The sequence below is a fragment of the Muscardinus avellanarius genome (assembly GCF_963383645.1).
Source record: "Muscardinus avellanarius genome assembly, chromosome: 19".
NCBI classification, from domain to species: domain Eukaryota; kingdom Metazoa; phylum Chordata; class Mammalia; order Rodentia; family Gliridae; genus Muscardinus; species Muscardinus avellanarius.
The window spans coordinates 34,222,726-34,364,575 of record NC_137805.1 but is presented as its reverse complement, the minus strand read 5'-3'; the positions used below and the strand labels follow the sequence as shown (position 1 = coordinate 34,364,575).

General features: G+C 50.4%; 4 protein-coding genes across 7 annotated transcripts; 2 read left to right on the top strand and 2 right to left on the bottom strand.

The window, feature by feature from the left end:
- Nucleotides 1-22,343: 22,343 nt before the first annotated feature.
- On the bottom strand, nucleotides 22,344-39,567 carry MATN4 (matrilin 4; the record flags this gene model as incomplete). 4 transcript variants are annotated; one of them, XM_080716043.1, is made up of 11 exons in its annotated part: nucleotides 22,344-22,410; nucleotides 22,490-22,589; nucleotides 24,721-24,873; nucleotides 24,963-25,376; nucleotides 30,041-30,163; nucleotides 30,255-30,377; nucleotides 30,466-30,588; nucleotides 34,347-34,469; nucleotides 35,326-35,895; nucleotides 36,512-36,594; nucleotides 39,419-39,567. In XM_080716043.1, 11 exons carry the CDS (start codon nucleotides 39,565-39,567, stop codon nucleotides 22,344-22,346), a joined length of 2,028 nt encoding a protein of 675 aa, XP_080572169.1. The 4 variants fall into 4 exon arrangements, with proteins under 4 accessions (XP_080572169.1, XP_080572170.1, XP_080572171.1 ...); XM_080716044.1 differs by lacking the exons at nucleotides 34,347-34,469; nucleotides 39,419-39,567 and having other exon boundaries at nucleotides 36,512-36,590; XM_080716045.1 differs by lacking the exons at nucleotides 30,466-30,588; nucleotides 34,347-34,469; nucleotides 39,419-39,567 and having other exon boundaries at nucleotides 36,512-36,590.
- Nucleotides 39,568-39,762: 195 nt separating this feature from the next.
- Nucleotides 39,763-50,858, top strand: RBPJL (recombination signal binding protein for immunoglobulin kappa J region like; the record flags this gene model as incomplete). The annotated part of the gene is made up of 12 exons (XM_080716499.1): nucleotides 39,763-39,895; nucleotides 40,682-40,799; nucleotides 40,974-41,026; nucleotides 42,726-42,848; nucleotides 43,006-43,121; nucleotides 43,370-43,544; nucleotides 47,319-47,456; nucleotides 47,835-47,944; nucleotides 48,121-48,273; nucleotides 50,134-50,289; nucleotides 50,375-50,478; nucleotides 50,585-50,858. The coding sequence occupies 12 exons, from the start codon at nucleotides 39,763-39,765 to the stop codon at nucleotides 50,856-50,858; spliced, it is 1,653 nt and encodes a 550-aa protein (XP_080572625.1).
- Nucleotides 50,859-65,640: 14,782 nt separating this feature from the next.
- Nucleotides 65,641-88,732, bottom strand: SDC4 (syndecan 4; the record flags this gene model as incomplete). Its single annotated transcript, XM_080716634.1, has 5 exons — nucleotides 65,641-65,792; nucleotides 70,666-70,864; nucleotides 73,057-73,103; nucleotides 75,361-75,499; nucleotides 88,655-88,732. The coding sequence occupies 5 exons, from the start codon at nucleotides 88,730-88,732 to the stop codon at nucleotides 65,641-65,643; spliced, it is 615 nt and encodes a 204-aa protein (XP_080572760.1).
- A 23,220-nt stretch (nucleotides 88,733-111,952) lies between these two features.
- SYS1 (SYS1 golgi trafficking protein) lies at nucleotides 111,953-116,634 on the top strand (the record flags this gene model as incomplete). Its single annotated transcript, XM_080716186.1, has 3 exons — nucleotides 111,953-112,114; nucleotides 114,548-114,615; nucleotides 116,394-116,634. 3 exons carry the CDS (start codon nucleotides 111,953-111,955, stop codon nucleotides 116,632-116,634), a joined length of 471 nt encoding a protein of 156 aa, XP_080572312.1.
- Between the last annotated feature and the right edge of the window lie 25,216 nt (nucleotides 116,635-141,850).

The following is a 141,850-nucleotide window of genomic DNA, read 5'->3' as shown; positions in this document are numbered from 1 at the left end:
TCAGCCTCCCAAATGCTGAGATTACAAGTGTGCGCCACCACGCCTGGCCTCTATTAGGTTTTCTTACTCAATTTATTCATTCTCAAACCAATGCCATTTTCTTAATGTATATGTATACATAATACAATATATATAAAATTAGGATCGGCTTATCAAAGTCCTTAAGAAATCTTTTGGAATTTTTATTACAATTATATCATGATATAAATTATTGAGGGAATAAAAAATAAATATAAAAATGAATATCACCCTACTGATTTAAGACATCTACTCATTTAGTAAAAGTTTATTCTCACCGGGCGTGGTGGCGCAGGCTTGTAATCCCCGCGCTTGAGAGGCTGAGACAGGAGGATCACGCAGGTTCAAAGCCAGCCTCAGCTACTTAGTGAGGCTCTCAGCAACTTGGTGAGACCCTGTTTCCAAATAAAATATAAAATAGGTCTGGGAGATAGCCTGGAGGTAGGAAGCCTCTGGGTTCCACCCCCAGTACCACCAAAAGAATAAAAAATAAATAAAATGAAATAAAAAAGGCCGGGCGCGGTGGCACATGCTTGTAATCCCCGCGCTTGGGAGGCGGAGACAGGAGGATTGCGCAGGTTCAAAGCCAGCCACGCTGGCTTAAGAGACCCTGTTTCCAAATTTTAAAAAATATATAAAATAGGTCTGGGAGTGTAGCCCGGATTTAGAAGGGCTTCCAGGAACCCTAGTACCACCAAAAAAAAAAAAAAAAGTTTATTCTCATTGTATAATTCTTAAAGACTTTTCCTAATTCTATTCCTAGGTAATTATAAATGCCATTCCTTTTCAAATAGGCTCCTTATCTCTTTTAACTTCTCTGTTTCTGTTGTGTAAGCATACAGTTAATTTTTTGTCTATTGACTTTTATGAATTGGAAGCTTGATATGTTTCCTCATTGGTTTTAATAGTTTACCCATTAATTGTCTTGGATTTCATCTGAAAAGCTAGGTCATCTGTAAACACTGGTAGTTTTATCTCTTCCTTTCCGATCCTTATGTGTCTTTATTTTTATGCCAAGTGGCCCTGCATTAGTCTAAGGTCACTCATGAGATACTGGACCAGAGTGGCGATGGAGCAGGCTGTCCTTGAAACTGTCTTCAAGACTGCTTCTTTTTTTTTTCTTTTTTTGGTGGTCCTGGGGGTGGAACCCAGGGGCTTTCCACCTCCGGGCTATACTCCCAGACCTATTTTTATACTTTATTTGGAAACAGGGTCTCACTTAGTTGCCGAGAGCCTCACTAAGTAGCTGAGGCTGGCTTCGAACCTGTGCGATCCTTCTGTCTCAGCCTCCCAAGCGCGGGGATTACAAGCGTGCGCCACCACACCCGGCTAAGACTGCTTCTAAAACTTAATCACCAAGTATAATATTTGCTGTAGGCAGTTGGCAAATACCCTTCATTAGGTAAATGTTCACTTTTGTTCTGACCATAGGATGTAATTTTATTAGGAATAAACACAAAGCGATATAGAGTGATTTTCATGAATCTGTTTAAATATTCATTTGGGCCTTCTTTAAAGTGTGTGTGTGCGTGTGTGTGTGTGTGTGTGTGTACGTGTGTTTTATACTGGAGATTGAACCCAGGTGCATTTTACCTCTGAGCTACACCCTCAGCTCTATTTAATTTTTGTGTGTGGGGGGGTACAGGATTAAACCCAGGGGCATTCTACCTCTGAGCTACACCCCCAACCCTATTATTTATTTATTTATTTATTTTGAAACAGGGTCTCATTAAGTAGCTGAGGTTGGCTGCAAACCTGCTATCCTCTTGTCTCAGCCTCCCAAGTACTGGGATTATAAGCATGCACCACCATGCCCGGTTTACTTAATTTTGTGTGTGTGTGTGTGTGATACTGGGGATTGAACCCAAGAGCATTTTACCTCTGAACTACAACCCCAGCCCTATTTTTTAAAAAAAATTTTAAAACAGGGTCTCACTAAGTTTTGGAGGTCCTCAGTAAGTAGCCGAGGTTGGCCATGAACCTGTGATCCTCCTGTTTCAGCCTCCCAAGTACTGAGATTGCAGATATGTGCCACCACGCCTGGTTGATTTCTTAATAGTGTGATTCAGATTTTTCTACCTATCTTCCTATGGAGAAAATCTATAATTTTTTCTTAAACTTTGATCATGATATCAAATATATGATATCAAAGATATAAAGTTCTACCCATGCTTTTTTTTTAGTTTCTAAAATAGCTTGGGATAAAAAAAATTACCTCTTTCTTTGCAAGTTTGATTAAAAAGGAATAAAATTTATTTTTCTTGGGGGATGGTTCTTGGTATTGACATTTTTTTCTCTGAGATACACTACCGGCTCTTTTTGTTTTTTATTTTGAAACAGAGTCTTGCTACATTGTTGAGGCTCTCACTAAGTTGCTCAGGCTAGCCTCGAACTTGTGATCCTTCTGTCTCAGCCACCCAAGTACTGGGATCACAGGCTTGCACCACCACGCCCCATATCCTTGGCCCACGCTTTGATGTTTCCTAAAGACCGTCAGATGTCCCAGGCTCTGAAACACCAAGTAAAGAATATTGATTAAGGGGCCTTAGGACCAATGTTCATCTGGTTCCTTTTCCTGTGATAGTTGAGTCCAGTAGTGTCTTAGTCATTCAAAGGTGGTTTTCTTTAGAATTTACAACACTGAGGAAAGGGAGGAAAAGCAAAGAATAACTTTCCAAAGGGCAATTTGCAAAGGAGAGCCAACCTAAACTAGATAGCCTAAGACACAAAGGCAGTGGTGCTGATGCTGTCACGGAGCCATTGTGAGAATGAGAAGGAGCGTCTATGCAGAACCCATGGATCTATCCACTCAGCATCCATTGTGATCAACTTTTGGGGGTACCGCTCTACGGCACAGAGGCTAGAACTTTTTTTTTTTTTTTTTTTGTACTGGGGATGGAACCCAGGGGCATTCTACCTCCAAGCCACATCCCCAGCCCTATTTTTTACTCTTTATTTTGAAACAGGATCTTGCTAGGTTGATGAGGGCTTCACTACTTGCTGAGGCTGGAACCTGCAAACCTGGAACCTGGAACCTGGAACCTGTGATCCTCCTGTCTCAGCCTCCCAAGTCCTGGGTTTTACAGGCATGTATCTAGCAAGGCTAGAACATTAAAAGCCCCCCGTTCCAGACTCTCTGGAGCTAGGTTCTGTCTGTGATTCAGGGGTTACCAGATGCACGCTCACGGTGTTGAACCAAGATGAGGGTAGCAGGGATTTTGCTGTACGTGCCATGCAGAGACAGCCTGGTTCTCTAGCCGTGACCCTTCCTGAACCGTGGCCATGGCACCGTGACTCAAGGGGAGGGAACTGTTCTATACTCGATTTATAGCCTCCCCCTCCAGGCCTCCAAGTGATTTTTGTAGGATACCTAATCCTGATAATAAATTACCCTTTGTTTAACTAGAGTTCTTCCTGCTTCTGCAACTGGCTTTTAACCAACACAGAAGGGAGAGATGGGGAGTTTCCCAAGGTCAGTCAGCCAGCCAGAGGGTGGCAGGGCTGACAGTCAACTCCAAGCCTCCTGAGGACAAGACTCCCTGCCCCGACCCCGCAGCCCGCCCTCTCGGGGCCTTCACCAGAGGTCACAGGGTATAAGAAATTCTTGATGAGATCCCATGAGCTTCTGTTTTGTTTTGTCTTATTTTGTGTAAAGGAGATGGAACCCAAAGATATTCTACCTCCAAGCTATACCCGGAACCCAAAGATATTCTACCTCCAAGCTATACCCCCAGCCCTATTTTATCTTTTATTTTGAGACAGGATCTCACTAAGTTGCTGAGGCTGGCCTTGAACCTGCAGCCCTCCTGTCTCAGCCTCCCAAGTACTGGGATTACAGGCGTGCACCACCATGTCCAGCTGAGCTCCTGTTGCGTCTTCTTCATTCCACTGGTGAAGGAGGGATTTCCATCAGAGGGTTATGAGGTTGTCGCTTGACACCCAACACTGTACAGATGACCGGTCCACAGGTTACCGATGGCACACATTCACAGGGCCGGGGGGAGGACACCGAGTGCCCAAGAGCCACGTGGGGGCTGCACTCAAGAACAAAGCTAACACTGAGGGTTTTCAGGATTCAAGGTTTATAGTCATGAGAGAATTAGGGCTGTGACACCTTTCTCATAGGAGGATACAAACTGACTTGCTTGAATAACTCCGTGGACCAGCAGGGCACGGAAACCTGGTACTCTGGATTAAGCAGAAACCATACCTGGTCCCTCGATGCAGAGGTTGTTTAGGTAGGAGGCTATCTTTGGGAGCACAGCAGGGAGGGGAACTTGAGGTGAAAGTAATCCAGAACCCCCAGTTTGATCAGACGTCATTATTTTATTTTATTTTATTTTATTTTATTTTATTTTATTTTATTTTATTTTGCAGTACTGGGGAAGGCGCCCAGGGGCATTCTACCTTTGAGCTATACCCCCTGCACTATTTTTTATTCTTAACTTTGAAACAGGGTCTCACTGAGTTGCAGGGGGCTTCACTAAGTAGCTGAGGCTGTCCATGAACCGCGATCCTCCTGTCTCAGCCTCCCAAACGCTAGCATTACAAGCGTGCGCCGCCAATGCCGGTTTCTAATTTTCAATCCTCGTTTTAGGGCTTCCATCCATCACATCATCTTGGACAAAATTGTGGAGGCGGTGGAAGAATGTGCTAAGGACAGGAGTGCCAGGCAGCCATGTCTAACCCACCAATGGCAGCAGCCGACGCCCCCAGCTCAGCCCGGCTCTCCCAGACTGTTCAAGGTGGGGCACAGGCCCTCCCAACGTGCCCGCCCTGCCAGAAGGCGCTGCGCACTGGTCTTGCACTGGTCTTGCACTGGTCTTTCTTCTCACTGTGGCCGGGGGTCCTGCATCAGGAGCTGAGCTCCGGGACTCCCAGGCCTTTCCCACACTGGGGAGGGCGTGGCCACCCTCATTGTGCTCCTCCAGCCGGCTCAATCTAGCCCGAGCATCGCCTTAAGCAAGGGTCCTGTTGGCCCACGTTGGACTTCCCCACCAGTACAGCCTGAGTCAGCTTCTGGTCTCTGCCTCCAAGCAAAGCCGTAGACGCCTAAGCAAAGCCATCAATCTCACTGGATAGATGCTAATGTGTGCGTTTTACTCCACACCTTGATATATGGTTTTGATCTAATCATATCTTTTTTTAAAATCTTTCCTTATCTTTCCCCTCCCTGCCTCCTTCCTTTCTTCTTTTTTTTCTCCTTTCTTTTTTGTGATGCTGGAGATTGAATCTGAGAAAATTCTACCTCTGAGCTATACCCCCAGCCTTAGCTTATTTTATTTATTTTTATTTATTTATTATTTTTGTGGTACTGGGAATGAAATCCAGGAGCCTTCTACCTCTGGGCCACATTCCCAGACCTATTTTATATTGTATTTGGGTTTTGGGGGTTTTTTTGGGTTTTTTTGGTGGTACTGGGGATGGAACCCTTCTACCTCCCGGCTACACTCCCAGACCTATTTTTATACTTTTTTATTTGGAAACAGGGTCTCTTAAGACAGCGCGGCTGGCTTCGAACCTGTGCGATCCTCCTGTCTCCGCCTCCCAAGCGCGGGGATTACAAGCGTGTGCTACCATGCCCGGCTTCTTATTATATTTGGAAACAGGGTCTCACTACATTGCTGAGAGCCTCACTAAGTAGCTGAGGCTGGCTTTGAACCTACGCAATCCTCCTGTCTCAGCCTCTCAAGTACTGGGATTGCAAGCATGCACCACTATACCCATCTTGTTTTATTTCTTTAAATTTTGAAACAGGGTCTCACTAAGTTGTGGAGGGCCTCACTAAGTTGCTGAGGCCGGGTTCAAACCTGCCATCCTCCTGCCTCAGCCTCCCAAGTACTGGGATTACAGGCATACGCCACTGCACCTGGCCACATATTTCTTCAATTCTGGAAAACTGTCCCTCTGTACTTTAAATATCCCTCTCGCTCTCTTTTCCTTCCTTCTGGAACACCAAACTGGGGGTATTTACGTCTTCTTATTTTTCTGTGTCCGTCTGTTCCTCTTCCGTATCCATCTGGTTTTGTTTTATAACCTCTTGTTCTCTTTTTATGGGTGTCACTCCTTCTGTCCCCTGAGGAGTCTTAAGACTCTTTTTTCAAAGTGACATTTTGGAATTTGGCTCTTTGGGTCTCGTCTTGAGTGAACTCATCTCTTAACTTGTCCCATCTGTTGTATGCTTTCTGGAGCATGCTACCACTGAGCTGCACCCCCGGGCCTTTTTATTTTATAGCTTGGGCCAGGGTCTCTGTCAGGAGGGGCCTGGGACTTTCCACCCTTGCCGCCCTCTGCGCCTGCAGCTGGGATTGCAGGTGTGGGCCGCTGTGTCCCATCTTCAGGGCTTCTTCATCCAAAGGTCTTTTGTAAGTCTGCAACCTCCTAACACAAAAAAATCATTTTTTCCTCCACTGGCATAAACACAACATAAAATTAACAGAGTATAGCAGTTCAGCAAGTTCGACCGAGCTCAGCACGCATTTCGCAGAAACACAAAGCCTACATGTTTCGACACATGGGATATGAAGTGATTACCAAGTCCCCATGAGAACTTTCTCTCCGTTCAGATGCCATGCCAGCTGGCTGCTGGGCTGGATGTTGCAGAGCAGAGAAGGACGAGCTAATGGCACCTGCTTTTGGAGAAGTGGTGGTATGGCCTCGCCTCAGTCAACCATTGGTGTACCAGGAGAGAGCAGAAAAGGGCCCTCGGACACGCTTGTAATCCCCGCGCTTGGGAGGCGGAGACAGGAGGATCGTGCAGGTTCGAAGCCAGTGGCGCGCGCTGGCTTAGGAGACCCTGTTTCCAAATAAAAATGTAAAAATAGGTCTGGGAGTGGATCCCGGAGGTAGAAGGGCTTCCAGGAACCCCAGTACCACACACACAAAAAAAGTAGTTATAAAGCCAGGCGTGGTGGCGCACGCTTGTAATCCCCGTGCTTGGGAGCCTGAAACAGGAGGATCGCACAGGTTCGAAGCCAGCCTCAGCTACTTAGGCTCTCAGCAATTTAGTGAGACCCTGTTTCCAAATAAAATATAAAAAAGGTCTGGGAGTATAGCCCGGAGGTAGAAAGCCTCTGGGTTCCACCCCCAGTACCACCAAAAAAAAAAAAAAAAAAAGTAGTTATAAGAGTCGGGCATTAGCCGGGCGTGGTGACGCATGCTTGTAATCCCAGCATTCGGGAGGCTGAGACACGGGAGGATCGTGGTTCGCAGACAGCCTCAGCTAGTGAGGCCCTCTGCCAACTCAGTGAGACCCAGTTTCAAAATAAAGAATAAAATACAGGGCAGGGGGTATAGCTCGGAGGTCAAATGCCCCTGGGATCCATCCCCATACCCTCAAAAAAAAAAAAAAAAAAAGGGGCCGGGAATGGTGGCAACACTTGTAATCCCAGTACTTGGGAGGCTGAGACAGGAGGATTGCGCACTAGGTCACTTCAGCTACCTAGTGAGGCCCTCCACAACTCAGTGAGACCCTGTTTCAAAAGAAAGAATGAAAAATAAGTCTAGGAGTGTAGTTCAGAGATAGAATGCCCCTGGGTTCCATCCCTTAGAACTACATTAAAAAAAAAAAGGAAAAGTAGTTATAAGAAAAACTCTATGCTCCCTCCCACCACTACTACCCTCTTCCCTAAAAGTGGATATCTGTTTCGCTTTAAAAATAAATTCCCCAAGCATAGGAACGCAACCACAGTGGTATGGGCTGAAGCGTGTTTGGGGAATTGGCTCCAGGCCAGCAGAAAAGCCTTTATTTAATTTTGGTGGTGGAGACTGAACCCAGAGGCATTCTACCTCTCAGCTACCTCCGCAGCCCTATTTATTTTATTTTTATTTTGAAACAGGGCCTTGCTAAGTTGCTGAGGCTGGCCTGAAACCTGTGGTCCTCCGGTCTCAGCCTCCCGGGTACTAAGATTACAGGTGTGCTACACCACACCCGGTTTAGAAAAGCCTTTTGCTTGGTCTTCGGATATCTTGATTTTCTAAAACTTCAGCCTCTTGGTTTGGATTAAATTAACCAAAATTAGCCCTAGCTTGCAAAGAGAGACTCCCTTGATTTCATCAACTGACTAAAATAGCCTGCTTTCCAAATAGTTCTGTGCTGAATTATTTTTATGCATATATTTTCCCATTTCAGTTGCAGACTTACCCAGAATGGAAGATTTTTTTGTTGTTGTTGTTCTCCCTTCTCTATCTCTACCTCCCTGGCCCTCTCCAGGTTTTGTGATCATCTCCTTCCAGTCCCTAAACCCCCCAGGCCAGAACCAAGCTTTCTATTAATAGCTCAGACCCACACAAACAAGGTTATAATTGGTTCTAAGTGCTAGAATCATGGTGTGTGAGCACTAAGAAGGGGTCTTGAAGATCATCTAGGTCAAACCAACTCATTTCTCAGAGTGAGAAAACCGAGGCTCTGGGAGGAAGAACTTTGCCCAAAACATCTGCCGAGTATTGGTTGTTGCCATGGATACCCCCGGAGCCCTGTGTATATGTCCATGTCCCTCTTTTTTTTTTTTTTTTTTTTGGCACTAGGGATGGAACCCGGGGGCATTCTATCTCTGAGCTACACCCCCAGCCCAATTTTCATTCTTTATTTTTAAACAGGGTCTCACTAAGTTGCAGAGGGCCTAAGTAGTTGAGGCCGCCAACCTGTGATCCTCCTGTCTCAGCCTCTCAAGTACTGGGATTACAAGCGTGTACCACCATGCCCGGCTCCACGCCCCTGCTGACCTGATCTGGCCCCTAGAATCCCAATGAGGCCCCTGCATCTAGCCTCCAGCACTGTGAATGTTTGCTCATTCAGTCCTTCCAAAAAAGGCCTACTATGAGTCAGGCGTGGTAATCCCAGTACTTGGGAGGCTGAGACAGGAGGATCACAGGTATACGACTAGCCTCAACAACTTAGGCCCTCTGTAACTTAGTGGGACCCTGTTTCAGAATTTAAAAAGAGAATAAAGTAGTGTTGGGGGTATATCTCAGAGATAGAATGGCCCTGGGTTTAATCCCCAGTACCACACACACACACACACACACGCACACGCACACACGCACAGCCTACTCTGTCTCCAGCACTGTGCTCAACACGGGGCTGTTACTGTGAATAAGGACGCAGAGATGTGTTCACATAAGAGGTCAGCCATAGATTCAGAATGACTCAGAGTCAAAGTTCCCCTCTGCAGCTTGTTTCCTGGCTGGTCCTGAACAAACTGATATGCCTTCCTTTAAGTGCTCTGTTTAAGTTAGGTATTAAGGCTTAGTTTAAGTTTTACTCATACAAAACTTGTTATAATCATTAGGAAGATCAATAATGTTTTATGATTTTCATTAAGTATTTAAACTTTAGTTAAAAGATTAGGTGTAGTGCTATGGTGTGACTAACAGAATAAGGTATTTCTACTAAATTCTTTAATGATATTAGAGCTTAGTTTAAAATACCGTTCCCAGCCTGCTCTCCCTCATCTCCTCTATTTAGTTAACAGTTAAAAGACGACTCAGGCGAGAAACCCCAGCTGTCCTTGGAGAGATGAGACGATAGCAGCAGCCCGCTCACACGTCCCGCTATCTCCCACCTCAACATCTGCGTAAACAAACATACCATAAGATAGGAGACCCCGTAAAACCAGGGCGGTTGTGTGCCTTATGGTTGCTTTTAAGTATACAAGTTGTAAAAAAGATTAAAGCTCGTAAAACAAAACTGACCTGGTAACATAATGCTATATAAGGACATTGCTGGCTAGAAACGGGCCCCTTGCCGCTTATGTGGAGACACATGCGCTTGGGTCCAGGTTCAAACCTGAAATAAAGTGTGGCTTTGTAGACGTAATTGGCTTCGGACAATTACTCTCGCGTGGGTAGGTTATAATAAAATCAGGAGACCTGTTTTATTTTTGATAACCTATATAAAGTAGATGTAACACTGCACCCACAGCCCTACAGCGCCCCGTGGAGTGCCTGGCCTGCAGGAAGTCTAGACTAGCGCTTACCGTTATTATTGTTTACTATTCCCTGCCTGCCAGGTCAGCCCAGGTCCTCTTCTTTGGAGCGCTCTTGCTCCAGGCTGTTGACCATCAGCCCAGTTTGTTCCCGTCCCCTAAGCCTGCAGCTTAAACCTTGGCTGCCGTCCCTCTGCCCCACCCTTCTTGAACTGGTAGCTTCAAGACTTTAATTTTGGGGACCTTGTCCCTGATTCACTGTGTGACCTTGACCAGGTACTGCCTTTTAAATGAACCCATGGGTGTTCTGCCTCTGAGCTACACGCCAATGCTATTTTATTTTTATTTTGAAACAGAGTCTCACTAAGTTACAGCACACTGGACTTGAATCTGCGATCCTCCTATCTCAGCCTCCCAAGTACTGGGATTACAGGCCTGCACCGCCGCAGTACCCAGCCTGGCTTACTTTTTTTTTTTTTTTTTGGTGGTGGTGGTACTGAGGGTGGAACCCAGAGGCTTTCTACCTCCAGGCTATACTCCTAGCCTAATTTATATTTTATTTGGAAACAGGGTCTTACTAAGTTGCAGAGGGCCTCACTAAGTAGCTGAGGCTGGCTTAGAACCTGTGCGATCCTCCTGTCTCAGCCTCCCAAAGGCAGGGATTGCAAGCGTGTGCCACCACGCCTGGAGGCTCACATTTTCTTAACAGCTTATTTTGAAGCTCAGAAGCTTTAAATCTAAAAATCATTTTCAAAGCTGAGCGTGGTGGTGCAGGCTTGTAATCCCAGCATTGGGGAGGCTGAGACTGGAGGATCACGGACAGCCTCAGCTACTTAGTGAGGCCCTCTGCAACTTAGCCAGACCCTGTTTCAAAATAAAGAATAAAAAATAGGGCAGGGGGTGTAGCTTGGAGATCGAATGCCCCTGGGTTCCATCCCCAAACCCGCAAAAAATAAATAAGTAAGTAAACAAATAAATAAAAATCATTTTCAAGACTTCCCTGTGGCCTGAAAGTTACCAGTTCCTGAGACCATCTACCTGTCTTTCTAGCCCAGTTACAAAGACAGGCCAGGCCCGGGGGTCAGACCAAGCTGGGAGTCCAATTCCACCTGCCGATGCTCTTAATCCTCACGACAATGGTGTGAACTGGGTACTTTCATGGTCTCCCTACACAGATGAGAAAACTGAGATGTGGAGATATGTTTCCATGCCCAATCCTGCGACACCTAGGCTGGAGGGAGGAGGGGAGGGCTCGGTGGCTACATCCACCATCAAAGGAGAGGGTCATGGGTGGCCTTGGCTCCGGACTTACTGAGGCAGATGGCCAAGAACTACACTCGCCAGCTGCCCGGTGTGCCAAGAAGACTAAGTGGCAACAGTGACCTTCATGGTTCCTGATTTGAGGGCTTCTAAGAAGGCCTTAGATTCCGTAGAATCCAGTGGGAATGCAAAAGAGCTTTAGGAGCCGGGCGTGTTGGTGCACGCTTGTAATCCCAGCATTCGGGAGGCTGAGACGGGAGGGTCGCGGTTCACAGACAGCCTCAGCTACTTAGTGAAGCCCTTTGCAACTCAGTGAGACCCTGTTTCAAAAATAAAGAAAAAATAGGGCCGGGGGTGTGGAATGCCCCTGGGTTCTGAGCTACGGTTCAGGGAACCAGTCTGGCTATGAGCTCGAGAAAGGGCTTGGAAAGGGCCATCCCCTGGGTGGAAGAGCTGCACGAGGCTTCCGCAGCGAGCCGTATTCCCTCTGGAAACCTTTCCGCCCTGGACAAGCGCGTGGGGAGGTCTCTGTCACTCTCCAGCCGCGGCCTAGCAAGATTGCACCTCTGTCTGTGCCCCTTTACTCCCTTTGGGAAACTTCCCGCCGGGGCCTGAGTGAAGCCGCAGTGTATGCATGCAGTGACTTTAGCCTCCTCATAGCCCTGAGGTTCTCCTAGCGGGGTTCCCTACCCACAGCTAGGCGGGAGCCCCTTCTTTCCATTCATGAGCCTTCCCCATGCCCCTCCCCATCTCGCCCTGACCTGCTCCTTTCTAGCTCCTGGCCTCTGTCCTTTCTGCCCCATGCCCAGCCCAGCCCACCAGCGCCCCCGCCGATCCCTGCCCTGCCCCTGCTCGGCTGGCTGTGAAATCCTCAGCGTCCCTATTGACCTCCACGTTGCTAAATCCAAGGGTCGGTTCTCACTCTTGTCCTGGTTCCCCATCGGAGGCGCCTGCCCCCCTTGACCACCTCCCTCTTGACTTCTGGGACTCCATAATGTCTGGGCCTTACTCCCCGATTTTATTTTTATTTGGAAACAGGGTGTTGCTAAGTTGCAGAGGGCCTTGCTAAGCTCTGATCATGGAGCTGTGACCCTCCTGGCTCAGCCTCCCAAGCGCCGGCATTGCAGGTGTGTGCCGCCACGCCCGGCTCCTGTCTTCCTGATCTACACTTTCTGATCTCACCCAGTCTCACCGCTTTCCACATCCGTGAGACGCTGATGACTCCCCAGTTTCTATCTCCAGCTCAGGCCGCTCCTACACTTCAAACTCATAAACCCAGCAGACTTCCTGATGTCCCAGCTCAGCTGCCTCAGACCCATTGAATTCCTAATCTCACCTGTCAAAACTGCTGGACCTAGCCCACCTCGGCGGATGATAGCATCCTTCCTGTCATTCACACCAACATCTTGACATCATCTCCGACTGCTCACATCTATGACTCCCCATAGCTAATTCATTAGGAAATCCAGTTTGTCCTACCTTCTAAATATGAAATTGTGCATGAGGGACCTATAATTTCCCAACTGAAATATCTTTAACCCACATGGTAGGGTGGTGGCCATGAGGAGGTCATGTCTTTCATTCCTTTTTTTTCTCTGTACACATGTGTGTATATGTGTATGTTTCTGGGGACTGAACACAGGGGCCAGTCTACTTCTGAGCTACACTTCCAACTTCCATCCCTAAGTTATTTTTTATTTAAAAAAATTGTTTTTAAGCCAGCCATGGTGGTGCAACGCTTGTAATTCCAGTACTTGGGAGGCTGAGACAGGAGGATCGCAGGTTCAGGGCCAACCTCAGTAACCTAATGAGGCCCTCCACAACTTAGTGAGACCCTGTTTCAAAAGAAATAAAATAGGGCTGAGGGTATAGCTCAGAGGTAGAACACCCCTGGGTTCAACCTCCAGTATAAAATTATTAATTTATTTTTTGTGTTACTGGGGGTTGAACCCAGAGGTATTCTACCTCCAGCTATATGCGCCAGCCCGTGTGTGTGTGTGTGTGTGTGTGTGTGTGTGTGTGTGTGTTACTGTGGATGGAACCCAGGGGCATTCTACCTCTGAGCTACATTTTTTAGTCTTTATTTTTGAAAATAATAAAGCCCTATGTTTTATTCTTTATTTTTGAAACAGGGTATCACTAAGTTGCAAAGGGCCTCGCTAAATAAATGAGGCTGGTCGTGAATCTGCAATCCTCCTACCTCAGCCTCCCAAGTACTAGGACCGCAAACTCGTACCATCGTGCCCAGCTTTCTTTTCCGTATTTTCATTTCCCCCCCTCCCACCCCCCTTTGGTACTAGAGGCTGAACCCGGAGACATTCCACCTCTAAGCTACACTCCCAGCCCTATTTTATTTTTTATTTTGAAACAGGGTCTTGCTAAGTGGCTGATGCTGACTTCAAACTTGTGATCCTCCTGCCTCGGCCTCCCAAGTCCTGGAATTAACACGTATGTACCCCCATGCCCAGCTTTCATTTCTTAATATTAGGACCAACACAAACCAACCCTGGAGTCCTTCCCAGTCAGGGCGCTCTCTTTTTTAGGTAGAAGTTTCCCAGTATCATCCTCCAGCCCGTTGAAGGTCTAGCTCTGTCCCTAATATTTATTTCCTGGCTCTGCTCCAGCCCCGGCTCCCTCCTCTCCCCCTGCCATTGCATCCCGGCTCCTTCACCCTGGCCTCCTAACCTCATTCAATAAACTCCATTTCTGACATGGGGGGGAGCCCCCAACTGGCCCCCCCGTTCCAGATTATACATCCCTCTGGACACGTCTCCTTGACCTTCCCCAGTGCCAGGTCCCAGGAAATCCCTGTTGGAGACCCTGCAGTCTCTGTCCTCTGTCCTATTATTGGAGCAGCACCCGAAGATGAATTCAGTCCTTCCTGATGTTTAATTTGGGAAAATAGCAACACCTGTTTCAGGAGCCAATTCTGGGGATTCAATAAAATGGTCCGCCAGAAGGACCTGCCCATCAGTAACCAGGCAACCAGTGTTTGCTTTCGGCATCCCCGCCGCTGCTACCGCCCTGTGAGTGGTGTTTCCTGTGACGTTCCGGTTGTGACTTCATTCCTGCATTTGGAGTCGAGAGTTATGAATAGGGATGAGTTATCCTTTTATGGTTAAAGAAATTGAGGCTCACAGGGACTGCAAATGATTCTTCCAACACGATACGGCTAGAACGTGACAGCGAAGGAATTCAGACTTGGGAAGCCCAGCTGCCCAACACCTCTGCTCTTACTCTGTATTTACTGAATCCCTGACATTACTTGAAGTACCAGTTGGTCAAACTTACATACCCGCATATTCCTTCTAGAAAGCAATATGGAAATACGGATCCAAAGTTTTAAAGATGCTTAAACCTTCTGTCAAATGTCTGGTAAAGCTGGGCATGATGGTGCCTGCCTGACATCCCAGTACTTGGGGGGCTGAGACAGGAGGATCGCAGTTTTGTGGACAGCCTCCGCCACTTAGTGATACCCTATTTCAAAATGAAATGTGGCTGGGGATGTAGCTCAGAGGTGGAATGCCCCTGGGTTCGAGCCTCAGCAACACACACACACACACACACACACACACACACACACGCAGACTCTTGGCAAAATGGTTGAGCTATGTATAACAAAATATCCTTAGTTATCTTTGGGTTGTAGAAATGCTAATGAAATTTCATGTTAATTACTGAATTTACTTTTCCTATCTCAAGACCACTGTTTGCTGGGTGGTACAGCATGTCAGATTACAGTGGGTGAACCGGGCGTGGTGGCACACGCTTGTAATCCCAATACTTGGGAGGCTGAGACAGGAGGATCATAGGTTCGTGGCCAGCCTCAGCTACTTAATGAAGCCTTCTGCAACTTAGTAAGACCCTGTTTCAAAATAGAAATACAAATCGGGCTGGAGGTGTAGCTCGGAGGTAGAGTGCCCCTGGGTTTCATTCCCAATACTGCAAAAAAAAAAAAAAAAAATACAATGGGTGTACAAGACATTGGGAACCCAAGAGAGCACATCTCCTCTCCTCCAAGAGGCAACACAGGACTTTGGAACACATGTGACACCTTCGGGGAGGGGGCACATGAGTGGTTTCTGTTGAGGAACATAATTAGGTCTCAATCTTTTTCTTTTCCTTTTTTTTTTTTTTTTTTTTTTTGCAGTACTAGGGATGGACTCAGTGAGACCCTGTTTCAAAATAAAGACTAAAAAATAGGGCCGGGGAAGGTGTAGCTCATTTGTAATCCTAGTACTTGGGAGTCTGAGACAGGAGGATCGCAGGTTCGCAGCCAGCCTCAGCTACTTAGTGAGGCCCTCTGCAACTTAGTAAGACCCTGTTTCAAAATAAGGAATAAAAATAGGGCTGGGGGTGTAGCTTGAAGGTAGAATGGCCCTGGGTTCCATCCCCAGTACCGCAAAGAAAATTCAACATGGCAGAAGGATGGGACTCTGTTGCACTTGGGCCCCAAACGCCCAAGGCACAGGCGCAGTCCCCTTCAACAGCAGCACAAGCACATTCTAGCTCCTGACTTTTTATTTAAAAAATCATAATGCAAGAACTTCTGGCTGAAGATGGCAGGATTAACCTGGGCACGGTGGCACACGCCTGTAATCCCAGTACCGGGGAGGTTGAGACGGGAGAACCACCACAGGTTTGAAGCCATCCCTGGCAACTTAGCGAGGCTCTCAGCAGTCTAGCGAGACCTTATTTCCAAATATGAAATAAAATTGGGCTGGGGGGTGTGGCTTGGAGGTAATATGCCTCTGGTTTCAATCCCCAGTACCAAAAATAAATAAATAAATAAAAATAGGTCTGGAGGTGTAGCTCAGAGGTAGATTGCCCCTTGGGGGGCAACTTTAATCCTGAGCCAGGGTTTATTGTGAAGAGGGGGTGGGAGATGATGTTGGTTTAAATAGAAACAGTAGCGCTGAGGGATCCCGGCACAGACCGAGGCCCACAGCAAGGCTCCATGGGCGCCATTCACAAGGCTTGTTTCTTCTGAGCAGAGGGGATGCTACACTTGAACCAAGCTAGGAGGGAGGGTGTGAAGAGGAGCCAGCCTGAGGGATCAGGAAGCCTGCAGGGATCTGAGGGCTTGGTGCCCACTCCATCCAGTCCAAACCCTCTGCCTGGCACCCAACCCGAGGCTGGGCAGGGGCGCGGTAGAGGCCAGAGCCCAGCAGGAGCCAGGGGTCTGGGCCCCGCCCAGCTCTGGGAGCACCTGCTGTGTGACTTGGGCAAGTTACTTTCCTCTGCAGCCCTGGGTTTTCCCCACTGTCTGAGAGCACAGCCACGTGGCCTGGTCCTCTCCCACGTGGCTGTGTGGCTCTGCAGAGCTGAAGAGGAGGGGAAATCACCTTGAGCCTCTCCCAGTCATGGAGGTGATTGACAGCATCATGGTCCCTCAGTCCCCCCCCCCCGCCCCCATGCCCTGTCCTCCCGCCCTGCCAGGATGAGCTGGAGGGAGATGGGAAGGGATATGATATCTTTGGGGGGGAAAAGGCTGTAAATGATTTCTTTCTTTCTTTCTTTCTTTCTTTCTTTCTTTCTTTTTTTTTTGGTGGTACTGGGGTTCCTGGAAGCCCTTCTACCTCCGGGCTACACTCCCAGACCTATTTTTACTTTTTTTTTTTTTTTTGAAACAGGTTCTCCGAAACCAGAGCACACGGCTGGCTTCGAACCTGCGTGATCCTCCTGTCTCTGCCTCCCAAGCACGGGGATTACAAGTGTGCGCCACCACACCCAACTGTAAATGATCTCTGCTGGTGAATGGAACTAGGGTCTCCCCACCCCCATGGAGGCTTTTATGGTACACAATTCACACCCCTAGAAAAGAATTCCAGGGTTTTCCCTCCTCTGTGTTTTCTTCCATGATGCCAATTGCGGTTGTCAACACAATGAAACCAAACTGACCGGATGGGAGCAGATTATTCTGCCCTTTTTCTAGGTCTCTGAGCTGCACACCAAATCCGGGGCTGATCACGACACACTCGTTTAACCTGCGCGTGAGGCTCACAGTTTTCCCAGCTCTGTGGTCATCGATGATTTTGAATTCGCCAATGTAATCATGTTTCGCCATCACAGTCAGAAACCAGATGGTGACTTTGAAGCGCCGCCTAACAAGGACCTGGCATTGGCCTCTCTCCTCGGCATTTGTTGAAGCTCTTGAGAGCATCAGCCAGGACGTCCATGCGCACCATATGGCAGCATAGAGAGATGACGGCAGCCGGGCGCGGTGGGCACGCCTGTGATCCCCCGCTTGGGAGGCCGAGACAGGAGGAGAGCGCGGGTTCGAAGCCAGCCTCAGCTACTTAGTGAGGCTCTCGGCAACTTAGTGAGACCCTGTTTCCAAATAAAATATAAAATGGGTCTGGGAGTATAGCCCGGAGGTAGAAAGCCCCTGGGTTCCACCCCCAGTACCACCAAAAAAGAAAAAAGGAAAAGAAAGATGATGGAAAGAGGAAATTAGGGTCTTGATACAGTTTCTTTCTTTCTTTCTTCTTGGGGTAGTACTGGGACTTGAACCCAGGCATACTCTACCTCTGAGTTACAACCCCAGCCCTAACTTTATCTTTTTTTTTTTCTTTTGGTGGTACTGGGGATGGAACCCAGGGGCTTTCTACCTCCGGGTTATACTCCCAGACCTATTTTTATATTTTATTTGGAAACAGGGTCTCAACTCACCAAGTTGCTGAGAGCTTAGTAAGTAAGCAGCTGAGGTTGGCTTTGAACCTGTGCGATCCTCCTGTCTCGGCCTCCCAAGCGCTGGGATCACAGGTGTGCACCACCGCACCCAGCCTGCTCTAGTTCCTATCGCAGCATCTATCCAGCTGGTCCCTTGGTATCCGTAGCACTTGCCCCTTTCCCTGCTCCTCTCTCCTCCCAGTCAGGCCCCTGCTTTCACCCCAAACACTCTCCTGATCACTCTGATGACATGGGAAGAGACCTGGACACTGAACAGCTGGGTGACCTCGGGCACCTTCCCTCCCCTCTGACCTCTGACCTTAGTTGCCTCATGGGTCAAGCAAAAGTGATGATGCTGACCTCAGAGCGTCACCCGGACCATCACATGGGATCCCGTGGAGACAATGACCCCTGCAGTCCCTGGAATGCAGGATTGGCCATTGAGGATTTGGCTGCCTGAAACCACCATGAACAGTATTGCCTCTGGGCCAACCCTGGCTCTCCTCTCTCCTGGCTACTTTCAAAGTGCAAGTACCCGGGGAGTGGACTGGGACATGCTACTCGCGGCTCTCGCCCACAAGGTATCGAACCCAGCAGCATTCTACTTCTAAGTCACACCCCCCAGCCCTTTTTCTTTTTATTTTGGAAGGCCTTGCTAAATCTCTGAGGGTCTCACTAAATTGCAGAGGCTGGCCTCAAACCATGTGGGATTAAGGTGAGCATCACCGCGCCTGGCTACGGCCTCCCTTTCTGTAGTGCGTTGACAAAAGCCCAGCGCTGGCCGGGTGGGCTTGATTTGGGGAGAAAGGACAGAGTATTAAGGGAGGCAGGCCATCTGCCCACGGCCAGCCTCCATCTCAAAGTCTCATACAATTTCTGCCCTGGCCCGCTAAGGTTTTTGTATTAGAAAACCTTAGGTGTCATGGAGGGGCAATTAAGGTGACCTATCAGAGGGGACCTGAGGGGTGAAGATGGGATCTCTCTAAAGCACATGATGTACTTGGACAAATATATCAAAGTCAATCACTAAATCAAGCATGGGATCGAGGGAGGAGGAGGGGACGGGATGGGGATTGGATAAAGGCTAATTGGGTGATGTGTGCTTGTATATCCTCACAAGTCTTGTATTCCATTGAGATGTTTGACTATAATGCACCAATAACAATATATTAAAAAGAAAAGAAGCCGGGCGTGGTGGCGCACGCTTGTAATCCCCGCGCTTGGGAGGCAGAGACAGGAGGATCGCGCAGGTTCGAAGCCAGCCGCGCGTGCTGGCTTAGGAGACCCTGTTTCCAAATAAAAATGTAAAAATAGGTCTGGGAGTGTAGTCTGGAGATAGAAGGGCTTCCAGGAACCCCAGTACCACCAAAAAAAAAAAAAAAAAAAAAGTAAAGAAAAGAAAAGAAAACCTTAGGTGTCGAAGGAGAGAATAGGCTTAAAACACACAGAGCAGGCAGGAGCGCTGGGACCCAGATCCAAATGAGAGCGTCAGGCGCCATCCAGTGGCCACTAGGGAGAATGCAGAAGGACCTGCTCCAGTCTCATCCCACCCCCGCCCCTGCCTGGTCCGACCGTCCTTTCATTGTGTGAGGTTGGGTAGAAGACCGGGTCCTCTGGGACTTAGTCTTCCCAAAGGTAAAATGAAGGAGTTGGGACAGGGCACAGTGGCACGTCTGTGATCCCAGCTACTCCGGAGGCTGAGGCAGAAGGTTGCAGGTTCAAGACCAGCTTGGGAAACTTAGCAAGACCCTGCTTCAAAATGATTAGGCTGGCCAGGCGTGGTGGCACATGCTTGTGTGGGGAGGCTGAGACTGGAGGATCACGGTTTGCAGACAGCCTCAGCTACTTAGTGAGGCCCTTTGCAACTCAGTGAGACCCTGTTTCAAAATAAAGAATAAAAGAATAAAAAAGCGGGCTGGGGTGTAGCTCAGAGGTAGAATGCCCCTGGGCTCTATCCCCAGTACCGCATTTTTTTAAAAAAAGAAGCTGGGCACACTGGCGCATGCCAGGAGAATGTTCCTGGGTTCAATCCCCAGTACAAAGAGAGAGTGGAAGGAAAAAAGATTGGCCTGGAGATGTAGCTCAACAGTAGAGTGCTTTCCTGGCACACGTGAGGTCCTGGGTTCAATTCCCAGCACCACAAAAAGGTAAGGTCTCACACCAGGCGCTTTCAATAGCGTGTCAGCTCCACACTTTCCTCCTGACCACACTTATCTATAACGCCCCCGCCCGCCTTCCTTGCCTGCCAGTTTGCCCCATCCTCTCCTCTCCTTTCTGTATAGCTGTGGTCGGGTGGACTTGATCCCCCCAACCCTGAGTCCCCCACTCAAGGGCTTTTCTCAATCACGAGTGTTGCCCTCTCCTCCCAGAATACACAGAAGAGCTTCTGGGTATCTGCTCTGCAATCAGCCCCGTGCAGGGGGCAGAGTAACGACCCCCAAAGATGTCCCTGTCCTAACTCCAGGAACCTGTGAGTGTGTGTGATCTTATATGACAAAAGAGGTTTGGCAGATGTAATTAAAGAGCTAGAAATGGGAAGATTACCTGTGGTCATCTAGGTCAATACGCAATATAATCGGAAAGGTCCTTATCAGGCAGAGATGGGAGGTGAGAGTCAGAAAAAAAGGAAGGGACCGCGGGCCATGAACCAAGGAGTTCTGGTAGGCTCTAGGAGCTGGGATTGCCAAGGAATCAGACACTCCCAGAGAAAGAACACGCCCTACCAACCCATCTTAGACTTCTAACCTCAGAACTCTAAATTATGATTTGTGTGCTTTAAGCCCTTCAATTTGTTACAGCAGTCATAAGAAACTAATACATCCAGGTTCAGGAAACAGCGTGTCTCAATTCTCTTACCTTTAAAATAGGAAGAGAGAGAGAGAGAGAGAGAGAGAGAGAGAGAGAGAGAGAGAGAGAAAGAAAGAGTAGTTTGCTGGGGATTGAGCCCAGGGGCGTTCTACCCCCAGCCATTTTAATTATTTCATTCTGAAACAGGGTCTCACTAGGTTGCCGAGAGTCTTGCTAAATTGCCGAGGCTGCCTCAAACCTGCCATCTTCCTGCTTCAGATTCCCATGGAACTGGGATTACAGGCAGGTGCCACTATGCTGGGGGAGAGGCAATTAATTTTTATCTCACTAGGTCATTGGGAGGCTAAAATTAAAAAAAAAAAATCTGCAAATCACTTAAAACAATGGCCAAGACTAAATATGTTAGTTGTTACTATAAACATAAGAGCTAGTATTAATTAAAGGCTTAATATGTCCCAGGCATGGTATATTTGGCTTAGAAGAATCTCCGCCCAGTCTCAGCACCCTTGGGGGGTAATAATTCCAATCTCCACTTTACCCAGGAGGAAATGAACCCAGAGTAAAATCACTCGGGAACAGGAAGCGTTTCAAAATTTGCATTTCAAAAGTTTCAGCCGGGCGCGGTGGCAGCACGCTTGTAATCCCAGCATTTGGGAGGCTGATCGAGGTTTGCGGACAGCCTCAGCTACTTAGTGAGGCCGTTTACAACTCAGTGAGACCCTGTTTAAAAATAAAGAATAAAAATTAGGGCTGGGGATGTAGCTAGGAGGTAGAATGCTCCTGGAGTCCATCCCCAGTACCGAAAAAAAAAAAAAATTGCAGTTCTTCCATGCACCTGGGAAATGGTCTGAGTTTGTGTTCTTTGATTACCGACGTTTTTTGTGCGGGCGGGGGGGGGGGGCAGAGGCAGAGCCACAGGTTGGGCCAGGGTCCCAGCTGATAGCTCCTTCTCTTCCCGCCTAGTGCGGCAGAGAAAAGGCAGGTGAACCCATAGAGGGGTACGATGACTGCCTCTTCCTGACCAACGCCTCTGCCCAGGTCTAGCAGCTTTTGAGCCGGATTTGGGGCCCCAAAAGCTAGGCACGGCCAGAGGGTGACGTGCTCCATCCGCTGGGGGTGGGGGTGCCGGCTTGCTCAGACCCCCAAGGCTCCCGTTGCGCCCCTTCCTTTCCTACATCCTGAATAAGGGGCCATCTGTTCTGGGCTGAATAAACAAGAAGGGGGAAGCAGAGCCGGGCCCCCGCCGCCCAGCCCGACCCCCGCACAATGCGCCTTTTTCCAAAGAGACGCCTCCCGGGCGCCACCGAGCGCGCCCCGTCTGGCCTCCCTTCCTCCTGGCGACACAAGCGAGGCCCACAAACCGACCCTGTGGAAACCAGTTTTGTTTTTTATAAGAAAAAGGGGGGAAAAATCCAACAAAGAGCTGGGCGCAGCACGCGGTGAGGGCGCGCGGGTCTTGCGCGCAGCCACCCCTCCCTCCCGCGTCTCCTGGCCCCCGAAGTCTGGCTCCTGGTCCAGGCGAGGCCAGCTCGAGCTCTGCGCTGGGAGCCCGCCAGCGCGTCCTCCCCGACAGTCCAAGCCCCAGGGGCCCAGAGGCTGCTGGCGTGGGCGCCCCTCGGCGCGCGGGGCACAATCCCGGGTCCTGGCCACCCGCGGCCCTCACTTCTTGTCGGCCAGCTGGTTCTCCAGGTCCTCCAGGCGTGCGGTCAGCTGGGCCAGTGAGCAGCTAAGGAAGCCTTAGGGTTCTGGAGACCGTCCACCTCCGCCCCAGCCCCAGCCCCCAGCCCTAAAGGATATGATTCTGCGCCAGGCTCTCGAGCGCCCCCAGCGTGCGTCCCTGGAACTCCACGAGGCTTTCGCATTCGCAGGGGTTCCGAAGCTCGGTCCCCGCGCCAATGCCCTCCTCTGCAACAGGGTACACAGAATCAAGGGATGAGGAGCCGCAGGAGGCCGGCCTGGCCTTGCAAGGCTCTGAATACCTCCACTGGGCCTGCGGCTGAGAACTGGGGCTTGGAATTCAGACAGACCTGGGCCGAGGCCCAGCTGTCAAGTATTGGAAAACCCATCCCTCCAAGCCTCAGTTTCCTCACCTGTAAAATGGATCTAATGAAAGGACTTGTTCTTGGGTGGCTGTGGGGATTCAGTGGGGGCGGGGAGAGAGAGAGAGAGAGAGAGCGCCAACTTGCCAGAGTTGCTCATCAAACCCAGGGGAACTTCTTTTTAGTGGTACTGGGGATGGAAGCCAGGGGCTTTTCTACCTCCCCAGGCTATACTCCCAGACCTATTTTATATTCTGTTTGGAAACAGGGTCTCACTAAGTTGCTGAGAGCCTCACTAAGTAGCTGAGGCTGGCTTCGAACCTGTGTGATCCTCCTGTCTCAGCCTCCCAAGCGCGGGATTACAAGCATGCGCCACCACGCCCGGCCCAGGGGAACTTTTTAAAATAAAGATTCTGATTCAGAATGAAAAAGGAGTTGGTAATCTGCTTTTTTTTTCCTATTTATTTATTTATTTATTTATTTTGGTACTGGGGGTCAAACCCAGGTGCATTCAGCTTTTGAGCTACACTCCCAACCCTTATTTATTTATTTATTTATTTATTTATTGGTACTGGGGATGGAACACAGGGGCATTCTGACACCTCCAGCCCTATTTTTGTTGTTGTTCTTTATTTTGAAACAGGGCCTCACTAAGTAGCTGAGGCTGGCTGCAAACCTGTGATTCTTCTCTCTCTCAGCCTCCCAAGAATTAGGATTACACCTGGCTTTACTTTTATTTTGAAAACGGGTCTTGTTGAGTTGCTGAAAGCTTCATTAAGTTCCGGAGGCTGGCCTCAAACCCGCGGTCCTCCTGTCTCAGCCTGTGGAGTGCGGGGATTGCAGGTGGGCATCACCTCCCCAGCATCCTCTACATTTCTTATAAGCCCCCAAGTGCTGCTGATGCTGCAGGCCCATGGACCACACTCTGAGTATCAAGAGTCCAGGGCCACAAGCACTATTCAAATAAAATGTTTTGCAGTGATGGAAATATTCCACATCTGCCCCGTTCAATGCCGGAGCCTCAAGCCACATGTGACTAACATCTGGAATGTGACCGGTGCATGTGACTAATTAAACTTTTTTGTTTTATTTTAACTAAGTGGGCACGTGTCGCTACTGGCTACCTTATTGGAAAGCACAGATCTAGAACATTTCCAGGCCCAAGCAAACACTTCTCAGTGTATTTCAACTAGGCCAGCGTTTATCAGAGCGTGGTCCTTGGACCAGGAGCATCAGCAGCACTGGGAGCCTATCACCAAGAAATCACCTAGAAACGCATCACAAATGCAAATGATCAGACATCCCCCTCCAACGGACCACACCAGAAAGTCTGGGGTTGGAGCCCAGGAGATTTTTGTTTTAATGAAACTCTCTAAGTGATTTCCCCGCCCCCTCCCCTGCGGGTCTGGGGATAGAACCCAGAACCCAGGGGCATTTGAACTCCAAGCTACACCCCCTGCCCTATTTTTTAATTAATTAATTAATTTATTTATTTATTTATTTATTTTTGGTGGTGGTACTGGGGGTGGAACCCAGAGGCTTTCTACCTCCGGGCTATGCTCCCAGACCTATTTTTTATATTTTATTTGGAAACAGGGTCTCACTAAATTGCTGAGAGCCTCACTCAGTAGCTGAGGCTGGCTTCGAACCTGTGCGATCCTCCTGTCTCAGCCTCCCAAGCGCGGGGATTACAAGCGTGCGCCACCACGCCCGGCAGTTAATTCTTTATTTTGAAACATAATTCTTTATTTTGAAACCGGCTCTCACTAAGTTGCGGAGGGCCTCCCTGAGTAGCTGAGGCTGGCTTCGAACCTGTGCGATCCTCCCGTCCCGAACGCTGGGATTACAAGCGTGCGCCCCCACGCCCGGCTTCTGAGAGATTCCGCTCTCCACTAATGCCTAAGCACCACTGATCAAATCTAAGAAGCTACCAGGACGGCCCCGCGGCTGCCTGGGGAACCGCGCTTAAAGCAATAAGGCTTTAAGGGTCTGCTCACCCGGACAGATGCTGCCCCGGAGGTTCTCCAGCAGGTGCGCCATGGTGCTGAAGTCCGGCGAGTAGGACACGTGCAGCTCGGCGGGCTCCGAGGCGATCTCCCGCAGCTCCTCCTCCACCGCCTTGCCCACGCCCACGGCGTACATGACGATGCCTGCGAGCAGCGGGCAGGGGGACCCCGAGGATGCGCCAGGCCTGCCCCGCGGCCCTCCCCACCCCAGCCCGGCCAGGGGCCAGGCTCACCTTCCTCCTTGGCCCGCGCCGCCCAGACGGAGATGTCGTCCTGGGAGCGGCCGTCGGTGAAGACCAGGCCGACCCGGGGCACGTTGAGGGCGCGGGGCCGCGCGCCCTGCGCCTCGGAGAAGCTGTGCAGCACCAGGTGGCGCAGCGCCAGCCCGGTCATGGTGCCCCGCTCCATGTACTCCACCGCCAGCACGGCGCGCTTCACCTCGGCCGCCGTGCCGTAGCGGCCCAGCGGGAACTCGGTGCGCACGCGGCTGGAGAACTGGACCAGGCCGATGCGCGTGCCCTCGGGGGACACGTCCAGGAGGTCCACGATCTGGTTCACGAAGCGCTTCACCAGCTCGAAGTTCTGCGGGCGCACGCTCTTGGAGCCATCCACCAGCAGCACCAGGTCCACGTGGCCTTCCCGGCACCCTGCAGGGCCAGAGGGCTGCGATGGAGGCCGGGCCCTGGACCCCCAAGAGCCGCCTCCCCATCTGCTCGTTCATTCGGAAACAGCATTCGCGGCCCGACGCAGGCTGGTCATCCCAGCGCTTGGGAGGCTGAGACAGGAGGATCGCGGTTCGCGGACAGCCTCAGCTACTTAGTGAGGCCCTCTGCAGCTCAGTGAGACTCTGTTTCAAAATAAAGAATAAAAATCAGGGCAGGGGTGTAGCTCGGAGGTCCTTGGGTTTCATCCCCAGACCCGCAAAAAATAAAATAAAATAAAATAAAATAATTTGCTTTATTTATTTGAACTTCATTATAATTATTGAACCCAGGCATGTTCTACCTCCAAGTTAACCCCCCCCCCTCCGGCTTTTTAAAACTTCTTTAGTTGCTGAAGAGGCTGGCCGTCAACCTTCAGTCTTCCTGTCTCCGCCTCCCAAGTACTGGGATTTTAGGCGTACAGCACTACGCCCTGCTAGAAATATTTATAAACACACCATTTACTAAATCCTTGGAGTCCCTGGCAGTGCTAAATTAACACCATCATCACCTTCTTCCTGAGAGCTCTTGACATTTACTGAATGCTTAGCATGTAAAGGTGCTCTCCGGACACCATCTTGTTTATTTTTATTTTTTTGTACTGGGGATTAAATCCAGGGCCTTGTACATGCTAAGCAAGTACCCTGCCTTTGAGCTATACCCCCAAGCCCTTAAATTTTTAAAATTAATTAATTATTTATTTTTGCAGTACTGGGGAGTTAAACCCAGGGGCATTCTAACTCCAAGCTACACTCCCAGCCCTATTTATTCTTTATTTTTATTTTTTATTTTTTGGTGGTACTGGGGTTCCTGGAAGCCCTTCTTCATCCGGGCTACATTCCCAGACCTATTTTTATACTTTTTAATTTGGAAACAGGGTCTCTTAAGCCAGCACACGCAGCTGGCTTCGAACCTGCACGATCCTCCTGTCTCTGCCTCCCAAGCGCGGGGATTATAAGCGTGCGCCACCACACCTGGCTATTCTTTATTTGAAAACAAGGTCTCACTAAATTGCAAAGGGCTTCACTAAGTAGCTAAGGCTGGCCGTAAACCTGCAATTCTCCTGTCCTGGCCTCCCAAATGCTGGGATTACAAGCATGCACCACCATACCTGGCTTGTTTTCTTTTTATTTTCTTTTATTTTTTTGAGACAGAATCTTGCCAAGTTACCCAGGCTGGCCTTGAACTTGTTTCTTTTCTTTTCTTTTTTGCGGGTCTGGGGATGAAACCTATGGACATTCTACCTCTGAGCTACACCCTCAGCCCTATTTTTTATTCTTTATTTTAAACCAGGGTCTCACTGAGTTGCAAAGGACCTCACTAAGAGGCTGAGACTGTCCTTGAACCACGACCCTTCTGTCTCAGCCTCCCGAATGCTGGGATTACAAGCTCGACACCATGCCCAGCTTTGGCCTTGAATTTGTATTCATCCTGCTTAGCCTCCTAAGTAGCTGGGATTACAATAAAAGCATCTTCTTTTGTTGTTTGTTTGTTTGTTTTTGTACTGGGATTGAACCCAGGGGTGTTTAATTTACCTCTGATCTACACCCCCAGCCCTATTTTATTTTTTTTTATTTTGAAACAGGGTCTTACTAAATTGCTGAGGGCCAAACCTGCAAATCCTCCTGTCTTGGCCTCCCGAGTACTGGGATCATAGGCATGTGCCATCACACCTGGCGAGTATCTTCTTTTAAACAAGAATAATTATTATGAATGGTACCCAGATAGGTACCATTTATTGAGCACCTACTATGTATCAGTTACAATTATACAGTATCAATGATAACAAAACATTTACTGACAGCAGACTATGCATGAGGTGCTTGACTAAGTGCTTATAGATATTCTCAATCTTCCCAATAACCTTGAGTATTAGCCCCATTTTCTACAAGCTGAGGATCTGAAGAATAAAGCTATTTTTGCCGCACATTTCATACCTAGCAATAACTGAGCTAGGAATTGAAGCCAGGTCTATCTGACCTCCAAATTCCTCTGTGTGTGTGTGTGTGTGTGTGTGTGTGTGTGTGTGTGTGTGTGTGTGTGTGTAAGTTACTGGGCGTTAGACCCAGGGGCACCTGTCTTATTTTTTGTTTGGAAAAAGGGTCTCACTAAGTTGCAGAGGACCTCGCTAAGTGGCTGAGGCTGACTGTGAACCTGCGATCCTCTTGTCTCAGCCTCCCGAGTACTAGAATTAGAGGCATTGCCACCACGCCCAGAAAATCTCGGGTTTCTAATGGCTCTATGATGTAGCCTCCTCTATTCTGAGCCAGGGGCTTTGGATCAGGATGGAGCAGAGCAAGTCCGACGCGCCATCTGTGCCATCCGCTACCATTAAGGAAGGTGCTAGATGAGAGGGGAGCTCAGGAAGCCCGGGGGAGCACCTTTTCTTCCCGGGGTCGTTGAGGAATGTTGGCTGGAGGTGGGGCAACGTAATTCGGTCTGTTTTGGGCTGAATGGCTGTATCTCCCAAAGTTCCTATGTTGAACTCCCATCCCCTAAAGTGAAGTCTTAGGGGTGGGGTCTTTGGGAAGTAATGGGTTAGATAAGGTCATGAGGGCGGAGGCCTTGGGAAGGCACTTGGTGTCCTTAGGAGTCCCGGGAGACCTTGCTGCTTCTCCCCTGGTATAAGTGTGCGGTGAGAAGGCAGCTAACTCTACCAAGGAAGGGGTCCTCGCCGGATCTGCCAGCACCTGGGCGCCGGACTTCCCGCTTCCAGAAATAGGTGGAATCCACGTTTAAGCTACTACTGGGGTCTGCCCCCAACAGAACAGTGCTGAGAGGTAATGGAATCCTAAGGGGCAGAGCCTGGTGTGACATAATGATGCCACGGGGCACCACCCTAGGAGGGATTAATGGCCATCTGGAGGGACTTAGTTAGGTCCCAAGGGGCTGATTAGTTACCATGACAGTGGGTGGTTATACAGGAAGGCCACCCCACGTGTCTGCTCCCTTCCACAGGCCTGCCTGCCTCCCTTACATGGGCTTCTGCCAGGCAAAACCATCAGCCCTGAGGCCCTCACCAAAAACCAAGGCTCTTGGGCCTCCAGAACCGTGAGCCAAATAAACCTCTTTTCTTTATAAATCACTCAGGCTTGGGTATTTTGTTATAGTAACACGTACTAGATAAAAATGGCCACTGTACCAGGCTATGGTACTTTGTTACAGCAGCCCACATGGACCAAGACAGTTTTTTTTTGCAGTACTGGGGATGGAACCCAGGAGAATTCTACCTCCGAGCAACACCCCCCAGCCCTATTTTTTAATTCTTTATTTTGAAACAGGATCTCACTGAGTTGCAAAGGGCCTCACTAAGTAGCTGAGGCTGTCCGCGAACTGCGATCCTCCTGTCTCAGCCTCCCGAATGCCGGGATTACAAATGTGCGCCACCACGCCCAGCGACCAAGACAGTCTTAAAGGATGAGTTGGAAGGAGTTTTCCCAGGCAGAGAGGGACAGTCCAGCGGGTGGGAGCCACATGTACAGAAGCATGGCTGCGGGGAAGCTTTCCACACATTCTGGAGGGGACGGGCCAGCGTGACAAAAAGGTTCACGTGTGGCAGGGGACAGGCTGGGGTTGGTCAAAGCTAGGTTGTGAAGAGCTGAAAGGTAGTTTCAAAACTGAGCACACGCCAGGCATGGTGGCGCACGCTTGTAATCCCAGCACTTGGGAGGCTGAGACAAAAAGGATCCGGGTTTGCAGACAGTCTCAGCTACTTAGGGAGGCCTTCCGCAACTGTGAGACCGTTTCAAAATGAAGAATACAAAACCGGGCTGAGGGTGTAGCTCAGAGGTAGAATGCTCCTAGGTTCAATTCCCAGCAGCGCGCACACGCGCACACACACACACACACACACACACACACAAATTGCAACCACAGCCCACAGCAAAAATGATAATAACAATACACCATGGTGCACTTCTTACGCTCCTGTAAAACTAAAGTTGAGCTTCACGAAACCATACTTATCTATTTTCCCTCTCATTTTTTTTTTTTTTTAAATGCTGGTTGTAAACCACTAATCTGACTTCATTGCCCACTAATGCAGTCCTGCCCACCCTGTGAACCTCGGGGGTAAGGCCTTTGATCTCTATTCTGGAAGTCCTGGTGAGCCACAAAGAGATTTTGAGAAGAGAAGAATGCGATCAAATACGGATTTTTTTTGCAGGGCGTGGTGGGGCACGCTCGTAATCCCCGCGCTTGGGAGGCGGAGACAGGAGGATCGCGCAGGTTCGCAGGTTCGAAGCCAGCCGCGCGCACTGGCTTAGAAGACCCTGTTTCCAAATAAAAATGTGAAAAATAGGTCTGGGAGTGTAGCCCGGAGGTAGAAGGGCTTCCAGGAACCCCAGTACCACCAATAATAATAATAATAATAATAATAATAATAATAATGATAATACGGATTTTTAAGTTAAAACTTCTATCCTTGGCAGCGTGATAGACGATCGAGGGGAAAATAGTGAACCCTCCAACTACCCCCAACACACACACACACACACACACACACACACACACACACACACCCTTGGGCCACAGCAAGGGCAAATCAAGGTTGCTCAGAGTGCGGGCAGCAGTGCAGGAAGCAGACAGAACGCCCTCCCGCCCCAACTCACGGGTGCAGCTCTTGCCGTCCGCCTGAAGTTGCCGCCCCTCGGGGCACAGACAGCGGTAGGACAGGCCCTCGCTCACACACTGGAACTGGCAGCCATGGTCGACACCATTGCAAAGGTCCCTGACTTGAAGGCAAGATGGAGCAGGATGAGTCAGGCAGGGCTGCGGCCCCTGAGGCCTCCGACACCTGCCCACAGCCTGGATGCCGCGCCTCACCCTGACAGCTCTTCCCGTCCGGCAGCAGGTCGTGGCCGTCTCTGCAGTGGCACCGCGGCCCCCCAGGGGTGCTCACACACTCATGCTGGCAGCTGTGGTTGCCGAAGCTGCAGTGGTCAATGGCTGGAGGGAGAGACAGCAAGATGCCATCACTGGTTGGGGCCAGCAGAGGCCTCCGTCCAGGCTGGGTGATGGGGCTGGGCTGACTCACCCCTGCAGCTCCTCTGGTCCTGCTGAAGGGCATAGCCAGCTCTGCAGCGACAGAAATAGGAGCCCGGGGCATTGACGCAGTGGTGGTCACAGCCATGGGTCCCTTCGGCACACAGGTCAATGGCTAAGGAAGAGAAGGAGTCAGCCTTTTCCTAGGGCTGGCTTCTCAGCCCTGGAAGCACGACTACCCGAGAGATTAAGAGGACCTCTGCCTGGGCTCCATCCCCAAAGGTCCTGGTGAACTGATGTGGGTGGCAGCCAGGCATCTGTAATCTCTATATACGTAAGCCTTCTTCCTGTGAGGCATGTAACCCTTCCAACTCAAACCCTAGACACACCCCAGGGCCAGTGTGCCCATCATCGAGCCAGGCGTGAGAATGAGAATCCACAGTTGTAATGACAGGGCCCCTAATGGGGTGCGGTGGCACATGTCTATAATTCCAGTACTTGGGAGGCTGAGACAGTAGGGTTGCAGGTCCGAGGTCAGCCTTAGCAACTTAGCAAGACACTGTTTCAAAACAAAACATTAAAAGGGCTGGGGTATATACCTTGGAGGTAGAATGCTCCTGAGTGGAGGAGGAGAAAGAGGAGGAGGAAAAGGAGGAGGAAGGAGAAGGAAGAAGAAGAAAGAGGAGGAGGAGGAGGAGGAATGAGGAGGAGGGATGAGGAGGAGGAGGAAGAGAAAGGGGAAGGGGAAGCCGGGTGTGGTGGCATACACTTGTAATCCCAGCATTTGGGAGGCTGAAACCAGAGGATCACGGTTCATGGACAGCCTCAGCTACTTAGTGAGGCCTTCCGCAACTTAGTGAGACCCTGTTTCAAAATAAAAACTAAAAAATAGGGCAGGGGGTGTAGCTTGGAGGTCAAATGCCTTTGGGTTCCATCCCCAGACCCGCAAAAAAAAAAAAAAAAGAAAAAGAAAAAGAAAAAAAAAGAAAGGGGAAGGGGAGGAAAAGAAGAAAGGGGAAGGGGAGGAGGAGGGAAAAGGGGGAGGGGGAGAAAGAATAAGAATAAGATGATGATGATGGTGGTGGTGGTGGTGGCGGTGCTGACAGTTCCCTGTCCTCCAGGGCTCACTGACTTCACAGAGGAGGAGGAGGCATTTTCCCAGCTATAACCTAGAAGACTTGACCATGTAACTTAGAGGTTACCAGTTCAGTCCATGAGAGGTCGGGGACTGTGGATCTCAGGACAGGGCAGCAGGAGGCAGAGAAAGGGAGGGACCAAGGCTCCCCTCTCACATCATGGAGATGAGAAGCAAGAGAGAGCTCGGGTGGGTGCGGTGTGGGGCAGGAGGAGCCCTGTGTAATCCCAAACTGCAGCCCAGGGACACTTCTCCAGCCATACCCCACCAGCTCAGGCCCAGGCCGCCACCCAGATAAACCCATTCCATGGATTTACCCCCTGCTAAGATGACAGCTCTCATGACTTAACTCTATCAGCCCTGAAAATTAATTCACGAGCTCGCTAGGGGACATTCTATATCTAAGTAAAACAGCCTCCATTTCCCCACCTGCAAAATGGGAACAGAAGAGAAGAGAGCAGCTGCTATTTACACCTTTCTTCTGAGAAAGGAAGGCCTTCGCCCTGTGGAGCACCTTGACAGTGTAGATGTGCAAAGCTGGTCTAGAGCTGAGCTGGGGACTAGAGAGAACTGTCACGTAGAAAAAAGTGAGAATCTAGGATTCTTGGAAAAGAGATGGAGTGGGGATGCGGGCCCGAGCCCGGGGGAGGCCCCAGGCGGGCTGACCAAGGGTGTTTAGGAACAGGGGCGCTTGATCTTCCATTGTAAGTAATGTGATTTGCTTTGCCATGTGTATGTTTCACTCTATCGGTAGAACTCACACATCTATCTGTCCATTCCCATCTCTAGTAAACTGAACATATACATGGTTATATACACACACCTTACCACAGAGGCTGACTTACACTCATGGAACGAGAACAGCTTATACAGAAAGGATTGAAAAATGGAGACAAGAGCCACAAGTCAAGTGAATGCAGCCGACGCTCACAGCAAGAGGTGGCCATCAAGCTGAGCGTGCTGATCCCAGCTGAGATAGGAGGATCGCAGTTCGTGGACAGCCTCAGCTACTTAGTGAGGCCCTCTGCAGCTCAGTGAGACCCTGTTTCAAAATAAAGAATAAAAAATAGGGCAGTGGGTGTCGCTCAGAGGTAGAATTCTCCTGGGTTCCATCCCCAGTACCGCAAAAAAAAAAAAAAAAAAAAAAAAAAAAAACTGTCTTGGTCCATGTGGGCTGCTGTAACAAAGTACCATAGCCTGGTACAGTGGCCATTTTTATCTAGTACGTGTTACTATAACAAAATATCCAAGCCTGAGTGATTTATAAAGAAAAGAGGTTTCTTTTCTTGAGGGGGGATTTGAATGTTCACGGTCATCATATGGGGTTCAAGCCAACCTGTTTAAGTTTCTAGAAACAAGAAGGCACCGGGTGGCATCGGGGCTATTGGGATCACAAAGATCTCTTTCTCCAGGCTGCTGTGAGGCCAAGAGGGAATGTATGGAATGCTCGTAGCACAATACCTGATTCTAACTTGGCACTCAGTAAATAGTAGCACGCAGAGGGGTAGACACACATGTTTGCCAAAAAGAAAAACCCGATTGTACAAGGAGGGATCGTGCTTTTCAGAAGACAAAAGTGAGGAACCAGGTCTTGGAAGGTTTACAGAGGCAGAGGGGAAGAGTGGGGGCAGCCCAGGCGAGCCCTACGGAAAGAGCTGGGGTGCAGAACCAAGCATGAGCACTGCGTAGGGGAGTCCCACCTAACTGGAGACCCCCAGCATCCTCTAGGTAACAGAAACTGGAAGGCTATTCCTGGGAGAAGGCAGAAACAAGCTGGAGCGGAGGACTGGAGTCGTGTTGGAGACTGGACTGCAAATGGGAGAGAAAAGAGCTGCAGAAAGCATACTCGGCACGAGGCGCGGTGGGCACGCTTGTAATCCCCGCGCTTGGGAGGCTGAGACAGGAGGATGGCACAGGTTCAAAGCCAGCCTCAGCTACTTAGTGAGGCTCTCAGCAACTCAGTGAGACCCTGTTTCCAAATAAAAATATGAAAAGCAGTCGGAGAGTGTAGCCCAGAGGTAGAAGGCCCTTGGGTTCCATCCTCAGTACCACCACACACACACACACACACACACACACACACACACACACACAAGAATGCATACTTAATGCAGGGTTTGGGGGCGCATGCTTGTAATCCCAGTGCTTGGGATGCTGAGACAGGAGGATTGAAGGTTTGTGGCAAGCCTCAGCTACTTAGTGAGGTCCTCTGCAACTTAGTGAGACCCTGTTTCAAAAATAAAGAATAAAAAATAGGGCTGGGGGTGTCGCTCAGAAGTAGAATGCCCCTGGGTTCCATCTCCAGTAACGCAAAAAAAAAAAAAAAAGGAAAGAAAGAGAGCCAAAGAAAGAAAGGAAGAAAGAAAGAAAGGCATACTTAACTACAAGACACCCAGCCCTAGGCCAGGTATGGTGATGGACACTAGTAATCCTCCCAATACTTGGGAGGCTGAGACTGGAGGATCACAGGTTCAAAATCAGCCTCAGCAATTCAATGAGGCTCTCAGCAACTTAGCCAGACCCTGTTTCCAAATAAACAAGAAAATAGACTCCAGGTGTGGCCTGGAGGTAGAAGTCGCCCAGGTTCCATCACCAGTGCCACCATAAAAGACAAAAACAACTCCCAGCCCCGGTCCCACTAAGGGCACTAAGGACTTCTGTGACCCCCCAAAATCACTTCCTCAACTATGAGGGCTTTGGCTTCCACAGCCGGTCCACACGCATTGATGAGGTGCTAGAGCACTGGGGGGCCAAAGGGCATGGAGCAGTGAGGGTGGCGGGGCAGGAGCCGTCCTCACCCACACAGCTCTTGTGGTCTGCTGCGAGCTTGTAGCCGGCGTCGCAGGCGCAGTAGAAGGTTCCTGGAGCGTTGACACACTGCTGCTGGCAGCCGTGTTCCCACTCAGCACACAGGTCCTTCCCTGAGGACAGACAGGACAGGCGGAGCCGGGTGGGGATGCGCTCAGGGGCGCGAGCCAACTTTGGGTGAGATGTCACTCCTTAGAAAAAGGTCGGTCCAGGAGGGAGGCCTGGTGACAGAACAGGGCTCGGGCAGCACCTGTGCCCAGGCTCAGAAGAGAGGGCTCCGGCTAACGAGTCAGTGGGATAAGGACTCCACACGGTGGGGACGCGAAGCCGTGGCGAAGCCGGCCGAAGAACGCAAAACGGGACCCGCAGATCCTGCAGCATCCGTGGAAATAGCAAAGAAGAGCCGGGCGTGGTGGCGCACGCTTGTAATCCCAGCATTTGGGAGGCCGAGACGGGAGGATCGCGGTTCGTGGACAGCCTCAGCTACTTAGTGAGGCCCTCTGCAACTCAGTGAGAGCCGGTTTCAAAATAAAGAATAAAAAATAGGGCAGGGGCTGTATCTCGGAGGTCGAATGTCCCTGGGCTCCATCCCCATACCCCCCCCACACACACACACAAAAAGCAAAGAGAGTGGGAGGAGCCACAGCCCTGTGGGCGGGGCACGACTCCTGCCCGCCTGGCTCTGGGCTTGGAGGGACCAGGATTCCGGTTTTTCTGGCACTTGGTGTTGGAGTTTGGCCTTAAGCCCGTAGTAAACCACAGGGAATCATCCTGGTGGGCACAGCAAGCCAACTGTTGCTTCTTGCGGGCGAAGCCCAAACGCAGGTGGCCACGACCCAGCCCGCCCTAGGCCGGAGCATCTCGGCCCTACCCCGTGCGCAAAGAAACCGGGCCACCGGGAGGGGAGGGGATGGCCTGCGCCCCGCACAGGAATCCAAGCAGCTGGGGGTCGGAGCCTCGCTCACTCACCGCACAGCCGGCCCAGGAACTGCAGCCCGAACTCCTGGATCAGGTCGAAGGACTCCACCAGGAAGACGTGCTGGTCCAGCGGGGGAGACGCCATGGTGCGCAGGGAGCCCACGTCGGCGCGCTGCACGCCCACCGCGTAGATCTCGATGCCGCGGGCGCGCGCCTGCGCCGCCACCTCGGCCACGCGGTCCTGGGGCCGCCCGTCGGTCACCACCACGGCCACGCGCGGCACGCGCTCCCGCAGCGGGCGCGCGCCCTCGGCCTCGCTGAAGGCCACGTTCATGGCGTACTGGATGGCCAGCCCGGTCATGGTGCCCTGCGCCAGCGGCACCAGCGCGCGGATGGCGCGCTCCATGTCCTCCCGGCGCGAGAAGGCGCCCAGCGGGAACACGCTCTGCACCTGGCTGGAGTACTGGACCACGCCGACGCGCGTGGCGTTGGGCCCCACGTCCAGGCTGCGCAGGAGGCCCACCAGGAACTGCCGCATGGTCTCAAACTCGAAGGGGCGCACGCTGCGGGAGCTGTCGATCACAAACACCAGGTCCATGGGCCCGGCGTGGCACCTGCGACCTGCAGCGGAGATGGGGAGGGCTTCCTTAGGTCGGCAGGGCCGTGCGCCCTCCCCCAGGGAGACCCAGGAGAAATGCGGCTGTCTCCCCGCATAGCATTCACCTAGTTAAATAACTTCGGACTTCTATGCGGTCCAGCATTGGCTGAGAACCTGGGCTAGCCCCCTGCCCTGGACAGCTGAGGGCTGAAGGGGCGAAGAGATGGCCCAAGCTCAGGCAGGCAACTTGAATGGATGGAATGGCTGGGCTAGGTCAGTGGACCTGCGCAGAGAGTCCGTGTCCCTCCGAAGGGGCTGCAGCCCCACCCACAGGCTGCCCTGTGGCCACGTGGCCCGCTTGTTACCAGGTCTTTGGATTTTTTAAGAGAGGCTCAAATCGGAGTTTTTAGGTGAAATCTCTTGATTCCTCCGTTTCCAGTGGACATGTTAAGATTAAATACTGAGTGGGCAGTGCCGCATGAACCCAGCACCAAGTCACTTCCTGCAGGAGAGGAATACAAGCCCAGAGAGGCGAAGTGAAGGCTGTTCCAAAGCCCTCCCTTCTCTCCCCACAGGCCAGCTGGCTGCGGAGGCTGCTCTGCTCCCTCCTCCCCTGGGGAGGGCCACGCCCCAGCTCACCTGCAGCCTGCGGCTGGGTTTCCCAAGGCTGGAGAAGCAGCAGCCACATGGCCAGTGGCCAGCAAAGGAGGTTCCTCATGGCCCTTGGGGGGCAGGGAAGGGAGGCGGCAGGGCCTAGAGGAAGGAGGAAAGTTCGCAAAGCGTTAAGGCCCGATTTCTCTCATCTATTTCTATGTATGTTCAAAAGTTTTCTGTGGAACTGCAGAAAGTTACATTTTTGACAACTTCAGAATAAGTAAGTAAAAAGTCGATTAAAATACACCAAAAAAGAAAAAGTTCACCTGGGCGTGGTGGTACCCACCTGTAATCGCAGCATTTGGTGAGGCTGAGACAGGAGGATCCTGGTCCTCAGACAGCCTCGGCTACTACTTAGTGAGGCCTCCGGAAACTCAGTGAGACCCTGGTTTTTTTTTGGGGGGGGGTTGTTTTGTTTTTGTTTTTGTTTTTGTTTTGTTTTGTTTTGGTGGTACTGGGGTTCCTGGAAGCCCTTCTACCTCCGGGCTACACTCCCAGACCTATTTTATATTTCTGAAACAGGGTCTCTTACGCCAGCGTGGCTGGCTTCGAACCTGCGCGATCCTCCTGTCTCCGCCTCCCAAGCGCGGGGATTACAAGCGTGCGCCGCCACACCCGGCGAGATCCTGTTTTTTAAAAAAAGAATAGCCGGGCATGGTGGCGCACGTTTGTAATCCCTGCGCTTGGGGAGCTGAGACAGGAGGATCACACAGGTTCGAAGCCAGCCTCAGCTACTTAGTGAGGCTCTCAGAGATTTAGTGAGACCTTGTTTCCAAATAAAATATAAAATAGGTCTGGGAGTATAGCCTGGAGGTGGAAAGCCCCTGTGTTCCACCCCCAGTACCACCAGAAAGAAAGGAAGAAAGAAAGAATAAAAAATAGGCCTGGGGGTGTAGCTCAGAGGTAGAATGCCCCAGGTTCCATCCCCAATACCGCAAAATTATACCAAAAAAGAAAAAAGTTCAGCTGGGCCTGGTGGTGCCTCCTGTAATCCCAGTATGTAGGAGGCTAAGACAGAAGGACCACAGGTTCAAGGACAGATTCAGCAAGTGGACCCAGCAACCTAGCTCTGGGTTCCGTCTCTAGCACTGCTACATAAATAAGAAAGAAAAAAAGAAAAACACGCCTTCCCTAAATGCCAGCTGTGGCATTGTGATATTTACTCCTCTCTCCAGCCCCGACACAGAGATGTTGTTGTTCACAATGTTCAGATGAGGAAACGTAGAGAAGTTAAGCTCTGGTACCCTAAGTGCCAGTGCTTTGGGTACCAGTGCTTGGCCAGGAAATGGACGCTCCTGACGGTGTCCCACATCTATCTAGTCTGTCTAGTTCTGTGAGCTGGCCAGGATGCTCCGCACCATGTTGTCCCCAGAGGAGAACCTCTGCAGAGGAAGAGAGAAGCTGTGCCTCGCCTCTGTCCAATCAGGAGTTGCTGGGCGGCCAGGGCGCCCAAACCCGCCGCGCCCTAGAACTTGAGGCTTGGCGCCTCGGTTCCCTGCTGTTCTCCCGAGAGGCCGCCAGGGGGCGCCCGCGGTCCGGCCGCGCCGGCCAGGTGGCCGTGGGAAGCCCACAACTGCCCAGCAGGTGTCCTTGCCCAGAGCAAACAGGGGGCCGGGAGCCCCGAGGCCTTGGAGATAAGGCCTGGGCAGGATATATCCGGCACGACGGTCGGGGAGCGGAGGTGCGCAGGGTCCCAGGGACGGCGACGCTGGACGCGCACAGAGGGCAACCGGAGAGCGGCGGGGGGGCAGGACGGCCATGAACCCTCTGGGGGCAGCAGGTGAGCCCTCATCCTCCTGCGGCCCCCGGCGACGTCCTTTGCGAATCACAGAAAGCCCCCCATTGTACAGATGGGAAAACTAAGCCCCAAGAAGACGGCCGCCGAGCTGCAAACCCAAGACGAGAACTGAGGACTCCTGGCCCCCCTTCTGCCCGGCTCCCCGGGCCTGGGAGCCACTAAACCCCTTTTCCTCCCATTCTCGCGCCCCCGCGCCCCATGCCGACTTCTCCTGTGGCTGGGACTCGGTGGATCGGGAAGGCCAGACGCCCCTAACTCACCGCGGCCCCTCCCAACGCCAATTCCGCGAATGGAGCCTTCAGAGCGCCCGGCCTTCCCGCCTGGGATTCTTCTCCCCCTCCGCCCGCCTTCCAGGCCTGGGGGAGGAACAGCCCCTCTGGCAGCGCCGCTGCTAGCAGCAGCTGGGTGGGAACGCCTCGCCACACCGCTGGTGGCATGTGTGGGGAAAGACTTAAGGGGCCTTGGCCTCGCTCCATCCCTTCCTACCTGCAGAACCCTCTGGAACCCCCGATTTTGTTGCCGCCCCCATCATGCTGCTCTTGGCCTGAGCCAACATCCCTTGGTACCCGGCCTTCTACCCCCAAGAATCCTAGAAAGTCAAAATAGCTACGGGGGAAGAAGACCACCGCTTTCCCCACCTCCTCCACCCACCGAAGGACCTAGCTCAGGGGGGCTCAGGGGGTCTTCACTCTAAGTCTCGCATCAAGGTGGTGGCCCGGCTGACACTAGAACCCAGGACCCCTCCGAGGAGCTAATCTTTGCCTTAAAGGGAAAGATTCGGAGATGCCCTTAGGTCAGAGAAAAGTAGATTTGCAAGGCAGGGGAAATCTATAATTCTTCCAGAGTTGGCCCAGGATTAAACACCTTGGGACGGTGCCTGGGGCCTGGGGAGGGGGAGATTGGGAAGAAGTGCCCCCATTTTTTCAGCCTTGCTCCTGGGGCTCAATTCGGAAAGAACCCTACAAGAGAAAGAGCACTGCAAGTTATCTGTGTGCACCCCAGGCCGTGCCTGCTCTGTGGATACGGTCTCTGGGTGGGGGCTTGACGCCTGCTCCCCTGCAGACCCCTCAGTGCCCCCGGGCCCTCTGACTCACCTGAGCCTGCGGGACGGCTCGGAGGCGCGTCTGCAGAGCGGAGCGGACGGCCGGAGCCTCCCGGGCAGCTGGACCAGGTAACGGCGTGGGCAGCGTGCCCTAGGTGGGGTCTGCCAGGGAGCTGGAGCAGGCGGAGGCGGCTGCCGCATTTAACCCGGGGCTGGCGGGTGGGGAGGGGGAGCGCGGGCTGCGACCCCTCCCACCGGCAGGGAGAGAGTACCCCGGGCCTCCGACGGCTGGGGCGGGGCCAGCGGCGCGCCCCCTGCTCCTGCAGCGCAGACCAGAGGGTGGCGGCCGCAATTCGGCTGCAGCTGGAGACCGGGCGGCGACCGTCGGCAGCCGGAATGCGTTGGGAGACTGGAAGGCCCTTCCCGGAGGAGCGCCCCAAGAGGCGGAGCGGTGCTGCCCTGGCTGCCGACGCCTGGCCCGGCTTCCCAGGGCGCGCCCGACTCCTGCCCTCAGCTGTCCCTTCCAGGAGTAAGGAGAGAGAGGCTGTGCCCAGAGGATCAAGGTCTCAAAAGGCCAGCCTCGGGGCTCACGGTTCTCCTAGGGCCCCGGCCTGCCAATTCTACAATCTTTCCCACCACGGACTCCGTTAACACCATACACGCACCCTACAGTGGAGCTGGCTTAGGGCACACCCAGCCTTTACCCATCCAAACTCCAGGCTCTGACCTGGCTCACCCCGCAGGGCCCATTTAATCAGCCTCCATTCCTGTAATCAAGGGAAGGCAAGCCCCCACAGCAGCGGGCCCCTGCTCCGCGGAGGAAGGACAGCTGTGGTTTCAGGCCCTGAAAGACTCAGATGGCCGCAGTCTGGGGGGCCTTTTCAGGATTGCAGGCTTCTGCTCACAGGAGGCAGAGAGAGCGAGCCCTCCGGGCTGGGTTCCAGCAAATACTGTTCCCCGTGGCATTCTCTTGGGAGGGGAGGCTTTACCAAACCCACATACCCTGTCTCCATCCCAGAGCCAGCACAAGTAGGGCCTTTGTGTCCCAACTCTGTCTCCCTAAGCCCCAGCCTGCAATCGGCAGGAAGCCATACCCACACAGCGGCACCTGGGTGGTCCCGGTGGGCTCCATGCTGGCTTCATTTAGCACCTCGAGGCCCATACATTTAGCACACAACTTGCACCCAGCCCCTCTGCTTTGCCCCCGGCCTCTAGGAGCAGGCCCAGTCCCTGAGCGTTGGGCTCTTTGCCACCCCAACCCTTGACTGTCCCTGCTGTGGGCCGGCTGGCCTGCCCACTCCCAGGTCACCCCCAGAGCACCCCGCCGTCTTGAGGGAAGGCACGTGCAGGCACCTGCAGCAGCAGCGGTGTGAGCAGACGGTGAGGATCCTGCATGCCAAGGTGGCGCAGAAGTCCTACGGGAACGAGAAGCGGTAGGTGCCTAGGCCGCCCCTCCCAGGCCGCCCCCCCACGCACCCCTCGGCCCTCCTGTCCTCTAGGCCTGGGGGAGATCTTGGGACTCAGACGTGAGCTCTTAGCTGCAGTCCTCCTGTCCCTTGGTCCGTAGCAGCAGCTCCCATGACTCTCCCACCCCCTTCCCTCATCAGCCGCTACGTGTTCGTATTGTCACTTGCTGAGCGCATAGCATGTGCCAGTCTCGGTGGGCACCACCGGGCACTGGGAATAGAGAGAACAAGACTGATAGGGTCCCAATCAGAGAAAGACAGCGAATCCACACAAGTCAGTAAGCAAGACGTTTCCACCTTGCGATGAAAGCTAGGAAAATAAAAGAGGGCACTGTGATGGCAACTGGGGGCAGGAGACACTTTAGCCTGCGAGATCAAGGGAGAGACTCGAATGTTCCTGGGGCCAGACGTGAGGAAACCGAGGGGGGAGCGGGCTGCAGGGAGAGGGAGCAAAAACGCCGAGGCCCTGAGGTTGCACTGATGAGGTCTGCTCAAGGTGCCAGAAGGAGCCAGAGTGGCTGGGATTCGAGGAGGAAGAGAGCAGTGGGAAGGGAGTTGGAGAGGTGAGCAGGGGCTGGTCACGGGAGGGTTCAAAATTTTAAGCCAAGGGAGGATTTCAGGAAGAGGAGTTACCGTGACTTGACTCGTGTTTTGTTTGCTTTGGGTTTTCTTGGTTTGTTTTTGTTTTCTTTTTGGTACTGGGGATTGAAGCCAGGGCCATTCTACCTCTGAGCTGTACCTCCAGCCCCCTCCCCTTATTTTATTTATTTATTTATTTATTTATTTATTTATTTATTTATTTATTTATTGGTGGTACTGAAGTTCCTGGAAGCCCTTCTACCTCCAGGCTACACTCCCAGACCTATTTTATACTCTTTATTTGGAAACAAGGTCTCTTAAGCCAGCGTGGCTGGCTTTGAACCTGCGCGATCCTGCAGCCTCTGCCTCCCAAGCGCGGGGATTACAAGCGTGCGCCACCACGCCTGGTTCCCTCCCCTTCTTATTAATTTTTTATTATGAAACAGGGTCTGGCTAGGTTGCTGAGGCTGGTCTCAAACCTGCAATCCTCTGTGTCAGCCTCCCAAGTACTGGGATTATAAGCGTGTGCCACCACGCTGAGCTTGACTCATGGCTTTTTGTTTTGTTTTGTTTTTTGAAAAGCCCTCTGGCTGCTGCGTGAAGAACAAGTAGAATGGGGAGAACAACAGAGAGATCTGTTGGAAAGTAAGCAAAAATTAATATTAGTACTAAAGTAGAGGCCCCAGGAAGCCAATATAGTCTGGATTTTTTTGTTTTGTTTTGTTTTGTGGTACTAGGGATGAAACCCAGGGGCATTCTACCTCCAGGCTACACCCCCAGCCCTATTTCTTATTCTTTATTTTGAAACAGGGTCTCACTAAGTTGTGGAGGACCTCACTAAGTAGCTGAGGCTGGCCGCGAACCTATGATCCTCCTGTCACAGCCTCCAAAGTACTGAGATGACAAGCGTGTGCCATTGCACCCGGCCATTCTGGATATATTTTGAAGGTGGAGTAAACAGGATTTTATTTATTTATTTTGGTACTGGGGATTGAATCCAGAGGCATTCTACCTCTGAGCTATGCCCCATCCCTATTTTCTTTTTTATTTTGAAACAAGGTCTCACTGACTTTAACCACTGTTGAGCCTGGCCTTGAACCTGTGATCCTCCTGTCTCAATCTCCCAAGTACTGGGATTACAGGTGGGCCCCACCAAGCAAGCCTGGCTTAGACAGGACTTTTGATGGGTTGAATGAGAGCTGTAAAAAAACAAAAAGTTAGGAAATTAATGGGGTTCGCGCATGGAGAAGCCTTGGGAGAAAGTGGGAGGAACCCCGGGTTCCGTGGGTTTATGCTACACTGAGATGCTTACAGGACCGGCAAGTGGTGATGGCTATACGGATCCAGGACTCGCATGTCTCCGCAGGTTTTTCTGCCCCCCGCCCTGTGTCTACCTCGCCGGTCCTGGCTGGAGGGTGAAGCCAGTGCAGGGCCAAGGTGAGGGTGGCCCCTGAAAGGCCGCCTGCTGGCCACTTCTGTAGGGAGACCTGGCCTGGGAGCGGGGAGGTTCCCAGGCGCGGTCTCGCTGCGCCCTCTGGCGGCGAGAGCTAAGCGTGTCGCGTCTTCGCTGAGCCCTTCATTGCTCCCTTTTCAGCCCACCAGGCCGGGGAGGCCGGGCCCACCGTCTGCGGCTACATGGGACTGGACGGGGCATCCGGCAGTGCGGCGGAGACGCAGAAGCTGAACTTCGAGGAGCAGCCGGACTCCAGGGTGGGAGCGCGAGGAAAGGGTGGGATGCCGCTTCCACCCGCCTCTCCCTTGCCGAGGAAGAGGAGGGCTCCTTTAGTGTCTCCCAAAGCCGGGAGGAAGGCCGGGACGTCGAGGCTCTGCTTGAGCGAGCCGAGAACAGTCTCCTGGAGCTTCCCGTCCGTGGGGCGGACAGCAGATAACTACCTGCAGGCGGCTGGTTCCCTGCTGGCGGCGGCTGGGATGAGGCAGCTGCACCCCTTGTGCCCTAGGAGTTCGGCTGTGCCAAGACGCTGTACATCTCGGACGCCGACAAGAGGAAGCACTTCCGCCTGGTGCTGCGGCTGGTGCTGCGCGGGGGCCGGGAGCTGGGCACCTTCCACAGCCGCCTCATCAAGGTCATCTCCAAGCCCTCGCAGAAGAAGCAGTCGCTGAAGAACACGGACCGTGCGTGGGGCCCGAGCGCGGGGCGGGGCCTGAGTGTGGTGGGGCGGGGTCTGGGGCGGGATGGGCGGGGCCTGAGTGCGATGGTGGGGCGGGGCCTGAGTGAGGATGGGGCGGGCCTGGGGCGGGATGGGCGGGGCCTGAGTGTGAGGATGGGGCGGGCCTGGGGCGGGATGGGCGGGGCCTGAGTGCGAGGATGGGGCGGGCCTGGGGCGGGATGGGCGGGGCCTGTGTGTGGTGGGGCGGGGTCTGGGGGCAGGATGGGCGGGGCCTGAGTGCGATGGTGGGGCGGGGCCTGAGTGTGAGGATGGGGCGGGCCTGGGGCGGGATGGGCGGGGCCTGAGTGCGATGGTGGGGCGGGGCCTGAGTGTGAGGATGGGGCGGGGTCTGGGGGCAGGATGGGCGGGGCCTGAGTGCGATGGTGGGGCGGGGCCTGAGTGTGGTGGGGCGGGGTCTGGGGCGGGATGGGCGGGGCCTGAGTGCGATGGTGGGGCGGGGCCTGAGTGTGAGGATGGGGCGGGCCTGGGGCGGGATGGGCGGGGCCTGTGTGTGGTGGGGCGGGGTCTGGGGGCAGGATGGGCGGGGCCTGAGTGCGATGGTGGGGCGGGGCCTGAGTGTGAGGATGGGGCGGGGCCTGAACACGGAGCGAGGCTTGAGGGCAGGATGGGCGGGACCTGAGTGCGAGGATGGGGCGGGGCCTGAGTGCGAGGATAGGTCGGGGCCTGGGGCGGGATGGGCGGGGCCTGTGTGTGGTGGTGGGGCGAGGCCTGGGGGCAGGATGGGCGGGGCCTGAACACGGGGCGGGGGCTGAGGGCAGGATGGGCGGGACTTGAGTGTGATGGTGGGGCGGGGCCTAAGCGAGGGATGGGACCTGCCCGTGAGGATGGGCGGGGCCTACGTGTGCGAGTGGGGCGGGGCCTGAGATGGGCGGGGCCTGAACCTGAGAGTGGGCGGGGCCTGAGCGCGGGGCGGGGAAGGGAGGGGCTATCCAGTCCAGTTGCTCAACAGAGAGGGGGAGCGTGGGCCAAGAGAGGGGCGAGATCCTGGTGACTGGTTGTGATTGGTTGTGATTCCACGTAGGGATTGGGGAGCAAAAACTCAGGAAAGGGGACAGATAGACTCGAGGGTGGGATGGGAGTGAGGGTTGGGGTTAGGGGCTCATAGCAAACAGCTGGCAGCTGCCAAACCAGGGGCAGATTAAAAGTGACGATAAAGAGGGGCTTGGGGTGTAGATCAAAGGTAGAGTGTGTTCTTACATGAGCGAGGCCCTGGGTGTGATCCCAGCACGGGGCGGGAGTGGGGGGGAGGGAATGGCAATAAAATGGCAATGGAAATCAGGTAAAAATATGTATGGAGCTGGGTGCAGCGGGACACGCCTGTAATTCCAGCTACTGAGGAGGCCTAGGCAGAAGGACGTCACGTTCAACGCCAGGCCGAGCAATTTAGCGAAACCCGGTCTGGAAACGCGAATTGAATGACTGGGGATGTAGCTCAGGGAGAGAGCACTTGCCTAGCTTGCAGGAAGCATTGGGTTCAATCTCCAGTAAAGAGGAAGGAGGAAGGAGCACCCCCTGGGATGTCCCAGGTCCAAGGAGAGCTCTGGCTGCCTGTGGTGTCAGGGGAGGGCCCAGTAGGGGTGGTGGTACAGCTTCATGGTTTAGATCGCTGATTCTGAGCGGAGCATGGTGGCACATGCCTGTAATCCCAGTCTTTGGGAGGCTGAGACAGGATTACAGGGGTTTTTTTTGTTTGTTTGTTTGTTTTTTGTGGTACTGGGGGTGGAACCCAGAGGCTTTCTACCTCTGGGCTATACTCCCAGACCTTTTTTTTTTTTAATATTTTTTTAAATTTGGAAACGGTCTCACTAAGTTGCTGAAAGCCTCACTAAGTAGCTGAGGCTGGCTTCAAACCTGTGCGATCCTCCTGTCTCAGCCTCCCAAGCGCGGGGATTACAAGCGTGTGCCACCACGCCCAGCAGGATTGCAGGTTTGAGTCCAGACTCCGCAGAGTAGTGAGACTCTCAACATCCTAGCGAAATCCTTGTTTCAAATTAAAATTAATAATAATAATAATAATAATAATAATAATAATAATATAAAAGGGCTGGGGGTGTAGCTTGGAGATACAATGCAAGATTGTTAATTCTGTCGCCCAGCTGCCTCTGCTCCACTGCTTGGGAGGGGCAGGTTGCTGTCTTAAGTGGGGACACTATTGTCTACCTCTGAGGGTTATTGAGAGAATCACACATAAAACATTTAGAAAAAGCCAGACATGGTGGCACATGCTTGTAATTTCATAACTTGGAAGTTGAGACAGTAGGATTGCAGATTTGCAGCCAGCCTCAGCTACTTAGTGAGGCCCTTCGCAATTTAGCGAGATCTTGTTTCCAAATAAAAAATAAAATAGAGGTGGAGGTGTAGCTCAGAGGTAGAATGCCCCTGGATTCAATCCCTAGCAACACACACACACACACACACACACACACACACACACACACACACACACACATTTACATTTTAGAAAAGTACATGGCACGTAATAAATGCTAGCTGATATTTAATGGTGAGGGGCTTAGACTAAGTATAAAGGGCACCTCCAGTCTGTCCAGCAGTGACCACCCTCATGCCTTCTCCCTAGGTGGTTAGTGCCCAGTGGGAAAGTAAAACTGTGGCTTTGAACACAGGGGGAGAAATACTGTGCTGGCCAGGCGTGGTGGCACATGCTTGTAATCCCCGCACTTGGGAGGCGGAAACAGGAGGATCGCGCAGGTTCAAAGCCAGCCTCGCTGGCTTAAGAGACCTTGTTTCCAAATAAAAAAATATAAAATAGGTCTGGGAGTATAGCCCGGAGGTAGAAGGGCTTCCAGGAACCCCAGTACCACAAAAATAAAATAAATAAATAAATAAATAAATAAATAAATAAATACTGTGCTGCTATTTCAACCACTTGGTCTTTGCTCGAACAGCTGTCCGCTGTGCAATTCCTACCAGCCTCACGCACCAGCTGAGTGTAACCTCCTCCACAGGGCTCCTCAACTACGCCCTTGCTATACTGGCATTTTGTTTTTATTTATTTTTTATTATTTATTTATTTATTTATTTTTGGTGGTAGTGGGGGTGGAACCCAGGGGCTTTCTACCTCTGGGCTATACTCCTAGACCTATTTTATATTTCATTTGGAAATGGTCTCACTAAGTTGCTGAGAGCCTAACTAAGTAGCTGAGGCTGGCTTCAAACCTGCGCGATCCTCCTGTCTCAGCCTCCCAAGCGCGTATACTGGCATTTTATATTCCCATCTTGACACTGTGAACTCTTCCAGAGCAATAGCTGGGCCCAGTCCACACTTTGGTACCCAGTGCCCAGTACGATGCCTGCTGCAAAATAGGCCCTCAGTGACTTGACGGTGTTTTTTTTTTTTTTTTTTTTTTTTTTTCTGTTTAATTTAGAAGCAGGGTCTCACTGAGTTGCTGAGGCTGACCTGGAATACGTGAGCCTCCCCTCTCAGTCTCCGGGTACTGGGATTACAGGCGTGCACCACCGCACCTGGCTTGATAAGGTTCTTGAGGTGTGCCCAGGTGGCCCAAGGAGCGGGCAAAGATTCAGAAGGAGGCCCACGGAGGGCACTAGAGAAAGAGCTGTAAGATGCGGGTGCCCAGTGTGCCCAGGCCGCTGGGCATGTTAGCTAGGCAGACTCAGGAGACGGAGGATGGATGGGAGACTGAGTGGCCATTCCAAGGCCCCAAGCCAGGCCGGGGCGCTGACCCCACTCCCTCCACAGTGTGCATATCCCCGGGCTCAAAGGTCTCCCTCTTCAATCGCCTGCGCTCCCAGACAGTGTCCACCCGCTACCTCTCAGTGGAGGACGGGGCCTTCGTGGCCAGCGCAAGACAGTGGGCCGCCTTCACCCTCCACCTGGGTAATCACACCGGCAGATGCGGGGGGCTGGCCACTCCATGTTAGGCTTCACCCCAACTTGGCTCTGTATGCCCAATTCCCAGGAACAAAAGACTTGCCCACGGTCCCAGGGAGTCGTCCCTGACCCAAGAGACTCTGAGCCCAATGTCCAAGCCCTTTCTTTCCTTTCTTATCATCTGAGTGACTGCCTGGGGCAGGGGTGGGGGGGCAGGCATGGGGAGGATGGGCACAGGTGACCTCCCCGGGATTAGAACCTGCCGCCTTAGCTGCTTCCCCGACAGTCCACCTTTCCCACAAGGCCAGAGGTGAGGAGGCAGGGTTTGGAGCAGAAGCGTGGGGCCCCTGAAGCCCTCGTTCTTTCCTTTGTCCCCCCCACCAGCTGATGAGCACCGTTCCACAGGGGACTTCCCGCCTCGAGAGAGCTACGTCCGCTACGGCTCCCTGGTGCAGCTGGTCTGCACCGTGACCGGCATCACACTCCCCCCCCTGGTATGAGGAAGGAGGGCATACCTGGAGGGGACCCCCCAGAGCCATGCAGAGGGTGTGGCCCACATGGGCAGGGCTGGGGGCTGAGGCCCCAAGGCATAGACACCTAATCTCACTCTGGGAATGCTGGCTGCCCAGGCCCTTTGCGACCACTCTTTCAAACATGCTTGTATTTGCAGATTATTCGCAAAGTAGCCAAACAGTGTGCCCTCCTGGATGTAGACGAGCCCATCTCTCAGCTGCACAAGTGTGCCTTCCAGTTTCCAGGTGGCCCTCCCGGAGACAGCGGCACCTACTTATGCCTTGCCACAGAGAAGGTGGTGCAATTCCAGGTGAGCCTGGGACATCAGCATCAGGCTTCCTAGGAACAGAGATTTCAGAGAGCCACAGATGGACGGCCACCGGCAGGCTGGCGACCGCTACTAAGTATATGACCTCCTATGGAGGGCCAGAATCCTAGACTCTTAAGTCAGAGTCAGAGAAGAAGTAATAACTAATAAATAATAACTAAGAAGAACTAATAAACTAATAACTACTACTGTTGAGCAATACCCCTTCCCAAAGAATATGAGAATCAGCCAGATGTGGTGGTGCATGCCTGTAACCTCAGTACTCGGGGGGGGGGGGGCTGAGACAGGTGGATTGCAGGTTCAAAGCCAACCTCGGCAACTTAGCGAGGCTCTCAGCAACTTAGTGAGATCCTGCTTCCAAATAAAAACTGAAATAGGAATGGGGATCTAACTCAAAGGTAGAATGCTCTTGGCTTTCATCCCCAGCACTACACACACACACACACACACACACACACACACTATTAGAATCATGGAATGACAGAATATAAAATTGTAGGTAAAAATCATAAGATTGTATGTAAATAAAAATCATAAGAGGTGATCGTACTGAGTATAGTTGAACAGAGAGAATTATAGAATATTAATACAGAATCAGAGAGTGAGGAAAATAGGAGTTACTCGGCAATATTACTCCCAAGAGAATATTATCATAGATCGTCAGGAACAGAATGTGTAGAAAACAAGTATTATGACTGAGCAATATTCCTTCCCAAATATTATTAAAATTGTAGGATATTACTGAGCAATATTCCTTCCCAAAGATTATTAAAATTGTAGGATATTACTGAGCAATATTCCTTCCCAAAGATTATTAAAATTGTAGGATATCAGGACACGGAATCGCACAACGGCAAAATTTAAATTCTAGAATCCTAAGAAAATAGGTCCAGATAGCTGTGTGTGATGGGGTCGGCCTGTAATCCCAGTACTTGGGAGGCTGAGACAGGAGGACAGCAGGTTTGTGGCCAGCCTCGGCAGCTTAGTGAGGCCCTCTGCAATTTAGTGATACCCTGTTTCAAATGAATAATAATAAGCCGGGCCGTGGTGGCACACGCTTGCAATCCCAGCATTCTGGAGGCTGAGACCGGAGGATCGCAGTTCGCAGACAGCCTCAGCTACTGAGTGAGGCCCTCTGCAACTCAGTGAGACCCGGTTTCAAAATAAAGAATAAAAAATAGGGCAGGGGGTGTAGCTCAGAGGTAGAATGCCCCTAGGTTCCATCCCCAGACCCGCAAAAAGAAATTAATAATAATAATAATAGAATAATAGCCGGGCGTGGTGGCGCACGCTTGTAATCCCCGCACCTGGGAGGCTGAAACAGGAGGATCGCACAGGTTCGAAGCCAGCCTCAGCTACTCAGTGAGGCTTCCAGCAACTTAGTGAGACCTTGTTTCCAAATAAAATAAGGTCTGGGAGTCTAGCCCGGAGGTAGAAAGCCTCTGGGTTCCACCCCCAGTACCACAAAAAAAAAAATAGAATAATAATAATAAATAGGAATGGGGATGTAGCTCAGAGGTAGAATGACCCTGGGTTCAATCTCCAGTACTGCAAAGAGAAAGAAAAGAAAGAAAGAAAGAAAGAAAGAAAGAAAGAAAGAAAGAAAGAAAGAAAGAAAGAAAGAAAGAAAGAAAGAAAGGAAGGCAGGCGGGGGTGGTATGAGGAGAGGGGAGAATGGCCCAAGGAGGTTGTTTACTTCTAAGTGAGAGAACTCAGGCATCCTATCCTAGTTCAAGCTCCGGGGACAGGTGAGCCGCAGAGCCCAGCTGGGCCTGCGGGCGGGGCCCCAGCGTCCCACCCACTCCCGGGCACTCCAGCACCCTCCCTCGGGTCTGCTTCCAGGCCTCTCTCTGCCCCAAGGAGCCCAACAGGGCGCTGCTCAACGACAGCTCTTGCTGGACCATCATCGGCACCGAGTCGGTGGAGTTCTCTTTCTGCACCAGCCTGGCTGTCACGCGGGAGCCGGTCACCCCGGTGCCCCTGGTCAGCACCCTGGAGGTGAGCCGGCGCTGGGGGGGCGCTGGCGGGGGAGGCAGCCGGCTCGGTCCTGCTTCCCCACCCAGCTGGTCGCACCCTCCCCCAGCTGAGCGGCGGGGGCGACGTGGCCACGCTGGAGTTGCACGGAGAGAGCTTCCACGCCGGGCTCAAGGTGTGGTTCGGGGCGGTGGAGGCAGAAACCATGTACAGGTATGGGGTGGGCAGGCGGCCCCCCGGGGCCCCGGGCCGCAGGGGCTGGAGGGTGCGTATCATCACCAGCATCTCGGCGGCCCTAACCCCCAAGTCCCACCGCCAGAAGCCCGAGGTCCCTGATGTGCGTGGTGCCCGACGTGGCCGCCTTCAGCAAAGACTGGCGCTGTCTGCGCACGCCCATCACGGTGCCCGTGAGCCTGGTGCGCGCCGATGGGCTCTACTACCCCAGCGCCTTCTCCTTCACCTACACCCCCGAATACAGCGCCAGGCCCGGTCCAGCCCGCGCCCCGGAGCCCGCTGCCAACGCCGACGAGCTGCTGGAGAGTATCCACCATGAGTTCACACGCACCAACTTCCACCTCTTCATCCAGACCTAGGCGCCACTGGGGTCCGCCGGGGCCCACGCCCAGGCCCGGTGGGGCTCAAGCCCTTTGCTGTGAAAGGGCAGGAGGCGGCTGGGAGTGGTGATGCACACGTGTAATCCCAGTACTGGGGAGCGAGAGGGGGAGGAGCTGAGACAGCAGGATCACAGGTTCGAGGCCAGCCTCAGCAACTCAGGGGGGCCCTCGGCAATTTAGCGAGAACCCTGTTTCAAAATACAAAAGTAAGCCGGGCGTGGTGGCGCATGCTTATAATCCCCGCGCTTGGGAGGCCGAGACAGGGGGATCGCACAGGTTTGAAGCCAGCCCCAGCTACTTAGGCTCTCAGCAACTTAGTGAGACCCTATTTTCAAATAAAAAGAAAATAGATCTGGGAGTATAGCATGGAGGTAGAAAGCCCCTGGGTTCCACCCTCAGTACCACAAAAATAAATAAATAAATAAATAAATAAATAAATAAAGCCGGGAGCCTGTAATCCCAGTACTTGGGAGACTGAGACAGACAGTAGGATTGCAGGTTTGAAGCCGGCCACAGCAGCTTAGCGAGGTGACCCTATTACTCAGTGAGACCCTGTTTCCAAATAAAATATAAAATAGAGCCAGATGTGGTGGCGCATGCTTGTAATCCCAGCATTTGGGAGGCTGAGACAGGAGGATTGCCCTTCAGGGACAGCCTCAGCTACTTAGTGAAGCTCTTTGCAATACAGTGAGACCCTGTTTCAAAATAAAGAATAAAAAATAGAGCTGAGGGTGTAGCTTGAAGATAGAATGCCCCTAGGTTTCATCCTCAGTACTGCAAAAAATAAAAAAAATAAAAAATTAAAAAAAAAATATATATATATATATATAATAGGTCTGGAGGTCTAGATTGGATGTAGAAGGCCCTTTGGTTCCATTCCCAGTACCACCAAAAAAAAAAAAAAAAAAAAAGACTGGGAAAGTAGCTCAGAAGTTGACCCCTCCAGGGTTCACTCCCCAGTCTCTCTCTCCACCTCTCTCTCCCTCTCTCTCTCTCTCTCTCTCTCTCTCTCTCTCTCTCTCTCTCTCACACACACACACACACACACACACACACACAGCCACAGGGCCAGAAAGCTCTCTCACCATGGAAACCCAATCTTCTGTGAGTCACTTGCCAGTCCTTAGAGAAGACAATCTGAGCCGTTTTTTTTTTTTGCATTATGTGTGTGGTTCTCCCTGTCTTGGTCTCTGTCTCTTCTCTTTTTTTGGTGGTGGTGGTACTGGGGTTCCTGGAAACCCTTCTATCTCCGGACCTATTTTTTAATATTTTTTTATTTGGAAACAGGGTCTCCTAAACCAGCGAGGCTGGCTCCGAACCTGCACAATCCTCCTGTCTCTGCCTCCCAAGTGCGGGATTACAAGCGTGCGCCACCACGCCCGGACCCAGCTCTGTTTTTTTTATTCTTTATTTTGAAGCAGGGTCTCACTATGTTGCTGAGGCTGGCTGGGAACCTGCGATCCTCCCATCTCAGCCTCCCAGGTGGGGGATTACAAGCGTGCGCCCCATGCCCGGCTCTCTTCTCATTTTGCATCTGTCCTCTCTGCCTCAGTATCTTCGTCTGCAGATCTGTGTGTCCTTGTCCTCCATCCTCCTCTAGCTCTCCCGTATCCCTCAACCCCGTTTCACACACTCTGAGGAGGAGCCAAGCCTAGGTATTTGCCCTCCAGGCATCTGTGTCCCCACTCAAAGAGAGGACGCATAGTTTTGCAGATCCTGTGTGCCAAGACTCCTGAGCATGGCCAGTGTGCCCTTGAGCTCTGGCTCTGCCTGGAGTACCAGATCTGGCCTGGGTGCCAAGTTCCTCTGAGCCCTAGGTCTCACCGAGCAGTGGTCCTGCAGGGAGCCCAGGGTCTGCCCCTCCCTGCCCCCAGGGCTGGAGCCGGGCATTGTGGCCTTGCCTGCCTTTGTCCATGCAGGCAGGAGTCTGGGACAGTGGGCAGGCTTTGCCATCTTCACTGCCTCCCCAATCACTTTCCCCACAGTCCTGAGGATCAGAAATTCCTCTGCTGTACTAGAACTAACCCCCTAGGAACGCAAGGTCTGATGGAGCAGAGAGCCTACCTTTTTTATTTAGGGTCAGTGGGCCTCCCTGAGTCCCTGTCCTGCTCTGAGGGCCACCTTTCAGCTCTGGCACCTTTACTAGCGATTCCCACATGCCAAGCAAGAGTGCATGCCTGTAATCCCAGCAGATCTGGAGTCTGAGGCAGGAGGATCGCAAGTTCCTGGCCAGCCTCAACTTAGTGAGACACTGTCTCAAAATAAAAGATAAAAAGGGTTGCCGGGCATGGTGGCACATGCTTGTAATCCCCGCGCTTGGGAGGCAGAGTCAGGAGGATCGCGCAGGTTTGAAGCCAGCCTCACTGGCTTAAGAGACCCTGTTTCCAAATATATATATATATATATATATATATATATATATATATATATATATATATATATATGTATGTCTGGGAGTGTACCCCAGAGGTAGAAGGGTTTCCAGGAACCCTAGTACCACCAAAAAATTAAAAAAAATTAAAAAGGGTTGAGGATGGAGCTCACTGGCAGAGTTCTCACCAACCATGCACAAGATCTGGGCTCAACCCCTCATACTAAAAAGAAAAAGAATGTGTTCCAGGCTCAGAGGCAAACACTGGACCTCTTCAGAACACAACTTTGAGCCAGGTGTAATCCCAGTACTTAGGAGCATCGCAGGTTCACGGCCAGTCTCAGCTACTTAGCGAAGTCCTCCACGATTTAGTGAGACTCTTGTTTCCAAATAAAGAAAAAAAAATAGAGATGGGGTGTAGCTCAGAGGTAGTATGCCACTGGGTTTAATCCCCAGTACTGAAAAAAAAAAAAAAACCCACACACACATAAAGAACAAAGATTTTCCAGGATAACCCAGGGAAAACGCTCAGGATACCTGGGCAGTGAGGTCCATGGACTGAATCACTGCCCATCCCTGATCAGCTGCCCACACTGCCTCATCTGTGCTTTGCAGGAAAGAAAAAATAAACAAACACAGGAGCCTGGGCTGGCCTGTGGGAACTGCAGATGCAGACATCATGGGCGCCAGCTACGTGCCAGCCCCTGTGGTGTCTGACAGGGAGAACTGGTCTGATATGTGGGTTCTGGGCTCTGACCCCTGTGCCCTTTCTTGACCTCATAAGGAAGACCTCATTTCCTGTAAAAACTACTCCCCCAGAACGGGGAAAATCCCATGAAAAAGAAGCAGCTCATATTTCCCGATGGGCACGCGCTTTCTCCATCCCTCCCCCCCCCTCTCTCTGTTTTATTTCTTTATCTCAACCCCTAGAGTCTCAGCTGAGTTCTTCCATCGGGCCATCAGCAAATCCACTACTAAGGGGCCAAAGAGAGACTGGCTCAAATCCCCTGAGGCCCCCCGGGGTAATCCTGGTGGAGGAATGCAGGGGACATGTGGAGAAGGACTCCTCCAGCACCCGGAGGGCCAGTGTCACCATGCCACAGTGGTGTCAAAGCAGGAAAGAAGCTATGTGGGCTTCCATAGCACAGCACTCTGGAGCCGGCTCACAGGCCGTCCTGCCCAGTCTTCAAGAACGCCCTCCTCCCCCCTACAAGGCAGGAGCCTCGGCAGCCAAGACCTTAGATTGGCCAGAAAGCCCAGGGCCATCCACTCCCCTCTGTCTCATTCTTTACTTCTCTGGAGGAGCTTTGTAAGTCTTGGTTCCTTCTAAGTCCCTCTTGGAAGTCTGACCCCAGAGCTCCATCCCTGGCCCGTCTTCCCAGTGCCAGCTTCTGGGCGTGGCCTTGGGGCTCCTTGTACCTGCCTGAACCATCAGAAGTCACACTCCCTTCTCAGCACCAGATCTTCTGTCTCCTCACTTTCCCTCCACTATGGTCCTGCCTTCCCAACTGCCCTGGGTAGAACCACCTACATCATTTGTTATAGCTGAGTGCAAAATGAAAATTCAGGGCTCCTTGTCTAAAAAATTCTAAGACAGACAGAGATGATGGAGTCTAGTACAGAGATTTTTTTTTTTTTTTTCAGTACTGGGAATGGAACCCAGGGGCATTCGACCTCCGAGCTACACCCCCAGCCCTATTTTTTTATTCTTATTTTGAAACAGGGTCTCACTGAGTTGCAAAGGGCCTCACTAAGTAGTTGAGGCTGTCGGTGAACCGCGATCCTCCTGTCTCAGCCTCCCAAATGCTGGGATGACAAACGCGCGCCACCACGCCCGGCGAGTGCAGAGCTTTTCCCAGCACAGGCCGCGCTTCCATGAAAGCCAGCCCTGGCTCCAGGCCCGTGTTCCACCATGTCACCTCCTACTTTGGATCAAAGGTCTTTATGTACATGCCTATTGTCCCCTCTAGACTCTGAGCTTTGTGTGGAAAGGAGCTTTTATCTCTACGTGTCCCAGAGGGCATACCACAGTTGCATCTACTTTGCAGATGCAAAATAGAACCACAAGGTGGCGCTGTTCCCCACTCTAGTAGCGAGTTTTCATTGACGTAGTTAAAAGCTGTTGGAGTTCTTAGAGATAACCTTAATTTTTATGTTCTTGGGATCCTTTGGGAATTTCTACGCATACTTCTATATACTTCCAAGGAATTTCCAAACACTTTAAGCTTCGTTTATGGACTGAGTCTTCTTCCTGATAGAATCAGCTACCTAGCTATAAAAAGTAGCTATCCAAAGCCAGATGCCGTGACGCACACCTGTAATCTCAGTACTTAGGAGGCCGAGACAGGAGGTCCACAGATTTACAGCCAGCCTCGGTGACCTAGTGAGACCTCAGCAAGTTAGTAAGATCCTGTTTCAAAATAGAAAATAGGGCTGGGAGCAGAGTGTACAGGCGGTACACGCCTGTAATCCCAGTACTTAGGAAGCTGAGACAGGAGAGTCACAGGTTTGGAGGACATCCTCAGCCACATAGAAGAATTCTCAGTGACCTAGCAAGATCCTGTTTCAAAACAAAAAATAAAAAGGGCTGGGGTGGAGCTGGGCGTGGTGGTGCACGCTTGTAATCCAGCATTTGGGAGGCTGAGACAGGAGGATCCCTGTTCGTGGGCAGTCTCAGCTACTTAGTGGAGGCCCTTTGCAACTCAGTGAGACCCTGTTTCAAAAAAAAAATAGAGCTGGGGGTATAGCTTGGAGGTGTAGGACCCCTGGGTTCCATCCACGTCCTTCCCCTTTTTATAGATGGGGAAACAGAGGCCCAAAGAGAGAGGCCAAGGGCACAGCATGCGTCTGGCAGGGCTGACCAGGGACGTGGACCCTGCACTCCTGGCCCTGAGCTCTCGTGACTCCCATTCTCCCACGCCGCAGAGGAGGTAGATGTGTGTTGCGGGGAGCAGTGGTTGGGGGACAGGGCGGCTAGTGTGGAAAAGACCAAAGTCTCTGCTCTAGAGCCTCCAGTTTACCGGCTCTCATGCTGCCTCCGTTAGCAAAACGGTCTTCCAGTGTAAGCCCTGCTCATAGGGTTTCTAGCTTTCTTTTGCTTCCGTTCATTAAGTTTTCTACGAAGAGAACTCTAGTGTGGCTATGATTCTTAGACATCTTCCTCCCTGGGGAGGATGTGGACTGCTGAGGGCATGGACCATTGCAGGCGACAAGGCGGGGACGCCGGGGCTTTATGGGAAGTGAAACCCAGAGAACAATGCTTGGCCAGATACCATTCTTGAAGGCACACCCAAGATACAAGGCCCCTGGCCAGACTCGGCTCCCATCTAGACCCCCCTCACCCAGGCAGGGGGGTGATGGCACAATAATTCTATGTATGTGCTCATGTATGTATGCACATATATATGTATGTATGTATGCATGTACTGTGGTACTGGGGATTGAACCCACTGTCAGGAAATATGGAGACAGTGCAGCTGGACAGCAGGAATACATTTTATTCTGGAATAAAACCTGGGAGGAGGCAACTGACCTGGGGAGAGAGTCTGCGAGTGTCAGGAGCCGGCTTCTTTACAGACGAGGGGCTTTTTATGAGGCGTTAGGATGGGTAGAAGAGCAAAGCAGTTGGGTGTTTTTCTCTGATTGGCGGGCCTGACACTGGGCAGAACAGGCAGATGTATGGGGCTGGGGGCAGGAGGATGGCTAGAGGGGTTTTTCATTACTTTCCCCCACCCTGCCTTTCCTGGAGTTCTTTGATCTCGGCCTCCTCCGGCCAGGCCTCACGATCAGACCTCATGACCTCACAGTGCCCACAAGCCTTCTACCTCTGAGCATGCCTGTAATCTCGGTTTTTGGAAAGCTGAGACAGGAGGATCTTAGATTTGAGATCAGCTTCAGCGATTTAGCAAGACCCTAAAAAAATTAGAGCCAGGCGTGGTGGTGCATGCCTGTAATCCCAGTGCTTGGGAGGCTGAGACAGGAGGGTTGCAAGTTCACAGCCAGCCTCAGCAATTTAGTGAGGGCCTCAGCAGCTTAGCAAGACCCTATTTCCAAAAAAGAAAGAAAACAGAGCTGGGGATGTAACTCAGAGGTAGAATGCCTCTCGGTTTAATCCCCAGTGTCCCCTCCCCCAAAAAACTAACAATCATATTCTCGGTTTCATGTTTGGAGCCGGGCGTGGTGGCGAACACTTGTAATCCCAGTACTTGGGAGGCTGAGACAAGAGGATCGCAGGGTCGCGACCAGCCTCAGCTACTCAGTGAGGCCCTCTGCAACTTAGTGTGACTCTGTTTTAAATTAAATAATAAAAAAATAGGGCTGAGGGTGTAACGTGGAAGTAGAATGTCCCTAGGTTCAATCCCCAGTACTAAAAAATTAAATTAATACTTGGAACAGCGTTTCCCTGCAGAGCCCCGAATTTGCGCTTTTCGAGGAAGCCATTTCTTCACTGTACCATCATTTGCTAGAGGCCAGGCATCCTCTAAGCCATGAGGTCTCGCACGTTTAGCAGTCTTTCCTTTCGCTCTCAGTTTCCCAGGCGCAGCACTAGTGACATCTTGGGCAGGACGGCTCTTTTGCTGGGTGTGCCTCAGGCTGGGGCTTGAGAGGGGCTCTCCTGGGCACGGCGGGTGTTTGGCATCCCTGGCCTTTGCCAACTAGATGCCAGCAGCAGCCTCCCCGGCTCTGACAACTACACATGTCCCCAGACTCCGCCAGCTGTGCCCCGGGGGCAGCTCTCACTGGAGAACTGTCGCTTCTGTCTCTCTCTCCTCCTGGACTCCTGGACTGTGAACAGCAAGAAGAAATGGGCAGCACCTTCAGCCCCTGGCTGGGAAATAGCCTCAGCCTGATTACCCAAGTCATTGGCACAGTCCACATCTTATTTTTTACCTGCCGCAGGCAAGAGGGTTCCTTACTCGGTGCCACAACATAGCTTCTATTAGCGTTTGCCTTGCTTTGCTGCCTGCCCTCAACGCAAACTCAGCAAAGACCCCAGGTACGATGCTCAGATTCTCAGACATCTTCCTTTCTAGGGAGGATGTGGCCTGCTGAGGGCAGGGACCGTGAAGAGGCCGTGGACGTGGCTTTATGGGAAGTGAAACCAGTATTACAAGGCTTTGCCAAGTGACATCCCCGAGAGTAGTATGTGCGTCCATCTGTGAACACACATACACACACACACACACACACACACACACACACATTCTCTCTCTCTCTTTCTCTCTCTGTCTGTCTGTCTGTCTGTCTCTCTCTCTTTCTCTCTCTCTGATCAGACTTGGCTCTGATATACACCCTAATGAACAGAGGCAGGGTAGTGATGATACAATAATTGTGTATTTTGTGTGTTGTGTGTGTGTGTGTCGAACTCAAGGGCATTCCACCTCCGAGCTACACCCCCAGCTCTTTATTTATTTATTTATTTATTTATTTATTTTGGCAGGCCTGGGGATGGAACCCAGAGGCATTTGACCTCCGAGCTACAGCCCCTGCCCACTTTTTTTTTATTCTTTATTTTGAAACAGGGTCTCACTGAGCTGCAGAGGACCTCACTAAGTAGCTGAGGCTGTCCGCGAACCGCGATCCTCCGGTCTCAGCCTCCCGAATGCTGGGATTACAAGTGTGCGCCACCACGCCCGGCTTATTTATTTGCTTTGAAACAGTGTCTTGTAGGTCGCTGAGAGTCTTGCTAAATTGCTGAGGCTGTCCTCGCACCTGGGATTATTTGGGATTACCTCCCAAATGCTGGGATTACAGGTGTGTTCCACCCGGCCGGGCCACAATGTTTCCAGTGGGTAAGGTGGTGAATACCTGCCATAGCTGGCTGCTTGGGGCAGGGGGCAGCAAAGTTTTAGGGAAGGTAGAGCCTGGGACCAAGTTCTTTATGAAATTGCCCTAGTTAATGAATATTGGGGAAGGGCCTGTCTCACCAGCTCATCCCTGACCCCTTGTCCAGTCAAGAGAGCCTTCTTTGCCGGGCGTGGTGGCGCACGCTTGCAATCCCAGCATTCGGGAGGCTGAGACCTGGAGGATCGCGGTTCGCGGACAGCCTCAGCTACTTAGTGAGGCCCTCTGCAACGCAGTGAGACCCGGTTTCAAAATAAAGAATAAAAAATAGGGCAGGGGGTGTGGCTCGGAGGTCAAATGCCCCTGGGTTCCATCCCCAGACCCGCAAAAACAAAAACAAACAAACACAAACACAAGAGAGCCTTCTTTCTGCCTCTGGTCGATGTCTAAAGCAGACCATTAGTACCTTGCCCTGCAGAGGAGTGTTCAGGGCGTGGCTGGTTTTGTCCCAGCACATTCACTGCTTGCCTTTATACATATATATCTGTATTTGCATTTCTCTCCATACTTCTAACCTGCATTTATTTTCAGAGGTGTCACTTTAAAGTGAGGGAACGCAGCCAGGTGTTGGTGCACACCTGGAATCCCAGTACTTAGGTGAGATAAAAAGATGTAGACTAACCTCAGGAGCTTAGTGGGACACTCAAGCCTAGCAAGACCCTGCTTCAAAACGAAAAGGTAAGGGCTCGGAGTGTATCTTGGAGATAGAATGTTCCCAGGCTCCTGGGTTCCATCCCCAGTAACAAGAATGTGGATCTAATGGTGGCTTTTAGTTGGCAGCCATCTTGAAATCAAAGCTTTGTGTGCAGCCGGGCATGGTGGTGCACACTTGCAATCTCAGTGCTCGGGAGGCTGAGACAGGAAGATCACAAGTTCTCGGCCAGTCCCAGCAATTTAGTGAGGCCCTCCACAACTTACTGAGACCCTGTTTCAAACTAAAAAATAAAAATTAGGCTTGTAATCTCAGTACTTAGGAGGCTGAGACAGGAGGATCACAGGTTCGAGGACAGCCTCAACAACGTAGTGAGACTCTCAGCAACCCAGTGAGACCCTGTTTCAAATTAAAAAAATAAAAATAGGGCTCAGAGGTAGGACTCTCCTGAGTTTAATCTCCAGCACTAAAAAAAAGAAAAAAAAAATTACGGCTCCGAGGTAAAATGCCTCTGGGTTCAATCCACAGCACCACCAAAAAAAAAAAAAAAAAAAAAAAAAAAAAAGCTGTATGTTTGTTTGCCAAGTTAAAATTACTTAACCTCAGCTGGGCATGGTGGCACATGCTTGTAATCCCAGTACCTGGGAGGCTGAGACAGGAAGATCGCAGGTTCACGACCACCCTCAGCTACTACTTAGTGAGACCCTGTTTCAAAGTAAAGAGTTAGGGCTGGCGTGGTGGCGCACGCTTGTCATCCCAGCGTTCCGGAGGCTGAGACAGGAGGATCGCGCGGGTTCGAAGCCAGCCTCAGCTACTTAGTGAGACTCAGCAACTTAGTGAGACCCTGTTTCCAAATAAAATATAAAATAGGTCTGGGAGTATAGCCCGGAGGTAGAAAGCCCCTGAGTTCCACCCCCAGTACCACCAAAAAAAAAAAAAAAAAAAAAAAGTTAAGAGTAGGTAAGTACCCCTGGATTCAATCCCTGGTAGCATAAAAAAATAATTACTTGACCTCTCTGTGCCTTCGTTCCCTTATCTATAAATGGGGATAATAGTACTTGATTCATAAGGTGTCATGCAGAATAAAATAATCTACATAATGCCCCTTCCAAAGGGCCCGGCCCACAGTAAGCACCTCACGCTTGCAAAAATGATGCACAAAAGGCCGGGCGCGGTGGGCACGCTGGTCATCCCCGCGCTTGGGAGGCGGAGACAGGAGGACCCCGCAGGTTCGAAGCCAGCCGCGCTGGCGTAAGAGACCCTGTTTCAATTAAAAAAAAAAAAAAAAGGTCTGGGAGTGTAGCCCGGAGGTAGAAGGGCTTCCAGGAACCCCAGTACCACCAAAAAAAAAGAAAGAAAGAAAGAAAGAAAGAAAGAAAGAAAGAAAGAAAGAAAGAATGCACAAAGGCCCGGTGTGGTGGTGCACATTTAACAGATGGGGAGGCAGTGGTCAGAGAAGGTGGGTGACCTTCTTGTATTAGTTTTCTGTGTTGCATAACTAATTGCACAAAAGTATCAGGTTACAGTAACACATATTTATTGTTCCAGAGTTTCGCTAGAGTCCAAGCACAGCTTAGCTGGTCTTCTGCTCAGCGTCTTCCAAAGCTGTATTCAAGCTGTTGGCTGGGGCTGTGGTCTCCTTGAGACACAGAATCCTCTTCCAGACTCACAAAAAAGGCTTCAGTCTGGAGGTGTAGCTCAGAGGTAGAAGGCCCCTGGGTTCCATCCCCAGTACCACACACACAAACACACACAAAGGCTTGGAGGTAGAATGCCTTTGGGATCAATCCCAGTACCAAAATGAAAGAAAGAAAGAAAGAAAGAAAGAAAGAAAGAGAAGGAGAGAAAGAAAAAGAGAGAAAGAAAGAAGAAAGAAAGGAAGAAAGAAAGAAAGAAGAAAGAAAGAAAGAAAGAAGAAAGAAAGAAAGAAGAAAGAAAGAAGAAAGAAAGAAAGAAAGAAAGAAAGAAAGAAAGAAAGAAAGAAAGAAAGAAAGAACGTCCCCAAGGAGTCTGCCTCCTGGTTCTGCCCCTGCGTGCAGTCGACTCTTGCAATGACGAGGGCTGACCCGTGTTACCTAAGATACTGTGGAAGGGAGAGGGTGTGACTTCCAGAGCTAGGTCCTAACAGGCACTGCAGCGTCCACCTGGCTCTTCTGGATCAGCTCTGGGAGAGGCCAGGTGACCTGTCTTGAGGACACTCCGTTCGCCCTAGCTACGTCCACGAGGTAAGGAACCGAGCCCTCTTGCCAACAGCCAGGCACGTGAGTGCGCCATCTTGGAAGTGGAGCCTACAGCCCCGGGGATTCACATGACCGCAGCTCTGGCAACATCTGGACCTTCCGAGACCCGACCCACCTGGCTATGCTGCTCTTGAGTTTATGACTCACAAGAAGGTACGAGAGATCATTCTTGTTGAAAGCCCGAAGTTGGGGGATAATTTTACGCAGCAATAGGTAACGAATGCAGGAGCTTCCTGGAGTTAATACCATATCCTTAAGATGACACTAATGATGAAGAGTACCACTTATGGAGTACTTACTGAATACCAGGCTGTGACTTTATTGAGCACTTACTGTATACCAGGCTCTGGGAGTACAAATAGCTGATAGACACTGAAATCAATGCAGAAGTCTCACACATTCTGACACAGGAATTCCTGGGACAACTGGAAGTGTTCTGGTCACTGTCTGGAACAGTAACCACTAGCTATGTGTGGCGTTAGCATTTAAGATGAGGCGAGAGCCAGGCGTGGTGGGCAGGCTTGTAGTTCCAGTATTTAGGAGGCTGAGACAGGAGGATCACAGGTTCAAAGCCAGCCTCAGAAGCTTAGTGAGGCTCTCAGCAACTGAGACCCTGTTGGGGTCTGCTCAACCTCCAGATGACAGGTAGCGCCAAGCGCGTTGGCCGCCTGTCAAAACCTCTGATGAATGGGCTACATGTAGTGAACCCAAGTCTGTACAACCGCCGGAACTTCCGAATAGACCCGCAACAAATAGCACCAAGCAGATACAAGGGGGCGTCTCCTGGCCCCCGCTACCTTTAGTTTGATAGGTTAGAATAGTTTCCTGACCGGAAAATCCCCCCTTGCCTTTTTTGCTTTAAATTGGGTTGCCTGAAGGAAAATAAATGAGATCTTGCTTGACAAATCTCCCGGCTCCATGTGGCGATCGGGGCCATCGGTACTCATGATCTCACCAGCCCCACTGCTGACGGGCAGGACCCGTCAAGACCCTGTTTCCAAATAAAATATAAAATAGGTCGGGAGATGTAGCCCAGAAGTAGAACGTTACTGGTTTCCATCCCCAGTACCACACACACACACACACACACACACACACACACACACACGCAGCATGAGGTTAGACAGGGGTGGTAGCACATAACTGTCATTCTAGTATTTAGGAGGCTGAGACAGGAGGCTCGCAGGTTCATGGCCAGCCTCAGCAATTTACTTTCTAAATTAAAAAAAAAAAAAAAAAAAAGGCTCGGGGGTGCAGCTCAGAGATAGAATTAGAATGCTCTTTGGTTCAGTCTCCAGTCACACACACACACACACACACACACACACACACACACACACACACACACACAGGCTGTGGTGCACACCTGGATTGCCAGCTACTCGGGAGGCTGAGGCAGGGGGATCCTGAGTTCAAGGCCCACGTAGGAAACTTAATGAGACTCTTTTAAAGTGAAATTTAAAGGGGCTGGGGGTGGGGCTCAGTGGATGAGTGCCCCTACGTTCAACTCCTTGGCATACTAAGAGTAAAATAATAAAATAACAGAGGCAGATGATTTAGAAAGTACCAGGTTTTATTATCATTTTATCAAAAAAAAAATCAGTAACAGATGACAGTGTGACGGGGGTGTGTGGGGGGGTGCATAAAAGGTGCTGAGGAAAAGGGTCCTGGGCCTAGCAGCCCCAGCCAGCCGAGACCCTGGTTCCCATGGTGACCGGAGCTAACAGCCACCAGGTGAAGCAGGGAGGGTGAACCCCTCCACCCCAGCCAGTGGGGTCTCAAGACACCACCCGCCCGGGCCAGGCCACCGCTATCCGGGACTCTCTCTCCCGGAGAGCAGGCCCCAGATGGGTCCTCTTCAATTTTTCTCTCTGTGCCCTCCCCTTGCCCAAGGAGACACAGGTCATTGCAGCCACGCAAGGCTGTAGTGTGCTAAGCCAGCAGGGCCCAGGGGGGCGACCAAGCACTTGCCATGTGGCCAGCGTGGCTGAGGAATGAATTTCTCACTTGAATTGACCTAATTTAAGCAGCTACGTGTGGCTACTGTATTGGACCACAGGGCCCCAGCACCCAGAAGTCAGTAAACCCTAGAACACCTGGGCGGGGGCCCCTAACAGAAGGCAGAAAGAAAGTTAGAATCACCTACCCTCAACTACCCCAAACCCCAGAAGGCACCAGGAAGAGGGCAAGAAACAGAGGTAAATACCCAGCCAGCCACATGAAAATCCACTCACTCGGCCACCCGGCCAACACGAAACTAGAAATATCACATTATATCTGAAAAAATATATTTATCTATTTTTCTAGAACCAAGGAATAATAATAATATATTACAAGAACACAGACACAAATACCCACCATTCCCTAGAGCATATTTTTGGGCTCTGCTAGAAAACTATGTTTTAGCAAAAGCTACTTCTTAGACAAAGCAGCTTCAGAAAGGGCCAAGGTTGTAAGCAGTCTGAAATAATTTTTTTAAAAAATGGGAGGGGATCTTTAAAGAAAAAGGAGGGGAAAAAAGAGGAAAGAAGAGGCCCTGTCTGAAGCTATAAATAGTAAAAAAAAATTAATAAAAATCATATCTCCAGCTCTTCTCTCATTTTCAAGAAACAAAACAAAACAAACAAACAGAAAAAACCCTAAACCATTAAATACAAACTTAGCAGGGGCTGGGAGATGTGTGTGAAAGAATTAGGAACAAGTACACGTCTATACATTCTTGACCTGGCAGAGGCGCTCTGCACAAAGGAATGAACCATTTCAAATCAAAACAAAGCCGGGCGTGGTGGCGCACGCTTGTCATCCCAGTACTTGGGAGGCTGAGACAGGGGGTCTGCGTGGGATCGAAGCCAGCCTCAGCTACTTGGTGAGGCTCTCAGAAACTCAGTGAGGCCCTGTTTCCAAATAAAATATAAAATAGGTCTTGGGGTGTAGCCCAGAGGTAGAAAACCCCTGGGTTCCATTCTCAGTACCATACACACACACACACACACCAAAAAAAAAACAAAAAAACAAACAAAAAAAAAACTTAAAAATGGACTTACTAATATTCTAGCAAACCCATTTTAGGGTGAGCTTTCAGCATTTCTCCCTACTCTCCCCTCCCCAAATAAAAAAGACTGAGTTCCAAAAGTCACTGAAAAGAGTGTAGCAGAGACCCTGCAGTGCGACCCTCCTCACAAGGACCACACACCTCGAGGTGGGGCGGGTTCCAGCCCCTTCTCCTGGGTCTTGGCAGAAGGACGGGCTGGGAAGGGGAGGAGCCGCTGGGGCAGGACAGGCACACGCTCCACCCCTCGACCCCTCGGCTTCTTCGGGGGCACCTGAATAAGGCATGTTCGGTACAACCGGCTCTAAACTGGTCCTACATTCTCATCTGGAAATTTACAAAATGACTCAATAATCCCAGGTTTGCTTCAGAAAGGCCAAGTTTAACCCCATTTTTCTGCTGGGGCAATGAAAGGCCCAAAGAACCCAGAAGAGCTAGGCAGCAGAGCAGAAGACGATGTCACTTGCTCTGACCCTGGACGGGCAACCGGAGCTGGAGATGCTGATGGGTCAGTATCGAGCGCCCTCCCCTACCTAATGCCCACCGGTCACAATCCTTTGGCTTCCTTTCCCTCTAGAGTCCAGGCCAGCACCCCTGGGGAAGCTTCATGCGTAGAACTCGTTGGTGGGAGCTTTTTTGTAGATGGGTTTCTTGCCCAGGTCATAGCTGCCTTCGTCCTTCTTCTTCATGCGGTATACCAGCAGCAGGATCAGGAAAACGGCGAAGAGGATGCCCACGATGCCACCCACGATCAGAGCTGCGGAGGGAGAGAGAGGCAGAGCTGCTCACCGGACCTGGGGCCGCACCCCCTCGCCCACCCACAGTCAGCCCTTAGGACCTCACTGCCCCGGTGCCGGGCAAGCTGACGTCTTATTAGATTTGACTCTCAGAGCTGGGCACGGTGGCTATCTCAGTACTTGGGAAGCTGAGACAGCCTTCGCTACTTAGTGAGGCCCTCCACAACTTAGTGAAACCCTGCTTCAAAATTAAAAATAAAATGGAAGCCGGGCGTGGTGGCGCACGCTTGTAATCCCAGCATTCGGGAGGCTGAGACCTGGAGGATCGCGGTTCGCGGACAGCCTCAGCTACTTAGTGAGGCCCTCTGCAACTCAGTGAGACCCGGTTTCAAAATAAAGAATAAAAAATAGGGCAGGGGGTGTAGCTCAGAGGTCAGATGCCCCTGGGTTCCATCCCCAGACCCGCAAAAAAATAAATAAATAAAATAAAATAAAATAGAGCTGGGAAGCCGGGCGTGGTGGTGCACGCTTGTAATCCCAGTGCTTGGGAGGCTAAAACAGGAGGATGGCACAGGTTCGAAGCCAGCTTCAGCTACTTAGTGGGGCTCTCAGCAACTCAGTGAGACCCTGTTTCCAAATACAATATAAGAAATAGGTCTGGGAGTATAGCCCAGCCAGTACTACACACACACACACACACACACACACACACACACACACACACACAATGGGGCTGAGGGTGTAGCTCAGAGGAGGTAGAAAGTCCCTGGGTTCACTCCTCAGTACCACAAACAAACAAACAAACAAACAAATAAACCAGGCGTGGTGGCACAGGCCTCCAATGCCAGCACTCGGGAGGCCGGGACAGGAGGCTTACAAATTTGAGGACAGCCTCAGCAACTAGTGAGACTCTCATCAACCTTGAGAGACCTGGTTTTAAAATAAAAATAAAATAAGGCTGGAGGTGTAGCTCGGAGGTAGAATGCCCCTGGGGTCAATCCCCCCAACACCACAATAAAAATTAAAATAAAATTAAATAGGGCTGGGGGTAGAGCTCAGAGGTGGAACGGCCCTGAGTCCGACCCCCCAGTAACATCGCACACGCACACACACACACAGGTGGACCCTTATGACCTCAGTTATGACAAGGGGCCAAAGTCACTATCTCACCCCACAAACGCCTGGGCTCTGGATGCTCTTTCCACTCTCAAGAGACTCCCCACAACAGCCTTACACGGAGTCAGGACAGGAGTAAAGGCATTCTCCTGAAGCCCCTCCGAGACGCGGCTATCCTCGGCACCCGGGCGTCTCTCCCCAGGTGCGCACACAGCTACTCAGGCCCGCACGGCTCCAGACGGACATGTGCATCCTGCCTGCGTGGAGCACGTGAATGTCCACGCCAGCGGGTTACAGGTTACCCAAATAGTAGAACCTTTCTCATGCCTTTGTCCTGGAGAGTAAGTACATTATGTGCTGGCCTGGAAGGGTGCCCAGTCGAGAGCCTGCGCTCAGGGCTCACAAACTGCAAACCCCTGGTTTATCCCCTGGACTGCGCTCACCACCTCGCGCACTTAACTAACGCTCCTCACTCACGGGGCGGTGAGGGGGGCCCGGCTGGAGTCAGGACCTGAGCTCCGTTCTGTCCACAGGCCAGGTGGCCCGCATCGCTCATTGCTGTTTGTCGGGGGGCAGGGTGGATCACAGAATCCTTTCGGTGGCAGATTGAGTCCCCTAATTCGGTCTTACTCGGGCTAAGAGGATTAATTTTCCATCGCTGTGCAAACTACAAATCCATGCACAGAAGAGAGTGGAGTGGCCCAGAGGAACCGAGGGAACTTCTTTCCTGGCCAACACCCTAGAAAACGCAGCAACGAAGTATTTCCGTAAGGGTCCTGAAAAAGCACAGGGAACCTCCTGCAGGTGGCGACCCCATTCCCATTTCTACCAGCTTTTCTTTCCACAGCCCCAACCTCCTCAGGCCCTCCGGCTGTGCTGGGATTCTACCCAGGGTCAAGGTCCAAGCCCAGGCTCAGAAATCAACTGGGCTCCTAGGTCCAAATGCCCACCACTTCCTGGCCTTGTGGCTTTGGACAAGTTACTTAGACCCCATTTCAGATTGTTGTGCAGACTCAAGGGCTGCAAGAATCATATGGCATACAGCAAGCAATTAATAAAACTCCTGTTTAAAAGCTGCTGGGAGTCAGGTGTGGCGGTGCATGTTTGTAATCCCAGTACTTGGGAGACTGAGACAGGGGGATCGCGGGGTTGTCACCGGCCTCAGCTACTTAGTGAGGCCCTCCGCAACTTAGTGAGACCCTGTTTCAGAATAAAGAATAAAAAATAGGGCTTGGGGGCGTAGCTCGGAGGCAGAATGCCTCTGAGTTCAATCCTCAGTAATGAAAAGGAAAAAAAAAAAGCTCTTGGGATGGAGGGTCCCTCCTCTGTTAGCTAAAGGTGTACCTCTTCTTTGTGGTACTAGGGATTGAACCCAGGGTCATTCTAACTCCGACCTACCTCTTTTTGTTATATTGTTTTGTTCTGAAATGGGATCAAAGGGTTACTGAGAGTCTTGCTAGATTGCAGAGGCTGGCCTTGAACCTGCGATCCTCCAGACTCACTCTCCCAAGTACTGGGATTACAGGCATACACCACCACGCCTGGCTGAAATGAACCTTTTCGCCTAAGGATCTTATACTGGTTAATTCTCAGCTTGGAGGAGTAAACTGACAGCCTGACTTCAGTTCTTCTTTTGCCCTGTGACCCAAAGCCTCTGCCTCAGCCTCCCCTGGACAAGAAAGAGCGGCTTGCATGAGATCAGTGTTTTAAACTTTTTTCCTTTAGAAGCAGTGGCACTCTTAGTTGCTTAAAGTTAAACCTAACCCACAGATCTAGAAATCAACCGATGTAAAAACCTGTCACCGGCAGACCTAAAAAAGTACCAGCTAAGAGTAAGACACCATGACTGGAGAGAGACGGAAGAGATGCGAAGCACTCCCTCAAAACAGATCGGAACACCTAAGGCTAAAAGCTGACCACTGGATGGGTTCTGACAGCCCATCCTCCCAAGCTACAATACGCAAAGTGGTGAAGGAAAGTCAGGAATCTTGGTTCAAAGCCGGGCGAGGTGGCCCACACATGCCTGTGATCCCAGTATTTCGGAGGCCAAGACGGGAGGGTGGGAATTTCTTTTCTTTTTTTTTCTTTTTTTGGTGGTACTGGGGATGGAACCCAGGTGCCTTCTACCTCTGGGCTACACTCTCAGACCTATTTTATATTTTATTTGGAAACAGGGTCTTCTTAAGCCAGCCTCAGCACGATCCTCCTGTCTCCGCCTCCCAAGCACGGGGATTACAAGCGTGTGCCACCATGGCCAGCTAAGAGGGTGGGAATTTCAAGACCAGCCTCTGCAAGTCTGTGAGACACTGTTTCCAAATAAAAAATAAAATAGGGCTAGGAACCCAGTGTGGTGGCACAGGCTTGTAATCCCAGTACTTAGGAGGCTGAGATAGGAGGAATACAAGCTCCTGGACAGCCTCAGGTACCTAGTGAAACCATCTGCAACTTAGTGAGACCTTGTTTTAAAATAAAAAATAAAAAATAGGATTGGAGAGCCGGGCGCGGTGGCGCACGCTTGTAATCCCAGCATTCGGGAGGCTGAGACCGGAGGAATGCGGTTCGCGGACAGCCTCAGCTAGTTAGTGAGGCCCTCTGCAACTTAGTGAGACCCTGTTTCAAAATAAAAGAATAAAAAATGGTGCAGGGGGTGTAGCTCAGAGATCAAATCCCCTGAGTTCCATCTCCAATCCTGCAAAAAAAAAAAAAAAAAAGAAGAAGAAGCCAGCATGGGCCCCAGGTGCCCAGTCGCCAGGCCGGTTCCTCCAGGCTGGCCCTTAGCCACAGCTTATGGACCTGTCTTTCTTCCCCTGACAACCAGCTTTGGACAGTACACCTACCTCAGAGCTGCCAGGGGAGGACAGGTCACCACCCAGCTGACAGCCCCTGGCAAGGCTTAACACAGCCACTCCTGACACGCCCTGGGACAGAGCTGACACAACACAGTTATCACAGTACTCCCCTGAGGCCAGACATTTAACCTTGCAAGCCCTCCATATCACAGCCCAGCACTTGAAGATACCTTGTGCTCCACCTACTGAAGAAACAATCAAGATTCACTGACAGATAGCACTGACAGGCGGGGTGTGGGGGGCACAGCCTGCAACCCCAGCACAAGGAAGGCTGAGACAGAAGGATCGCAGGTTTGAGGACAGTCTCTGCAACAAAGTCTCAGAAACCTAAAGAGACCTTGTTGCAAAACAAAACAAAAGGCCTGGGCGTGTGGCTCAGAGGTAGAATGCCCCTGGATTCAAGGTTCAATCCCCAGTAAAACACACACACACACACACACACACACACACACACACACACACACACACAGCAGTAACAATGGGAACAGCCCTTTAGAGTTTGCAAAGGAATTCCATATTCTTGTTTTTCCTGGACTCCTCACACAAACCCAAAGAGGTGATTGTCATCCCACTTTACCAGTGAGGAAACGGGGGCTCGTCCAGTTCCAGGGGTCTCTGCCGAGGTCACAAGGTGGCCAAGTGACAGAGTGGGGGTGGGGAAGCCAACCTAAGTCTAAGAAAGCTCCAGGCCTCTCAAGGCAAAGAACTGTTCAATGATTAACTCAAACATGCCAAACCCAGGTTGCAAAAGGCTTTGAAAAATACCTGAGAGGGGCTTAGAATTCAATGCCTATTCTTTACAAGCCTTTAATATGCAATTTTCCTTCCTTTTCCCCCACCTCTTAAGGAAGGTTCAGTCCTTCAAGGCCTGGGCAATCTCCTGGGCCAGAGGCACCCCTGACCCCTTCCCAACCTGTCCCGGTCTTACCTGCTAAGACCTCGGTTCTCTCGAAGATGTTGGTGCTCTGGGCAGTGCTGGGCATGGGCACCTTGTTGGGTACATCCTCACTGCCGTCATAGGGTGAGATCCTTATAGGGATGACTTCATTCTCTCCTAGCTCCCTGGGTTCAGAGGGGACCCGGCTCCCAGGCCCTGCGTTCTCAGGGATGTGGTTGTCCAGGGGTACCTGGATGCAGGGAGAGGAGACAGACACCACACAGAGTGAGTACTGAGTCCTGGAGGGACCCAGGCAGGGCATGGGACGGTCACCCAGGTGGAGAATCTGGGTTGCACCGTATGGTCCTGGATAGGAGACAACCACAGACAACCTCTCAAAAAGTTTTGCTGCTCAAATCCTCGTCTTTCACTTTTCAGGTCTATCCGATCTGAATGGGGAATTAATCTGATCCAGAGCACAGAGAGACAGGCATTCCCACTCTGCCGGCAGGTCAGGATTCTGGAGTAACCACTCTGAAAGCCATTTGGCTAGGCGTGGTGACACATGCCACAAATCCTAGTTCTCAGGAGACGGTTGAATGGGGATCCCGAATTTGAGGCCAGCCTGGGCAACTTAGCTGAGATTCTGTCTCAAAAAAAAAAAACAAAAAAAAAAAAAAACAGCCGGGCGAGGTGGCGCACGTTTGTAATCCCTGAGCTTGGGAGGCGGAGACAGGAGGATCCCGCAGGTTTGAAGCCAGCTGCGCTGGCTTAGGAGACCCTATTTCCAAAAAATAAAATAGGTCTGGGAGTGTAGCCCGAAGGTAGAAGAGCTTCCAGGAACCCCAGTACCACCAAAAAAAAACCCAACCAGGTGTGGTAGTGTGAGCCTGTAGTCTCAGTCTTGCGACAGTACTGAGGCAGGAGTATTTTTTGCTTTTTGTGTGTATGTGTGTGATACTGGGTACCCAGAGGCCTTCTGCTTCTGAGCTACACCCCCAACCCCATTTTATTTTTTATTTGGAAACAGGGTCTCATTAAGTTGCAAAGGGCCTCACCAAGTTGCTGAGGCTGGCAGTGAATCTGCAATCCTCCTGTCTCAGCTTCCCAAGTACTGGGATTACAAGCGTGCGCCACCATACCAAGCTAGGATTGCAGGTTTGAGACCAACTTCAGCAACTAGCAAGACCCTGTTTCAAAGTAAAATAAAATAGGGCTGGGGTTGTAGTGCAGAGGCACAACATAACCTGCGTTCAATCCTCAGTACCACAAAACCAAAAACTACGACAAGCCGGGTATGGTGGCACACACTTATAATCTAGAACTTGGGAGGCTGAGACAGGAGGATCGCAGGTTCGAGACCAGCCTCAGAAACTTAAGTGAGGCACCCTCCCCAACTTAGTGAAACCCTGTTTTAAAATAAAGAGTAAAGACATAGAAGCCGGGCGTGGTGATGCACACTTATAATCCCAACATTTGGGAGGCAGAGATGGGAGGATCACGGTTCATGGACAGCCTCAGCTACTTAGTGAGGCCCTTTGCAACAGTGAGACCCTGTTTCAAAATAAAGAATAAGAAAACAGAGCGGGGAGTGTAGCTCAGAGGTAAAATGCCTCTGGGTTCAATCCTCAGTACCACACAGACACACAACAAAAAATACAACAAAACAAATAAATGAAGGGGCTGGAGATGTAGTTCAGGGGTAGAACAGCTCTGAATTCAATCCCCAAATCCCCAGAACCCAAAGAAAAAGATAGAAATAAATCTGCTTGCCCTTTAAGGCAGCAATTTTGCCTCTGGGTCTATCCTAAGGGGCCAACACATGTTAACATGTGTGTCAAAAACACTTGCCATGTTGTTTTAATTTTAGGATATCAAAAGACAATAAACAAGGAGGCTGAGACCGGAGGATCACGTTTCGCAGACAGCCTTAGCTACTTAGTGAGGCCCTTTGCAACTCAGTGAGACCCTGTTTCTAAATAAAGAATAAAAATAGGGCTGGGGATGTAGCTCAGAGGTCGAATGTTCTTAGTTCCACTCCGGGTACAGAAAAAAAAAAAAAGACAATATAAACAATTTTTCCATCAACAAAAGAAATCAAGCAAACTACTGTGTAGCCTAAAAAAATGACAAGAATATTGAAATACTCAGGATTATTGTTTAAGTGGAAACTGCAGGACACAGAACTGGATATACAATTTGCTTTTTTTTTTTTTTTTTGCTATATACAATGGCTATAAATGCACAGAAAAGGAGCTGGTGTTGGCAGGGATGACCCTGGCAGGGCGGACAGCTCCAGTTGGGCTTGTCCCCAAAAGAGCCCAAGATCCCAGATGAAAAGCCCTCTTGTAGAGTGCAGTCAGACCTCCCAATTGTCCGGCCCTGGGGCCATATTTCCTGCCCTTTTCCTTGGGGGGGGGGGGCAGGGTGTGCAGCACTTACCAAAGGCTGGATCACTTCAGGGAAGGTCTCCGCGTCCTCTGAGTCATCTGTAAGGTCAGAAAGGTTGTGTGAGCCTTTGTTTTATTTTGAAACAGGGTCTGGCTGAGTTGCTGAGGTTGGCCTCAAACCTGCAATCTTGGCCGGGAGTGGTGGCCCACACTTGTAATCCCAGTACTTGGGAGGCTGAAACATGATGATCGCAGGTTTTCAGCCAGCCTAGGCAACTTAGTGAGGCCCTCCGCAACTCCGTAGACCCTGTTTCCAAATAAAAGCTAGAATACGGCTGGGGGTGTAGCTCAGAAGTGAGGCTCGTCACCCCCAGGCAACTGACCCTTTCAGTAGTGGCTGATGCGTGGCTACTTTACAACCACAGCCCCTAAATGCTCCCTATGTCCAGCAAGTGGACCTCAGTCAACCTCAGTCACCTTATCTGGAAAATGGGACTCCTAAAACCTGCCTCTATGGCTCTTTAACAGCGACGTGTGCACCAGTAGTGAGGTGGACACCTGGTCAGCTCTCTGGTCTTGTTCCGTAGAGTCTAACTCCAGGGACCAACAGTAGAAATGTAGACCTTCAGAGCTGACCGATTCGGAGCCTGCCTTTAAACAAGATGCCCAGGGAATGAAAGTTTCAGGGGGTCGACTCTGATTGCAATATTAAATACCATACACTGCAATATTAGAATGTTTATTGAAGCCAGGCCTGGTGGTGCACGTCCGTAATCCTGATACCTGGGAGGCTGAGATTGCAGGCTTGAGGCCCGCCTCTGCAATTTAGCAAGACCTTGTTTCAAAATAAAAAAAATAAAATAGGGCTGGGGGTATAGCTCAGAGATAGAATGGCCCTGGGCTCAATCTCCAGCACCACATAAAACATTTTATTGAGGTGATGGTATAATGTTCTATACCCTAAAGATACACAGTTGATTTTCTTTTCTTTTTTTTTTTTTTTTGTGGTACTAGGGATTGAACCCAGGGACATTCTAACTCTCAGCTACACCCCCAGCCCAATTTTTTATTTTTATTTTATTTTATTTTTTCCTGCAGTACTGAGAATTCAACCCAGGGGCAGTCTACCTCCGAGCTATACCCCCAGCCCTATTTTTATTCTTTATTTTGAAATAGGGTCTCACTGAGTTGCAGAGGGCCTCACTAAGTAGCTGAGGCTGTCTACAAACCACAATCCTTCTGTCTCAGCCTCCCAAATGCTAGGATTACACGTGTGTGCCACCACACCTGACTTTTATTTTTTATTTTAAAACAGGGTCTCACTAAATTACAGAGGGCTTCACTAAATCATTGAGGCTGGCCACGCACCTGCGATCCTCCTGTCTCAGCCTCCCATGTACTGGGATTACAAGCATGTGCCACCACACCCGGCGGTAAAATTTATTTTTAAAAACCACACATAGTTGCTGAGTGCTTGGCATGTGCCAAGAGCTTTAACTCAGCTCAGTTCCCCAACATGCACTGATGTACGGTCGTTACTATTCCCATTTTACAGATTAGGAAACTGAGGCTCAGCAGCGACTCGGGAGTTGAAGTTTCAAGTCAGGACTCTGACTCCGAAGCCCAAACTCTGAATCATGCCCCTGAACATAGGAGTGATGCCTCTCAATAACTGTCCTGGAGGCCAGGACCAACAAGTCACAGACCAAGAAAGATATGGCCCCTGATCTGGTCCAGGGAGGCCTCCCTCCATCCCTTCCCTACCCCCACGGAAGCAGGGCCTCTTTCTTGGTCCCTCAACCCCCATCTCTGTCTACACATGGCCCTGCCACCTGACTCCCATTTCTGACGTAGTAGGTTTCCTTTTCAAAAGAACGGAAAACACTCCATGGGCCCTCCTTCCCCAGCCTGCCACCAAAGGGCTGGGACCTGAAAACCCACAGTTAAAATGAAAGCAAAACTCAACTCCTCCCAGAGAGTCTCAGGGATAGAGAAGGCTAATACTTTTTTTTTTTTTTTTTTTTTTTAATGCTGGGATTGAACCCAGGAGCCTTCTACCTCCAAATTACACCTCCAGCTCGATTTTATTTTTTATTTGAAACAGGGTCTTTCGAGGTTGCTGAGGCTAGTTTCAAACCTTCGATCCCCCTTCCTCAGCTTCCCAAGGATTAGGATTACAAGTGTGGACCACTGCGCCCAACATTAAAGTACTTTTGTTTCTCCTTTTGAGGGGAGAAGAGAAACTGTAAGAAAATCTTCACAAAAAAAAAATCCCCAGCTCCAAGCATGGTGATAGTCCTTGTTAGAGGAAACACCATTCCCTCCAGCTCCGGCCTGTGCAGCATGGCCTCCATACCGAGATCTCCAGAGCCGGACAGCTCAAAGTCATCGAGACCCTGCCCCGGCCCTCCAATATCCTCATCGTCAGGTAGGTCTCCGGAGAAGTATCCGCCCTCTAGCAGGTCCTGGGGGTCGATGACCTCGGTCTCTCGGATCTAGGATGAAAGGTGAAGAAGCATCAACCGATGGGCCCCCAGGACTCGACAACAGGTGGGCCCCAAGACCAAACACTACGAGCAACAGGGGACAGCAGGGCACCCAGCCGGCGTCTGGAGTCCTGGGTCTGCGTCTGGCTCAGCCCCTGACTTGCTGTGTGAACTTAGGCGAGTCTCTTTCCCATTCTCCCTTCTCAGTTAGTAAAAATAATACAATTGTAATATCAAATTATTAATATTAGTAGGTACTATTTGTTGGGCACTTGCTATGGGTCAGGTCTTGTTTTTGTTTTGAATTAAAAAAAAATTTCGGGCCGGGCGTGGTGGCGCACGCTTGTAATCCCCGCGCTTGGGAGGCGGAGACAGGAGGATAGCAGGTTCGAAGCCAGCCGCCCTGGCTTAAGAGACCCTGTTTCAAAAAAACAACAACAACAAAAATATATATAAAATAGGTCTGGGAGTGTAGCCCCGAGGTAGAAGGGCTTCCAGGAACCCCAGTACCACCAAAAAAAAAAAAAAAAAAAATTTCCGGGAGGTACTAGGGATTGAACCAAGGGGCATTTTACCTCCAAGCTACATCCCCAGGCCCTTTTTTATTTAAAACAGGGTCTCATTAGGTTGATGAGAGTCTCACTACTTGCTGAGGCTGGTCTTGCGTCTGTATCTGTGATACTCCAGTCTCAGCCTCCGGAGTACTGGAATTATACCACACCCGGCTCAGGCCTTGTTTTGAATAATTCCAATGGCATGTTGTTTATTCATTTTACAAACAAGGAGACTGGGCATTAAAGACTTTAAATCGCTTCTTTGGGGTTAGACTGGCGAAAGACGGCACTGCAACCAGGGCTGCCCACTTTGGAGCCCGCGGTCCCCACACACACAGCAGCCCCTGGATACTACACTCCCACATCCCGTGATGGGTGGCAGGTGACTCACGCATGGTAGGGAGTGCACTGCTGGCTTGGTCTTGCCCAGTCGGGGACACCTTTCCCAGCTGAGTCAAACTGGGCGGGACAAGCTCCTCACTCCCCAAGACAGCTGCTCAGACCTGGTGACTCAAGCAGGAACTCCCGGATCCAGTCTTGCAGTCCCAAATCTCCCGGAGATCTGTTCTACTGCTAGCAACGTGCAAGACATGGTCCCTGCCCTCACCGACCATTCACTCCAACACCAAAAGTAACACTCGGTTCCCACCCCACAGCGACCCAGCTGGTCCCGCAGTGTGAGTTTCAGAAGGGTGATGTCCAACGCCTAGTGATGCAAAGAAATTTCTTAGAGCCCTGAAGTCTGCCTGCCACAACTCAGCTGAGTAAAGAGAAACCTCCCTTAGAAGCCCAAGGAAGTATTCAGATCCCTACCACCCTTCTACCCTCTGGGCTTGGGCTCCTGTCTGTCCCCAGCATCGCCACCAAGGGACATTCCTTCACTGCCACAAAACAGTCCCATCTTCTTCAGACCCCATTACTACTTAGAATCACAGAATACAAGCTAGAGACACAGGGAGTCCTGTCTCCCTCTCCTTTTCACAGAATTTGGGGAAAATCTGAGCTGGGAATAGGGCTGTGACTTGCCCAAGGTCACACAGCACAGCTACACCACTCAGAGGAGAGTGCTACCAGGTCCCTGTTTCAAGGCCCCCAGGCTGTCCTTCCCCAGCTCAGACCACCATGACCACCTTCGGGATTCTGAGAAGGAATGTCAAGGTGTGGGTAAAACAAGGCAATAGCGTGGAAAGGTCCTTCTGAGGTCAGGCTCCTCCTCGACTGTCTCCACGACTTGTGGGGAGAGATGGTGGACTGACTGCCCTCTCTTCCACCCTGCGGGGGCAGGATCTGTCTTCCCGGAAGAGAGCCGGGTCAGGCTGGGAGGGAGGCAGCAGATAAGCCTCCCTCTCTCCCACGGATACAATACGGAGAATCTCTGTTGAACGCTCGGCACACGTGGGGATGGGGAGCCAGAAGGGGTTAAGCCCTGGTAAGAGATGACTTCATAACTCCGGCATCAGGAGCTGCTGGCAGCTGGAATTCCAGCCCCCGCGCTGCTGCTGGCCTGTGCCTGTGGCTTGGGCAGGGCAGGGGGGAGGATCCTTGGCGGTTGCGTAAGTGCCTATACCTAGGGTGGGGTCCCGGGCTCCTACTCCCCCGCCCCTGCTGAAAAGTCCCTGGGGCTCAGAATCCCAAACAGCAGGGCATCCAGACTTACTAAATAGCGGGCCTTAACTAAGTACTTCGTGGGGCTGTAGTCTTCAGCAGACTCTTTGCAGAGGTGGAAAGGAGGGCCCTTAGAATGGTTGTCTAAGGCCACACAGGCAGAAAGTGGCCGTGCTGGACCAGAACCCAGGCACGGGTCACCTGGCTTTTAACCACATAACCTTAAGCACATCGTGGACACCCCGCAGCCTACCCCAGCTTGGAAAGGGGCCCTGCCTGGAGGGGAACTGAAGGTACCTTGGCTCTTGTAGACCAGGCCTGAAAACCAGATTGGGGGAGGATCTCAGAGTTCAAAGTCCTCAGGACAGAAGTTTCCAACCAGGGAAGTGGGCTGGGCAGGGGGGGCTAGCCGGGGGCTGCAATTCCGATTCCAACCTAGGCTCCAGGTCCACGGCTCTTTCCTACTCCCTTTCCGGGGAACTCTGGAATGTTGTTTACGCACCCAGACTCTCTTTTAGTATGTGAAAGTTCCGCGGAGCGTTTCAAAACAACCCCGGTGGCGTGCTGAATGGCTTAGTGATTACCTCAATTTGCCACTGGGAAGTAAAGACTAGACAGCAGAGAAACAGAGGCGGAAACCAAGATTTACTCCAGTGCAGCCTCCTTTGAGGGCACCTGGTCATACCTCACCCTACATCTTTGTACCAGGATCCCAGAGATGAACAAGTAGTCCAAGATACCTCGGAAGTCAATGGTATGGCAGGGAACAGACCCTCGGGACGGTGCTCAGTCCAGGAGGGAATGTTCAAAGGCTGCACTCACCAGCCTAGGAGGGAGTCCAGGCCATGTGAGGGCTGCTGCTGGCAGACCCCGGGAATTAAATCCTCCTTGAGCCGGGTGGCGCGTGCTTGTAATCCCCCGCGCATGGGAGGCTGAGACAGGAGGATCACACAGGTTCGAAGCCAGCCTCAGCTGTTTAGTGAGGCTCTCAGCAACTTAGTGAGACCCTGTTTCCAAATAAAATATAAAATCGGTCTGGGTGTGTAACCTGGAGGTAGAAAGCCCCTGGGTTCCACCCTGGGTTCCATCCCAGTACCACCAACAAAACAAAACAAAACAATAAATCCTCCTTGAGCTCCGGAAGCCTCTTTCTGGCCCCTTCTCTGGTCATGACCCCTGGGAGTTTCCCAGGGGGCCAGGGGTCATTTGGAACCAAGCCCCTGGGACCGCAGGCAATCGTCCTGCTCTTTTGCCAAGGCTCCGAAGGCATCAAGGGCACTCCCTTCCCCCCACCCTCTTTTCAGACAAGGCCCATTCAGTCTGGGGTGGCTTTGAAGAGCCAGGCCACCCCACAGCCAAGCCCAGCCCTGACCAGAGGCGGACCCCGCCCTGCGCCTGACTAAAGATGTGGTCTATTCCTCTGGACTCACCCCAGCCCTGCCCAGGCACGTGTGTTCACATGTGTGTGCATGCACAGGCACCCTCGGGGGCCCTCTCATTCCCGGCATCTTTGTCCTTTTCACGAATGCACAACAGAAATCACCAGCTGAACAAGACAGTGAGTGGGCCTGGCCCCAGAGACCCTGCAGGGCCAAGTGGCTGTGGACAACACGGGAATTGGTGCCCCGGGGGGCTTAGAGGTCCTGGATTCTTTCCCAGGCCACCCAGGGAAAAGCAGATGAGGAGGAAAGTGCTTTTGTTTTATAGATACTGACACCTGCCGCAGAAGGTATCTGAGGCCAGCAAGCCCAACCGTTGCATTTTATAACCTCACAGATTAGAAAGCAAGGGACCCTGCCAGGGTCACCAAGCAGCCAGCAGCAGAGCTGGACTCAAGAGCCAGGTGTCGGAGAGCTCGCAGGCAGGAGCTGTCTGCCCTTCCTGGGAAGAGTTCTGGCTGCCTGTAAGGGTTCAGCAAATCCACAGGCAGCAGCTGTCACCCCAGTTATTATATTCTCCATATAGTCTCCCGGCTTATAGCAGGAAGCTAGGAAAAAGTCACCAATCTTATTCCAAAGTCCTACAGCTTCCGTCATCCAAGAAAAACCTGGGGCCTGGGGTGACAGGCAGGAGTATCCAGGGCAGCAGGCACCCCGCTGGGCTTGCCCTCTGGGAGCTCACAGGATCAGCGGCCCTGGAAGCTGCTGCGCTCCCTCCCTGTGTTGAGGATGAAAAACACGGAGTAGCTGGGGCCATTTATCCAAAGTCACAGAGTTAAAAAGCAAGAGCTGGGATTCAGGGCTAGCTAGACCTTCCAAGACTATGTCCTAACACAACCAGGCTATTCCCCTAAACCCGCAGACCTCAGTACACTGCCCGGCCAGGGCTCCAGGGCACCCCTTCCCTGGCAGGGAATAAACAAGGTGAAAGTGATATTGCTTAAACAAAGGAACAGAAACTTAGCTGGAGCAGGGGGAGGAGTGCAGGGTCAGGGCCTGGTTAACTGTGAACTAATAGAACCTCCCCACCCCTCACGGAGCTGCCTCGGGGGGGGGGGGGGGGGGGAGGCAGGGTCAGGGCCACACTTGATCCTTCTTTAAGGGGCTGAGCCCAAATTGGGGGTGGGAGGATGGTGGAGGTCCCTCGGGCTCCAACGGCTGGACCCACCAGAGTGATTCTGGCAGGAGATGCCCAGGGCACATGGTCTGCACCTTCTCCTCATCCCATTCTGAAGGGTCAGGTGTTTCCCCAAATGGCCAAGACCTGCAAAGCAAACCATAGTCCTGCCACTTTCTAACCTGAGAGTTGATTTAGGCTTCTAAATCAACTCTCAGGACCAGGACTAGCAGCACCTTGCGGAGTGATCAAGATTAAGGTTGATGCGCTGCTGTGTGCAAAGGTCCCAGCATGTGACCTGGTACACAGCAGGTGCTCAGTGAGTGGTGGCTATTATTAACCCCCACCTGTCTTCCTTCTGGCTAAGGGGATTAGTGCTTCAAAGGGTCAGAGACCTGAAGAAAACTGGTAGGAGCAGTTCCAGTGCTACAAAGAAGCTGGCCAGCGGATAGGAGGTGCTTTTGCAATCTACAGAAGGACATAACCTATCACGGGTTATTATTTTGCTTCCGAGAACAGCAGCTTTCAGCAACCAATCAGATCCCTTCAGACTATTCAAGAGGAAAAGACCCAGAGATGAGTTAGAGACCTACCCGGGGTCATACCGCTTTGGATACCTGTCCTAAGCAAATGGAGAAAAAGGAAATCTGTATAGTTCCAGAAGAAGCACTGACCAGAGACATAGGAATCCCACTTGGGACCCGGATCGCCAGAGTATTTCCTAACTTGCTTGAAGGGACAAAAGAGAACTAGAAGGAGAAAAGAAATCACACACCAATCCGCGGTCCATTGCTTTGGTACCAGAAGGGTTAAGCCAGGTCTGGGGTGGAGGTGGATGAGGGTTCAAATGTCAGCGGCTGCCCACTTCAAGGTCAGGTTACTCTGAACACAATCGCTCTCCAGTGCCAGGCCTGGCACTGCCGGCAGCCAGCTTTTCACCAAGCCCCAGGGCAGCTGGGCAAGGGTTTACAGGACCCCCAGGGTGGGGGAGGATTATTCTGCAGCCTCTGGACCAGCTCCTACCAGGAGCCAATCTACATCACTAACTCTCTAGGTGGTCCTGGGAGATCCCTCTCTGAGCCTCGGTTTCTCCACTTTTAAATGATGGGTCTAAAAGAAACAAAACATCCCTCTGTCCTGAGGCCTGGTAACCAAACTGGGCATTGCTCCGATTACCAGTGGAGACAGCTGGGAGGGGCTGGCTCCCTCAGGGCCTCTGAGAGACAGAGGTGTATTGAAGCCGGAGCTTGTAATCTAGGCAGCAGATCCGAAATCCCTGCTGGACCTGCGGCCGTACCCGGGACACAAACAGGCCTCCTGTGTTGTAAGAGCAGAGATGCAAACTCCCCTGCAGCCTGGTCTCAGCAGATTAGATGGGTCACCACCTCCCTGCTGCAGCCGCTGCAGACCAGATTAGACTGTCCCATGATCCTCTCCCCGGGGGTCCCCCCCCAGGGAAGGAGTGTGTCCCCACTCGGGGTGCCCTTGTCCTCACAGGCCTGGCAGCCACCGCCCAGCTGCACGCAGTGTTTCCACACACACCATTACATTACCCAGGTATCGCCTGACAGCACCGCTTCTCTGCCAGGGAAAACTGGGGCAGCTGAGCTTCCCGGGCATGAGAGACGAGGGAGGGGCAGGTGCACAGTTGGGGGGGGGGCACTGAATAGTAGTGTCTGGCCCAGGGTGGGTGGTCAGAACTAAAATCACAGAATCAGAGTGATTCTGTGTATGTGGGGGGTGTACTGGGGATTGAACCCATGGGCACTCTACCTCTGAGCTACACCCCCAGCCCTATATTTATTTTTTATTTTGAAACAAGGTCTCTCGCCAAGGTGCTGATAGCCTCACTAAGTTGCTAAGGCTGGCTGTGAACCTGCGATTCTCCTGTCTCAGCCTCCCAAGTACTGGGATTGCAGGCTTGTGTCACCACACCCAGCTGGCCAGAGTGATCTTTTGGGGAGTTCTGGAGCTCTCTGGAAAAAGGATAAGAAGGCCTGAACCCAACCACTGTGGGAAGCCATTTATTTACAGTTTCAAGGTATCCGAAGCTAACTTCTGGCCGACTTAGGAACCCTTGTCCAGCTGCTAATAATAAACTCAACTTAAGCCAGCACTTTACAAGTTTGCCAAACACCGATTATGATCCTCAGGTGATACAGGTGTTTTATAGAGGACACTAGGGCTCTCGTATCCACAAAGTGACTTATTAACCAACTCTTTGTCCCTGGGCCAGTGGCAGCGGCTGGGACAGAGACAGGTTTTCTGGCTGTAAAATGTACCCACTTTTCCATTTACCCAACCTCTAGTAGGCAAAGTCAGAGAGGCCCTGAGGGCCAGGAATCCGCCCAAAGGTCACCAGTGTGTTAATGACAAACCAACCCAAGAAGTCACACTTCTAGTTCTCAGACTCCACCTGTTGACATTCGCATTCTCCTCTTCTCTGGGGCAGCAAGCCTTTTCACAACACTGTACCTTTCCCGCCCCCTCCCCACCATCGCCACACCCCCCAAAGCCCAGAGTACCCTTTGCAATCACTCAGGCTCCCTAGAAGAGAACTCTGTCCCTCCGGCACAGGAGGGGCCTAGGCAGTATCTGCAGTGGTCCAGGCCCCTTCCTCGCATGCAAGCTCCCTCTCCCTGCCGGCTGCAGCCTGGGGCTCCTGCGGATCCTGGCAGGCAGAGGTGGGGCTGCTGGGAACTGGTTCTTGTTTAAATATATGCTCATCCGATAATTAGCAAACAGCCCACTTCTAAGATAAACAAACAGGAGATTTGGACTCCCTCCTCCTCTCCCCTGGACTCCTCCATTTCCACCTAGCAGATGTGGGGTTAGGTGTGGGGAATGAGTGGCTTTCTAAGGGCCCAGGCAAGGAAGGGTCAGCCGCCAAGAAATGCTGCCTGTCCGCTAAGCACTACACTACAGGAGGTGGCTTTCTACGCAGCTTGTCCTCTTTAGACCTCACAAAGGCATCACAATTTTTATTTCTTTAGATGCTGGGGAGAGAACTCAGGGTCTGGCGAGTGCTGGATAAACACTATTCCACTAAGCAATACCCCCAGCTCTGAGGTCTTAACAAACCAGGAAACTGGGCTCAAAGAGAAGTTGACTAGCACGCCCAAAGTAGTGTCCCGAGTAAGAGGTGGACTTAACACCTCTGGAGTTAGTACTGTCCAACACCAAACCAATGCCTCAGTGCCTTCCCGCCACCCAATGAAGACTGTTTGGCTTTAAGGAGGAAAAGCGGTACCCCCTCCCTGCTCGGCAGAGGTCTAAAGGGCTGAACTCTGTGCAGTGTCAAAGTCCACACCCAGACACAGGACTACGAGGGTGCAGGCCTAGTGCAAATATTTCTTCTCTGTTCCCTCAAGGCTCTGGACACTAAGTCACCCATTCCCAAAAGACAAGGTAACAGTCTTATGCCCATTCCAACACCCCCACTATGGTATTAGCCAAGAGGTTCAAAGGAAGCGGGTGACTCAGGCAGGGTACATTAGCCTGCGGTGACTCACAGAGCCCTTTCTATCCCCTTCCCCCAATTTTAAGCTTTCATTTGGAAATTACACCCACCCAGCTGGGAGCCAATCCCTCCCAACAGGGGCTGGGGCTGAGAGCCCAGGCTGGCTCAGCACTTCAAGTCCTTGGAAAAGCCCTCTGTTTCTAGGAGCTCAGGATGGAAGGAGTTGAATGTCCACCCCCACTTTTCGAATCCAGGACTTGTTTAGACTCTACCAAGAAGGCCAAGAAAACTCCCCTCTCATCAGTGGGCCTATGGGGCAGGAAGGACTCTTAGAAGGCAATGCTCCAATCTCATTTTTTAAATTTAATGGTACTGAGGATTGGATCCAGAGGCATTCTACCTCTGAGCTACACCCCCAGCCCTTTTTATTTTGAAATAGGGCCTAAGTTACTGCATGCAGGCCTCGACCCACAATCCTCCTGCCTCAGCCTCCCAGATGCTGGGATTGCAGGCATGTACCACTGTACCCGGATAAGCCGTCCCTCATTTTAGAGTTGGGGACAGAGACCCAAACACAGGACACGTAGGCTCAAGGACACTCAGCAATGCAGAAGTAGAATCTAAGATATCTCCCATCCAATCCCACAGATCTTTTCATCTGGAATGTTCTCTGAGGGTGATCAAACCAGATACCGTGGACTACTATCAAGTCAGACCTGGGTCTGACCTTGGTGAACCACTCTACTCTGGACAGCAGTTTCTTATAAACATGGAGATAAAATACCTACCTCGCCGTCAGTTTTCTTGAGGAGACCTTCACGCTGGTAATAAATAACCTCAGTGCACCTTTCAGAATTTATAGTCACACAGTTTATTCGTTCACACAAACATTTCCTGAGTACTAAGGATAGAACAGATATTTCACCAAAATAAATACAGCAGAGTTCCTGCCCTGGGGGGTGTGGGTGGATTTGGTGGAGAATATTAATTCCCTGGAGGGAATGCCTTAGATGTTTTTCTGGTTTCCACAGCCCTTTTTGAAGAGTCGTTATTTAATTAATCAAATATCAGCGCTGGGAAGGGTTCTTGAAGCCATCCAGCTCAAACTCCTCTTTTTAATTTTTTTTGGTACTGGGGGTGGAACCCAAGGGCTTTTCTACCTCTGGGCTACACTCCCAGACCTATTTTTATATTTTATTTGGAAACAGGGTCTCATTAAGTTGCTGAGAGCCTCACTAAGTAGCTAAGGCTGGCTTCGAACCTGTGCGATCCTCCTGTCTCTGCCTCCCAGGTGCTGGGAGAACAAGTGTGCGCCACCATCCCTCAAACTCCTCTTTAATGATGGGAGACAACGGCCCAGAGAGGGCAATGGACCTCCCTCCAAACTCACGGAGCCCTCCAAAGCGTGGTGCAAATATTCTTCTTGGGTTCCTATGAAATCCTGAGAGTTTTTGCTGGATACTCAAGGGTCCTAGAAGCCCCTGGGCTTCCGCCCCAATCCCACTTCTGTGCAATCAAGGAAAATTCTCAGGAAGACCAGAAATATCTTTAACTTGAAGTACAACTATTAAGTGGGGGATACTTCCCCACAACTGCCTGGGCCTGGTGCCAAGTCAGTGGGCCGTGCCCCTGGGCAGCAACACCTTGGCCCACCCCCCAACTCCCAAAACAAGGCAGCCTTTAATTGGCCAGGGAGGGAGTGGCAGGAAGGCAGAGGAAGGGAAGGCTCCAGCTGGACAGGAAGAACTGGTTTAGGATGGCAAACCCCGCCAGATGCCAAACGCCAAACGGAGGAGAGGGCAGCTTGGGTGCTCAGCTTGGGTTCCCTTCCCCAAACCTGGGGCGCCAAGGTGCAGGGGGGAGGTCACCATCCAGTGGGAGGGTAGGCCTTTAGACCGAACCTAAAATTAGGGGAGGGGCTGATATGCACTACTGGAAAAGTCATCGCTAGCCAGTGATCTGAAGATGGGATACCCCAAGATGGTACCATTTTCTTTCCTCTCTCCCTCTTCTCTTTCCTCCTCCTCCTCCTTCTCTTCCTCCTCCTCCTTTTCTTCTTTTTTTTTTTTCTCTCTCTCCCCTCTGTCTCTGTCTCTCTGTCTATCTCGGTTTTCTCCTATGGAAGGTGTGTTCACTATATTCCCCATGTGCTTGAAAAGACAAAATGCAGCCGGGCGTGTGGCACACACTTGTAATCCCAGCATTCGGGAGGCTGAGACCAAAGGATCATGGTTTGCGGACAGCCTCAACTACTTAGTGAGGCCCTGCACAACTTAGTGAGACCCTATTTCAAAATAAAAAATAAAAAATAGGACAGAGGGTATAGCTCGGAGGTCAAATCCCCCTGGGTTCCATCCCCAGACCTGCAAAAATAAATAAATAAATAAATAAATAAATAAATAAATAAATAAGAAAGAAAGAAAGAAAGAAAGAAAAGAAAAAAGGAAAGAAAACGCAGTTGCCAGGCATGGTAGCACATACTTATAATCTCAGCACTTAGAAGGCTGAGACAAGAGGATCGCTGGTTCGTGACCAGCCTCAGCTACTTAGTGAGGCCTTCTGCAACTTAGTGAGACCCTGTTTCAAAACAAAGAATACAAACTAGAGCTGGGGTGTACCTTGGAGGTAGAATGCCCCTGGGTTCAATTCCCAGTACCGCAAAACAAAACAAGACAAAAATGCACCAGCTCTGGCATCTGGAAATTACTCAATAAATTATAACTGTTGCTAGCAAAACCCTTCTCCCTGGGCCTCATTTTTCTCTGCCTGCAAGGAGGGCAGGCCCCGGATTATCTTGTGATCTAAGTCAGCGGAGACTCGCTCAGGTTTTTCTGGCCACAACCCGGGAGGAGAGGGGTCAAGAGGGGAAGCCCTGTCCCTCAATTAGAGGCTAATGTCACAGGCATTCACGGAGGGGAAAGCGGAGGTCAGAAGGAGACTCACACCTCTTTCAAGAAGCAGCTGCCCAGGGCTGACTTCTCCGCAGTGGATGGGTTGGTCACCCTACTGGACTGAGCCGACCTCCTCCCCTCCCCCAAACCACATCCTCTCGCTGCCCCTGAGACACAGCTGTCGGCTCCTCCCTCTCTCCTCCCTATCGGAGCACCTGCAGGCTCAGCAGCCCCTGGGCAGAGATTAGCATGTGACTATCCGCGTGGCCACCACCTGGGTCCTTTCCTTTTCTCCCCCATGTGGCCTGGCCAGTGTCTTTACAAATGCCTTCCCAAGAGCTGGACTCTTAAACTCCCCTCAGAAGCTCATGCAGTGGGGGAACGCTAGCCCTGGCTCAACCACTAACCTACCTTTCTTTTCTTTCTCTCTTCCTTCCTTCCTTCCTTCCTTCCTTTCTTTCTTTTTTCTTTTTCTTTTTTTTTGTACTGAGGATTGAAGCCAGGGGCATTCTAGGTTCAAGCTACACCCAGCCCTATTTTTTAATTTGAAACAGGGTCGCCCTAAGTTGCGGGGCTGGCCTGGAACCTGCGATCCTCCTGTCTCAGCCTCCCAAGTACTGGGCTTACAAACCTGGGCCGCCACGCCCGGCTAGCCACTCAACTCTCGCTTTGAGGTCATCACCCTACTCAGGTCCTTCCAGCTCACAGTCCCCAGAGGCCTTTCAGCTCCAAATCTCAAGATTCTAGACCAGTCTCCAGTTACTCAACTGGGACACAGCAGGGGCCACTCACAACAGAAGAGAAAAGCAAGTCCTTGGAAGCCTGGCTGCCCAATTTGAAAATCTGACTCAGCCCCACATTAACTGTGTGACCTTGGACAAGTTACTTAACTTCTCTAGCCTCAGGACCAGTTTAAGAACAGTAAACAGGAGGACTGTGGTTGGAATTCTGTTAGTTGGTAGGCCTGTGAGGCTATTTAGAACAGAAGCAAGACCCACCAAGAAAGAGCATTGAAGCTTTTGCGATGACCACCCACAGCAGGCCTGAAATTGTGCTTTACTGCTCAGGTCTCTCCCCCCTGCCTCAAGCAGAGGCTGCCCCAGGAACCAACTTTCCCTTCAGTAAGTAGGGAAGGAAAAATGACCCAAGGCTTTCAAAGGAACTGACATTAATCATTAAACTCCAGGAACTCACTCCCCTAAAACGGGGGCTAAAGGCCACACAGCCTAAGCTCTTGGAGGCAGACCACCCTTCCCCGCAACTCCCGTGCCTCAGTTTCCCAGATGAGGGTGCCTCCCTCCTCCCCAGCTGGCTGCTGGGATGGAGCTTCGGGTGGCCCAGGGGACGGTGGAAAGGCCAGGTTCCTCTAGGCTCGCCAAGGCCTTCGTGCCTTCAGCTCCCTTCCGCCCCCACGCGAGGCACACTTCTTCCAGAAAGCTCAGCGCGGAGCCTAAACCATGCCCTCCTGTCTGCCCTTGAAAGATGGGCGTCGCAACTTCTGGAGCCCCTAAAGGATCCGCAGTCACGTCCCGCCTCACTGCCCCACGCCTTTTGTGCAGAGGGTGACCAGGAGACCAGAAGGGACAGGGCCTTGATCCCCCCCCCTCCCCGAAATTGCAGTCCGGGCTCAGCGTGCACTCACTACCAGGCGGGCACAAACGACCCCTTGCCCTCTCGGGCGCATCCCCAGGCCACCTGGGATTCTGGGATCCCGAAGCTGCTCTCTCCGGGCGCGCAGAGGCTCCGGAGGGGGATGCGGCGCTCGGAGCCTGCCCCGGGATCCCAGCGAGGGGGCGAGGGCGTCGGAGGAGCCGGGCTGACACCGGCTTAGTCACGTCCAAGCCCGAGCTCGCTGCAGCGCCGAGGCCAGGGGAGGAGGGAGCACCGCCCGCCGGGGCGCCCCGCGCGCGGAGCAGCCACCCCGGAGCCTCCTGCAAAGTTTCCCACCAAGTTCCTCCGGCCTCGGCGTCCAGCTGGGGGTGGCGCCGCCCCCTGGACACCCCCCCCAGAGCACACACAAACCCCCGATCGCAGGCTCTCCGGAACAAAGGCGGCCGGGGACCCCCCCAACACTCCCCGGGGACCCCCCAACACCTACCGACTCGGCGGTGGCGGCGGGGGCGCCCACGCCCAGCAGCAGCAGCAGCAGCAGCGCGAGCAGGCGGGCGGGGGCCATGGTTCGGCGGAGCCCAGGGGCAGAGCGAGTGGCCGCGGCCGGCGCGGGCCGCTCTTATAGGCGGCGGCCCCGCCCCGGCCCGCCCCCCACCCCGCCCGGAATTCCCCTGCCGAGCTGGAAACCCCGGGGACGCGCCCCCGCGCACGTCGGGGCGCCCTGCCAGTGCTCCCGCACCTCCAACCCGCCCTCGGGAGCCCAGCTAGCGCTAGGCAGGCCCCCCAGAGCTCGCTCAGGCTGTCCCCCTTGCACAATCGGGGAAACTGAGGCCCAGGAACGGGAAGGTCTTCTTTTTAGACCCCGCGTCATCTTTTTAGACCCCGGGGCTCTCTCCCCTTGGAGCTCAAGGAAGGCTTTCCGCCGGGAACGTGATCGCCCGTAGTTTTAAGGAGCTTTTGGAAAGGGCTGAATAAGTCAGGCTTTGCGAGTTTTGCAATCGCTCTCAAGTGGGCAAAGTGGTCTTAGCCACACAGCCCCGGGAGGAAGGCGCCTTCTTGGGTCCTAATGAAACATTCCTTCAGGACGCTAAAATGAGAGTTTTGGATAAGTGTCACGCGTCGCCAACTCCTATCATTCTTTTGACTCCCCTCCCCCAACGATTTGAAAATGTAAAAATCGTTCTTAGCAATGGGCCCCCCCAAAAAGTAGTAGGTGACTGGCAGCAGACTTTGGTCTCAAAGTGGCTGACCTCTGGTTTTTTGTTTATATATATATATATATATATTGTCTCATCATAATGTAAATCATGTTGACAGCGATATACATGCACACAACACTTGCTGTCCCCCTCCCTCCCCATTCTCTCTTCCCGATACAAGGTACTTAGAATAACATTGGTATTTTCACATAAAAATATGGAACGCCTCACGAATTCGCATGTGATCCTTGTGCTGGGGCCGTGCCAATCTTCTCTGTATTGTTACAATTTTAGTATATGGGCTACCCAAAGAGAGCACTTTTTTTGTTTTGTTCTTGTTTTGGTACTGGGGATTGAACTCGGGGGCATTCTTTCTCTGAGCTACACCCCCAGTCCTATCCTATCTTATTTTTATTTGGAAACAGGTTGTCCGGAGTCTCACTACTTGAGGCGGCTGTCCCCCAACCTGCAATCCTCCTCTCTCAGCCTCCCAAATACTGGGATTACAGGCATGTGCCACCATGTCTGGCTGACCTCTGTTTTAAAGGATTCATTTTCCAGATTAGGAATTTTTTTTTTTAAGAAGCTTGATTTTGCAAGAGGTGGTGGCAGAAACTTGTGATTTCAGAGACTCTCCGGAGGCTGAGGGACGAGGAGGATGGCAAATTTGCAAATTAGAGACAAGCCTGGGCAAGGATCTCAAAATTAAACCAAAAAAGGGAAGGCTAGCCCTGGGTGTGGTGGCGCACATTTATAATCCCAGGACTTGGGAGGCCGAGACAGGAGGATGGCAAGTTTGATGGCCACAGCCGGTAGTGAGACACTCAGCAACCTAGTGAGAACTTGTTTCCAAATAAAAATAAAATAGAGCCGGGCGTGGTGGCGCACGCTTGTAATCCCCGCGCTTGGGAGGCTGAGACAGGAGGATCGATCCGCGCAGGTTCGAAGCCAGCCTCAGCTACTTAGTGAGGCTCTCAGCAACTTAGTGAGACTCTGTTTCCAAATAAAATATTAAAAAAGGTCTGGGAGTATAGCCCGGAGGTAGAAAGCCTCTGGGTTCCACCCCCAGTACCACCAAAAATAAATAAATAAATAAATAAATAAATAAATAAATAAATAAATAAAATAGGGCCGGGGGGAGGGGTAGCTTGGAGGTAGAAGGTCCCTGAGTTTTCAATCCCCAGTATCAACAAATAAATAAATAAATAGGAGGACAAGGCCCAGTGTGTGCTGCTGACTCAAGTCTATAATCCCAGGACTTGGGAGGCCGAGACAGGAGGATAGCAGATTGGAGACTCAGCAACCTAACAGGACCCTGTTTCCAAACAAAGGGCTGGGGTGTAGCTCAGAGGTAGAATGCCCCTGGGTTTACTCCCCAGTACCCCAGTACAACAAAGCAAAGGGAGGGCCAGAGGCAGAGGCAGAGCTCAGTGGTAGAGAACTGGCCTGGTATGTAGCAGCCAGGCCCTGGGTTCAATCCCCGGTATGGAGGCTGAGAAGGAAAAAAAAGTTTGATCTCAGAAAACTGGCCTGCAAATTTATCTCCATCCACAAGTCAGTTTCTGTGCATTATAAAAGACAGTTGTAGCCGGGCGTGGTGGCTCACGCTTGTAACCCCAGAGTTTGGGAGGCGGAGACAGGAGGATCGCGCAGGTTCGAAGCCAGCCTCAGCTACATAGTGAGGCTCTCAGCAACTTAGTGAGACCCTGTTTCCAAATAAAAATATAAAATAGGCCGGGCGTGGTGGCGCACGCTTGTAATCCCTGCGCTTGGGAGGCGGAGACAGGAGGATCAGGCAGGTTCGAAGCCAGCTGCGCTGGCTTAAGAGACCCTGTTTCCAAATATAAAAAGTATAAAATAGGTCTGGGAGTGTAGCCCAGAGGTAGAAGGGCTTCCAGGAACCCCAGTACCACCACACACACACACACACACACACACACACACACACACACACACACACAAAATGGTCTCGGAGTGTAGCCCAGAGGTAGAAAAGCCCCTGGGTTCCATCCCCAGTACCTAAATAAATAAATAAATAAATAATAAAAAATAAAAGACAGTTGTGCATCCTGCTTCCCCCCCCATCCTCCTAACACCCATGGGGTAGGGGTGGAAAATGGCAAAATTCTCTGGACCCCAAGCACAGATAAGGTTGTAATTAATAGGTAGCATCATATGATAATCATATTATTAAAAGGTTCATTAGCCAGGCATGGTGACACACACTTGTAATCCAGTACTTGGGAGGCTGAGACAGGAGGATTCGGGGTGACAGCCAGCCTCAGCCATTTAGTGAGGCCCTCTGCAGCTTAGTGAGACCCTGTTTCAAAACTAAAGATTAAAAAATTGGGCTAGAGGTGTAGCTCGGAGGTAAAGTGCCTCTGGGTTCAATCCCCAGCACAACACAAAATTCAAAAATAAAAATAATAAAAGGTTCCTAGTCCTGTCACTCCTTGTATTCAAAGGATATAACACAGCTTTAGAACTAGGGTACTTAGAAGCCATCTTGAGAGGCTGAGACAGGAGGATCTCAGGTTTGAGAAGACTCAGAAAGTGGTGAGACGCTCATCAACCTAGCAAGATCCTAACATAAAAATAAATAAGAGAGCCGGGCGTGGTGGCGCACGCTTGTAATCCCAGCATTCGGGAGGCTGAGACCGGAGGATCGCGGTTCGCGGACAGCCTCAGCTACTTAGTGAGGCCCTCCGCAACTTAGTGATACCCTGTTTCAAAATAAAGAATTAAAAATTGGGCAGGGGGTGTAGCTTGGAGATCAAATGCCCCTGGGTTTCATCCCCAGACCCACAAAATAATAATAATAATAATAATAATAATAATAATAAAAAATAACAACAACAACAACAACTAGGAGCCAGGCATGGTGGCACACGCTTGTAATCCCAGCATTCAGGAGTCTGAGACCGGAGGATCGCGATTGGCAGACAGCCTCAGCTATTTAGTGAGGCCCTCTGCAACTTAGTGAGACCTGTTTCAAAAATAAAAGTATAAAAAATAGGGCAGGGGTGTAACTTGGAGGTCAAATGCCCCTGGGTTCCATCCCCAGACTTGAAAAAAAGTTGGGGGGCTGGGGTTTAGCTCGGAGGTCGCATGCCCCTGGGTTCCACCCTCAGTATGGCAAAAATAAAAAATAAAAATAAATAAATAAAAAATAAATAAGATAGGGCTGGGGGTGTAGCTGGGAGGTAGAATGCCTCTGGGTTACATCCCTAGTACCACACATACAAAGAACTAGGGTATTTTGGCCTCTGTTGGCATATTATGAATTCATATATTCTGCTGGATGGAGAGTTGGAAATAACTTCCCTTCTTCTATCCACGATTATTATCAAAGAATGAGAGTCCCTGTGGCAGACCCCGAAAGGAAAGCAAGTTCCAAATACTGACCATGTTTTTCCCACAGACTTAACAGTAAGCGATTATTTGCAGCTATTCCTAATATGCTTTCCTAGGTTTTGGAAAGAAACACACACAAAAATGAATGAATCTCCTTCCAGAATAAGAAATCTTTTTGCAAGTCAAATCGTTTACAAACTTTGCCTTCCACAGAGCTGAATGAGAACCTGATCTAGTTGTCAGTAGGTAGATCATTACAAATAATGTTTGACGATGGAATACAATGTGGATTTAGGAATCTGTACAGCATCACATTGCTATAACAAAACTCCTTCCATTCCCGGCTTCTTAAAAAAAAAAATTCAGACCAGGCGTGGTGGCGCACGCTTGTCATCCCCGCGCTTGGGAGGCGGAGACAGGAGGATCGCGCAGGATCGAAGCCAGCCGCGCTGGCTTGGGAGACCCTTTGTCCAAATTAAAAAGTATAAAATGGGTCTGGGAGCGTGGTCTGGAGGTAAAAGGGCTTCCAGGAACCACAGTACCACCAAAAAAAAAAAAAAAAAAAAAAAATCAGCACTTAGAGGGTATGCTGGGAAGTGTTTGACAGTGGGTGGGGGGAGATGGGAGGGCTAATCCATGCCACCTGCTAATTTCTATAGAAGAAATGCTTTTACCATGGTTGATTTCAAATTACCAAGGAGCTATCATTGAACATGGAGTTAGGAAGAGATGACACACTCTCTCTCTCTTTATTTTTTTTTGGGGGGGGGGGTTCATTTTGAGCCCAGGGCCGTTCTACCTATGAGCTACACCCCCAAGCCTATTTTATTTTATTTTTGTGGTACTGGGGATGGAACCCAGGGGCATTCTACCTCCAATTTATACCCTAAGCCCTATTTTTTATTCTTTACTTTGAAACAGGATCACACTGAGTTGCAAAGAGCCTCACTAAGTAGCTGAGGCTGTCTGCAAACTGCAATCCTCCTGTCTCAGCCTCCCAAATGCTGGGATTACAAGCATGAGCCACTACGCCCGGCTATTTTATTTTTAATTAATTAATTTAGTTATTTATTTATATTTTGCGGTGCTGGAGACTGAACCCAGGGGCATTCTACCTCCAAGCTCACCCCCAGCCCTATTTTTTATTCTTTATTTTGAAACAGGGTCTCAGTAAGTTGCAGAGGGCCTCGCTAAGTAGCTGAGCCTGGTCACCATCCTGGATCCTCCCATCTCAGCCTTCCAAGTACTGGGATTACAAGTGTGCACCACCACGCTCAGCCGTATTTTTAATTTGAAACAGGATCTCACCAAGTTTCTGAGGGTCTCTCTATATTGCTGAGGCTGGCCTTGAACTTATGATCCTCCTGTCTCAGCCTCCCTCCCAAGAACTGAGATTTCAGGCATGCACCACCTGGCTGGATGAGCAGAATTTCTAACACAGAGATAAAATGGATGAACATAGAGCCAGGCGTGGTGGCACAGGCTTGTAATCCCAGCATTCGGGAGGCTGAGACAGGAGCACTGCAGTTCGTGGCCAGCCTCAGCTACTCACTGAGGCCCTTTGCAACTCAGTGAGACACAGCTGCAAAATAAAGAATAAAAAATAGGGCTGGGGGTAGAGCTTGGAGGTAGAATGCCCCTGGGTTCCATCCTAAGTATCCCCCCCCCAAAAAAAAAGGCTGTACATAATCTCAGGAGCATAAAGAATAAGGTGTAGTGAGCCAGGCATGATGGTGCATGCCTGTAATTCCAGCTCCTTGCATGGCTGAGGCAGGAGGATCTCATGTTTGAAGTCAGCCTGAGCAACTTGGGGAGAGACCTCATTTCAAAATAAAATGAAAAGGACCAGGGATGTAGCTTAGCAGTAGAGTACTTCCAAAGAATGCAGAAGGCACTGGGTTCAAGCTCTAATACTGCAAAAAAAAAATTATTTCTAACAAAGTCTTACTCTTTCTGTTTATAATTGTTTACCAAACATTGTAGGTCTCATTTCATGTTAAATTGTTGATTCTTGTTTTTTGCAGTGCTAGGGACGGAACCCAAGGGCTCACAAATGCTAGGCAAATAAATGCTTGACCATTGAGCTACACTCTTAGCCCTTTGTATTATTTTTTCTTTTGAGACAGGGTGTCACTAAATTGTCTAGGCTTCTGGGCTTCTTGATTTATCCCAAGTTTTTTTTTTGTTTTTTTTTGTTTTTTTTTTTTTTTTGGGTACTGGGGTTCCTGGAAGCCCTTCTACCTCCGGGCTACACTCCCAGACCTTTTTTTTTTTTTTTTAACTTGGAAACAGGGTCTCTTAAGCCGCGAGGCTGGCTCCGAACCAGCGCAATCCTCCTGTCTCCGCCTCCCAAGAGCCGGGATTTATCTCAAGTTCTGAAAATCTCTTCAAAGGCAGCAACTTGTTTGAATATATGGTTATCTGTGGGTTCATGGGTTTAATTTGGACTTCTTGGATTGGGGGTGAGGTAGGAGGCATGCATGGTCAATATTCCTATAGAATATGTGTCTATACATAATTATTATTCTGGGGCAAGAAGCTTTATATTCTTTCTGTAGACCCTCAAAGAATTCCTAACCCTCAAAGAGTTTAAAAAAAAAAACACACTTTGACCAAAATCTAAGGTTCTTTGGTAGTTCTATTGGTCTTTTCTTCTGTTTTGGTACTGGGGATGGAACCCGGAGCATTCTACCTCTTAGCTACACTCCCAGCCCCATTTTATTTATTTATTTATTTATTTATTTATTTTCTTTTTTTTTTTTTTTTTTTTTTTTTGGTACTGGGGTTCCTGGAAGCCCTTCTATCTCCGGGCTACACTCCCAGACCTATTTTTACATTTTTATTTGGAAACAGGGTCTCCTAAGCCAGCGCGCATGGCTAGCTTCAAACCTGCGCGATCCTCCTGTCTCTGCCTCCCAAGCGCGGGGATTACAAGCATGTGCCACCACGCCCGGCTTTTTATTTTGAAACAGGATCTATCTAAATTGTTGAGGCTGGCCTTGAAACCGTGATCCTCCTGTTTCAGCCTCTCAAGCACTGGGATTACAGGCGTGTGTCACCAGAGCCCAGAACTTGGTCTTCTCTTTGACTCTCAGAAAACAAAATGTAGCAGGCAAAGACTTGTAGTACTTTGTAGGCATGGTAGCACAGGTCTATAATCTAGTACTTGGGAGACCAAAATAGGGGAATCGCAGGTTTGAGGCCAGCCTCAGCATCGTAGCTAGAGCCTGTTTCAAAACAAAAAATAAGCCGGGCGTGGTGGCGCACGCTTGTGATCCCCGCGCTTGGGAGGCAGAGACAGGAGGATCGCGCAGGTTCGAAGGTAGCCGCGCTGGCTTAAGAGACCCTGTTTCCAAAAGTAAAATAGGTCTGGGAGTGTAGCCCGGAGGTAGAAGGGCTTTCAGAAACCCCAGTACCACAAAAAAAAAAAAAAAAAAAAAAAAAACAGAAAAAAATAAGGACTGGAGGTGTCACTCAGAGGTAGAATGGCCCAGTACTACCCCCCAAGAAAAAATACATCTGTACTGACCAAAGTCTTCAATTTCCTGCATGGAGCTAAAGGAAAACAAAAGCAATACCAGCAACAAAATAGTTTTTAGGGTTAGAAACAAAAGCAGATTAAATCCTAGTTGTAGAAATTGCCAGTTACAAAATTCGCATAGTTTTTAGGGTCAAAGGCTCTTTTTTTTTTTTTTTTTTTTTGGCAGGTCTGGGGGTGGAACCCAGGGGCATTTGACCTCCAAGCTATCCAAGCTACACCCCTTCCCTATATTTTATTTTATTTTATTTTATTTTATTTTATTTTATTTTATTGCGGGTCTGGGGATGGAACCCAGGGGCATTTGACCTCCGAGCTACAGCCCCTGCCCTAGTTTTTATTCTTAATTTTGAAACAGGGTCTCACTGAGTTACAGAGGGCCTCACTAAGTAGCTGAGGCTGGCCATGAACTGTGATCCTCCTGTCTCCGCCTCCCGAATGCTGGGATTACAAGCATGCCCAGCAGAAGCTCTTGATTAAATCCTACTTGTAGGATTTACCCGTCGGAGGAAAGTGTGTGAGTCACTTTGCTTTTCTGTAAAATAGGGCCAATTCTCTTTCGAGACAGTTAGGAAAATGAAACAGTGAATCGCAGGCGTACAGTAAACATTCACCTAAGTTGGTTTCCCTTTCCCTTTCCTGACTTGCTACTCCTGAGATGCAGCGAGTCCAAGGGAAATAAACCATGGGCCCCAAATGTGACATCCTCCCCCTGGCTTCTTCCCAAGTAAAGGGAAGTGATTCAGGGCAGCAACAGGCAGCCCCCTCCCACAGAGCTCAGAAAGAAGCTGAAGCCAGCGCACGCTTGTAATCCCAGTATTTAGGAGGCCGGGACAGGAGGACTGTGTAGTTCATGGCCAGCCTCAGCAACTTAGCGAGGCCCTCTGCAACTTAGTGAGAGCCTTTCCAAATAAAAAATAAAATAGAGCTGAGGGTGTAGCTCAGAGGTAAGAATGTCCCTGGGTTCAGTCCCCAGCATCCTCCACCCACACACGTAAAAGGAAAAGAAGAGGGAGGAGAAGACGAAATTGAAGTAGCTGAGACCCAGCCTGAAAAAGGGGTGAAGATAGCCTTCCCTGAGTTCTCAGACTTCCTGGGCCGGAGTTAACTGAGGCTGAGTGCACGCCTGGAACATTTGGAAACACCAAGCCCAAGGAGTTGTAAGCGATCCTATCTAAAAGCCCTACAGTTAAATGCCCCGTTCTCCTAGAAGCCTCAGAGTCATCACCTTCTCTTAGCATGCCTCTCTCTCTCTGAGACTTCTGGTCTCCCATCTGTCCCCTTTGGGCAGGTGTTCCTTCCTCGATCAAGTTGGCTAGAGATTAAAAGCACTGGCTTCACAGCTGACTTGGGATCCTGGCTGTGCGACTTGAACCGAGATGCTTTATTTCTCAGTAACCTCAGTTTCCTCGTTTGTAACTTGGGATAAGAATGTTGACTGTATGGTGCCTACCGCAATACCTAACCCATAAATGTTGTTTATTTCTTATGATCAAAGAAGTCTCCCTTTAATAAGGGAGTCGAATCAGCTGGGCATGGTGGCAGCTGCCTGTAATCCCAGTACTTGAGAAACTGAGATAGGCGGATCTTAGGTTCGAAGCCAGCCTCAGCAACTTAGTGAGGCTCTCAGAACTCAGCGGGTTGTTTCCAAATTAAAAAATAAAATAAAATTAGAGTTGGGGGTGTAACTCAGAGGTAGAATGCCCCTGTGTTCAATTTCTAGCATCACACACACACACACACACACACACACACACACACACTCTTGAGTTATTCCTCTCCCCGGCAACCACACAAACACAGTAAAAAGGTAATCACGCCATTTTTGGAATAGTAGAGAGATTCCGTCACGGAGATCTCTCTCTCAAAATAGGGCCAACCCTTTCTGGTTTTCCTCACTTCATGTAAATCTCTCTCCAGCTCCAGATGACGACAGCCTGGGCTTCCCAGAGCCCGCGGAATGCCCAGCTACTACCTTGCATAACCACAGAAAGTAGGACCGACCGGGAGGGCTGGGAAGGGTCCTCCCAAGCCAGTCAACGCAACAGTAAGCCCATGGTAAGAGGCCAGCCGAGGTCCGCACGGTGAGTCAGCAGCCACTCAAGATATTTGGATTTAAGAATTCGTAAAATAACCTTTCCAACTGCCTTCTCTATCTGTTTTGCCTATTTTTTTCTAGCAATATTTTCCTTACCCAACATCACACATTTGTTCTTTTATTCGTTTATTATCTCTTACCCCCACCAGATACTTTTCATAAGGGCAGGAACATTGTCTTGTTCGGGGCTGGAGCCTTAGCGCCTTGTCCAGAGCCCGACGCAGGCTGACGTTCAGTACAAACCTGCCTTATGGAAAGGGGAGGGATGCAGGTGGGTGTTTTCCTTAGAGGCTCAGACACAGCAATTCATTCCTTTGGTTATTTATCTAATGAACGTGTGTGTGTGTGTGTGTGTGTGTGTGTGTGTGTTACTAGGGATTGAATCCAGGGGCATTCTATTTTCGAGCTACACCTCTAGCCCTATTTTATTTTTTATTTTGAAACAGGGTCTCATTAAGTTGCTGAGGCTGGCCTTGAACCTGCAATCTTTCTGTCTAGGGATTTCAGGCGTGCAGCTTCCAATGAACTTTTGATGAGTGTGGGTGTGTGTGAGTGTGGTGCTAAGGATTGAATTCCGGGGCATTCTACCTCTAAACTATACCTCGAACCTCATTTTTTTTTTTTTTTTTTTTTTGCAGTACTGGGGATGGAACCCAGGGCGTTGTAAATCTGAGCTACATCCCCAGCCCTATTTTTTAGTCTTTTTAAATTTTTTGAAACAGGGTCTCACTGAATTGCAAAGGGCCTCGCAAAGTAGCTGAGGCTGTTCATGAACCGCAATCCTCCTGTCTCAGCCTCCTAAGTACTGGGACTAAGTACTTGTACTAAGTCTCCTAAGTACTTGTACTAAGTACAAGTGTGCGCCACCAGGCCTACTGTGAGAGGCCTTTTGATAAACCCTGGTAAGCAAGACATTGTTTATGTTCTTTTTGTGTATGTACTTGTGATACTGGGGATCGAACCCAGAGGTATTCTACCTCTGAACTACACCTTTTAACTTTTTTAAAAATTTATTTTATTTTTATTTTTTGATAGTAGAGATTGAACCCAGAGGTTTCATACCTCCAAACTATACCCCCAGCCTGATTTTACTTCTTATTTGAAAACAGGGTCTTACTAGGTTACTGAGAACGTCACTAAGTCACCAAGGCCGGCCTTAAACCTGAGATCCTCCTGTCTCAGCCTCCAAAGAACCACCATTCCTGGATTACTTATTTTATTTTGAAACAGGCTCTTGCTAGGTTGCTGAAAGTCTCTCTCTGCTGCTGAGGCTGTCCTCCAACCTGTGATCCTCCTCTCTCAGCCTCCCAAGTACTTGTTCTTAAGCAGTTCCTTGATTAGTAGGCAACAGCTGCCAGTTCTATAGTATGCTAAGGACCTGCTATGAGCCAAGCTACAGGCTAGAAACTGTGCATACCTCTTTTCTGCCCTAACTCAACTCTTGTGATTGGGAGAGAGCAGCATGCCTCATCTGAGACTCCTTAATCAAAAAGCACCTACGAATTATTAGGAGAATTGAGAGTGGACGAAGGAACTGAAAGGAAAACGTTGAGAACCGAGATGAAGCTGGGTGCGGTGGCGCACATCTGTAATTCCAGTTCTTGGGAAGCTGAGATAGGGGAACCACAGGATGGAGGACAGCCTCAGCCACATAGCAAGACTCTCAACGTAGGGACACCCTGTTTCGAAAAATAGAAAGGACTGGGGGCGTAGCTCAGAGGTAGGATGTCCCTGGGTTCAATTTCCAGGAATGCAAAAAAAAAAAAAAAAAAAAAAAAAAAAAAAAAGAAAGAAAAGAAAAAGGAAAGAAAAGAAATAAACCAGAGATGTTGCCACAGGCCGGCTGACTTATCTCCAATCGTTAAGCCTGGTCTCTCTTTCTGAGATGTATGCTTCTGTCTTTTACTGACTTACTGGGTCTCTCATCTGGTCTGGATCTGGGGGCAGCCAGTCTGATTGAGTTGACTAATGGCCTTTATTGTTTCTGTAGTGGGTACCTGTAGGCCAGGCCCCTTCTTGGATTATAATTGGCCTAGAGTTGAGCTTCTTCTGTTTCTAACATACTGTGAGCAGAGGGTATGTTTATTTAGAAGTGAGTGTTGGCCGGGCATGGTGCTGCACGCTTGTAATCCCAGCATTCGGAGGCTGACACAGGAGGATTGTCGTTTGCGGACAGCCTCAGCTACTTAGGCCCTATGCAGCATAGGGCTGGGGGTGTGGCTCAGAGGTAGAATGCCCCTGGGTTCCATCCCTAGTACCACAAAAAAAAAAAAAAAAAAATCGTCCTGATTCTGGCCAAGTCAAGTCAGTAGTATCAACTCTATTTTATAGTCTGAGACAAGAAATGACAATAAAACTGTAATAAAGCTGTACCAGCTGTCCTGCAAACCCATGAAAAATACAAGCTGTGTGCCACTGAGATTTGGGGGCTGTTTGTTATGCAGTCAAAGCTGACTAGTAAGCTGGGCCTGGTGGCACGGGTTTATAATCCCAGTACTTGGGAGGTTGAGACAGAAGGATTACAGGTTCAAGGCCAGCCTCAGCTACTTAGTGAGGCCCTCTGCCACTTAGGGAGACCCTGTTTCAAAATAAAATAGGGCTGGGAGTGTGGTTCAGAGGTACAATGCCCCTGGGTTCAATCCCCAGTTACACACACACACACACACACACACACACACACACACCTGACTAGTACAAGATTCAAACCCAGTTTCCTTTGATGCTTTCCGCTTTCTCACTGAGTTTTCAGCCTGATTCCTCTATGCCCCCAAATATCTTTTTTTGCCATCCTGTGTTGAAAACAAGGTGGAAAACCATATCCCTGAGTTTCCCGCACACCAGCGCAGGGTGACCCTCTAGGTCACCACGAACAGCAGTGGGGGAAAGGCAAAGATGGTAACAATTCCAGCCACTCAAAGTGCGTTCGGTAGCTTTCTGGAGAGATGTGTGTCTGTGTTATTGCATTTCTCCACCCCAAGCAGTCCTGGGAGCAGCCAGGGACTGGGCTATTGCAGACACCTTACTTACAGTTGAGGGAACTCTATAGTTCAGGGAGGTGCAGGGACTTGTCCAGGCTGACAAGGCTTCATCGAGCCCAGGTCCCCTTGGCTTCCAGACTCGGACTCTGCACAGAGTCCTCGAGAGCCTGTCATCGGGTCACTGGCTTAGTGCTAGGCACCAGATCATGGGGCCGTGTGACGGTGGAGACCGTAAGACACTTGAACCAGCCGTTCGACTGAGCTTTCTCTCTTTCCTCGAGGTGCTCTTCCCTGAGGCAGGAGGGTCAAGGTGGAGGCAGTGCACCTGTGTTCAGATGCCGCAGAAGCCAGGACCGCCTCTTTGCCAACAGCACGAAGTGTTGGTACCACAGAAAGGTCACACCTCAGCGAGGTGAGGAATGCAGACCGAAGCCTGGCGCTGCCACCTGACCTAGGCCTAGGTGCATCCCTGGCAAGTCGCCTCCCACTTCTTGGGTGTGTGATTTCTCCTCCAAGGAATGAGAATTGCGATGTCTCCTGGGGCTGCTACAAACAGGCCGGCTCCCTTGGCAGTCCTTGCCCCAGCTCCCTCTGTCATCTGTCAGGACTCTGTTGGAATGCTACAGACAACCCCCTCTGAGACCGGATTGAATTCCTACCCATTTTTTTTCCCTATAGCTTTTCTCATAGCATTCAATATAATTTTTTTCTTAAACCGGGCATGGTGGCGCACGCTTGTGATCCCAGTACTTGGGAGGCTGAGACAGGAGGATCGCAATTCGCGGACATCCTCATCTACTTAGTGAGGCCCTCTGCAACTCAGTGAGACCCTGTTTCAAAATAAAGATAGGGCAGAGGGTGTAGCTTGGAGGTCGAATGCCCCTGGGTTCCATTCCCAGACCCGCAAAATAAATAAATAAATAAATAAATAAATAAATAAATATAAAAATAAAATAGGATTGGGGTGTACCTCAGAGGTAGAATGCCTTTGAAAGTATATATATATATATATATATATATATATATATATATATATATATAATGACTTGGGGGCTAGATTTATTTATTCACCTCATCCAGCAATTTCTTTTTCTTTTTTTCTTTTTTTTTCTTTTTGTGGTACTGGGGGTAGAACCCAGGGGCATTCTAACTCTGAGCTACACCCCCAGCCCTATTTTTTATTCTTTATTTGGAAACAGGGTCTCACTGAGTTGCAGAGGGCCTCACTAAGTAGCTGAGGCTGGCTTGGAGACTGCGCGATCCTCCTGTCTCCGCCTCCCAAGCGTGGGGATTACAAGCCTGCGCCACCACGCCCGGCTATATATTTTTATTTTGAGACAGGATTTCGCTAAGTTACTGAAGGCCTTGCTAAGCTCCCGAGGCTGGCGCGGAACCTGCAATCCGCCACCGTCTCAGCCCCCACACACTGGGATTGCAGTGTCACCAGGCCCTGCTCTGCTGAACGCCATTCCTGAAGTAATCCCTCTCTCCTCCATCCTCCCTCTTCCTCCCCCCTTGGCCCTCCTTTTTCTTGATATTGAATGTTACATTGTTGATGGACTTGTTCAGTGTATATCTCCTCCCTAAAATCGGTTTTCTCTCCTTTCAACTTATTCGTTTCTATTCATACCATCTGGACCAGTTGCGGACACATAGTATCTGCTCACTGAATGTCTATCAAATGAATGGATGAACAAATGAATGACAAAAAGGAAGAGCGAAAAAACCGCATTTCTTCCTACAACAAAGCCCTGAGCCCTTCAAAGTTAGTATGAGGGATCATGTCCATGTAGGGAAGGGGAGTCTAGCACCATGACACGGTCTATGCTTACTAAGGAAGCTTGAGGGGTGAGGTCATTGTTTAGGAAAATTTCACCTTTCCCTCTCCAGCGTGTCTCAGACCTGGGAGTTCTTTATTTACATAAAACAGCACCATCTACTCAGAGGCCCAGCAGGCCTATAATCACCCACCCTCCATAGAGAGGTGGTTTATAGAAAGCACCGAGCATTAGATACTAAACATAGAAAACAAGCCAGGCACGGTGGCGCACGCTTGTAATCTCAGTACTTGAGAGGCTGAGACAGGAGGATCACAGGTTCGCAGCCAGCCTCAGCTACTTCATGAAGCCCCCGTAATTTAGTGAAACCCTGTTTAAAAATAGATAGCAGGGCGTGGTGGTGCGCGCTTGTAATCCCAGCATTCGGGAGGCTGAGACCGGAGGATCGCAGTTCGCGGACAGCCTTAGCTACTTAGTGAGGCCCTCTGCAACTCAGTGAGACCCTGTTTCAAAATAAAGAATAAAAAATATGGCAGGGGGTGTAGCTCAGAAGCCAAATGCCCCTGGGTTCCATGCCCAGACCCAAAAAGAAAAAAGAAAAAAAAGAATCCAGAGGTATTCTACCTCCAAGCTATACCCCCAGTCATTACCCCCAGTCATTTTTAAATTTTCTTTATCAGATTTTTTTTTTTTTCGTACTGGGGATGGAACCCAGGAACATTCTACTTCTGAACGACACCCCCAGCCATCTCACTAAGTTGCAGAGAGCCTTACTAAGTAACTGAGTTTGGCCTCCAACCTGCGCAATCCTCCTGTCTCAGCCTCCCAAGTACTGGGATTACAAGTGTGCGCCACCACGCCCGGCTCCTTTTTTTAAAATTTCAAGCAGGATCTTGCTCAGTTGCTGAGGCTGGCCTTGACTCTGCTCCTCTCACAGCCATTCAAGTCCTGGGATTACAGGCATGCACCACCAGGCCTGGCTTAATTTGTTTTTTTTTTTTTTGTTTGTTTTTTTTTTGTTTTTTTTTTTTGCAGGGGATCAAACCCAGGGCCTTGTGCATATTAGGCGAGCCTCTACTTCTCAGCGACACCCTCAGCCCTTGGGTTTCTTAACTTTGATCATTCTGCTGATGCAACTCAGGGTCCCCAGCTGTGTCCTCACTCTGAGTCACTTCCTGCAGGGAGCCTCAGTTACCTTATCTGTAAAATGGAGAAATTGTTGATGCCTGCACCTCCCAGGGCTGTTGTAACAAGGTGAGGTCATGTGGGTAAGAGCTCTATGTAACTGTGATGTCAAGTGCGCTCCTTTCAGGGAGAGGTAATGCGTGGAGTCCGGCTCACCTGGGCTGGAGTCCAGGTGTACTGTCTCGGGCAGTGTGGCCTTGGGTAAACAGTGCCCCCTCTGCGTCTCAGGTTTCTCCTATGTTAAGCGTGACTGCTAATTGTATCTGCTGGCTTTAGGCATTAAACAAGGATTAAATGAGATAGCTCAAGTGTCTTCTTTTGTGTGTGGTACTAGGAATTGAACAACCCAGAGGTATTCTACCTCCAAGCTACAACCCCAGATCGATATTTCCTATTTGGAAATAGGGTCTCACTGGGTTACTGAGAGCCTCACTACCTTGCTGAGGCTGTCCTTGAACCTGCGAGCCTCCAGTCTCAGCCTCCCAAGTACTAGGATTACAAGCATGTGCCACCAAACCTGGCTTAACAGAGGAGTCTTGGCATACAGGAAGCGCTCAGCACTTGTTCCTCCTCAAACGCAGACACACACACACACACACACACACACACACACACACACACACACACACGGCCCGTAGTCTGGATAACAAAGTGTTCTCAGTCTGGAGAAGAAACCGGACAGCCAATGAGCTCTCTCTCTAGTTTCCATTCTAAGAAAGGAAGTCACTGGCCGGAGTCCAGGATGGTCACTGATGCCGAGGACGGGCAGCCAAATGCTAACCTCCCACACAGAGTTTCCAAAGAGTGTGAGCAGTGTTGTGTAAGCTGCCCTGAGACGTGTCTCTGCTGAAGTATTATAGAATATTTCCCCAAAGGAATCATGTGAGCCGGGGTGAGCTGCCTGAGGGGGGAGGGAGAGAGCTCAGGAATCTAAGGGGTGGGAGATGGGATTAGGAAGAGAAGGTACCACGTTTATTGAACTCCTATCACCTAGTAAGAGCCTTGCCATAAATCTGAGAGCTCAGATTCATAGTCTAATGTTTACAGAGCATCGCCTGCTTGTCGGGAGGTAAGCTAAGCACACGTCTGATCCCCAGGGCAGCCCACGACATGGGTTCTATTCTGATCCCCACTTTAGAGAAGACAGGAACCACTGAGCTGCCGGGCGTGGTGGAGCACGCTTGTCATCCCAGCATTTGGGAGCTGAGACCTGGAGGATCGTGGTTCGCGGACAGCCTCAGCTACTTAGTGAGGCCCTCTGTAACTTAGTGAGACCCTGTTTCAAAATAAAGAATTAAAAATAGGGCTGGGGGTATAGCTAGGAGGTAGAATGCCCCTGGGTTCCATCTCCAGTACTGAAAATAAATAAATAATAAAAGAACCACTGAGATTGAGAAAGATAGATGAAATAACTTTCCTGAGGTCACCCAGCAGAGCCAGGATTTGAATCTAAGCAGAGATCTGAAGCCCGCGGACCTGCTTGAGAACGTTTCCCCAGGGACTTACGGGAGTGGGTCAGAAAGTGACCCTAGTAGGCCTAGTGAGGCCCCAGCAGGGGAGTGACGTGAGCGTCCGTGTGACCAGAGCTCCTCTCCTCGCCTCTGTCCACACGGAGGACAGTTTGTCCCAGCTCGTGGCTGGAGCTCGTCATTCTGCCTCTGACCTAAAGTTTAAAATTTCATTCATAAGTTTGGAACCACACACTTGGCAGCAATGAGAAGGGCCCTTGGACACCAGCTATTCTAAGCCAAACCCCTTGTATTAAAGAGAGAGAGAAAAAAAAAAAAAACTCCTGAAGTCCAAGGAGAGCCGAGGACACGCCAAGGTCACAAAGAAGCTTCTTGTTAGAGGAATTGATTTGAGGTCAACTACAGACCATCTTATTCTGTAGTTATCAAATGTGGTTCTACCTCTGATTTTTGGGGGGAGCTCTTTACATATACAGATTTTTGGCTACGGGTGTATATAGCTCAGTAGCAGAACACTTGCTTACTGTGTGCAGGATCCTGGGTTCCATCCCATTACACACACACACACACACACACACACACACACACACACACACACTTCTGCACTCTGCTTTTAGAGGTTTATTTATTTACTTACTTTGGTGGTACTGGGGGTGGAACCCAGGGGCTTTTCTACCTCTAGGTAGAAAAATATTTCTACCTCTAGGTAGAAAAATATTCCCAGACCTATTTTATACTTTATTTGGAAACAGGGTCTAAGTTGCTGAGAGCCTCACTAAGTAGCTGAGGCTAGCTTCGAACCTGTGCGGTCCTCCTGTCTCAGCCTCCCAAGCACTGGGATAACAAGCGTGCGCCACCACGCCCGGCTGCTTTTAGAGGTTTAAATTTAGGTTTGCAACAAGGCCTGGGAGTTTGAATGTGTAATATTTTCTTCTGGGTTATTTTATTTTTATTTATTTATTTATTTATTTATTTATTTATTTATTTATTGCAGTACTGGGGATGGAACCCAGGGGCATTCTATCTCCGAGAAGCACCCCCAGCCCTATTTTTTATTCTTTTATTTTTGAAACAGGGTCTCACTGAGTTGTAAAGGGCCTCACTAAGTAGCTGAGGCTGTCCTTGAACTGAGATCCTCCTGTCTCAGCTTCCCAAATGCTGGGATTACAAGTGTGTGCCACCACGCCCGGCTCTTTATTTTTTTAATTAATTAGTTGATTAATTAATTAATTTTGCTGTACTGGGGATGGAACCCAGGGGCATTCTACCTCCGAGTTACATCCCCAGCCCTAATTTTTTATTCTTTATTTTGAAACAGGGTCTCAGTGAGTTGCAAAGGGCCTCACTAAGTAGTAGCTGAGGCTGTCTGTGAACTGTGATCCTCCCGTCTCAGCGTCTCAAATGCTAGGATTACAAGTGTATGTCACCACGCCCAGCTTTCCTCTTGGTTTTTAAATTTTTATTTTATTTTATTTTTTTGTGGTACTGAGAATCGAACCTAGAGGGTTTCTTCCTTTGAGCGATACCCCAGCTGGATTTTATTTCTTATTTTGAAACAGGGCCTCACTGGATTGATGAGAGTCTTACTACTTGCTGAGAAAGTCCTTGGACCTGCGATCTTCCTGTCTCAGTTTCCCAAGTACTGGGATTAGAGGCCTGGACCACACACCCAGTTTCCTTTAGCGATTCAGGTAGCACAGGGCCACTACATTTGGAAGATGGAATCCAATGCCCCTCTTTGTCTTGATGGTTTGGGGTTGTAGGACCCAGCAAGGAACTCGCCCAAAGTCACAAAGCGAGCCAGTGGCATTTTAGCTCAGGCTCTGTGGCCTGAACCAGGCTGCTCGTTCCAACATTTGGAGGCTGAGACTGGAGGATCGCGGTTCGCGGACAGCCTCAGCTACTTAGTGAGGCCCTCTGCAACTCAGTGAGACCCGGTTTCAAAATAAAGAATAAAAAACAGGGCAGGGGGTGTAGCTCGGAGGTCGAATGCCTCTGGGTTCCATCCCCAGACCCGCAAAAAAAAAAAAAAAAAAAAAAGAATTGCTGGGCATGGTGGCTCATGCTTGTAATCCCTGCGCTTGGGAGGGTGAGACAGGAGGATCGTACAGGTTCGAAGCCAGCCTCAGGTACTTAGTGAGGCTCTCAGCAACTTAGTGAGACCCTGTTTCCAAATAAAATATAAAAAAGGTCTGGGAGTATAGCCCGGAGGTAGAAAGCCTCTGGGTTCACCCCCAGTACCATACACAAATAATAATAATAATAATAATAATAATAATAATAATAATAATAAATAAATAAAAAATAGGCCTGGGGGTGTAGCTCAGAGGTAGAATGCCTTTGGGTTCCATCCCCAGTATCACAAAAAAAATTTTTTTTTTTTTGCAAATAGGCCAAGAAGGCTGGTGAAGTGAGCTGCTGTGGTTTCCCCCAGCTCTTGGTTTCCTTGTTAGATTCAAATTAAGACACAGGATGGTGGGGGGTAATTCCCCGGGCTCTGCAAGGAGGGAACCCAAGAACTAAACTTCCAAAGGGAAAAGGAAATTAAGATCCTGCAGTGGGGTTTTCCCAGAGGGCGCTCAAGGCTCCAGGCAGGATGGCCAACAGGAGCTGGCTCTCCAGCCAACCCTAATGCTGCAAGTGCTAGGCTCGGTGTTTTCCATTTCAGGAGCCTGGATAGGGAGGGCCTTCCCTGTGGGGGAGGAGATGGGGTGGGGTGGGGTGGGCCCAGCTGTGACGTGAAGGGACAGGCCCCGGCATACATTCCAGCACCTGGAAGGAAGATGGAGTTGCCCGTGGGAGTGAAGTCAAACCTTTCCAGTACTTTTCCTACACCCTTGCGCCCTCCCTAATTCCTCACCCAGAGCTCCCCGAGTGGAGGATGCACTGCCCCCTTCCAGTTCTCACTCCTCTAACACCTGTTGCACTATCTCCTTTCTTTCCTTTGGAGTCCGATGTCCTGAGTTTGAATCTTAGCTCAGCTTCCTATGAGCTCTCTGACTTAAATACAGTCATGCCCCTTCTCCAAGCATCCATTTCCTTACCTATAAAAAAAGAGGTTAATAGCCAGGCGAGGTGCTGCACACACTTGTAATCCCAGTACTTGGGACGCTGAGACAGAAGGATCACAGGTCTGCGGCCAGCCTCGGCAACTTAACAAGGCCCTCTGCAACTTAGTGAGACCTGTTTCAAAACAAGAAATAAGAAGGGCTGGGGTGTAGTTCAGAGGTGGCATGTCCCTGGGTTCACTCTGCAGTCAGTCCCCCTCAACACACGCACACACAAAAGGAAGATAATATCTACCGTCTCAGATTGTGAGGATTAGGCATTTAATACATAGTAGAAGATGTTTCTCACTAGATCATGTGAGTAATTAGTGGACTAGAGGAATTTCAGTACATATTTGTTGACCTGAACTGAGATCCCTAAAAGAATGGTTGAATTGGAATGCACCTCATAAATCTTTGGGCCTTAATAACTCCCAAGCTGGAGTCCAAGTGAACTATTTATACTGTGTTTGTATGATAAGGAAAATTACACACTCTTTTTGTTCTTTTTGGAGTAGTGCAGATTGAAATCAGAGCCTCACACATGCCGGGCAAATGTTCCGCTCCTGAGCTATATCCCTCGGCTCTTTGTATTTTTAATTAATTAATTTATTTTGCAGTACCAGAGATGGAACCCAGGGGCATTCTACCTCCAAGTCACACCCCCAGCCCTAATTTTTAGTATTATTATTATATTTATTTATTTATTTATTTTTTGCGGGTCTGGGGATGGAACCCAGAGGCGTTTGACCTCCAAGCTACACCCCCTGCCCATTTTTTTTTTTAATTTTATTTTGAAACAGGGTCTCACTGAGTTTCAGAAGGCCTAAGTAGCTGAGGCTGTCTGCGAACCGCGATCCTCCGGTCTCAGCCTCCCAAATGCTGGGATTACAAGCGTGCGCCACCACGCCCGGCTTAGTCTTTTTATTTTTGAAACAAGGTCTCACTGAGTTGCAAAGAGCCTCGCTAAATTGGCTGAGGCTGTCTGTGAACCATGATCCTCTGGTCTCGCCTCCCTAATGCTGGGATTACAAGCATTCACCACCACATCCAGCTGTATTTTTAACTTTTGAGACAGGGTCTCACTAAGTTGCTCAGACAGGCCTTGAACCTCTCATCCTCCTGCCCTAGCCTCAGAGCGGCCAGGACTATAGGTGCGTGCCATCACACCCGACACATACTTATCTTGATAAAGTCTCAAGTTTCTTTACTCTTGTCTGGAATTGTATCAACTCATGGCCATAACATGGCTATCACAGGCTGTTCAGAAATTCGGATTGAGTTACATGGGTCTTGGACAGATTTTTTTAAAATAAGAAAATCATTAGTGGAGGGCAGATTAAAAGCTAGGAGTTGTTGATCTTGTCCGACTCTTCGTTGCAAAATGGGGAAACTGACAGTCAAGGAAGTGAGTGGCTGGTTGGTCACACAGCTAGGAAGTGGTAGCACTGGCTGAAACCCAGATTCTTTTCTTTGTACCAATTACTTCCTTTCTTTCCTTCCAGAGAAGAGGAACCCAGGATCAGTGAAGCTGAATTTTGGTCTGCTGGGACAGGAATGAAGTGAGTCATCGATTTGTTGTTGCCCTTTCTCTGTTCTTGGCTCATTCAGCAAATATTTACTAACCGTCCACTAGGCAGACTCAGAGACCGCAGAGATAAAATAATCAGAGCGCTGGCAAGGTCATGATTTGATCCCAGGTCTGACTTCAGGGCTGTGCCTTTAGATACCCATATTCTAAAGCACCCACTCCTCTGCTATCATGCTGTGTCAGAGAGTAGGTGTTGTACACCTCTCGGTACCCAGTAGGTACAAAATCAACATCGTAGTGTCTGGAAACACCTGAATTCTAATCCTCATTTTGCCACTAACTCTTTGAGACAATGTCTTACTTCCCCTTTTGGCTCTTAATTAAATACTCTGTGTAATGGGAACATTGACAAGGTAATATTTGGTGATACTGGGGATTGAACCCACGGGCATTCTACCTCTGAACTACACCCCTAGCCCTATTTTTTTTTAAAATTCTTTATTTTGAAAGAGAGTCTAAGTGGGGGAGGGCCTCACTAGGTAGCTGAGGCTGGCTGGGAACTTGAGATCCTCCTGTCTCAGCCTCCCAAGTACTGGGATTACAAGCATGTGCCACCATGCTGGGTTCCAAAATACTTAGAAGAGCTTGCAAGCCCCGTCCCTCCTATCCCGGGTCTGGAGGTTAAACCAAGGGGCGCTCTACCCCTGAATTACATCCCTAGCCCTTTTTATTTTTCATTTTGAGACAGGTTCTCGCTAAATTGCCCTCCAACTTGCTGTCCTCCTGCCTCCGCCTCCCAAGTTGATGAGATCAGAGGCGTGTGCTCCCGCGCCCGGTTTTGCAGGTTCTTTCCAAGTTATCTCTGAAAAACTAGGAGAAGAAAACATTGGAACTCTAAGCTGAAAACAGTCAACGTTTATCACTTTGTAAACACCCAGACTTTTCTTTCCCTTCACCCTCCACCAGTCTCCCCTCGCCCCAAGCCGCCCTCCTATTTTTCTCAAGATTCCCCTCTAGAGGGCACGCAAGCTCTACCGCTTTGTGCCTCACTTCCGTTCGCCTTCACTCGCGACTCTGCGCATGTGCAGAGCCCTGTCCCCGCCACACGCATCCTCTAAGTGGGCTGGGCACAGGCCACGCCCACCGCGCATGCGCGTTCCGGCGCCGGCCCCGGAAGCGCTTTCTTCCCACGCAGCTCCGCGGCCCCTCGAGTCGCTGGAGCTTTGCCTCTCGAGGCCGGTTGGGCCTCTCCTCCATGCTCCTGTCTGTCAGCGCTGTTTCGGGCGCTGAGGCTGCACGGCGCACGGACGTTTCATCCTTGAGTCGGTCTCTGGTGAGTGAACCCCAGAGGAACTTGCGTACGGCTGCGGGGACCGCGGAGCAGCCGGAATGGGCTGGGGATGGGTCTGTCCGCCCGCCCTCCCCCAACTCCCGGAATGGGCTCGCCCCGGGGTCCGGGTCCCTCCCTCCAGGCCTGGCGGCGTTGCCAAGGCGACGGCCGGCCCGGCTGAGGTCCGGTGTGTGTCCCCACAGGTGGCGGGTGGCCGGGGGCCCATGGCGCGGTGGTGCTGACCGAGGCGCGGGCAGCGGCGGGGCCCGCGGGCCGGCATGGCGGGCCAGTTCCGTAGCTACGTGTGGGACCCGTTGCTGATCCTGTCGCAGATCGTCCTCATGCAGACCGTCTATTACGGCTCGCTGGGCCTGTGGCTGGCGCTGGTAGACGCGCTAGTGCGGAGCCGACCTTCGCTGGACCAGATGTTCGACGCTGAGGTAGGGTCCCTGGGCTGGCGCGGGATGGGGTCTGGCCTCACCTGCCCCAGTTGCATAAAGCCCGACACTATTGGGCTCGAGACCCAGCTGAGTAACATTCATGCCTTTGTGGCTCCGGGAAAGAGATTTCACTTTTCTAAGTCTCAGCTGCCCCATCGGTAAAGTAGAATGACTGATAATAGAGTCAAAGGGCCTGGATGCTGTAACAAATAGGCCCGCGTCCCTGCATCTCTGGTAGGTCTCCTTTCTGAGACTTGGGGAAAGCAACTTCATTCCCCTGAGTCCCGATTCTCAGGAGTCATACTGGGGAGAGGAGTAGATAAAGGGGTATTCAGGGAAGTACAATAAAACTGCCTGGACTTTGTGACCAGACAGGTCTTCATTTAACTTACGCTTTACTTGCTGTGTGACCAGAGGCAAGTAGTGTTACCTCTCTGGACTTCTTTTCCTGGCTGCATCATGAGACTTGTAATAGGTCTGTGAACCGCATTACAAAGTGCCTGAACTTAGAGTCCAGTCTGGGCTCAAACATTAACTAGCTGTCAGAAGCCTTCACCTTTCAGAGCCTTTTCCTCTTCTGGAAAGTAGGCAGAAAAACGTTGTCATGGCACCCTCAGTAAAATGTTATGAGGCAAGCCGGGCATGGTGGTGCACACTTGTAATCCCAGCATCTGGAGGCTGAGACAGGAGGATCGTGGTTCAAGGGCAGCCTCAGCTACTTAGTGAAGCCTTCTGCAACTCAGTGAGAACCTGTTTCAAAATAAAAAAATAGGTCCAGGGGTGTAGCTCAGAGGTAGAATGCCCCTGGGATCCATCCCCAGTATTGGAGGGGCTGAAGAATGAGAATGTTTTATAAAGTGTCCTGGAGGCCCAAGAGGTTGTTAAATCTGAGAGACAGCTGTGGTCTGTGGTAATGAGCAGTTGGTGGAGTCAGACGATCTGGAATGGAATCTTCTCCTGCTACTTATTTTTTGCAGAGCCCTTGGGCAAGTTATTATCCCCGAAGAGGTAGTGCTCCTAACAAAGGCTTTTCGAGGCTTTTGTAAGGCTAATATGAGGTTATGGGTGTTAAAAGCCTTTCTTTGTTAGCTGGAAGTGTGGTGCAGATGCTTGGTATTCAGTAGTTGATGTGAATGGTGGTGGAGGTTGCACACCTACCGGGTGCTGAGTAGTAGCCTCTCCGGAGCCTCTATCCTCTTAGGAAGGGAATGTGGAGATCCTAGTCTGTGCTGAAGAGCCATCCAATGTATGCAACCTGCGTTGTAAGCCAGGGGTCAGCAGACTTTTTTTTTTGCAGGTCTGGGGATGGAACCCAGGGGCATTCGACCTCCGAGCTACACCCCTTGCCTTATTTTTTATTCTTTATTTTGAAACAGGGTCTCACTGAATTGTAAAGGGCCTCACTAAGTTGTTGAGGCTCTCTGCCAACTGCGATCCTCCCGTCTCAGCCTCCCGAATGCTGGCCACCACACCTGGCTTACTTTTTTTTTTTTTTTTTTTTTTGCGGTACTAAGGATGGAACTCAGGAGCGTTTTACCTACGAGTTATATCCCCAGCCTTATTTTTTTATTCTTTATTTTGAAACAAGGTCTCACTGAGTTGTGAAAGGCCTCTCTAAGTAGCTGAGGCTGGCCTCCTATCTCAACTTCCCAAGTCCTGGGATTGGAAACATGTGCCACCATGACTGGCTAGCAAACATTTTTTTTTTTTTTTTTTCACTTTCTTTATTTTGTGTGTGTGGTACTGGGTTTGGAACCCAGGGGCTTTCCACTTTCAGGCTATACTCCCAGACATTGTTTTTTGTTTTGTTTGTTTTTTGTTTTTGTTTTGGTACTGGGGATGGTACCCAGGGGCTTTCTACCTCCGGGCTATACTCCCAGACCTATTTATATTTTATTTGGAAACAGGGTCTCACTAAGTTGCTGAGAGCCTCACTAAGTAGCTGAGGCTGGCTTCGAACCTGTGTGATCCTCCTGTCGCAGCCTCTCAAGCGCTGGGATTACAAGCATGCATCACCACCCCTGGCTGCCCTATTTTTTATTCTTTATTTTGAAGCAGGGTCTCACTGAGTTGCAGAGGGCCTCACTAAGTAGCTGAGGCTGTCTGCGAACTGCGATCCTCCTATCTCAGCCTCCCGAATGCTGGGATTACAAGTGTGCACCACCACTCCTGGCTCTCATTTCAACATTTTTCTCCTTTGTAAAATAAGAAAAAGAATCCCTTTCCACCTACTATGAGGATCAAATGAGATGCCATAATGGACATATGTGAAAGTACCTAGTTGGAAATAGGCTGCTGTACAGTGCAGTCGAAGGTGGAATGGCCTCTGTGCTCGGGGCGGGACGCTTGTGCCTTCCGCCTGCTGGGATCCTGGAGCCCGGGGCTCTGCCAGGTCTCTTCTCCAGCATGTTTCCATTTCTGATTTCCCTTTAGATCCTGGGCTTTTCCACGCCTCCAGGCCGGCTCTCCATGATGTCCTTCGTCCTCAACGCTCTCACCTGGTGAGTACCACCAGTTTTGCTCTCCAGCTGTTGGGGTCTTCGCGCTGGGACTAACTTTCTAAATTTGGACACGAGACCTGCTGGCACTTGCTCCTGGGGTGTGGTAGACTGCAGGGTGACGGGCCAGTTCTGGGCCTGGCTCTCTCGGGGGACTCCTTCCTGCTGCTGTGACTAGCTGCAGAGCTCTTCTGTCACTGCGTGTGCTGCTGCACGACAGCTCTTATCTCAGCGCTGCGCTGGTGCAGTGTGAGGTGAGGGAACGTGTGCCTGGGAGCTAGAGGAACTGGGTTCTGTTCCTGCTGTGCCTTTGGCCGAGTTGCCTGCCTTCTCTCTGGGCCCCAGGCTCCTCATCTGTACACAGGGTTGGACTAGGTGGTGTCTGAGGCCACTCGTGCCTGTTGCCCATCTCCTGAGAGGCAGTGTAGCACAGGGATCAAGACCTCAGGCCAGGGCCGACTCCCTTGGCTTTGAATACCAGCCTTACTGCTACTGGTAAAACTACTGATCAAACAAGTTAATCTAAGCCCCACTTTCCTCATCAGTGAAGTTGGGCTAGTAATATTGTCTACCTCAGACTTGTAAGGATTAAATTAGTTAATCACCAGCAAGAACTCACAGTGACACCTTATACACTGTTATTTTTCTTGACCTTACATTGGAGGTTGAAAATGGGTGGGCTGGTTTTGACCTAAATGTGTCTCTCAGATATGTACTATTTGGCTTGTACAGATGTCAGCTCACATGTGATATTTAAACATTTTTCTGGCTGGGCATGGTGGCGCATGCTTGTAATCGCAGTACTTGGGAAGCTGAGACAGGAAGATCGCAGGTTCACGGCCAGCCTCAGCTATTTAGTGAGGCCCTCCGCAACTTAGTGAGACCGTTTCAAAATAAATAGTGGCCGGGCGTGGTGGCGCACGCTTGTAATCCCCACGCTTGGGAGGCGGAGACAGGAGGATCGCACAGGTTCGAAGCCAGCCTCACTGGCTTAAGAGACCCTGTTTCCAAAAAAATATATAAAATAGGTCTGGGAGTGTAGCCTGGAGGTAGAAGGCCCCTGGATTCCATCCCCAGTTCCACCAAAATAAATAAATAGAAAGAAAGAAAGAAAGAAAGGGGCTGTAGCTCAGAGGTAGAATGCCCCTCATTCAATTCCCAGTTTTACAAACAAAACAAAACATTTCTCTCACTTAGTTGAAAGTCAGTGCATTTTTAAAAGTCTTGATTTCTGGCTTCTTTCTCCGGGCTATGCCCCTAGCCCTATTTTTATTTTTTATTTGTAACAGGGTCTCGCTAAGTTGCTTAAAGCCTCACAAAGTTGCTGAGGCTGGCTTCGAACCTACGAACCTCCTCTCTCAGCCTTCCGAGTACTGAGATTGCAGGCATGTGCCGCTGTGCCTGGCTCCCGGCTTCTCTTAAGTAATGGTAAGATTGATTAACTCCAGGCTACCCTTCTAGCACAAGATTTACCTAGATGCAAGTAGCTTTTGTCTCCACTTTAGTTGGAGCCCACGCACCGTCAGGGTGTCGCACCGATTGTTAGCATCCCTGACAGACAGCTGCCACGAATCATCAAGCGCGTGCTTTTGTTTTCTTCTACTCCGTCCGAGTCGCTCTTGACGTTACCTGCCGGGTTCCTTTAAGCATCTCATATTGTAACAACCCTTGCTTCATACTTGCTTGCTTTTGACCTCGCTGCTGTCCCAGTTGTTCTTACCCCCAAATAGTCTGAGGCCAGGACAACCCAGTGACGACTCGCTGCTGTCCTCTCCCCACAGTGCCCTGGGCCTGCTGTACTTCATCCGGCGAGGGAAGCAGTGTCTGGATTTCACTGTTACTGTCCATTTCTTTCACCTCCTGGGCTGCTGGGTCTACAGCTCCCGTTTCCCCTCGGCGCTGACCTGGTGGCTGGTCCAAGCCGTGTGCATTGCGCTCATGGCCGTCATCGGGGAGTACCTGTGCATGCGGACGGAGCTCAAGGAGATCCCCCTCAACTCAGCCCCTAAGTCCAATGTCTAGAATTGGGCCCTGTGGACACTCTGCTGGCTCTTGGCCCCCGACACCTGGGGTGGCTCAGACCTTCCAGATGAGGTCCAGCCCAGGTCTGACACGAGCCCTGGAAATGTGAAGCCTCTGTGGGCGGAGAGGTGGTGAGGCCCACCGACAAGCAGGCAGCCGTCAGGATCACTGCTGTAAGAGTGGCCTGTCTGCTGGAGCCGTGGCATCTGGGAGGCCAGGAAGGGGATCTCGTTGAGAGTAATAACAGATTTGGAACCATGCCACTCTTGAGCCATCATACCTGTCACCAGCCTGTTGTTTTTCAAAAGAAAAAAAAAAAATCAAGGATATCTGATTGGAACAAATCACTCTTCTGGTCCTCTGCCTTACTCCCCTGGGACAGCTGTTCCCTTTGCCGTGTTGCCGAGCCACAGTGGTTCTGTGTGGAGAAACATTTGCGCTCCGGATCCTCAGCCACAGAAGAGATGTAGGTGCAGAGAACGAGGCTGCTGTCGGGGAGGATGGCAGATGGAGACATCAGGCACAAGGAGAACACACGACCTGTGCGCTGTTACACACGTGCATGTGTGTGCCCCAGAACCCACGACTGACTTCGTCCAGTTTCCTCTCCTGGGTCCCCACCCTGCTGCCAGCGCTCAACATAGCAGGCCATGGGGCCCAGAGAAGAATCCCAGGGTCACTTTCAGTCTAAGCCTCATAACAGAGCCATGGCCCATCCTCCAGGAGTGACCAGGCACCTGCTGATCTTCAGCTCTGGCAGGAGTTCCTTTCTCTTGTGTTATTTGGGGTTCTCCAGTGGGAAGGGAGTGATGGGTACCCAGAATAAGAAACCCAACTTTCAGCCTGGGCTATGCCGGCAGTGCTGAGCACATAGGAATTTGCTGCTATGACTTTTCTTTGGAGTGTGATTTCCTCTGTGAGGGGCTTGCAGCTGTCCTTCCTATGTACATAAATACAGTATTTTCCACAGTTTTGTCTTGTACTTACTTTGTAATGCCATAATTGGAACTGAGAGAGATCAGCTTAGCCAGGCAAGAACACTGCACAAATTATTAGGTCACCTTCTCCTTTCCTGGACCTGGAGAGTTATTTCTTCATTTGGTCAGAATACTAAGTGCAGGGAGGCCTCTGTCCCACCCCCTCCTCCACCTGTGGCCTGCACTCCCATTCTGGTTAACCACCATGGCTCTTAAGGAATCTTCCCACTTGCTGGGGATTTCTGAACATGGGCAATGGAGCAATCTGGTTTAGGCCACTTCTTTTTTTTTTTTTTTTTTTTCAGTTCTGGGGATGGAACCCAGGTGCATTGGAACACCAAGCTACACCCCCTGCCCTATTTTTTATTCTATTCTTTATTTTGAAACAAGGTCTCACTAAGTTGCAAAGGGCCTCACTAAGTAGCTGAGACTGTCTGCGAACCGCCATCCTCCTGTCTCAGCCTCCCTCCCGAATGCTGGGATTACAAGTGTGCGCCATCACGCCCGGCTCTCTAGGCCACTTCTGCACTGAGCTTTCAGCGTTCCTCTGTGGTTTCTATGGAGTGTGCCCAAGAAAGCTGTCAGTTTTTAGCTTTCAGTGCTGTGGTTGCGCAGATGATTTTTACTGTTTCCCTGGGGAGACTTTGTAGCCTCCTGGCTCTGAGCCCTGCAGTATAAGGAGTTGAAACAGACTGGATGGGCTAAGTGCAAACATGCCAGTGCGGGGCTGGAGTGAGGCAGCTCAGTACCTTAAGAGTGCTGTGGCCTGGCAGGAAGGCAGCAGCTTGTTACTGGACGTAGGGGTCGCAGCTCCAGGGTCCAGGAGGTGAGACCAGCTGGGTTGGTGGGTTCTCTCAAGACACTGCAGACTCTGCAGGCGTGTGGCTTCTGCTGTCGAAAGGCTTCAGAACACACACGTGGCCGCTCTGCCCTGATGACCTGTGGTGTCTCGGGCTGTGGTTGGAGCGCCTTTTTTGGACTATGAGGATTGGGGCCACTTTTTTCTGCTTATCTTGTGTAATGACAAGTCTCTGTCCCTTGATAATATAGTAACCAAGCTGAGTGACAGTTGGGGGTCAAAAATACTAGACCTTGGTTAGGTGTGGTGGTGCATGCGCATAATCCCAGCCTCTCTGGAGGCTGAGGCAGGAGGATTTCAAGTTCAAGGCCAGCTTGGGCAATTTAGCAAGATCCTGTCTCAAGAAAGGGGGGAGTCTGGGAATGTAGCTCAGTGGCAGAATGCTTGCCTAGCATGCATGAGGCCGTGGTTTGGTCATCAGTGCTGAAAAAGAGGAAGAAAAGGAAAAAGTGATTTTTTTTTTTTTTTTCGGATCAGGAGATAGAACCCAGGGGCATTCGACCTCCGAGCTACAGCCCCTGCCCCCCCCCCTTTTTTTTGGTGGTATTGGGGTTCCTGGAAGCCCTTCTACCTCGGGGCTACACTCCCAGACCTATTTTTACTTTTTTTTTTGGAAACAGGGTCTCCTAAGCCAGTGTGCGCAGCTGGCTTCAAACCTGTGCGATCCTCCTGTCTCTGCCTCCCAAGCACGGGGATTACAAGCGTGTGCCACCACGCCTGGCGCCTGCCCAACTTTTTATTTTTTATTTTTTTTATTTTTGGTGGTACTGGGATTCCTCGAAGCCCTTCTACCTCCGGGCTACACTCCCAGACCTATTTTTATTTGGAAACAGGGTCTCCGAAGCCAGCGCACGCGGCTGGCTTCGAACCTGCGTGATCCTCAAGTGCGGGGATTACAAGCATGCGCCACCACGCCCGGCTTTTCTTTTTTTTTTTTTATGGGGTCTAGGGATGGAACCCTGGGGCATTCGACCTCCGAGCTACACCCCCTGCCCTATTTTTTATTCTTTTTATTTTGAAACCGGGTCTCACTGAGTTGCAGAGGGCCTCACTAAGTAGCTGAGGCTGTCCGCGAACCTCGATCCTCTGGTCTCAGTCTCCCAAATGCTGGGATTACAAGTGTGCGCCACCACGCCCTGCTAAAAAGAGTGATCTTAAAAGAGATTTTTATAATTTCTAAGAGTAAGAACAGTTTCTAGAAGTGAGATCCAGAGAAAATTGGGCAGTGGCAGTGACATGTTTGTCATTTTAATAATAAAAAAGCCAGCAGGCATGGGGGCACACCTTGTAATCTCAGTACTTAGGAGGCTGAGACAGGAGGATCCAGATTCAGCTAGTCTCATCTGCTTAGTGAGGCCCTGTTTCAAAATAAAAAGAATAAAAAATGGGGCTGAGGATGTAGTTGGGAGGTAGAATGCCCCTGGGTTCAATCCCCAGCACCACAAAATAAATAAATAAAAATAAATAGACAGAAAAGCTCACTTGGCACAGTAGTGCCAGTTTGCACCAGTATGTGGGAGGCTGAGACAGGAGGATCACAGGTTCTAGTCTAGCATGTGGGAACTTAGCAAGACCCTGTTTCAAAATAAAAAGAGCTAGGGGTGTTCCTTAGAGGTAGAATGCCCTTGGATTCAGTCTCCAGTACCACAAAAATTATAAAAAGCATCTGTTGAGTGCTAATAGGTGTCCAGGAACGGACTAAGTGCTTAAGTCTCCTCTCTCAATCTTCCCAACAAGTGTATGAAGTAGTAAATATCCATACCTTAGAGAGGAGAAAACTGTAAGGATCTTAACAAGGTTACTTGTTAGAAGCCAGCAGTACCAAGATTTGGGCTCTGGTAGTGGCATTAAAATGCTTTTACCGAAGAAATCAATAGTTAAGGTTATATAAGTTCTGTTTGGTTAAGCAGTCTGTCCCTTTATAAACACACCTTCTCATCCTACTGCATTATTTTAAATACTAAAGATGAATAGTGCTTTTAACTACTAACTTTTTAGGAAAAACGGGTAGGCAGCACACCCAGCCGGGCGTCGTGGCGCACGCTTACGATCCCCGCGCTTGGGAGGCGGAGACAGGAGGATCGCACGGGTTCGAAGCCAGCCTCAGCTTCTTGGTGAGGCTCTCAGCGACTCAGTGAGACCCTGTTTCCAAATAAAATATAAAAAAAGGTCTGGGAGTGTAGCCCGGAGGTAGAAAGCCCCTGGGTTCCATCTCCAGTACAAAAATAAAATATGCTAGCTAGATCAGAGAGCTCCCTTCAGCGCACTATTCAGTTGACACGTCTCGGCCTTCTAGGAGTCTGAAGTCTGAACCCTCGTTCTCACCCACTGCCTTGTCTCCATTCAGTGAGAAAATCCACAGTATTGCCCAATTGGTGCTCAGAGTCTACAACCCTGAAGGGAGGTGGGAAAGGAGAGGGGATATCTGCCCTTGCTCTAGGCCGCCCTGTCCAAGTCAGAGTCCAGTGGGAGCCAGGAGAGCAGGGGGAGTCGGGGTGCACGAGGGGTGCTGGGGGATGTAGGTGTTCAGTAGGAGAGCAGTGAAGGGTGACGGGAACACCACTGAGGCAGGAGTGGGCAGGGGAAGCCGCGCCCCGCCCGCCACTCCATGGGACCTGGGTAAGCAGTGGGAGCCGTAGGGGCCCAGTGCCACAGGCCCTAGAGAGCTTTGTGGGGTGAGGCTTACGTCCCAGAAACCCCATTAAACCCCACTACTAGCCATAACCAGTAAGATAATCTCGCCCCACTTCAGCTTGCTTCTTTGTAAAATGAAGGTAACTGTACGGGCGTCTCAGCGTCCGTGGAGGATGGGCATTAGGATCCCTGAGCGTACCACACATCTCAAAACGAGACCGTAAAACAGATACAGGAGAATATAAGATGGCATACTATTTGCATATAACCTACACATATTCTTCAGTATACTTTAATCTCTACAGTATTACAATACCTAATACATTGTCAATGCTCTGTAAGTAGTTACTATTGTTTCCAGAATAATGGCTTGGGGAAAAGTCTGTGTGCACATGGACCAGCGGACCGACCCCCGCCGCCACCACCAGTGCTTTTGGGCTGCAGCTGGTTGCGAATGTTCATGGTGTGGACTGCTTGCACTACTTGATTTGGTTGTGAGAATTTCCTGGGCTGTCATGAGTAAAGCACTTGGCGCAGGGCCTGGCCTGTAGGAAGGGATGCTTAGTTTTACAGAAAAGAGCCCACTTCTTAACCTGGGTGTTTCCTAGCTTTAGACCGGGGCAGGCTTGCCCTCCTGTGGGTACCTCCACCAAGTGTCGAGCTCCTGTCTGCCACACCCTGCAAAAGCCCTTAACGTACGTTCTCATTTAACCCAACTGGACAGGCACCACCGTTTTCTCCATTTTGCAGACAAGAAATTGAGAATAAGAGCCGGGGCTGTGGTACATGCTTGTAATCCCAGTACTTGGGAGGCTGATGCAGGAGGGTTGAGGGACAGCCTCAGCCAGTAGTGAGACCCCGTTTCAAATTAAAAATAAAATAGAGCTGGGGGTGTAGTTCAGAGGTAGAATGCCCTGAATTCAGTCTCTAGTGCCACAAGAGAAAGAGAGAGAGAAAGAAAAGAAAAAAAAGATTCGGCAGTAAAGGACTTTCCCCAACATCACACAGCTGGCTGGGCCTGTCTGCCTCCGGGTCTTATCTTCTTTTTACTTTCCATTTGTTTGAATAATACCTGATCCACACATTGGGACATCTTGGAAATCCAGATGCCATTTTGGCAACAGGTTGTGTATGTGAACATCAGCTTGGCATGTTGACGAGCTGCCAGTTCCCTAAGAGCCCATAGTGAGGTAGCCACTTAGAAGTGAGAAAAGGGGCCGGTACTCGTCCTAAGGCTTTATTTTGGCAAAGGACCAGGAAGAAGGTTTGGGGAAAGGCCAGACATTTGTTTAACATCCTACAGACTGGCTTCATCTACATAATTGATTAGCTTAAAGCTCTCTGAAATGGATATTAGGATCCCTATTTTAAAAACAGGAAATAGTTGGGTGTGGTTGCCCACACCTATAATCCCAATACTTGGGAGGCTGACACAGGAGGATCGCAGGTTCAGACAAGCCTCAGCAACTTTGTGAAACCTGTTCAAAATAAAAATTTAAAGAAAAGTTGGAGGTGTAGCTCTGTGGTAGAATGCCCCTGGATTCAGTACCCAGCATAACACACCTCCCCCCCTACATGTACACACTCTTTCTAAAGATGAGATACTTGGGAGACTGAGACAGAAGGATCACAGGTTTGCAGCCGTCTGCAACTTATTGAGACCCTGTTTAAAAATAAAAATAGAAAGCCAGGTGTGGTGGCGCGTGCTTGTAATCCCAGCATTTGGAAGGCTGAGACAGGAGGGTCTGGGTTTGCGGACAGCCTCAGCTATTTAGTGAGGCCCTTTGCAACTCAGTGAGACCCTGTTTCAAAATAAAATAGAGCTGGGCCGGGCGTGGTGGCACACACCTGTAATTTCGGCGCTTGGGAGGTAGAGACAGGAGAATCATGAGATTCGAAGTCAGCATCGGTGGCTTAAGAGACCCTGTTAGATCCAAATAAAATATAAAATAGGTCTGGGAGTATAGCCCGGAGGTAGAAGGGTTCCATCCCTAGTACCACACACACACAAAAAAAGTAGGGCTGGGGGTGTGGCTCAGAGCTAAAATGCCCCTGGATTCCATCCCTAGTACTGCCAAAAAAAAAAAAAAAAAAAAAGACATTAAAAAAATGGTGAGACCCTGTTTCCAAATAAAATATAAAATTTGCCCTCCATATACCATCCCTTCCTCTCCCTCCATCCCCAGACAGTTTAGTGAGGTTGGTAGTGACATGAGGACAGCCATTATGGGGCTCTTTCCTCCCTCAGTCCTCTCCCCCAACCTTTCCCTGATAGTTTACTGCTTTCTCTCATTTGACTGAGTCCCTTTTGCTTCTATTTCTGTTCTGGCTTTCACATATGAGAGGATCAGTCTCTGGGGAAGGATGATTTGGGAGAAGTTATTTTTCAAAGTTGATGGGATTATTGATGTCTTGCAGGGAACCAAAATAGAGACCACTGATAAAATGGCTGGCAGAGTGGGAGGTGGTTCCTGAGGCGCAGGTTATGCAGGAAATGGAGGGGGTGGGCTTGGGCAAGATCAGCAGCTTTCATCTTGCCCCACAGAAAGCAGCTGGTCTCCACCTGCCCACAGGGAGCACCACCCAGCGGCCAGCGGCGGTGAGGCCTGTGTGCCCAGGCTAGCGTCCAGCAGGATGGGGCAGGGGGCGCTGTGGGCTGTGGGGACAGCGCTCTGAGCAGGGCACCTTCCAGCCGCACCCCGCCCGCCCTTACATGAGCCTCTGGTGACCTGCCTCCCACAGTCCCTCAATTAGGATCCCCCTTCACAGACACACACCACACACACACACACACACACACACACACACACGCACACACACACACACTACCACCTTCCCTTATTTCAATACTTCTGAGGCTCTTCTGGGCTGAGAACCTGATTTGGGAGGAAGCTATTCCAGAAATAGTTTCTTAATGCATAACTGGAGTGGGGGAAGGAGATTCACTTTATTTCAATCTGAGCTTTTTTTTTTTTTTAATTTTTGTGGTGCTGGGGATCAAACCCAGAAGCATTCTACCTCCAAGCTACACCCCAGCCCTATTTTTTATTCTTTGAAACAGGGTCTAAGTTGTGTGTGAAGGGCCTAAGTACCTGAGGCTGGCGGGTTGAGGTGGAAAGCGGCCGCAGGGACCTCCTGGCCAAGGTGGGCTCAGGCTGGCAGCCAGGCTCCTACCAGGGATGGGAGGTGCAAGGGGCGGGGTCAGAGGGAAGTCTCCCGGGAAGGGGGGCCTGTGCACCCTTGATGGCTCTGTGGCTCTGGAACCTGCCCCCTTGGCACACTGTGCCTCTGGGAACATGGAGGATGTGGCCTTAGGGGAACCCCTGAGCTCTCTGGGGTTCCTCCCCAACGGCATCCTCAGGACCCTCTGGTGACAGAGGGTGACCCGCCAGCTGGAGTCCAGCAGGGCTTCGTGATGAAGGTAGCGGGCACAGTGTCTGTGGCTTGTGACCACGGTGGGCCCCACTCGGAGGCCCAGCTGACACCCACTTATTGATGCGCGGGCTACCCCACCCAGTGACTTCAGGGCAGGCTCTCCTGAGTGTTTCCAACAGGGAGCAGCCTCCTGCCACCCCCTAGCTTTGGACATGGTTTCCTTGACTGCAGCCCCATTGTGAGGCACCTAGTGCCCAAGAAGCCCAGGCAGATGTTCGCCTCTGACTTCACAGAGGCGTCCACTGAGCGGGAGCCTCCCTGGCAGAGAGGAGGGTGAGCCCGGGATGGGGCGGCCACCTCCGCCAGGAGCCTCCAGCCTTCCCAGCCCCAAACAGGCGGAGCCAGGGGTAGCACTCTTAGGTGCCATATGAGAGATTTTATTCGTAGACTCGCAAATTTTCCCTTCCATCCCTCCCGTCCTGCTGATTGGGCGGATCTCCACCCTCTCTTCACACCTCAGGTTCCCATCCATCTGGAGTCACACCACCTGCGTGCAGAGACCTCGGTGTTAGGCGCCCGAACCGCCCCCAGAGGGCGCTGTCGCCCGGCGGGAGGGCGCTGGGACGAGCGCGCCGGTGTCTGGCGGGTGGAGGTGCTAGTTTTGCTGCAGGCGAGGCATCAAGCTGGACCTCGAGCTGACCCTAGGACCTTTCTTTCCTGGGACTGAAGTATTGTGTACTACCCCTCCCCTTTTTTTTTCCTAAGAAACTTTTGGTTTAGAGTAAATCTTACGTGAAATCAAACAAATGGAAAGTGATTTGGTCTATGGGGATGGGATTCAGCAAAGCTCAACTTGACCACTTCCCTCCACCCACATTTAGAAATACCCAAACCACCTGTTTACTTACTTAAACCTCTGAGGGCAAGTTTCAAAGCCAAGGCAGATCTGGCTCCTTTTTTTTTTTTTTTTGGTGGTACTGGGGCTTGAAAATGGGCATTCTACCTATGAGTTACATCCCCAGCCCTTTTTATTCATTGTTTTTGTTTTTACTGGGGATTGAACTCAGAGGCATTCAACCTCTGAGCTGTACCTCCAGCCTTATTTTTTATTTTGAAACATGGTCTGTCTCAGTTGTGGAAGGCCTCACTAAGTTACTGAGGCTGCGATCCCCCTATCTCAGCCTCCCAAGTACTGGAATTATAAGTATGCACCACCATACCCAGTCTATTTTTTTAAACAGGGTCTGGCTAGGTTTCTGAGAGTCTTGCTATGTTGTTGAGGCTGGCCTTGAACTTGTGATTCTCCTGTCTCTGCCTCTTAAGTATTGGGATTACAAGCATGCTCTGCGTGGTTAGTTCTAGCTCCTGAGCCCTCCAGGCAATGAGATGATTCACCTTGGAACCCATATTTCCATACTTCCCTCCTTCCTCAGAGCCCCCGGTTGCATCCTTGAAGCCTCCATCCTAGCCACCTCCTGTATTTGGCCTTGGTCCGTGCCTTCTCTCTGGGAGTGAAGGCTGATCCTACCAGCTCTGTCAGTCACAGCCTTCAAGACTCAGTATCTGCTGGGCATGGTGGCGCACACTTGTAATCCCAGTACATGGGAGGCTAAGGCGGGATCACGGGTTCAAAGCTAGCCTCGGCAGCTTAGTAAGGCTCTCAGGAACTCAGTGAGACCCCCATTTCCAAATAATAAAAAGGGCTGGAGATGTAGCTTGGAGATAGAATGTCCCTGGGTTCAATCCCCAGTACCACAAAAAAGGAAAATAAAAAAGACTCAGTATCCTCACCAGGCACGGTGGTACATAACTGTAGTTTCAGTACTCAGGAGGCTGAGATGGATAATTTACTTTTTTGTACCAGGGATGGAACCCAGGGGCATTCTGCCTCTTGGCTCCACCCCCAGCCCTTTTTTTAATTCTTTATTTTGAAACAGGGTCTCACTGAATTGCAAAGGGCCTAAGTAGCTGAGACTGGCCACAAACTGCAATCCTCCTGTCTCAGCCTCCCAAATGCTGGGATTACAAGCGTGTGACACCATGCCTGGCTTTGGAGAATTGTTTGAACCCTAGATACTTGAGGCCATGCATTTAAGACCCAGCCTAGGCAATATAGTGAGACCCCTGAGTCAAAAAAAGACTCAGGCCAGGCTGATGGTGCACACTGGTTCGTACTCCCAGCTACTCATGAGACGGAGGCAGGAGATACCAACTTAGTATGACCCAGTCTCAAAATAAAAAATAAAAAGGGCTGGGGATGTAGCTCAGTGGTAGAGTTCTCCTGGGTTCAGCTGCTAGTACCACAAGGTAAAAAAAAAGACCTAGCATCCCGAGCCTCTTGACGCCACAGCTCAGCTTGTGCCTGGCTCGGGGTCTGCATGTCCCCTGGCCTGGGGGCGTTACACCCACCTTGTATGGACGGAACATGGGTTGCTCCAGTGAGGAGGAGCACAGGCGGGTACAGCAGCGCTTGGCCTTGCGCAGGATGGAGGCTCTGCACCCAACCCGGGGCCCTGGGAGGTGGACCCGTGTGGGCAGCCCCTCAAACCAGGTACACTGGCCAGCTACGTCCAGCTGCTTCATGTTCCCCCTGTGAGTTCTGCAGTAGGTTTTCAGGAAGACAACGTGGCGGCCCCAGGTATGTGGTTTCCTGGCCCTGGCTCCAGTGTTCGGGCGAGCGCCTCGCGATGTCCGGGGGACCTCAGGCTCCGGCCGCTTCTCTTTCCCAGGGGCTGTGGTGTGGAACTCCCGGGCCTTGTCCCTTGGCTCTGACACCACCTTGGGCCGCCACTCCTGGGGCTTTGTCTCCCTTCGTTCCTCTGAGGACTGGGTTCTCTTACGCTCAGGTTTCTTCTCGAGGAGCCTCGTTCCCTGGCGCGCTTCATTATTCTGTTTGGCTGTGTTGCAGTCATCGTGGTCCCTGGCAGGGAGAGGAAAGGCTCTCTGTGAGCAGGGCAGGGCTAAGGCCCTGACCCTCTCGCCCAGCCCCAGGGAGTGCTATGCAGCCAGCTCCGGGAGCCTGTTAAAGCAAAGGAGGCCTCGGCACAGGCTCCTCTCCTACACTCAGGCTTGTGCCCGCTGCTTGGGCAAGGGGCGAGGTACAGGGCTTGGGAAGGCAGAAGGTAAGGCCAGTCGCTAGGCCACCTGGGAATGTATGCTGTCTGCCTGTCACTAGATTAGGGTTCTGTCTCTCTGGACTTCTTTTGAGCATGTGAACAGTCCAGTGCTTTTTTTTCCCCTCCAAATTATGTCCCAAGAACTTGGGGCTCTGAGGAGATGTCTCTAATGCCTTCATCTGCCTTCGCCCCTTACAACATGATGGGGCGTGGGAACTGATGTTTGAAGAGGTTCTATTGCTTAAAAACAAAAAAAGAAAAACAAGCCAGGCATGGTGGTACACAGCTGTTACACACACACACACACACACACACACACACACACACACACACACCACTGGGGCCTCAGGGTGCAGCTCAGAGGCAGAATGCCCCATGCCCCTGGCTTTCTTCTTTAGTACCTAAATAAATACAGAAATAGGAAAACTATGGTGCTCCATGACCCTGACTGTCCAGTCGTTTCCCACAGGCCTGCCTGCCTCTAGGAGGCCGGCAGGGAGAAGAGCCCAGGAGGAGTTAGGGTGTTGTCTGCTGGAAGGAGGCTTCCCCGGGGCATCCGTAACAGACTGGCCTGCGGGGCACCTCCTAGCCCATGACCACAGTGTGGGGATGTCTGAGCCTCAGTCCTGGTAACAGTCACGGCCACTGCTGACTGGGCGCCGGCCCGCACCCAGAATCCTCCCAGAGCTGAGCCAAGGAGGAGGCAGAGAAGCCGCGCAGGATGCTGAGCACAAGCTTCAGAGCCAGCCGGGCTCGGCTTGTGGTGCTCCCGCCATCCAGGGGACCAGGCGGCAAGTATCACCTCCCGGAACCTGAGTTTCTTTCTCCTGGTACTTGGGATTGAACCCGTGACCTCTACCCCCAGCACTTCTTCTTTAATTTTTTATTTAGAAGCAGGGTCTCTCTAGGTTGCTGAAGTCTTGCTAAATATCTGATGCTGGTCTTGAACCCTCAATCCTCTAGTCTCAGCCTCCCAAATACTGAGATTACAGGCATGTGTCACTGTGCCTGGCTTAAATGTTAGCTTTCTTAATATCTAGATGTAGAGCCGGGCGTGGTGGCATACGCTTGTAATCCCAGCATTTGGGAGGCTGAGACAGGAGGATCACGGTTCATGGCCAGCCTCAGCTACTACTTAGTGAGGACCCTTGCAACTCAGTGAGACCCTGCTTCAAAATAAAGAATAAAAAATAGGGCTAGGGAGATAGCTCAGAGGTCGAATGCCCCTGGGTTCCATCCCCAGACCCGCAAAATAAATAAATAAGTAAATAAATATCTGGATGTAACCACCAGTGGGAGAACAGCCCCAGCGAGGCATGCTGGTTTTCTTCCTTGGAGGCCAGTCTGCAGGTTGTCTCTAGCTCCGCTGGCTGTGCGCAGAGGACAAGTGGCTGCCCGCTCAGAGCCCCGGTTGCAACGAGGCCAATAATTGGATGATTATGAGCAGGTCACAGCCACACCTCTGATTCACTTCAGTCAGGAAGGACTTCAGATCCCAGCATTGTGTGTGTGTGTGTGTGTGTGTGTGTGTGTGTGTGTGGTACTGGAGGTGGAACCCAGGGGCTTTTCTACCTCTGGGCTATACTCCCAGACCTATTTTTTTATACTTTATTCGGAAAGAGGATCTCACTAAGTTGCTGAGAGCCTCTCTCAGGGCTGAGGCTGGCTTCGAACTGCGGGATCCTCCTGTCTCAGCCTCTCAAGCGCGGGGATTACAAGCGTGCGCCACCACGCCCGGCCCCAGATCCAAGCTTTGACACTTACCACTTCAGTTGACTGCGCTAAGTACTGCCTCTCATGAGCCTCAGTCCCCGTCAGCGGTAAAACAGGTGTCGCAAATACCTGTCTTACAGAGCCTTTATGAAAATTAGACCCATTCTCTAAATCCCCCAGCACAGAGCTTGTTCCTGGGAAACAGGCCCACGTGGGGCCGTGGTGGGCCAGCGCACCTAGAGGACACACGGAGGATCTTGGGAACTCTGAGCATTGAATTCCAGCACCTTCTGGCCAGGCTATGTAGTTCTTGGATTCGGCGGTTGGAGCTCCTGAGTAGCTTCAATATTGACAAATTTCTTAACACCTGAAAACAAAATTAGGATCTCAGCTCTGCTGAGATGGCTTTGGGCTCCTGCCTCCGAGCAAGCTCAGCGCAGGGCTGGTCTGCTGACTGCTCGGGCCCGGGGCCTGGTGGCCAGGCCAGCCCTGCCTGGGCTCGGCTCTCTAGGCTCCAGGGCGGCCGTGGATCAGCCTACCATTTTAAGCCTGTTGCGCTCGACCGTCTTGCTGGCAGGCTGCTCTGTCTTGTCCTGCTGTTTCTCTTCTTGCATCTGAGGGACAGAGACGGAGAGGGCGCTGGCACGGGAGGGATCCCAATTGCCTCCATTTTGCCTTTCCGTTTCGCTGAGCGTGGTTTGATCAACCCTAGACTGGGAGTCCTGTCACTTTGGTGTGGGGCAGAACTGGGGAGACCCCTTGCACTCACCTGACCTCCCATCGTCCTCCCCGGTCCTGGGTGCGGCTGGACTCTTCCCCTCCCTAGGGGCCACCCCAGGGTCCAGTCCCAAGTCTGACCTTGGAAACCACCCTATTCTTGGGTCTCTTCGTTGCTGATGGACTCATGCTGGGGCTGCGAGGCTCCAGGATCAAAGGGGCAAGACTGGTACTGAGCACAACCTCGCCCTGCCCCTCAGACCAGCCAGCGCTCACGCTCAGGCTGTGCTCAGGTGGTGGTGCGGGGCGCTCAGCAGGGGAGCTGTGACATCACTGCAGGGTGTGACAGCAGAGGGCTGGGTCTCCGCGGAGCATGTGTGGGTGGGGTGGGGACCACCCATGGAAGAGATGCACACCGCTGGGTGGCCAGCAGCGTGGACGTTGACACAGGCCCTGTGAGGTTAGAGGATTATCCCCTCTGAATGAGGAAGCCAGGCTGAGGAAGGCTAGCTAATGTACAGCTGGATGCTGGTAGAGTTGGAAACCTAGGCCAGGCCTAAGCAGCTCAGGAATCCGCCCTCACTGCTCGCTGGCGGGGCTGCCTGTGTCTGACAACGCACCGTCCTGCTCCCGGGAGCTTCCCTGCTGGTGGAGGGGAGGACAGCGCGCATGCCTGCAGGTGTTGAGTCACTCTCTGAATCGAGGCGTATGACCACTTTCCTGGAATTGTGCCTAACTCCTCTCTCTAGTCACAGCCAGCATATGGCTGTCGTGGATTAGCGGATGAACCAGCAAAGATGCTGGCATTTTATTAATTCATCAGTGACCTGACTGACTCATCTGCTGAACTGGATTGTAGTTTTTTTTTTTTTAACTTTTTTTTGTATGTGTGTGATACCGGGGCATTCTTCCTCCAAGTGACAACCCCTGACCCTATTTTTCATTTTTTATTTTGAAACAAAGTCTCACTAAGTTGCAGAGGGCCTCACTAAGTAGCTGAGGCTGGCGATCCTCCTATCTCAGCCTCCCAAGTATCAGGATTACAAGCCTGTGCCACCATGCCTGGCTCCATGTAAAGAATTTTAAGGAGATTATAGAAAAGTCGGGGTAGAAGGTTAGGAAGTGATGAGTCTGAGCCTTTTTCATCTTGGTTTTTTTTTTTTTTTTTTTTTTGGTGGTACTTGGGGTTGAACCCAAGAGGCTTTCTACCTCCGGGCTATGCTCCCAGACCTATTTTATATTTTATTTGGAAACAGGGTCTCAATATGTTGCTGAGAGCCTCACTAAGTAGCTGAGGCTGGCTTTGATCCTCCTGTCTCAGCCTCCCAAGCGCGGGGATTACAAGTGTGCGCCACCACACCCGGCTTCATCTTGATTTTTATATCATTCACGCAATCGTAAATTTACGTCATTTCGTTTTTAGTGATGGCCATGTTTAACAGCCTGCACAGTTTCTCAACATGTAACAGTCGACTCTATGAGCCACTGTGAGGTCAGCTGGGAATAAGTGCTTGGAGCTGAACACACAGAGCAGGCGGGCAGGGAGGCCAGAGCTAGAGGGTCTGCTGTAGTGACAAGTGGCGAATCCGCGAAAGGCTCGCCAACAAGATGGGTTTGAGCAGGGACCAGAGGAAGTGAGGGAAGCGGAGAAGGGTGGCGGCAGACGGTGAGAGCCGGGGAGCCGTGGAGGACAGCGGCACCTTGGAAGCCCCGGTGCCCAGCTGGCTGCCTCAGCATGACCCGCAGAGCTAGCGTCTCGGCCGCCATAGCGTTCCGTGGCCAGGCTGAAGCCCTGCCTGGCTTGGGACCCACTGCAACCACACCCTACCGTTTCTGGGGGCCGGTGGAGTGTGCGCAGGCACAGGGAGGACTTAGTTGGGCTTTTTGGGACGACGGGCCAAGCCTGGACTGTGGGACCGCGTCTTACATATACATGTCCCTTACTGCCAGAGTAAAGGTGAGGTACGTCCATGTCGGGGAGCAATTCAATTGGTCAGGAAAGATAACAGGGGCACCCTCTTTCATCCCTCCCTCCAGCCCACCCCAGTCCTCCTCGGCCACTCTGCCTGCCCGGGCATCCCTTTCCTTGAGCCCTGGTGCTACGGGCTGCATCAGAACCATCGACACCTGCTCCTTAGCCGCTGGGCTCCCAGGGCTGGGGACCCACCGTGTGCTGAGACCGAGGGAGCAGCAGCATAGGTAGAGCGCACCTCCCTCACGCTCACGGGCCGGGGAGAGGTGCCCTAGACTGTAAGCTCCTCCACACGGAGATTGCTGTCTTTACTCATTACTAAATCCCGAGTCTGCAACAGTGCTTTTGGATAACTGGTCCCAATACGTTTTTTGTTGTTTTTTTTTTCTTTAATGAAATAGAAGTGGACAAGCTGGGCGTGGTGGTGCATGTTTGTAATCCCAGTGCTTGGGGAGGCTGAGACAGGAGGATCACACAGGTTCAAAGCCAACCTCAGCTACTTAGTGAGGCTCTCAGCAACTTAGTGAGACCTTGTTTCCAAATAAAGCATAAAAACAAAATAGGTCTGGGAGTATAGCTTGGAGGTAGAAAAGCTCCTGGGTTCCACCCCCAGTACCACACACACACACACACACACACACACACACACACACACAGGGCTGGGGTGTATCTTGGAGTTAGAATGCTCTGGTTTCAATTCCCAGTACAAAAAAAAAAAAAAAAAAAAGAAAAAGAAAAAGAAAGAAAGAAAGAGAGAAAGAAAGCGAGCTAAACATGGTGGCATATAATTATACTCTCAGTACTTGGGAGGCCAAGACTGGAGGATGGCAAGTTCAAAGCCAGCCTCAGAAACTTAGTGAGGCTCTCAGCAAAGAAATAAAACAGGGCTGGAGGTGTAGCTCAGAGGTAGAAGGCCCCAGAGTTCGATCTCTAGACACACACACACACACACACACACACACACACACACACCCTTCGTGCTTTTCCATGGCTTGGCAGTTCATGTCTTTCTAGTGCTGAATAACATTCCATTGTCTGGAAGTAACAGCTTATTTATCTCTCACCTACTAAAAAACATCCTGATTGACTCCAAGTTTTGGCAATTTTGAATAAAGCTGCTATAAACATCTGTGTGCAGGTTTTTTTGGGACATATGTTCTTAATTATTTTGGATAAATACCGAGGAGTGTAATTGCTAGATCATATGTTGAGTTCTGTAAGAAGCCTCCAAGTTGTCCTCCTGACGGGCTGTGCCTGGACGCCCTTCCAGTCCCCACCCGCTCCCTCCCTCCTGAACCTCTGCCCTGAGCAGTCGTCGCCAGGGACCAGACCTCCGCATCCCTAGCGACTCACAAGTGCCAGTTCTCATGCCCCATCTTGCATGATCCTTCCATTTACACAGGAAAAAACAGCCTTCATGCTCAGTGACGGAGCCAGCAGGCCTTGGGAATAAGTCTGAGGCTTTATTTGTGTGTGTGTGGTGCTGGGGATTGAGCCCGGGGCATTCTATCTCTGAGCTACACCCCCAGCCCTATTTTTTATTCTTTATTTTTGAAACAGGGTCTCATTAAGTTGTGGCGGGCCTCACTAAATAGCTGAGGCTGGCCTTGAACCTGCGACCCTCCTGTCTCAGTCTCTCAAGTACTGAGATTACAAGCATGCGCCACCCCCCAAAAGAACAATGTATTAAAATACACATAATTACCTGGGTGTGGTGGTGCATGCCTATAATTCCAGTACTTGGGGAGGCTGAGACAGGAGGATCCCATATTCAAGGATAGCCTCAGCAATATAGGAAGACTCTTAGCAACCTGAGACCATTAAAAAAAATATATATATATATATATATTTACATATATATAGGGTTGGAATGTTGCTCAGAGGAACAGTGCCCCTGGGTTCAATCCCTAGAACCACAACAAAATAAAATAAAAACACATATTTACCATCCAACCATTTTAAGTGCACAGTTCAGGGGCATTAAGTACAGCTGTGTTGTACACCAGTCACCATCGTCCACCTGCAGAACTTTCTTAATCTTGCAAAACTGTTCTGTACCCATTACACTAAGTCTCCATTTGCCCCGCTCCTCCCCTGGCAACCGCCACTGCGCTGCTGCCTGCCCCTCTCAGCGCGCTCCAGGTTCCTCCGCAAATGGCCACCGAGCCTTGTCTTCTGCTGACTGGTGTATTTCACTTAGTCTGCTCTGCTGTCCTGGAGGTTCATTCATGATGTAGTGTGTGTGTGTGTGTGTGTGTGTGTGTGTGTGTGTGTGTGTTACTGGGGATTGGTCCAGGGGTGCTCTTTCTCTGAGCTAAACCCCCAGTGCTATTTTATTTTTTAGTTTGAAACAGGGGCTCACCATTTAGTTTGAGTGTGGAGGGCCTCACTAAGCAAACCTGTGACCCTCCTGACTCAGCCTCCCAAGTACTGGGATCACAGGTGTGTGCACCACACCCAGCTCAGAATTTCCTTTTTTAAAAGGCTGAATTCTATTGTGTATGAATATACTTTCTTTTTTTTTTTTTTGCGGTACTAGAGATGGAACCCAGGGCATTGTACCTCTGACCTACACCCCCAGTCCTATTTTTATTTAGTCTTTTTATTTTTTGAAACAGGGTCTCACTGAGTTGCAAAGGGCCTCACTAAGTAGCTGAGTTTGTCCGCGAACCGCGATCCTCCAGGCTCAGCCTCCCGAATGCTGGGATTACAAGCCTGCCACCGCGTCCAGCATGAATAATATACACTTTTTAATGCATTTGTTAGCCAATGGGCATGCGGGTTGTTTCTGCCTTTTGGCTCTTGGGACTAATGCAGCTATGTGTGTGAGTATAGGAACCATTCTTTTAGACCCTGATTTCAATTATTTGAGTATATACCCAGAAAATGAATTGCTGCATTATATGGTAATTGTGTGTGTGTGTGGGGGGGTGCTGGGGATCTAACTCAGAGCCTCACATGTTCTAAACATGTACTTTACTACTGATACACATTCAGTCTAGGAATTCTATTTTTTAAATTTTATGTGGAACTGCCATACTGTTTTCTACAGTGGCTGAACCATTTTACATTCCCACCAGCAGTGCACAGGGTTCCAATTTCTTTATACCCTTAACAACAGGTGTTATTTTTCTGTTTTTATTTTATTTATTTATTTATTTATTTTTGGTGGTACTGGGGATGGAACCCAGGGACCTTCTACCTCCGGGCCTATTTTATATTCTATTTTATATTTTATACCTCCACACCTATTTTATATTTTATATGGAAGCAGGGTCTCTTAAGCCAGCTGAGGCTGGCTTTGAACCTGCTTGATCTTCCTGTCTCTGCCTCCCAAGCACGGGATTACAAGCCTGCGCCACCACGCCCAGCTAAACCAAATATTTAAAAAAGGGCTGGTGGTGTAGTTCAAAAGGTAAAAACCCCCTGGGTTCAATCTTCAGTACCACCAAAAACAAACAAAAAACTTCTTTTTAACTTAAAAAAAAAAAAAGGCAGGGCGTGGTGGCGCACTCTTGTAATCTCTGAGCTTGGGAGGCGGAGACAGGAGGATCGCGCAGGTTCAGCCCTGCTGGCGTAAGAGACCCTGTTTCAAAAAAAAATGTAAAAAATAGGTCTGGGAGTGTAGCCCGGAGGTAGAAGGGCTTTCAGGAACCCCAGTACCACCACCAATAATAATAATAATAATAATAATAATAATAATAATAATCATCATCATCATCATCATCTTAAAAAAACATTATGAGCCGGGCGTGGTGGCGCACGCTTGTAATCCCAGCATTTGGGAGGCTGAGACCAGAGGATCGCGGTTCGCGGACAGCTTCAGCTACTTAGTGAGGCCCTCTGCAACTCAATGAGACCCGGTTTCAAAATAAAGAATAAAAAATAGGGCAGGGGGTGTAGCTCGGAGGTAGAATGCCTCTGGGTTCCATCCCCAGACTCGCAAAAAAAACCCCAAAAAACAAAAAAAACATTATGAAGTCACAGAAAGTTCAACATATATATTTATAATTATACACGCACACAGCACGTACACGTAGGGCGCTGCGTGTCCTTCACTTATTTTCTCCCAACAATGACATCTGTGGTGCTGTATCCTAACCATGTGCGGATTCATGGCGTCGCCGCCGCCACAGTCAGGACCTGAAGTGTCCCTTTCTCCCAAGGGTTCCTTGGAGCTGCGTCCCTCCCTCCTCCCACTTCTGACTCTGGCCACCCCAGTCCTCTCTATAACTGTATCATTTCAAGAATGTTCTATGAATAATGCCTTTAATATCCATTCAAGGTTTTGTGTGTGTGTCTGTGTGTGGTACTAGGAATTGAACCCAGGGGCATTTGACCTCCAAGCCCCACCCCAGCCCTTAAAAAATTTTTTTTACACTTTTTTTTTTTGTGTGTGTGTGTGTATCATTAGTATGGTACTAGTATTGAGCCCAAGGACATTCTACCTAAGAGCTATACCCTCAGCCCTATGTTTTATTCTTTATTTTGAAACAAGATCTCACTACGTTGTGGAAGGCCTAAGTAGCTGAGGCTGGCCTTGAACCTACCATCCTCCTGTCTCAGCCTCCTAAGTACTGGGATTACAAGTGTGCGTCCCCACACCCGGCCTCATCCAAGTTCTTGAGTGTATCAATAATTTGTCCCTTTTTTGCTGAGTTGTATCTCATGGTATAGATGTGCCCATTAAATTACAATTCATGCCGGGCGTGGTGGTGCACACTTGTAATCCCCGCGCTTGGGAGGCAGAGACAGGAGGATCGCACAGGTTCAAAGCCAGCCGCGCACGCTGGCTTAGGAGACCCTGTTTCGAAATAAAAATGTAAAAATGGGTCTGGGAGTGTAGCCCGGAGGTAGAAGGGCTTCCAGGAACCCCAGTACCACCAAAAAAAAAAAAAAAAAAAAAAAAAAAAAAAAAAAATTTACAATTCACCTACAGAAGAATATTTAAATTGTTTTTAATTTAGGGCTATTACAAATAAAGCTGCTATAGATATTTACATATAAGTTTATGTGGGCATTGTTTTCATTTTGGTATAGTATTCATTTTGACACAATTTTCATTTCTCTGGAATAAATGCAAGGAGTATGTGATTGTGGATCATGGTAAGTGTACGTTAAGTGTATGTTAAGTTTTCTTTTTTCTTTTGCAGTACTGGGGATAGAACCCAGGGCCATTCTACCTCCAAACTACACCCCCAGCCCCATCTTTTTATTCTTTATTTTGAAACAGGGTCTCACTGAGTTACAAAGGGCCTCACTAAGTAGCTGAGGCTGGCTGCAAACCGCAATCCTCCTGTCTCAGCCTCCCAAGTGCTGGGATGACAAGCGTGCGCCACCACGCCCAGCTTGTATGTTAAGTTTTCTAAGAAGCTGCCAAACTATTTTCCAGAGTCCTTTCCCATTCTGCATCCCCACCAGCAAAGTATGAGCGCCGTGGCTCTGCGTCCCGGCTTGCTCTTGGAGCGGCCGCGTTTCTCTTCTAGCTCTCCACCGAGGCGTCACTGTGCATCTCCCCACGGACTCTGATACTGAGCCTACGGGATGCGCTTATGTGCCATCTACACCTCCCCGGCCACTTAGCGGCTGTCTCAGTTATCAGATGGACAGTCACGCCTTGCTCGTGTACAAGTCACTGATTTCACTGAATAATGGCCCCAAAGCACAGAGCCACGACGCTGGCAAGTCAGAGATGCCGAAGAGAAGCTGGGAAGTGCTTTCTTTAAGTGGAAAGGTGAAAGTACAAAAAGCTGTCTTGAGGAAGGGAGGGGCCATAGTCACAGAATTTATTGCAGTATATGGTTGTATCTTATTAGTTATTGTCAATTTCTTATTGTGCCTCATTTCTAAACTTAACTTTATCAGATATATGAATATATATGAAAAGATATAGTATCTATAAGGTTTGGTGGGCATGGTGGGTGGTACATACCTGTAATACAGTACTTGGGAAGCTAAGACAGGAGGATAACAGGTTCAAGGCCAGCCTCCAACTAAGTGAGGCCCCGTTTCAAAAGAAAAAAGAAAAAGAGCTGGGGATATAATCTTGGAGGTAGAATGCCTCTGGGTTCAATCCCTAGTACAAATACACATACACATACATACATACATACATACATACATACATACATACATACATAGCTGGGCAGGGTGGTGCATGCTTGTAATCCTAGTACTTGGGAGGTTAAGACAGTAACTTCACAGTTTGCAGCCAGCCTCAGCAATTTGTGAGACCCTCTACAACTTAGACCCTATTTCAAGATAAATAATCAAAAATAGGTCTGGGGGAGTAGCTTGGAGGTAGAATGTCCCCAGGTTCCATCCACAGTACCAAAAAAATAAATAACTTATTAAGTAAGTAAGTAAATAAATAAATATTGCTGACTCGAGGAAAACTACTCGAAACAACTTTTAATTTTTTTATGGGTGCATTGTAGTCATGTAACTTAATGGGGTCCAAGATGGTAGAGGCACAATGCACACATCACTCACTCAGCCCTTCCCTGATTCCCCCCCCCCTCACCTTTGCACTGAGTTTGATGTTTGTGAAAGTGCATCATGTACATTAGGGAATTTCCTCTCCCCCCCCTCGCACCCCCTCGGTTAGGTCTCCTTCTCTGCTCATCTATGGTATCTCCTTCTTCGTCTAGAGTTCCTCTTATGACCCAACTTAGCGAGGCTCTCAGCAACCTAGTGAAACCCTGTTTTCAAGTAAGAAATAAAATTGGGGCTGGGGCTGTAGCCTGGAGGTAGAATGCCTCTGGGTTCAATCCCCAAGAAAAGAAGTACTCTCTAAATGTTAGTTAGACCGAGGTGATCAATGGTGGGGTGCAGGTCAACTACATCATTATTGATTTTTCTGCCTGCTTGATTTATCGATTATCAAAAGAAGGTTGTTGAAGGCTCCGCTACGGTACGATTTATATATTTCTCCTTGGAGCTCTATCAGTTTTTACCGCAAATATTTTGGCACTCTGTTGTCAGAGTGTGCATGTAAAAGATTGCTGTCTTGTGGGAGAGTGGGCTCCTGTATTAGTATTTAATACCTTTATCCCTGATCACGCTTTTTGTTCTAACATCTGTCTGAAATTAATATAGCTAACCCAGGTTTCTTATGATTGATGTTAGCATGATGTCTTTCTCTATTCCTTTACTTTTAAACTATATGTATATTTGGGGCGGGGGCATTGGGGATTGAACCCAGAGGCATTCTACCTTCAAGCTACAGCCCCAGTCCAATTTTATTTTTTATTTGAAGACAGTTTCACTAGGTTGCTGAGAGCCTCGCTAAGTTGTTGAGGCTGGCCTTGAACCTGTGATCCAAGTACTGGGATTACAAGCATGAGCCACCACGCCCAGGTAGAATACGTGTGTGTGTGTGTGTGTGTGTGTGTGTGTGTGTGTGTGTATAGAACCCAGGGGCATTTGACCTCCGAGCTACACCCCCTGCCCTATTTTTTATTCTTTATTTTGAAACAGGGTCTCACTAAATTGCAGAGGGCCTCACTAAGTGGCTGAGGCTGTCCGCGAACCGCGATCCTCCGGTCTCAGCCTCCCGAATGCTGGTATCACAAGCCTGCGCCACCACGCCCGGCTTTAGAATACTTATTTTTAACAATAGCAGAAAGCACAGTCTTATCAAGCTCCCAGGGAACATTCAGGATAGATATGCTGGGCTTGGTGGCACATGCCTATAATCTCAGTACTTGGGAGGCTGAGACAGGAGGATCACACATTCAAGGGCAGCATCAGCAACTTAGCAAGACCCACATCGACCTACTGATACTCTATTTCAAATTAAATAAAAAGGGCTGGAGTTTCTTTCTTTCTTTCTTTCTTGCTTTTTCTTTTAAACTACAAATTAAATTTTCTTCATAGTTATAGGACCATTTGAATTATCTATTACAGCCAGTCATGGTGGCAACACTTGTAATCCCAGCACTTGGGATGGTGAGTTCGAAGCCAGCCTTCGCTACTTAGCAGGACTCTCAGCAACTTAGTGAGACCCTGTTTCTAAATAAAAATAAAATTGGTCTGGGGATGTATCGTGGAGATACGATGCCCCTGGGTTTCATCCCCAGTACTGCCCCTCCCCCAAAATCTGTTTCATATTGAGTGAGTTTTAGCAGTTTGTGCTCTTTGAGGAATTGGTCCTTTTCAACAAAATTGTCAAATTTGCATGTATAGAACTGTTCCTAGTTGTTCTTCCTCCTCCTCCTCATTATTATTATTTTTTTTTCTCTCTCTCTCTCTTTTTTTTTTTTTCGGTACTAGGGATGGAACTCGGGGGCATTCTACCTCCAAGCTATCCCCAGCCCTATTTTTTATTCTATATTTTGAAACAGGGTCTCACTGAGTTGCAAAGGGCCTCACTAAGTAGCTGAGGCTGTCCCTGAACCTGGATCCTCCTGTCTCCACCTCCTGAATGCTGGGATTACAAGTGTTGCCACCACACTTAGCTTTATTATTATTATTATTATTATTATTATTATTATTATTAATTGTGCTGGGGGTTGACTCCAGGGGCATTCTACTTCTATGCTACACCCTCAGCGCCCTCTTTTATTTTTTTATTTGGAAACAGGGCCTCACTAGTTGAGGGCCTCACTAAGTTGATGAGGCTAACCTTGAAACTGATCCTCCTGTCTCAGCCCCCCAAGTACTGGGATTACAAGTGTGTGCAGCCCAAGTGTGCGCTGCCACGCCTGGCTGCCTTATTATCTTTTTAATATCTGTGGGAGTGTGCAGGGATATAGCCTTTTTGCATTTCTGATATTGATAGTTTGGATCTTCACTCCTTATTTCTTGCCAAGTGCTCTCTCTCCGTATCTCTCCCTCTCTCCTCCTCTCCTCCCTTTTCTTCTCCTCTCCTCTCCTCTCCTCTCCTCTCCTCTCCTCTCCTCTCCTCTCCTCTCCTCTCCTCTCTCCTTCCTCTCTCCTCTCTCTTTCCTCTCTTCTCGCTCCTCTCCAGAGATGCGCCACCACACACGGTGGAAAATTTATTTATTTATTTATTTATTTATTTATTTATTTATTTATTTATTTATTTATTTATTTATTGGTGGTACTGGGGATGGAACCCTTCTACCTCCAGGCTACACTCCCAGACCTATTTTTTATATTTTATTTGGAAACAGGGTCTCTTAAGCCAGCGCGGCTGGCTTCGAACCTGCGCGATCCTCCTGTCTCCGCCTCCCAAGCGCGGGGATGACAAGCGTGCGCCACCACGCCCGGTGGAAATTTTATTTTTAAAAAAGAGATGGATGAAGCCGGGTGTGGTGGCACAGGCTTGTAATTCTAGTACTTGGAGGCTGAGACAGGAGGATTGTGGGTTCACAGCCAGCCTCAGCTGCTTAGTGAGGCCCTTCGAAACTCAGTGAGACCCTGTTTAAAAAAATAAAAAGACAAAAAAATAGGACTGTGGTGTAGCGTGGAGGTAGAATACCCCTGGGTTCTATCCCTAGTACGCAACAAAACAAAACAAAACAAAAAACAACTAAAAAGGCTAAAAAATAGGGCTAGGGGTATAGCTTGAAGGTAGGATGCCCCTGGGTTCCATCCCTAGTACAGAAAAAGAAAAAAAATTAAATATCCAGTCCAGTACCAGAGATTCTTTTTTTCCCTACTTCTTTTATCCCTATCAATTCAAGGTGGAGATGTTTCTGGATACATAATCTTTTTCAGATCTTTTGCGTCAGGCTGAGTATTAGTCCAGTCCGTTCTGTTAGATAGCAGCCTTGCTCACAGGTTTGACCAGCCCTCCCGCTGTGGCCCTGTGCTGGGATGCCAGAGGCAGCCATCGCCCTTGGACTTCTGGGCTCTCTGTGGCTTGTTCAGAGGATCTGTGAGGCAC